Source organism: Hydra viridissima, unplaced genomic scaffold (genome assembly GCF_058129835.1).
Source record: "Hydra viridissima isolate aposymbiotic clone 2 unplaced genomic scaffold, HvirCarnegie_v1 scaffold_3, whole genome shotgun sequence".
In the NCBI taxonomy this organism is placed as follows: domain Eukaryota; kingdom Metazoa; phylum Cnidaria; class Hydrozoa; order Anthoathecata; family Hydridae; genus Hydra; species Hydra viridissima.
In genome coordinates, this window is record NW_028324302.1 from 504,912 (window position 1) to 647,780 (window position 142,869).

General features: G+C 30.6%; 3 protein-coding genes and 4 pseudogenes across 9 annotated transcripts; 3 read left to right on the plus strand and 4 right to left on the minus strand.

Annotated features, from left to right (window-relative positions):
• Positions 1 to 7,151: 7,151 nt before the first annotated feature.
• On the minus strand, positions 7,152 to 68,576 carry LOC149890495 (uncharacterized). 6 transcript variants are annotated; one of them, XR_016450617.1, is made up of 23 exons: positions 68,442 to 68,576; positions 65,649 to 65,682; positions 62,419 to 62,886; positions 47,184 to 47,493; positions 37,295 to 37,470; positions 35,561 to 35,686; positions 33,038 to 33,160; positions 31,268 to 31,390; positions 30,967 to 31,089; positions 30,617 to 30,739; positions 30,283 to 30,399; positions 22,898 to 23,014; positions 22,738 to 22,794; positions 22,533 to 22,655; positions 22,199 to 22,315; positions 21,834 to 21,956; positions 19,902 to 20,024; positions 15,658 to 15,810; positions 9,871 to 10,041; positions 9,276 to 9,446; positions 8,990 to 9,099; positions 7,631 to 7,695; positions 7,312 to 7,523 (listed from the first exon to the last, which is right to left on the minus strand). XR_016450617.1 is itself a non-coding variant. In XM_090081382.1 (22 exons), exons 1-22 carry the CDS (start codon positions 68,463 to 68,465, stop codon positions 7,493 to 7,495), a joined length of 3,051 nt encoding a protein of 1,016 aa, XP_089937508.1. In that variant the 5' UTR covers positions 68,466 to 68,576; the 3' UTR covers positions 7,152 to 7,492. The 6 variants fall into 6 exon arrangements, 5 of the variants coding, with proteins under 5 accessions (XP_089937508.1, XP_089937509.1, XP_089937512.1 ...); XM_090081382.1 differs by lacking the exon at positions 22,738 to 22,794 and having other exon boundaries at positions 7,152 to 7,523; XM_090081383.1 differs by lacking the exons at positions 22,533 to 22,655; positions 22,738 to 22,794 and having other exon boundaries at positions 7,152 to 7,523.
• LOC145181978 (uncharacterized) lies at positions 12,240 to 14,071 on the plus strand (annotated as a pseudogene).
• On the plus strand, positions 50,424 to 52,551 carry LOC149890496 (uncharacterized; annotated as a pseudogene). The gene is made up of 2 exons (XR_016450618.1): positions 50,424 to 52,053; positions 52,196 to 52,551. The product of XR_016450618.1 is annotated as an uncharacterized LOC149890496 (transcript).
• A 14,922-nt stretch (positions 68,577 to 83,498) lies between the features above and the next one.
• LOC149890497 (uncharacterized) lies at positions 83,499 to 85,425 on the plus strand. The gene is made up of 3 exons (XM_090080924.1): positions 83,499 to 84,454; positions 84,486 to 84,840; positions 85,069 to 85,425. Exons 1-3 carry the CDS (start codon positions 83,499 to 83,501, stop codon positions 85,423 to 85,425), a joined length of 1,668 nt encoding a protein of 555 aa, XP_089937050.1.
• Positions 85,426 to 95,320: 9,895 nt separating this feature from the next.
• LOC149890498 (uncharacterized) lies at positions 95,321 to 96,568 on the minus strand. The gene has a single exon (XM_090081055.1). It carries the CDS (start codon positions 96,566 to 96,568, stop codon positions 95,321 to 95,323), a length of 1,248 nt encoding a protein of 415 aa, XP_089937181.1.
• A 27,988-nt stretch (positions 96,569 to 124,556) lies between these two features.
• Positions 124,557 to 135,939, minus strand: LOC149890499 (uncharacterized; annotated as a pseudogene).
• LOC149890500 (uncharacterized) lies at positions 126,244 to 127,593 on the minus strand (annotated as a pseudogene).
• Positions 135,940 to 142,869: the final 6,930 nt, after the last annotated feature.

Sequence of the window (142,869 nt, forward strand, 5' to 3'; positions counted from 1 at the left end):
ATGAAGATAAAACATTAAATTGAGAAAACAACTTTTTCAAACAAGTTTTCAGTTATATGTTTAATTTCTAACCAGTCATATGTCTGCAAACATATTAAAGGTCGAAAAAAATTAGTTATTTCAAGTTTAAAATCTGTTTTTTCCATTTTATATGAAAGTTTTTATTAATATGAGTATGAAGAACACACAAATTGACATACGACTAGTTAGACTTTTAAAGTTAAACCTCTTAAGGTTTATTTAAAAGTCTAGGCTTAAAATTTAAACATTACTGTGATATGTGCCACCCCTATTTTATAATGCCATAAAACTATTTAACTAAAATTCCGGTCTTTAAATTACCATAGATTAATGTAAACATGTAAAATAGCGGGCAGAATATAAATTAATATATTCTGCCCGCTATTTTACATGTTTACATTAATCTATGGTAATTTAACTTAACATATCATTTTGTTTATAAACAAATATTGCAGACCGGAAAAAAACTATGTTTGTTATCACCGAGAACAAACAAGACAAAAAAGTTTGAGTACATGCATTAACGGCGTTGAGATAAAGAAAATTAACAAATCATGAAAAAACACTCTTGCGGCACCGTATAATGGAGTTTCGAAAAATTTCTTTTAGTGAAGACACATGGTCAGTAAAGACACGTGGTTAGTAAAGAAACTTGCCTTTTTTATTAGTAAAAAACATGGCTCTCTAAAACTTTCTCCCCGCGACGAAAATTTATAGAAAACCTATAAATATTTGACAGCAGAACAATAAGCAAATGAATAGTGATATTAAGTTCCTGGATTCGGTCTGTATAACTGGATATTTAGCCTTTATTATCAAGAAAACAATAATCTCAGCTTAGTGCGAAAGACATGATTCAAAGTGTGATTTTCCAATCGAATTGAAACATATAGCAAATGAAAAAAATTTTATTCGGAAAAGAAAATTTTATTCAGTCGAGTACTTAAATTTACACAACACCAAGTCAATAATCAACCGAACTAACATTAAAAATTTCTTCGCATCATTCGCTTTTTCGTTTTCATACTGAACATTTTTGTAACGAAGACTTAAAAGCAAACTTAACTACTGGTAGCGCTAGCACAACAGAAGGTAATAATTTTTAATGAAAAGTTAGATGCTTTTAGTAAAGTTGATGAAAAATGTGTTCAGTTCCTGTCTAATTTCATTCAAAACAAGAAAGAGATGAAATCAGAACAGAGAGAGATTGTTGAAGAATGGGTAAGATCATTCATAGAGCATTCACAGTTCTGTGTAAACATAAAAGTTGCTATCAAACAACACTATGAAACTCCTATAAACTATATGATTGCTATGAATCCGAATTTACATTTCGATTTAATTTTTGACAATGTAATTACTGCATGGCGAAAAGATAAAAATGGAGTTAATGAAACCCTATTCTTAGTTCATTCAATTTGTAAATTTGCTAATAATTTTGGAAGTGATAAACTAACCCTTGATAACAAAGCATACACCAAGTACATACTATCTGAATTGAGCAATTCTTTTACTATAATCCAATCCGGTTTATCTTCTATACTAAAGTCTAAATTCTCGAAAGAAATTCTTATAGATAATGTTCCTTGTTTTTATGCCCCATCTTGGCCTGCTGCAGCCTCCACTTGAATTAGCAAAAAACGCCAATGCCCAGACTGGAATGGCGTCTTTCGTTTTCTGCAACAGAAACTGTGATAGATCTTCATCGGACTGAGAAGCAAACCTATATCTGTTTCCTTTTCAAATCTTTGTTTTATTGATATATAAAAATTCACTCAAATGAGCAAAAATCTTTAAACTCTTCCATTTGTAAAACAACCATGATGTGGATAATGCAAGAACAGTTAGAGTTATGGTGGGAAACATCTTCGCCAGAAGCCTACGTTTTAGTTTTAGTTAGGTTTCTACATGAAGCTGTCAAACGAAAGTATCTGGAACATTACTTTATTGAGGGATGGAACTTGTTGGACCCTTATTGTTTTTCTACTCTAAATCTTGTGGATGATATTCTGTCTAATTTTGAAAAAGATATTTGTACAACTCTGAAAAGGTTGTTAAGGGACATTAGTTGCAGAATAGGAATTTTTCAAGCTAACCTAAGTGTTAAGTTCTCAAATCCATTAGATTTATCTGTTGCATTTGTTTATAAGCAACTTGATTCTATAAAATTGAAAAATGTTGCTGAATGTTTAATGCATGATTTTTTTTATTTAACTTTCTTTAAAACTTCCTCGTTTTATGAAGAAATTTCGTTAGCCAAAGTTCAAGTCGTATCACTCACAGAAGGAATTTATATCAAAATAAGCAAAAAATATTTACATATAGTCCTATAGTAAGTTTAGTATAGTTTTAATGCGTTTAAATTTCTTGAGATCAGCTGCATCTGTTGAGGTGGAAATAAATGTGTGTGCTTAGCACAGATATCATGATATCAGAAATCTGTGATATCTTTATTTTAATTTAGCTGCTGCAAGATTAATTGTTATTCCACTTGGATGGAACTTGTTGGACCCTTATTGTTTTTCTACGCTAAATCTTGTGGATGATATTCTGTCTAATTTTGAAAAGGTTGTTAACGGACATTAGTAGCAGAATAGAAGTTATTCAAGCCAACCCAAGTGTAAAGTTTTCAAATCCTTTAGATTTTTCTGCCGCATTTGTTTTTAAGCAGCTTGTTTCTATAAAATTGAAAAATGCTAGAAATACGTTTAAAAATATTTCCAAATAAGATAAAATAATAAAATATTACTAAAAATCCGGACTAACTTTAACTGAATTTGCCACAAGCTAAATCTTTTTTTTCATGTTTATATCCATTTTGAATCTTAATTAATTCTCTATAATTTAATTTATTTGTTTTTAGATAATTAATAATAATTCAGAAAATAATGATGGCCACGCAAGAAGAGGTAAGACAACGGATTTACGAGTTCTATTTGAATAATAAATTGCAAGGTAAAAAGTTCACAGTAGCTCACTTCAATGCTGAAAAAATTCCAAGAAGCACCATCTATGATATAATCAAACGTGTTGAGAATGATTCAGGGTACAAAAGAGTGCAAGGAAGTGGTTGTGTGGCCAAAATCATGACCCCTAAGGGTATCAAGCGCCTGAAAACCATATTTGATCACAGTGACCGAGTTTCGATGAGGTAAGCTGGTCGAAAATATGGATACAGTCATTCACATATCATTTAAACTCTTACCAAGTACACTGACATCAAAAGTTATAAAAAATAGGGTATACCTCATTGACAAGAGAACAAGAATGAGCGAATCAAAACCGGTATTGATCGTCTTTATCGTGATTTTCAAGGAAAATCGGTCATCCTTGACGACGAGTCTTACTTTACGCTGTCACACTCAACAATTCATGGAAACAGCACCTACTACTCTAGCAACAGAGACAAGACTCCACCAAGTGTTAAATATCGCAAAAAGCGCAAGTTCGAACCCAAGGTGCTTGTTTGGCTGGCCGCTTCTGACAAAGGTCTTTCAAAGCCATTTTTTGTCCTCAGCGGCCTTGCAGTCAATAAAGCCATCTATGAAATTAATTGTATAAAGAGAAGATTAGTCCCGTTCATCAACACACATCATGCCGATGGTAATTATATATTTTGGCCGGACCTGGCGTCATCGCATTATGCCAAAACCGTGACCAACTGCTATGAGACTCATAACATTAATTTTATCAAAAAAGTTGACAATCTGCCAGCCGTACCAGAGTGTCGTCAAATAGAAAACTTTTGCGCTTTTTTGAAAGGCAAAGTGTATGAGAGTAACTGGCAAGCAAAAGACGTGAAGCAACTACAAACCAAAATAAAGCTTTGCCTGAAAAAAATTGACCTTAACCTTATATTTTCACTTTTTGGGTCAAGTCGTGTTAGAGTTGGCCGAATCCGAAGAAAAAGACTGGTTGAAGACAAACTTAATTAAAATAAATAAATAAATAAAAACTCTTTTTAATGATAGTTTTATTTAATCTCTACCATAAAAAATATGGGAGTATTTGCCCATGAAAAATATTTGAAGGATGTGAGCTTTTATAGCAACACACTGTTGCTGGTAAGAGACTAAAAATTGTTCCATGGTAAGGAAGTGACAAGTAAGTGCCTTCCTCATACTTACTCATACTTTAGATGACATTTTAGGTGATTAAATTCTAATCGAGTAATTTGCAATTATAGTTGTTACTAATTAAGTTATAAGTAGGGCTAGCAAAACCGGTAAACCGGTTTACCGGTTTTGCTAGCCTTACTTATAACTTAATTAGTAAATTGGTTAAAAATTATGTTTAAATTTACCGGTAATTTTCAAATAATTTACCGGTAATTCGGTAAAATTTTATGGAAATTCTGAATAAATTATTAGTAGTATTTTTTTCTAACTAAAAAAAAAAAATTCTACAAAAAAGCTAACTTTTTTACGTATTATAAAAAAACAGTTGAAATCGCAAAAAATTAGGAACTTTATAATGGAAAAGAATTTTGTTTTCTTACAATATTACAATATGCATTTCTTAAAAAAAAATACAGCCTACTTGATTGATATTTCTTAAATTTTCGTTTTTTAATAGAGAAAGAAAAATATTTACATACAATTAGGATTTGTTTATGTAGTTTATGTATAATTACATTCAATTTATTTTGTGCTCGCGTCCCATCTGGTTACAGTTACAGGTGGCATTTTAATTAATTTAAATAGTGCGTTAGTAATTTTTTTTTAAATTTTTTGGTTTTTTGCACTGGATGATAAAATTATTAAGTATCATAAAAAAAAAAAAATGAAAATAAACACAAACCATAACTTTGAAAATAAAGCGAATATTTTTATTGTGTTGAGTAAGTATTTCACAAAAAGTCTTTAAAATTATATTATAGAATATATTTGTATTGCGTTCCAAAATTTACATATTGAATTTTTTTAAAAAAATAGCCTTATCTATGATGTCTACTGCTCCGGACAAAATCAATTGTGGAATCATTTTCTACGTACGAAAGCTGGCGATTCAGCTATATGCAATGTATGCAAAAAATATATAAAATGCTCTGGCGGCAGCACAAGTGGTTCGCACAATCACCTTATCAGAAAACATAAAATCAATCTGCTAAAAAGAGTTTAACAAAAAGTCTGCTAAAAAGAGTTTAACATGATGATGCAGAAGCTAGCTGTTCTAATATCAATACCACAACTTCCGTTACGAATGATACAAATTCTAGATAAAAAATTTCTGATTATTTCAGCATTATTAAAACGATTGATAATTCATTTCCTGCTGTTTTAGCACGACTGACAGCACGAGATTGTTTATCATTTAAAAAAATTTGAACATCATACGATCTTAAGCAATTATTTAAATCCAAAGGATATGATTGCCCAAAGTCTCCAAAAACAATTAAGAAAATGGTGTTGCAGTACGGTGACAAAATCCGAAAACAAATCGTTACAGAATTATCAGAAAGATTAGCCCGTGGTGAATTATTCAGCTTGACTTTCGATGAATGGACATCTCTCAAAAATCGAAGGTTTATGAATGTGAATGTCCACTCGTATGATAATTTATTTTGGAATCTCGGATTGGTTAGGATTAAAGGATCGATGCCTGCTGAAAAATGTATAACTTATCTTCAAAATACACTTAAAGAATTTAGTATTGCGATGGAAAATATAATTTCAATTACTACGGATAGGGCCGCCGTAATGAAAAAGGTAGGCAGGTTACTGAACGTAAATCATCAACTTTGAACCATGTCCACGTACAGCTTTAAATAATGAAAATAATTATGGCGTGTTTAATACAACAAGTAAATTGTTTATAGAAAAAAATATTGTAGAAATCATTCAACAATTTTTAAAAAACGATTCCGAAACAACTGAAGCTGAAGTTGTGCAAGTGTATGAAACTGAATCAACTAGTGAATCTACGGTTTTATCAGCAGTGGCGACATCAAGTCAAGCAATGTCAATGAAGGAAAAACTTGATTTAGTAATTAAAAAAAAAAAGATAACTATTGCTCACGAAGAGATTAGTGATCCGAAGACAACATCCGGTCTTTTAAATGTAGTCAGGAAAGAAATGACGTATTTCAAGGAACAAAATATTAAAGGAAAATATTTAAACAAACTCCAAAAGTAAATTTCAGCAGTTCGCCCAACCAGTGTAGAGTCGGAATGAGCTTTTTCTGCAGCAGGTTTAATTGGCACAAGGTATAGAACAAGTTTAAACGACGAAACATGAAATGTAATGTGTTTTTTAAGAGCTTACTTCAATAAACAATTTTTGCTCCTTGAAAAGAATTGACTATATTAATTATTTTTAATTTAAAAATGAAGTTTTCTTTATGTTTACGCTAAAGTACAAAAATGTTAATGTATAATAAATGAATTAATTATATTTTATTATATAAAAAAATCTTTTTGATTGTTTAATTTATTTATTTTTAACTAGGATGGACCTGTAAACTGATGCTGTTTTACTAATATATTCATTTGTTATGCTTTTTGTTGTTTTCAGTGTTTAGATTATTACTATTTAAGCCTTTAGAAAAAAAACCGGTAAATTACCGGTAAACCGGTAATAATTTTTTTTTTTTACCGAATTACCGGTTTTCTAAAATATCGGTAAATTTACCAGCACTAGTTATTAGCATTGGGCAAATTTTTATATTTGTATGTTAAAATTATATAAGTTATTACCTTCTCTCCTTTTCAGTAATATAAATCATAATAATGGAAAAATCATAATGTTAGTTATTAGATCAATATTCGAAACAAATTATTAATTCCACATACAAAGTTTTGGCCATTATCATATACACAGAGTATGACGATAACCAATAGTGATGTTCGGTACATACGTCATCTATTATTAGATGAACCATGCACTGAGCTTTGCTGTCGCATGAAAGGAATCAACAAATTTAATTTTATTTAGGTTGCTCATAGTTTCCATGTGAAATGAACAGCAAATTAAACAAAGCTGCCGAAAGTGTTATTCATGTTGAGAAACGGTTTATAATTAGCAACTGTAAGACGCAAGATTTAGAGAAAACAGCTGTCAATTTTTAACTTGTGAGATAATTTCAGAGCGACTTGAAAAATTAGAACTTACACAACACAACTTAAAAAAACTTTTTCATTGTAGGCAGAATTTTTTTTCTACTTTAAAATACATATAAAATAAGAGCCGCTTGAAAATACGAACTGTTTTTAAAATTTTTTCCACCTTTGGCCGAAAAAACATTTTTCTTAAGGTATCAGCTTATCAATGATAAAAATAATTAAAAAATTATAAGCCAACTGCGTACACATAAATGGTAAATCTATCGTCTAATTTTTACAAAAATGCTTGATCATCTCACTCAAAAAGTGGATCTCCATATTGAAAATTGGTGTTACATTTGATTGCCTTCAGGGCACGAAGAGTTTATCTAACTGCCAGTCTTCGCCAATGTACCTTTTCTAAACGGAATCTAACTGCCAGTCTTAGCTAATGCACCTTTTCTAAACATAATCACAAGATATACAACTTTTAGTTCATAAAGTTAATACCAATTTAGCAGTTAAAAAAAAGGGTTGCAAAACAGATTACAGTAAAAGAACAGTTATACCTTATTGAATGCACGGAAAGCTGCAACGGTGTATTTTTACCGTGTTTCTTATAAAGCTTCTCTATCTAAAAATTTAAAATGTGAGCATTTTTTTCTATAAAAAGCCTTCAAAATGTTGCTACTAAATAAAACTTCTAACCAAACGTTTACTTCAGTTTTGATTGCAAGGAAAGTTAAAAGTAAATAAAAGTAAATAAAACTTTAATCAAAAACAAAGTCGAGTAAACCTCTATTGTTAATCGATGAAAATCATAATTTATAACTGAAACAGAATTAAAAGCATGGGTGCGTTATTGAGCTATCCAAAAAAATCAACAAATAGTTCTGCATTAGGCTGTATGTACTGCGACTTTTAGTGCAGCAACGTACACCTTTAGAAGAGAAAAATTATCCAAGAAAAGTATATGAGTTATAACAGCAGCTCTCTTTATCTCACAATGATGAAGGCTTTATAGTATAACGCTCAAAATCTGAAGCTTCAGACAGGATGTCTTTGTAGCCCATTTAAAGCTGCTTGGTTGGCAAAAAATGAATGTAATAGGTTTGAGAAACAGCAGGCTACAAAGCATTAGTAAAGCTTCAGAGTTTTTAGGATCACAAAGATACTATATTTCAACACAAAAGTTTTGAAGAATAGAAAAACCATATTCAAATGTATTTTGCATGAGGTACACAAGCTGAGCTTATATTTATAGAAAGTTAAGATAAACAACCAGCTAGATAATGTTACCATAGCTCTCTCTAATGTCATTTATTTATCTGAGGTCAATTTAATGTATGAAGTCACATCAAAACGTATAAATAATTTCAAACCGTTTAATGTTAATGACCATTCAGATTGTACGCTTGAATACCCTCAAATTCCATTATTAGTGACTTGAAAAACGAAAGATCAAAAAGGTGAAGCACAATCTCTTAAATTTTTTACTACATGCTTTAGTATTATTTTGTCTTGAAGCTCATACTGCACTAATTTCAATACATAGACTATTTGTAAAGAGACTTGCTTATGCAAAGCACGTTAAAAATGTAATTTACTATTTATAAGTTCCGTAAAAATATTTAGAAAGTTTATTTGTTATATCTCCAGTATTCTTCACCTTTCTCATGAAAATTTTAGTTAAACAAGGGAATTTACAATCACAGTCAAATTTAAGTTCAAAGACATGAAAAAATTTACAAGCAAACTCTGTAATACAACAAAACAAAAAAGTAGACAAATTCAATTAGTTTTTAACTTTTTAAGTCTTTTAACTCATTAAGTCTCACTTAACAAATTTAAATCTAATTATGGCTTCTAGAAGTCACCTTCTAAGTTTTCAGAGAAACTCATAGCAAGATATAAACAGAATGTCTTACCTCGCCACTAATTTTGTCTCTTAATAAACTTGAAGGTTCTTTACTTATGTCTGAATATTGTTCGATGTATTCTTCATCGGTAAAGGACACAAACATGTTGAGGGCAACTCCTAAATCAAAACAATTGATGAACAAAGTGGGGGAAACTTCATTTCTTATGATTGAACCCCTCACAAATGAAATAAATGCATTCCTAAAAACTATTCAAAGTTTTGTATGAAAAATATGTTTTAAAAACTAACAAAGAATATTTAAATAAATCTATCTGTAAATATAAATAAATTACTTTTGCATTCTCTAAACAAACATTTTCTGGTTTCCTTCCTGATACCTTTAGAGATGAACCCATTAAATTGTGATGGTAAATTATTGCAAGATTGAAACCTCGATTGATTGCCATCCCCACAGGGTTGACTGCATAAAGACCATTGAGACCAATCTGACCAAACGGCAGTAACTAAAACCAAGATGCTTAACTTTTTAGAAGCTATTACTAGAATTGATATGCAATAACACTCTTACTGACAGAAGAAAAATTTAAAACTAATATTAATAATTGTAAATATTGATAAATCAAACTTGATAAGAAAATACAGTACCATCCAAAAAGTGAAGAAACAATGAGAAATTAACTTTTAAACTTTTTTAGCTCATAAAAAGAGAAACATTTGACAAATGGCAATAACTTTGTGCAAAACCTTAAGTAATCATATTCATAAACAAATATAGTTCTATTCATGAAATATAAAACATAGAAGATATTTGAACTTGATTTAGAGGCAAATAAGTATTTAAAGAAACATTTGTTTACTATGTTAAGTTAATTGAATATTTTAACAGAAAATAATCTGAAGAATTAATGAATGAGTGACAAACCCTACCAGGACATATGGGATTCGTTTCACATTCTTGCTGAAAATCTTCATTTACTCCAAAACAATTCAAGCCATGGTGATTTGGATTGCTGCAATTTCGATATCTATATTTTACACCATTGCCACAGGTTTGAGAACATGATGTAAATTCTCCCCAGTTATTCCACTCACTATCAACTTTTAGTACAGAAAATTAAAATAAAAATATACCAAATTTCATTTCTTTACCATAAAACATGTTTTGAAAGTTAAAAAAGAATTTATAAGGCAAATAAAACAAGGATGTCAGCTAAAACCCAATATCAAAAACTCTGAACAACATAAAAATTTTTCTGTTAATATATAATGTCTAGTCACAGAAAATCCTGTCACTGAATACATAAAAAAACAATTAAAGTTTTTGGTAAAAAGGGTTTCTTATAGAATATGAATATTCTTTAAGAGTATGAATTCTAATCAATATTTGTGAAATTGTGGGTCCTGAAAGTTTTTTTGGGTTATTGACAATTTTTTTTGCACTTTCAAATCAATTATTTTAACCATTTTTAATATTTCTCTATTGTCTTTTAGAGTTATCTTTGGCTTTAGTCCTCCACCAGTATGAATTTCAAATGTGTCAAATAAATTGTATTTCTTTACAATGACTCCTACTGCTGTAAGAAGAATATTTGTACATTTCTGTAAGATTTTTCTTGCCCACCCACTCTCTATATCCCATAATCCACTTTTCTTTGAACAACTATTGAGAACGCTGTTATTTATTTTATTCAACACTCTTGGTGGTTCACTTTAAATAAGAAAAAGCATAATTTCCTTAGAATAGTGTATATAAATGTTAGAAAAGTGTGTATAAGTGTAATAGTGTGTATAAGTGATTATATTGTGACATGATTGTATTTAACTATGAGAAAGATCTTTACAGTCGGGTACAGAGTAGCAAATGCTCTCAAAGTTTTAGCTGCTCAATTGAAATTTAATGAAACCTGAATAATATGCTTCAAATAACTTTTTTTTTGTACTTGATATAAGTCTGGCATTTAACAAAAGGAATGCAACAGATTATCTTGGCACCAGACTACCGCAATCCCTGTTAACTTAAACATTGTTTATATATGCTTTTTTTTTTCTATATCCTTAGTAAAAGTTATTTTCTCAAACACAATCAAGTTTAAAAACTCTACTACAAGGGATGATGTCATGAACATAATTTTGTATTTACATGCTGAACTTTTATTAAATAATGCTAAACTTATTCACTTTAGATAGAAAGTGAGCTATTTTAACTTTGACATGAAAAAGGTAGTCTGAATAATTGATGGAGTTGGGATGTTGTGTTACATTTTCAAAATGTAACACATTCCAACTCCATCAGATTACCTTACTTTTACTCTTGAATTGGGTAAATAGTAAACGAAAAAATTTTTGAAACTTTTTCTAAAATTTCACTTTTCCTAAAATTTTATTGAAAAACAATTGAGAAAAACACTGAGATTTGGTTAATGGTACCACAAAAATCTTATCTCCCAGAAAATGAACTTTTACCAACATCAAATGTTTAAAAGATTTTTCCACAATTAATATGATTATATGAAAACAACACTGTGCACTCCTGAAACCGCCAGGGTAAATTTTGGTTTACTCTAAATTTTTTTGTTTATTTACTATTAATGGGTTAAACAAAGTATTTTAAAATAGTTTTTAAAATCTAAACTAACTTTTAAACATAGAAATTTTAGATTTAATTAATTGAAATGTCTAAAATAAATTGCGTCATTTTATGATTGCATCATCTATTCTATTTGGTACAAAATGTTGCAATACCGATGAAAATTATTATTACAGTTAAAAGCGATCATATAACACTTATATTTTTTGTCAAAAAATGGCCGACGAAAAATGTCTAATTTGTGCATGTTGCTTTATTTCCTTTGGAAAAGGATCACATAAACTTATTAAAGTAACTCCCGCATTACAACTTCACATTCAAAATTTGATTTGGAGAGAATATGATGTAGAAAAAGAGTGTTGTCCGAAAAACATTTGTAATTCTTGCAAAACAAATTTATATGCATTGAACAGGGGTGAAACATCAAAATTTAATGATTGGATTGAGAAAATATCTCAAATAAACAGACAAAAACTCAGAAGATCATCTGATATTAGTGAAATATCTGAACAGATCACAACAAATAATCAAGATATCGTTGATAAAATTGTTAAAAAGATATGTCCTTCTTGCTTTTCTACAATAGGTATGATTTCCTTAAGTAAATTAAAAATATTGTATAACTTATATATTTTAGCTAATAAACTATTTCTTCAATTATTAAAAAAAATAATTTAAATTTAGCATAGAGTCTATGCTAGTCAATACATAGTCTATGATAGACTTATTAAACATTAGTGTATTATTTTTATATGTTTTACAAATATAATAATATCAGAGTTTTTCCTACTTTAAATTTCTATTTAGGCAAAGGAATTTCTCACCTTTGCTGTAAAAGTGAAGCTGTAAAAAACCTAGTTATGTTGGCTGAAGGTCTTGGAAATGTATCCAGTGAGCAAGTTGCTTCTGGGATTCTCAAAATAAAAATGAAGAGACAATAATAAATCTGGAGACAAGTTTCCTTTAAAAACCTTTGGAAACAATCTTCTTGTTGTTGTTGGCAAACCTGATAATAAATGCAGCAGAGCATCCGTTAAAAAGTTATCTCTAGAAACTATAATGGAAATCTCTAATACTTTAAACCTGAGTAAAAGAAAGACTAACCTACTTTGTAAACATATGCAACAAAATTTAGGGAAGAAAATGTTAGAACCAAATATAGCAACTCAGATAGAGGAGCTGCATAATGTATTTTCAGATTTTTATGATGTCAAAACTGAATCATTCATTTCAGGGGATGAAGAGATAAGTTGGAGTTTGGTATTTGTAAAAGATACTTCTGATTTAATTCTTCATATGATTAATGAAAGAAGTTTGAATCCTTATAGCACTATTGCTAGGATTTCCATTGATGGTGGACAGGGTTTTCTTAAATGCGTTATAAATGTTTTTGACCCACTATGTAAACATACAACTTCAGAAAGTCTTGATGATTGTGGTGTAAAAAGATCATTGGTTTTGGCTTTAGTTGAAGATGTTTCAGAGCATAATGGTAATCTTAGCAAACTATTGAAACCACTAGCTCTGAGTGATGTAAAATATTCAATAGCAGTTGATCTAAAATGTGGTAGCTCTTTATTTGGTTTAAGCAGTCACAGCGGCAAGTATGCATGTCTCTGGTGTGAAGGGGAAAGTACTCTTGAGAGCAGAAAAAAAAGAACTTTAGGTTCAATTGATATCAACTACAATAAGTTCATTGAAGATGGATGCAAAAAGAATCACATGATGGAATTTAAAAACTGTATTTCTCCTAGGGTTGTGTATCTTGATGAACCTCTAGAAACTTTAGTAGAACATCTCATTCCTCCACCAGAGTTACACATTCTAATTGGCATTACTTCTATGTTTGTAAAAATATTAATTACATTGTGGCCTGATTTTGATTCGTGGCTTAAGTCGAATTATATAATCTATAGAGGTTACCACGGAACTGGTTTGGATGGTAATAATTCACAGAGACTTTTAGATAAATTAGATAATTTAGAAGTTAACCTTCTAAGTGCAGCCTCTATATTACCAAATATGATATTTCTCCAACCTGTAATTAGCTGTCTTAGAAAGTTTTCAATTATTAAAGCAAAAGGTTTTAGCATGTTTATTGGAGAATCTATTGCTGAATCAGTTTTAGATTTTAAAAAAGCTTTTGAAAATCTGCAGCTTCATCTTCTGGAAAAGTTTAACTACCAATTAAATATTAGCTGGAAAGTTCATATTTTAGTATGTCATCTTGTTCCTTTTCTTCAGCATAGTCAGTTTGGGCTTGGTGTATATGCTGAGCAGGCAGGAGAAAGTGCTCACCACTATCACTATCAAGTATGGAAGCGATACAAGGGTCGTTTGGAACACAATGATTATGCAAAACAGCTTAAGAAAAGTGTGATTGAGTTTGGTATAAACAGTTTCAAGTAGTCCTTTTCTCTCATTTTTTAAAATTTTTAATTATTGTGAACTTTGAAATGATTGAATTATTTTATAAGGAATTTTAATATTTCATGTTAAACTGCTACATTTATTGCCTTGATGTTATATTGTTAATCTAGAATTTATCTTAATTTTATCATAAAAGATCTCATTTTTTCATTTTAAAGTTGTATTTTTTGTAACAAAAATTGTTTTAGAAGTGTAATACTCCTATAAATTTTGGAAAAAAATCACCGCCCTCCTCATATTACCCCCTCCCCCACCATATGTTATTTTAGGTAAAAACTATTTTTGCAAAAAAAAATGTTTAAAAGTTATTTTAGATTTTAAAAATTATTTTAATATACTTACCTAAACCCAATATTAATGATTAAACAAAAAAAGTTAGAGTAAACCAAAATTTACCCTGGTGGTCTCAGGAGAGCACAGTGACAACTTAAGAAATCTTAAAACAACTGCTGAAGAATGACTTAAATTTTGGAACAAAGTTTTGACCCGTATTCCAAAAGTCTTTATGGAGGATTAAAATTTGCTAAACAAGTGATGATCAAGATCTTGATGATGGTTTGTTGTCAAGCTCAGGAACATATAGAAAACAATCTTATTATCACTAAAGCTGCACAGACATCATTTTTGTACAGCTGACAACCCACAGACATCATTTTTGTACAGCTGACAACCCACAGACATCATTTTTGTACAGCTGACAACCCACCATTAACTATCCACTGAGATGGAGAACTTATTAGAATTATGTAAATGCAGCAGTCTCTAAAGCAAACATTGACAAAATAGTTTCTGGTTCAACATTTGCTTTAGAGACTCCAAATTTATCAAGTAAGATCCTTTAGCAACTTTGTGTTATTTGATACTATTTGATAGCAAAGGTATTTTCCATACTTGATTACTATGCAAAAAGGGACAAAAGTAAATTTGGATTCAAATCAGAAAAAACTCTTTAAACCACTCAGCAGTTTATTATAAGAAACTTGACCAAACTCATTACTCTAAAGAAATATTAAAAATGAAGCTTTATTGTCAGAACTCATGTAAAAATAAATTTAAAAATGTTTTACAGTTTTTAACAGCATAAATATTTAGTTTTGTAATAGTTTGGAATTCTGAACTTGGAATCTTTCAGCTCAAAAATATAAAAGTTAACAAGTTTTTTCCAAAACCTTATCAAAGTTTATAGTAAATGAGGAATTGTTAAGCTAATACTTTTGTAGGCGTGAGATGAAGGTGCTCTGAATAGAAGATACTATAACAAACACTGCTCCTTAAATTTATATAAATTAGTAGTTTACAAGTATTTGTAAAAAATAAGCTCATTTCAAAACAATTTTGATGCTAAAAATAACTTTGAAGAAATTACTTTTTTCATTCAAATATTTTTTATGAAGATTTCAATTTCATGCTCAGAATAAGATTACCACCTCAGGTCATACAGAAAATTGCTGCTCTTTTACTCTGCTATGATCATTACTATTTTCCCTGACATCATGAGCAATCAAAAATTTTACAAACCTTAACCACTGGGAACCCTGTTGCTAGTCTTTACAAAGTTATAGTTAAATAATATGAAACAGTAGATAGTGAATAGAACTGCATTTTTTAATAAGAAAAATTAAAATTTCTTTTGTAGTAACAAAAAAAAAATAAAAAAAGAAATAAAAGCAATGCTTTATTTATAATTACAGACATACCTGGGCATTTAACATTTTCACAATATTCAAGCCGATAATCATTTTCATCATGGTGATTGTGCAGATTATCATCAACAGATAATCTTACTCTGACTCCCTTTCCACAAGTTGCAGTGCAATCACTCCAGGAGCTCCATACTGTATTTGACTTGTCTAAAAATTTTAATGAGAGTTTTGAATGAAAAACTTACAGAAGGATCTAAAAAAACTTCATTTATTTACAGGAATTAAAACACAAACTAAAGCCTGATCAACAAGCCAATCATTTTCCTTTTTGAAACTGTTCAAGAAAGCAACAGTGCTAAGCTTATTACTGTCTGATAATTTAACCAGCAATTTATTTTGTTTGATAACTTAACCTGTAAAAAATTATGTCTTGAAATTCATGGGTAGCACTAACTTTTACTACTTTGTAACTTGCAGAAAAAAAGTATTCTTTAGAACAGACCAAATCCAGGGAAAAAGATTGGTAAATAAAACTCTGAAAAATTTTTTTATGATTTGGTAGAGGTTTCTATAAAAACAAGTACAAACAAAAATGTAAGTGTTAAAGTTAACAGTTACTAAAAATCTTAGATATTTATTAACTAGTAGTTTATATTTGCATTTGATTGTAAAAGTAAAATTGATTTTATAAAAAAAACTTTTTCAAAAAGTAATAAAATTAAAATAAGTCTTGGTGCATATTTTAAACATTTTTTAAATCAATCTTCTTAAAAACCATGAACAGTTAAACTTTGAAACAATAGTAGAATTAAATTTAAAAACTAATAGAATTTGAAGACTTAATGAACTTTTGTTAGGGCCTAATTTTGTTAAAAATTTAAAAATCCCTGAAAATTTTTTTCTAATCAAAATTTTTAAATGTATAAGTTATAAAATGTACATGAAGTTTGATTGATCAGAACCAATCAACATTTTATACCAAAAATTCAGCTGTTAACAAAAATAGTGGATTACTTTAGTAATTTTAAAAAACTTCATATTAAAAAAACAAATGAAAATACAATTCCATAACTAATGTGTTCTTACCTAAGCTTTATATTAAAAGATATTGTAACTTACTTAACTCTCAATTTTTTTAAAAAAATTTAATTTTGATAACTATATAACCAACAAACAAAAGCCCTAAAACTGCAAAGTACGCTGTAGTTTTTTTTTTAGCAAATAAATATTAATAAAATAAAATTAAAAAAAAAAAAAAAAAAAAAAAAGTTTAAACTAAATATATAATTATAAATTACATGGATTAAATATATTTTATTTAAGCTAAATAAAATATATTTAATCCAAGCAATTTTACAAGGAAATGTAAGGAAATGTAATTTACCATATTATGATTTGATGTTTTAACATAATACCACCTTTTCAGGAAACATTGAAAAACTCAAATAACTAACTCAAATTTTAACATTGAATATACATACACAAATTGAGGGAATATTGTAAAGGCCGTTGCTACTTGAAGCGCAATGCGCTCTATGCAGCCATATGCTACTAGGAGCGCAATACTTTGTACGCATGCGCTAAATCTTATTGCTGTTTTGAACAATTTTGATGTGATTTGCTTTTATTTTGCGATAATTTTTTTGTTCAAAATAATGTCGCTAGAAGTTCATGATACTTTCTTATCCTGGGATGAATTTTTTTGAGCAGTTGAAATACACTGTAATGAAACATTCCAACCTATGCTTAAACATGGTTGCAAGCTAACGGTAACAGCTAATACTAAGACAAAGCTCGACCAAAGACCTTATCCTGAAATGTTTAAATACGTGTACTATAATTTAATTTGCACACATGGCGGATTCAATTCAAGCAAAGGCATTTTATTATAATATTTAAGATTAATACTGAAAAACCATTATGGTATGCCAGCATTGATCTAAAATATTTATGTACAAGACTTTGGCATTTCAAACAGATTTTGCAATCTACGTAAATGTAAGCAAATATCTTTCATTAGTTTACTTAAAAAAATTTTTATCTTGTTCATATCAAAAAAATAGGATGTAAATTCTCTTATTTTTTACAAATATATATGTGTGTGTGTCAATTTTATTTTAAGGCTATCAATTTGATCTAAATAAAACATTATCTTTAATCGAAATATAATAAATATTATGGATTTTAAAGTCAAGCATGTACAATTAAAAAATACTGTAAAGTGGCCAAATATGGTTGGTAAAAAAAGAGTTAATTGCAAATTCTATTTTAGTGCTTACTGTTGTTGGTTTTGAATGTAGGATTATTTGTAATGAAATAATTTTAAAGTTTGATTTTCTATTTATTATGATTAAAGAATTGATTATATATAACTGTTATTATGTGATAAGAGTAAATATTCATGCACATACATATCAATAAAGTTTTTTTAAAAGGATTTTTTCCTACTTAGATATTGTTAGTCTTTGCAGATGTGCCCAAGTTTCTAGGATATGGTGTTAAAATCATTAGTTACAAAATTGTGTGTGATGCAAAGTAAATATGAAGATTCAGTAAATGAGGTTTAGCTCATCAAATCAAATCCTCATTATGTTTATGTGAGATTTCCTAGTGGTCATGAGACTACAGTGTCTACTAAACAGCTGGCTTCCATTGGAACAACTCCTATAATACAAGCATCAAACAACAATTTAGAAGTAACAACCATCGATAACTATCCCCCAACCCCTAATGGTAGCAATGAAACTCTTTTAATCTCCGAAAAAGAACTAGAAAACAAAACGAATCCTATAGAACAAATTAAAATTCTTCTCGTAGATCTTTAAAAATTTCTAAACCACCAGAAAAACATAACTTGTAAATACACCTGAACACTTTTAAGAGGAGGGTAAATGTTACGTTAATGTGATAATTTATGTATACATATACATCTTGTATTATACTATATATATATATATATATATATATATATATATATATATATATATATATATATATATATATATATATATATATATATATATATATATATATATATATATATATATAATTTTGTTATTTTGTTGTAGACTAGTATAATTATAGTTCTTTTGAGCCAACATAATTAATTTGGTTATTCTTTACATAACCTTGATACTGTAATTCCAATAATAATAATTTCAAAACTAAATAACTATCATTATATATGATATGTTCAGATCAAGTGCCTTTTTAAAGAGGATATGTTTAAATGGAAAAAGTACAGAGTTTATGATGTCAAAGTTATGAGAACAATGTATTATTGCTATTATTATTACTAATAACTGTACTAAATTAAATATTTTCTAAAATTGTGTCATTGATAATCAAATTTGGTTGAAAGAAAAAAACTAGATAATGAGCCATGTGGTTCATTATCTTGTTTTTTCTTTGGAAAATCATATTGCTATTATTATTTCAAAAAATAGTGAATTTATGTTTATTTCAAAACGAAAGATAAATACTTTATATACTTTATAATATAAAAAAATATTATTAATACACAAGTTTTTCTCCTATATATAAAAACAAGAACACATAAAATTACATGTAGATATCTATGATGTCTGCATGTAATCTAGAGACAACTATAAACTAAAAAGATTACCTTAGTTTACTTATGCATATGAACTAGAGTGTTTTTCTCAAATGAATTCATGATTATTTTAGATAAATGCTGGCAAGCCATAGTGGATTGCTTAGAACTTATCTAAAACATTTAATTCAAATAAACACTGCATTGAACTGATGAAATTATTGACTCTACAAATAAATGTTATCGTTGTATTTTGATGGTGATAGAATGTTCTAATCTAAAACATTCACTTTATAAATTGCACGAAATGTTTCTTTAGTAAATAATTTTTGATTTCGATTTAACCGCCTATCCAACCAGCTTTATATGAAGTATAAATCACACTGTTTTAATAAAATAATTGCGCATGCGTCTACAATATTGCGCTCTGTGTAGCTTATGGCTATGTAGAGCGCATTGCGCTCTACGAAGACACTTCGTATTTTAAAATACACGAAGAGTCTGTAAACCTGTGGAGGGGCTTAACACAGTGAAACTTAGTTAAAGTGCACATTTAACTTCTAAAAAAAACAAAAACAAAAACAGTTTAGCAGTGCTGAGAATGAAAATAGACTTAAGATATGAGGGATCTTTTAATTCTAAATAAATTCTGTTTTACACCAGCACTATGGGTGCATGTTGCAACACTTTCACTTTAAAAAAACAAGGAACTTAATAAATATTTGTGCTAAAGTATTTTGCTTACCTTTGCATTCCAGATCAATCTCATTAAAAAAGTATCCATGTGGACATAAGCATTCAAATGTTCCATTCAAATTTATGCAAACAGAGTTTACATTTTTGCAACTCACCAAACATTCATCAACATCTTAGAAAACAAAGTAAAAGTAATATGCATTACAAACAAACAAAATAGATTTTCTCTGTCATTTTTGACTGTCACAATTCAAATGCTACAAATGATCAGATTGATCTAAGTGCTGACCAAATTGCCTGAAAGTCCCACCTCTAGGGGGTTAATATGTGCCAGTGCCAGCAATAAAACTTTTAAAATAAACTTTTAAAAATGTAATTATACAAACTTTGTTTTTTTTTTTTTTTTTTTTTTTTGAAAAAATAATAAAAAGAAAAGGTATAGGGAAAGTTATCATTTTTTAAAATTTATTTTAAAAATAGACTTAGTGGATTTTAAAGGAAGAAAATTTTAACGCCTTTGATATTTGAAATTATATTTTAATGAAGAAAGCAAAATTCCATTAAGAACTAAGATTCATTAGAGTTACTTTATTTATTTATACATTTAAACAAATACCAAAAGTGCTTTTCAATTTGCATTGGTTGAAAATGTCAAAAGAAAAAGGTTATGATAAAAATTGGTAAGTGTATGCATACTTAGCCAAAATATTTCAAGCAGAAATAATATCTGCCATTATTCAAGAATGGCATTTTGTGAAGAATGTTTTCCACAAGAACTATGTGAGATATGTTGAAAGCAACAAAAAGATTGATTGAAGGATAACTTTTGGCAGACTTCACTAGATGAAATAATAAAAAAAAAAGGATAGTATATACTGTGCAAAGAAAAATCTACTTAACACAATAAGGTTCTAACTTTTATCCATAAGACTTTTATGTCTTTTGGGAAAAAGCTTGTCACACAGCTGCAATAAATTTACACTTTAAGAACAACTAAAGAGTATGACTGCTCATAATGGTAATGAACATTAACTATCAGAAGCAATTGTGAGCACTATTAAAGAAATATTCCCTCATGGAATGATTCACCTTGCAAAATTAACAGGAGGATAGCCTCTTTCCATTACTCTAGGTAAGATTTGTTTAAAGAAAAAAGATAAAAAGTAGGTTCTTGATCAACAACATCTTAAATCAAGCGAATATTGAAGACAACCAAAACATAATAGCTTCATTAAACTTTCATACCAGAATATTAGAAATATACTCTAGCTTAAAGATACTATTTGCAGAATAAAACTTAGAACTCAATGACTTTTGAAAACAAATTTTGAACTTTCTTAAGATGTGATATGAATGGAATTAGCTTCAAACTTTACTTTAAGTTGAACTAGGATGAAATCTGATGCATCATCCTTGCTAACCCAAGACTTCACCAATAACCAATGAATTTTCTCAAGATAAATTTTTGGAAATAGGAAGAAGCTAGTGATTTACTCGAATTTTGATGAATTTCAAATAATAAATTTACATGGGATTGATGAACAGGTAGAATAAACATAAAACCAGTGAGTAAATTTGCTATTTGATTTTTATTAAGAATTTGAAGTTATTGTCACCAGAAAACATGGTAAGAAAAGAAAAAAAAAAAGATCAAATACTTGTAAGAGTCAGGCAGATTATTCTTGGACATTTACTTTAAAGTATGTGGCTTTAAATTTATTAAATAAATATAATTAAAAAAATATAGTTTAAATATATCCATCACTAATTGCATTTGATTAATTATCTAACAAACTTTTAAAGTTTAACTTAGTGTATACCATAACATCGCCTCTCCTACATTCGATAACTTTCAAATTAAATTTTTAAAATAAGATACAATATAAATAAGATAATAAGTTTTGCATGCATTGTTAAATTTAAATAAACAAAAGGAGCTCAACTTATACTTAAAAAAAGTGAATAAAAATTTTATTTTTACCTTGGCATTCTAAAACTGTGTAATTAAAAAAGTATCCATATGGACAATGACATTCAAATGTTCCATTCAAATTTGTGCAAGTAGAGTTTGCATATTTGCAGCTCATTGAACATTCATCAAAATCTAAAAAAATACAAATAAATTAATTGCAGAAAAATGGAAAAAAAAAACAAACAAAAAAAATCAGCAAAAAAAAACAATCAACTATGAAACTGGTAGAACTAATCCTAGATTTGGTTGTCCTTCCAAAACCAAATGAAATCTGAATTAAAGATTTGAATGCATTTAACTGAACTATAAATTTAGATAAACAAGAAAAGCTAAACTCAAAACAAACTGTAACAGCATGAAAAATATTTATTGACCTAGACATTCTCCAACTGTGTCATTAAATTGGTACCCCTGGGAACAACTGCATTTAAATGTTCCATTCAAATTTGTGCAATTTGAGTTTTTGCAGCTTACTGAACATTCATCAAAATCTAAAAGTATACAAGAAGTATACACAACAGACAATAAAAAGCATTAATTGCACTAGCTCCTCAAAGTCAACAAGAACTTTGCTATAAAGTGAAGATTTGAAAAAAAAAAAAAAAAAATCCTGAAAGTCGAGTGCTTTAAGCTTATCTTAAATTCAGAAAAATAGAAAAAGCTTAACTTGTCATAAAAGTAAAGTTCTATAGAAGGATATTTATTCACCTTGGCATTCCAAAACTGAGTAATTGAAAAAGTACCCTGGTGGACAATTACATTCAAATGTTCCATTCAAATTTGTGCAAGTAGAGTTTGCATATTTGCAGCTCATTGAACATTCATCAAAATCTAAAAAAATACAAATAAATTAATTGCAGAAAAATCGAAAAAAAAAAAACAAACAAAAAAAAAAAACAGCAAAAAAACAAACTATGAAACAGGTAGAACTAATCCTAGATTTGGTTGTTCTTCCAAAACCAAATGAAATCTGAATTAAAGATTTGAATGCATTTAACTGAACTATAAATTTAGATAAACAAGAAAAGCTAAACTCAAAACAAACTGTAACAGCATGAAAAATATTTATTGACCTAGACATTCTCCAACTGTGTCATTAAATTGGTACCCCTGGGAACAACTGCATTTAAATGTTCCATTCAAATTTGTGCAATTTGAGTTTTTGCAGCTTACTGAACATTCATCAAAATCTAAAAGTATACAAAAAGTATGCACAACAGGCAATGAAAAAAGCATTCACTGTATTAAGTCAACAAGAGCTTTGCTAAAAGTAGAAATTAGAAAGAAAAAATCTCTCTTAAATTCAGAAAAACAGAAAAAGCTTAAATTATTTTAATTAATGGATACCAAAAAAAATAATAAAAAAATTACAAAAACCTTAGGCCTTGTTTAATATACTCCATAAGTATTTTTTTTGGATTTGTTTTTATTTACTAAATGTTTTTAAAAAGTTGACCTCTAACTTCATTTTTGAACTGATTATATGTACTATACTAAAACATTTGAGTATACATATAAAGACAGCTACTTCAATTTTTGATTTATGAGTTAAATTTTCTAAGTGCAGCTTTTATGTTCATTTCATATAACTTTTGTATGAATAAGTAAAATGCACATTATACATTTTGAATAGTAAAGTTGGCTTTATTTGTTGGTCTTAGAAAGTTTCAATAAATAGTCAATATTGACTACTTATTACAACCATCTAAGAACATCTATTTCTTTTGTAGCCTTATATAACTGTTTTCAGAAGAATAATTTGAGCCACTTTCAAGCAACATTTATTTTTTAAGTTTGAATATTAAATGTAAAATAACTTCATAGTCCTTTATTTAAAGAAAGATTTTTTTAGATTTTTTCGTTCCATCCTCCTGCAATTGCCATATTGAAACGTTTTAATATGTAAAGAAAAAAAAAAAAGAAGAATTGTTACATAAAGCACAATCCATTACAAATTTGTCAGGCTGATATTTTCACTTTAATAGTATTTCAACTTCTTAATTCAAGAGTAAAAGTGTGAGAACTGCTAAAAAAAATTTTAAAACCTGTTGAGGATTTAACACAATAAAACTTAGTTACAGTGCACATCTCTAAATTAACTTCTAAAAAGAAAAACCATTTAGCAGTGCTGAGACTTAAAATAGTCTTAAGATATGAGGCCTTTTAAGTACAAATAAAGTCTGGTTTTACCAGAACTTTAACACCATAAGTGCATGTAGCCACACCTTTAATTTAGAAAAACAAGCAACTTGATAAAAATTTGTGCTGAACCTTATTGATTACCTTTGCATTCCAGATCAATCTCATTAAAAAAGTATCCATGGGATATAAGCATTCAAATATGTTATTCAAATACTTGTAAGAGTCAGGTAGATTATTCTTGGACATTTACTTTAAAGTATTAATGTCACCATCATCTTAGACAAACAAAACAGATTTTCATCATCATTTTCAACAGTCACAATTCAAATGCATTTTAATTATAAAGGATAAGAGAACAGATCACATTAATCCACACATAACACAAATTAAGCTTTAGACATTTAAGCTTTTTGGCTATTACAAGCTAAAAGTGCTACAAATGATCAGATTGCATTAAGTGCTGACCAAAAGAATGCCACCTCTATAAGGCAAATATACAAACTTTGTATATTAACCCCATAGAGGTGGCGTTCTCAAAACAAATAGGAGAAGTTATCAAGTTTCTGTTTAGTTTAAAAATAGATTTTTTAGATTTTTAGGTAAGAAAATATTTATAAATTTGATTTTTATCTCAAATAAGAAAGGTAAAATTTCTTAGAAACTAAGATTAATTAAAATTTTAGTGGTGCTTCATTCATTTACACATTTAAAACATATACCTAAATTACTTTTAAATTTGCATTGGTTTAAAATGCCAAAAGAAAAAACCATGATCAAAAATCAGTAAATATATGCATGCTATGACTAAAATTTTCAAGCAGAAAGATTATCCATCAAAAATAGATTTTTGTGAAGAATGTGTTCCACAAGAACTATGTGAAGCATAGATCATAGTTGAAAGATCTACAATAAAAAGAATGATTGAAGGAAAAGATCTAATTATATTGAATTTTAGCTAATATTTCTAGATGAAATAAATAGTTAAAAAAAAGGATAGCATAGGCTGTACAAAAAAAATCCACTTAAAAAATGGAAAAAATGAAAAGGCTCAAACTGTTATCTGTTAGACTATTTTCAGTCCCTTGGGAAGAGGTTTGTCACACAGCTGCAATAAATTTACTCTCAAAGAACAAGTAAAGAGTATAACTGCATAAGATGATAACCCAACACCACATATTGTATATTTTAAGAAACAAACAGAATTTGACTTAATTTCATAGTGTTTATTTAAATTAATACGCATATGTTTAGTTATTCCATCAAAAATACTAATAAACCCGCGGTTTAAAACACATCAATTGTTTTTTTGTTCCTAAGAAATGTCTTTATTATCAATTTCAAACAAGAAGAAATCCGCGGTTAGCTACTTTTGAAAAAGGTATTTTTTGAACTAAATATCTATACATATATAAAGGGTTAGAATATATATAAAGTTATTTTAAATATTTTTAATCTTTAGTAAGTGTAATAAAAAGAAATAAAACCATTTTTTCCATATATGGGTTCTGCTAGCTTTATTTTACTATGTGTTGCTTTAAAGCAACATTATGCATTTTAGGATATTTTTTTAACATATAAAGTAATTTTCTAAACCCTTTCTATTTAGTTGTTATTGGCCCACAAAATGATTTCTTTGACTTTTAGATGAATTTCAAAAGTTTTTATGGTTCAAAAAAACAACAACAGTGGGTTACACACAGATTGCGTATTCCACCAACTAATCTGTCTGAAGAAAGTGACCTTTCAAGTGACACTGATGAAGAAATATTTTCCTCAAGTACTATTGAGAGTGAAACTGACGAGGAAATTTTAAAAGAACCAAGTGATAGTGACACAAATGATGATGATTCTATTAACACAACATCCCCAGCATCTGCACCTTGCAATAATGAAGGTCATGATAAAGGTAACATTTTGTATACAACTAATAATGTTCTTAGACAGTTTATACACTAGTAAATAAATAAATATATACATATATATATACATATATATATATATATATACATATATATATATATATATATATATATATATATATATATATATATATATATATATATATATATATATATATATATATATATATATATATATATATGTTTTTTGCATTATTTATGATTCATAATTTACTTTAGTTATAATCTGTTATTTTTATCGCTAAAAGTATGATAGATGTATATTTTTTTATACTTTTAGTGAAGAAACGCCCCTTAGTATGGAAAAAGCAGGATCCAGACAAAGTTGAAAAAACAACATTAGACTTTGAGACAATGCAACGTGATGATGAAGATATGAAGAACTGGGAGCCAATTGAATTTTACAAAAAGTTCCTTAATAATTCTATTTTTGAACTTATTGTAGAAGAATCAAATAGGTATGCCATACAATGCAATCCTTCTTCCCCATTGAACTTGTCATGCAACGAACTTGAACAATTTATTGGTATTTTGTATGCAATGAGTCTGGTAAAAATGCCAAGTACTAGATTGTACTGGAGCAAAGAATTTTATTTTAAAAAAGTTGCAGGTACAATGCCAGTAAACAAGTTTGAAAAAATTAAAAGGTTTCTACACTGTAGTGACAATCTGACCCGTCCTAAAAACTGCACAGATCGGCTTTATAAGATCCGTCCCCTTGTCGATCATTTACAAAAACAATTTTCAAATCTAAAACCATCAGAATTATTATGTATTGATGAACAAATAGTTCCATTCAAAGGGAAATCTGGACTCAAACAATATAATCCTAAGAAACCTAAGAAATGGGGTTACAAATTGTATGTTTTATCTGGTATTGATGGGTTAATTTATAACTTTCAAGTTCATACAGGTGCCATTGATGTGTGCTTAAATCAACCTAATTTAAAAGCTTCTGGAAATATAGTGCTAACATTACTTCAGCATATTCCTAGGAACAATTGGTATAAATTATTCTGCGACAATTGGTACACAGGTGTTGATCTTTTCAAGACAATTCATGAGCAAGGAATTGGTTGTCTAGGTACAGTAAGAGCAAATCGTCTTTCAAAAATAAAAATGACATCAGATCAAGTCATGAGAAAGAATGGCAGAGGTTCTGTGGAGTTATGGACAACCATTTTATAGCCCTCAATTCAACACCTATGACGGTGTTGAATTGAGGGCTATAAAATGGTTTGATAATCGTGGTGTAACACTACTGTCAACATATGAAAGTGTCAACCCAGTATCTAATGTTTCTCGTTTTGATCGAAAAGCAAACAAAAGAGTAAATGTTGTTTGTCCATCCATTGTAACAACATATAACATGTTTATGGGTGGAGTAGACCTATTAGATGGATTTCATAGTCTTCACAGAATTAGTATACGGTCTAAAAAATGATACCACAAATTGCTTTTCCACTTTTTTGACATGGTTGTGGTTCAATCATGGATCTTATATCGTCGTCAAAATGAAGGCAACACATTGAAACTCAAAGAGTTCAAAATAAATATTGCTGATTGTTTAATTAGAAAAGGTAAGGCAACAACTAACAAAAGAGGAAGACCCAATTCTTTAAATATTGAAAAAGAATTTATGGAGAAAAAAAAACATGGTCCTACAGCCCCACTACCAAAAAAAGCTATTCATTTATATTGCCTGTATTCATGGATGAGGTAAAAAAGGGAAGGTGCAAGAATCCTGAATGTCAGCACATCACAAGAGTTTACTGTGAAAGATGCAAAGTGAACTTGTGCTTTACTGCAAAATCAAACTGCTTCAAATATTTTCACACTGATTGAAACTGGTGAATTTTTTTTTTAAAAAATGTTTAATATGTTTTGTTAAATTTTATTAATACAGAAAGAAACAAATTTATTTGTTTTGTATTTGATTTTTTATGGAAATCTGTACCAAATCCGTTTTTTCAAAATTTTTTTTGAAATATTTTGCAAAATAGGCAAGTATAGGTCTTTTTTATGTCATAGAAAATCAATAACTGTATGTTACTATTTTAGTAAAAAAAGAAACAGAAGTTGGAAGCTACTAAATTTACTTTGTTGTTGAGTATTTACAAGGTTTCTAGGCATAATTATAATCTTAAATCTCGTCTTTTTTAAAACTTGATTGCATATTGTTGCTTTAAAAAAAACAAAGCCTAAAAGACCCCCCATAAGAAAAAATTCATGAATATTCTAATTTTTTCGAATTATCGACTTTGTTTTTGATAATATTTAATAAAAATTTTTTTTTTAAACCATTAAGAAAAAATTGTATGTGGTGTCGGGATAATGAAGCTAAACTATCAGGATCAATTGTAAGTACTATTAAAGAAACCTCCTGTCATGGAATGGTTCATTTTCAAAAAAAAAAAAAAAAAAAAAGAAAGACAGCCTCTTTTTATTACTCTAGGTAAGATTTGTTTAAAGAAAAAAAGATAAAAAAGATTTAAAGAAAAAAGATGTTTAAACAAAAAAGATAAAAAGTATGATCCTGATTAAAAACATCTTAAACCTAGCCAATATTGAAGATAACCAAACATAACAGCTTCAATAAACTTTCTAACCAGAATATTAGTAATATAACATAATTTTAAGATTTAAGAACTTAGAACTCAATCAATTAAAAAAAAAAAAAATTATGAACTTTTATGAATTATAAAATGAATATAATTAACTCCAATCTTTATGCTAAAGTCCTGAATATTACAGGATTGAGTTGCAATAAGATAAAATCTGATGCACCATCCTTATTAACCCAAGACTTTGTCAACATATATAAAAACATAAGGTTATCAAATTTCAGCATAGGAAAATTGGTCAAATCTGTTGATCAATCTTTTGGATCATTAAACTACTAGCAGAGTTAAAGACATAAAATCAAGAAGTGACATTATCAATATGTGGTAAATTTCAAAAACTTAACAGTCATGGTGGAAAAGAGTTTTTCTAATGTAAATGCTATATAATTTTGCCTGTGACATGAAGATGGCAAAAACTATTATTAATTATAGCCTCACTACAGTTCACACTCATGCACATGCTATTATGTGGACACCAAGAGTCTTCAGAACTCAAAAACTTACAGATCTTAGGCTTTACAAAGGCATATATCAAAGGAACAAGAGATCAGGTAGTGCCTTGTCAAATGCAAAATATCTGGCTATATTATTCACAAGGCAACTGTCAAGATCTAAGAAAACTCTGAAAGTCATTCCACCAACCAATCTTTATCAGTTGTTTGGTTTTGTCGACCATTTATTCAAAATACTAAAATCTGACCAAATGCTGATAAGTGGCCTATTGCATTTCACATTCAAGGATTGATACTGAACTGGAAGTTAACTATGTTGACAAATGCAAGTGACTCTGAAAAACCTTGCCATCTTTTGTCATATTAAGGAATTCATAAGATTTCATATTAAGGATTTCATCTCTCTAAATAAAATTAAGAAGCATTTTGAAAGGAGGAAGAAGTTTGCAACTTGCTTTATTTTTGATGAATTTCAAGTAATAAGTTTACATGGGAGCAAATAATAGGCAAAAAACATGACCTAAATTTTGGAAAAACCACGGTTTGAATTTTTATTAAGAATTTAAAGTTATTGTTAACAAAAACAAAAAATTATTCAGAGATTTGCTTTACTTAGTTTTCACTTCAATTTTATGTTCAGAGACTGATGCATAATTTCATATTGGGAAGGCATAGATAAGTGTTTTGTTTTTTTTGATTTAATGGTAAGAAAGAAAAAAGCAAGAGGCTAGATACTTCAAGCAGTAGGTCTACAATTGTTAAAAATTGTTATAGCAACTTAGGACAATCTATTCCATTTTAAAAACAGTGGCTAATAAAACTGTAACATTGATTCTTCCCTTGTGAATAACCTTGTAAGACTCTTGTAAGGGTCAGGTAGATTAAACTTTAACAGTTACTTTAAAGTATTTGATTTTAAATGTGCATCGCTACTTGCATATAATGAATTATCTAACAAACTTTTAAAATCTAAGAAAATGTTTGAAACTTCACCTTTCCTACTTCTTTCACATTCAATAGAAAGAAGAAACAAAAGCAGACACTTGCAGACAAAAGAAGAGAACATCGAATTAAATTTTTAAAATAACATCACTTTAAAGTTTCACATGCTAAATTTTAACAAACATAAGGAGCTCAACTTTTTCTTAAACTTTATTAAGTACTAAAATTACTAAAAACTAAAAAAGTAAGTGAATAAATGTTTGTTTTTTTTTACCTCTGAATTAAAGATTTGAATGCATTTAACTGAACTATAAATTTAGATAAACAAGAAAAGCTAAACTCAAAACAAACTGTAACAGCATGAAAAATATTTATTGACCTAGACATTCTCCAACTGTGTCATTAAATTGGTACCCTTGGGAACAACTGCATTTAAATGTTCCATTCAAATTTGTGCAATTTGAGTTTTTGCAGCTTACTGAACATTCATCAAAATCTAAAAGTATACAAGAAGTATACACAACAGACAATAAAAAGCATTAATTGCACTAGCTCCTCAAAGTCAACAAGAACTTTGCTATAAAGTGAAGATTTGAAAAAAAAAAAAAAAAAATCCTGAAAGTTGAGTGCTTTAAGCTTATCTTAAATTCAGAAAAATAGAAAAAGCTTAACTTGTCATAAAAGTAAAGTTCTATAGAAGGATATTTATTCACCTTGGCATTCCAAAACTGAGTAATTGAAAAAGTACCCTGGTGGACAATTACATTCAAATGTTCCATTCAAATTTGTGCAAGTTGAGTTTTCATAAATGCAGTTTACTGAACATTCATCAAAATCTAAAATATTATAATGTATTATGCAATGCGGACAACTGGAGTTAGCATTGTATAAGACCTGCAAAGTCCAAAAAAGTTCTGCATTAATGCAGATTTTTTAAAACAAAATTTTATATAAAACAATATATCTTGAAAATTTATTACATTAAGCTTTTATATAAGTCAGAAAAACAGAAAAAGCAAAAGTCATCATAAAAGTAAAGTTCTACAGAAGGATATTTATTCACCTTGGCATTCCAAAATTGAGTAATTGAAAAAGTACCCCTGTGGACAATTGCATTCAAATGTTCCATTCAAATTTGTGCAAGTTGAGTTTTCAGAAATGCAGTTTACAGAACATTCATCAAAATCTAAAAGTATACAAAAAAGTATGCACTAGAGGCAATACAAATAAGTGTTCATTGCTTAAGTTCATGGAAATTGACAGAAATTTTGATATAAAACAGAACTTTGTAAACAAAAAGTCTCCTGAAAACTGATTGCAATAAAATAAACTTAATTAAGAAAAATAGAAGGATATTTACTTACCTTGGCATTCCAAAATCGTATGATTAAAAAAGTACCCCTGCAGACAAGTGCAATTAAATGTTCCATTCAAATTTATACAAGTGGAGTTTGGATATTTACAGCTTACCAAACATTCATCAATGTCTGAGAAAAATAAAGTACATACTTGAACAAGAAGTATATATTTTTTAAAAAAGGAGAAAGACATAGTTAATTTGAACATCAGAACTACATCTTTCAGATTCTTGATGATAGTTATGCTTAAACAAATGAAATCATTCTGCAGCAAAATCAATCTTAGAGTTTCAATATGCATGTTGTCTAATTTGAAAGTGTTGGTATTCCTACATATGAATTTAATAAACATAAAAATGTATTAGGAGAAAAACTGAAAATTTCTTTGAAGAAACAAATGCTGTAAATGAGAAATTAATAATGCTAAAAATAAAACAAATAGAAGTGTAGCACACAAATAAAATTATTCAAAAAAGTGCAAATTAACTTTGAGTGCTCAAAAATTCCTTGAAAGAAATGGTGTCATCAAAACCAGAACTACTCCCTATCACCCACAAGGCAATGGGCAATGTGAAAGGACAAACGGTACTATGTTAAAAGCAGTTAGTCTAGCCCTAAAAACATTAAATCTGGGAAAAGAAAAGTGGGAAGTAGTCTTACAAATGGCTCTATCTTCAGTAAGAGGACTACTTTGTACAGCCACCAATTAAACACCACATCAAAGGATGAACTTCCAATATTCATCCATTGTAGGTACCATACTACCTGATTTTCTAGCTGAGCTGGATTCTGTAATCCTTTACAGACGGCAAATCAGACAGAAGGGAGATCCACTTGTTGACAAAGTCCAGCTGAAAGAAACAGTATCTCCCTATTTTGCACGCGTCAGATTTCAAAGTGGTAAGATTGACACAGTATCGACCAGAGATCTTGCTCCACTTCAGGAGAAGGACTTATCAGCAGAATCTAGTAATTATGCAGAGACAGTCCAAAAACAATCTGGTGAATTATGTAAAGATGAAATATCTATTGATACTGATACCTACAATTAGGAAAATCAAGGACAACATGCATCAACCGAAACCAGTGATATAGTTTTAACCCCACATAATGATCTTGAGAACTCTTCAATGGATACCACAAATATCAATCCACCAGAAATAGGCACACCCAGCCAGTTTGTTTCTCAAAGCCCTGCTACCGTAGAAACACAGAACAGAACATTTTCAAGATTCAGATGTAATATTAAAAATCCAAAATACCTAAGCTATCACATCACTCATTAATTCAAAATTCTTATAATTATTAAAAAAAAAAAAAAAAAAAAAAAAAAGAAAAAAAAAGTGGAGAAGACTGTCATATATTAAAAGCTCTGATCTAAAGACATCATTTCCCTTCCTTTATGGTTTAACGCTTCAGCAAACCGTATTTATTAATTATGTTTATTCCTTGCGTTTTAACTTACTTTGTTGTCGTTATTGTAGTGACTTTATATATTTGATGAAAGCCTAATATTTAATATTGTATTTTGTTGCTGGCTCACAACATATTTCCTGCAACAAACAACTTGGAAACTGGTAGAAAAAAAGGAGTGGAACTGTCATTTTGGTCAGTTACTTGGCTTCCTGGTCCAAAGCATGAGTCCCAAAGATATAGTTATTTTCACAAATGAAATTTTTTAGAAAAAGCATGAGCGAACATAAATCAATTTTATGTAAAAACTTTAGTAAAAATTTTTCTCTGAAGCTTATAAAACCTTAATTTTGAATATCCTACCTTCACAGTCTAGTAAGGCTTCATTAAACAAGGAACCATTTGGACAAAAGCATTTATTTCTTCCACTTAGATTTTCACAAGTTGAGTTAGGATATTTGCAGTTCACTTTACAATCAATAATACCTACAAAAAAAGTGTATGAATATATTTAACTTGTCAAAAAATTATGTTGGGACCCTAGGATTTAATATTAGGGCCCCAGACAAATTTGTAAAAATTACCAGGATTTAAGATATCTACATATTTAACAGAATATCATAAATACTTAACAATACATACAAATGCTTAACTTAAAAGTAAGTACATAAAAGATTTTATGTACTTTTTAAAATTTATGCAAATATACCAAACTCTATCCATTTTTTTAAGTTTAAATTAATAAACAACAAAGCTACAATAGTATTTCATTTCTTCCCTATATTACTCCTACAGAATACAAAATATTCTCAGTAAAATATCCACAAATTGTAAAGGTTTCTAAATAAAGTGACAGAAAAAAAAGTTAACATTACAGAGCAGTTTGGTCTAAAAAATCCACCATCTAAATGCAAAACAATGCTAAGAGTTGAGCTCAAAGCTTGTGTTGTTGTGTCAGACCAGACAGTTTGTAGAAGGCGGAAAGAAGGGTTGATGTGTCATCAACCAACCAAGAAATCTAAACTAACTCCTTCCATGCAGAAAAAAAGACTGATGTGGACTCAAATTATCTTCATTTTCTGTTGAGAATTGAGAAAAGGTATTGTAATTGAATTGCGTGAAGAAACTATTTACGGCGGATTTGATTGACGTAGTTTATTTGATATGTTGTAAATATAGTTTAAGCGGTTTATTTTATGAGCATATTTAAGATTCTTTGTATAGTATAAATTAAAGGAAAACTTTTTGTAAAGGGAATTTTAAGGAGAAGAGAAAATGTAGAGCTGAAACGTTGTGTTCGCTGCGAGAAAACAACAAGCTAATTAGAACATCTTTGAAAAATACGATGGTATATCCGATGCCGCAATTTGGTCGCAGCGAACCAAAGTTGTTGCAGAGAAGCAACGCGTTGAGTTGACAGTGCTCTTTCCAGTTTTGTTGCGAAGTAATACTTAGTCTTCGATTGTTTGTGAGTAGCAGATAAGAAGGATGTGAAGAGAATCGAAGATGTCTATTTATCGAGTTTTTCCTTCGGATGCCTACGTGGCATGATTTGTGTACGAAGCAGAAGATGAGAGATGAGGAACAAATGGATGTCTCTTTTGCTGATCTAAAACGTTTCTCGTGTTTGGCAGAGTAGCCTGACGAGAGGGTGCGACTGGCGTTGTAGTTGGATTGCCAGAAGCGGTATTTGAGATTTGGATCCGCAAAAGAAACAATTGATGTGATGTTCCGCAAAGCAAGAGTTGCTTTGAATTAAATGTGATCCCGAAGGATCAAGGAGGAGTGTAATTGAATTGCGTGAAGAAACTATTTACGGCGGATTTGATTGACGTAGTTTATTTGATATGTTGTAAATATAGTTTAAGCGGTTTATTTTATGAGCATATTTAAGATTCTTTGTATAGTATAAATTGAAGGAAAACTTTTTGTAAAGGGAATTTTAAGGAGAAGAGAAAATGTAGAGCTGAAACGTTGTGTTCGCTGCGAGAAAACAACAGGTATTATTAAAAAAAATTTTTTTTTTGCTAATTTATTTTAAAATGTTTGTGTTACTTAAAAAAAGTATTGTTTTAAACTTGCTTTTTGGATGGGTAGGAAAAATTGGTTGGAAAAAAAGTGGTTAGAAAAACAGGGCTAGTATAAAAGATTCCTAGAAAACCAGTTAAACTTAAAGAAAAATAATGGTATAACATAAGGCATGTACTATCAGTTTTCTTTTTGAAGGAAAATTCATCTTTACGCAATGGTTATAAAAAAATCACCACTTTCTAAATTTTTAATAACAGTCATTATTAAAAATAAAGATGTGCACATCTCTTTCAAATTTGTTTAATGTCTTTTTTTCAGAAGTGGCACACTCCTAGGGGTTCTTTTAGTATTGAGTGTATCAAATGCTTTCTTACTATCACAGTACTAATAGGTAAAATCCCAAATCCTTAACTTTAAGCAAAATAAGAAAAAAAGTATAACTAATGATCAGTCTAAAGCCTGATAAGCAACCACGGTGAAAAGTAGTTAAAGTTATATTAAAGTTACTTGAGAGAAAGTAAATAAGAAAAAAATTATATATACTGCATTGGATATGCAATATATATTCTATTTATAATAAAACTTTTATTGAAATATTTAGAAACAACACATTAAATTCTTAAAAAATATTTCAGCCACTGGTATACTTGCACAGAACATTCAAAAAAGAAACACTTAAGTAATTAGGTTTTTTTTCACTAAACTAATTCTTAGAATTTTTAAAAACATTTTTCAAAATAATAGTATGATAAATATTGTATCAGCACTGAATTAGCTTCTACTGACTCATGAATATATGGTATATGTAATATGATGCTTATGAACTAAAGTATAACACTTAAAGAAAGATAATACCTACGCATGATGAACCTTGATTTTCATATGCATAGCCATTTTTACATGTACAAACTCTATAAGTACCATTCTCAGAAAAACATATTTCATTTTCCAAAATATTGAGACTATCATATGGATATTCATCTAAAGATCAAAAAGTCATTTATTAGAAAAAAGAAAATTTATGGAAAAAAGAGATTAAAAATTATGAATTTATAAAGTTTAGCTTCAGTAGCTTATGAGGCAGCTGTATCTTGGAATGTAACTGAGAATTTTAGGAGACTATGCTTTATCATTAGGAGTGTTAATTGTGGTCCTGATTGTGATGCCCAAATCCTTTTTGAACAAACACTTGACAAAGAATTGCTCTAGCTTGCTTTCATTCTATTTGCTATAGTTTGCATTCACCACAACACAGTTTGTTTTTAACACATTTGATATTTTATTATAGAGAATATCTTTATTATTTTTTTTATTGCTTCAAAGAATTCAAGCATAAAGTTTTTTTAAGAGATTTTAAAGCAACTGCCATTGATGAACAAGACAAGCATTTGGACATCATCATTAAATAAATCATAACCCATTTCGTTTCACAAGTTGCCTGAGAGATTTCTATATTTTCAGAGAACAATTGTAACAGCCTCATTAAAATTCAATCCCATTTATATTATTTCACTTAAAGTATCAGTGTGACTGGATTGAGCTAGGTGAAAGGCAAAATTTATAAATTCATTAAAGATTTGGATATTCAGAAAACAGTTTAAGCTCACTAAAAATAAATAATAAGTAGTAAACTATTGTAGTGTACTTTGCATAGAGTTCATTTAAAATGTTTTTTGAATGAAATCTATGCAAAATACACTAAAATATGCCTTGGCATTACTTGATAATAACTATATGATCCACTTGACACAGGGATTTTAATACTCACTAAAGTGTATTAATCTTAATTATGCAGTTACTTCATCAAAAATGTTAACAATTATGCACGGAAAAATGCTATGAGATTCTCTTCTATCACCTAAACTAAGACCTAAATCAATGTTCAGCAATGTTGTTCTTGGCTGTTGGGATTTCAATTGTAAATACTGTGGAAGGAGGAGTGACTTTAATTAATGAATACATCAAGCTGCATACAATTGACACAAAATAAAAACATCACCTGCTTTTTGCAAAAAGATGCACCTATGTTCATGTGCTATGAACTTATAAAACTTACATATAGAGTAACAGTTTTGTGTAGTTGATTCTACATTTTTAAATTTTTACTTGCTTCTTTAATTAATTATTCAGAATATTGTTCAACTCTTTGTTTAGTTTCAAAAAATGTTTTATTTTTATTTTAATAAATTATGAAGTATTCATAAATTACTAAGCTTCAATTTACATGTTTTGTAGTCTTTCTCATTAAAATTTTCAAAAATATTAGATAATTATAAAACATAAATACCAATTAATTAAGAAAGTGTCCAATCTAGAAATGACCAACTTTATTTGTTATGAGTTTTTTAGGGTTGCTTTTTAAATATATATTAGAAACTTGTGAACTGTAATACAATGCATCAAACACATACCATCTTGCATGTTATAAATAAATAATTGATTTGTTTAATCTTACTTGGTCATTTCATTGATTGATCGATCAAGCTTTAGAATAATTGTTAGCTAATATGTTTGATAACAAATTAACAACCCAAAATGATGATCAATAGTAAGGAAAGATAATTTAGATGAAAGACAAAATTAACTTACCAATTTTCATTTGACTAAACCATTCAGCTGAGATAGGTGTTAAATGATCTGAATATACTCCATTTTGCTTGAAAGCAACAGATAAAGAATCTTCCTGCTCATTTTCACACATGAGAGCCTCAATATAATATTTATTGTTTGCTTTTAAAACAATTTCTTTTGACCGTTGATCTGATCTAAATTACAATACCAAAAGTATTTCATATCAAAATTAGAATTATTACTTTTAAGGTGTTGCAAAAGTTTATGAAATGAGCTTTTGTAACACTTTTTTTTACTTTGCCTCCTCAAAATCACATATAACTGTAAGTTGGAGTAAACAAAATCATATGGAAATCTTTAAAAAAATAACATTTAAATTATTTACATGTTATTTTTTTGTCATTTACTAAATAAAATTAAAAGGTTTTCCTCTTAAACTTATTAGGATTATTTGTTATGATTTGATATTAATAGTCACTAATAGTAATCATTTACCGTAAATTCTTCTGACTGCATTATTGCAGCATGACAATTATTTATATAAATGCATAAATTTAACTAGTTTCAAAAAAGTTATTTAATAGTTAATAATCTAATAAACATTAATATATCAGTCTTTTAGAAACTTTGCTAGCAATTAGGGTTGGGAATCCCGGGATCCCGAAATCCCGGGATTCCGCGGTTTTTAACAATCCCGAAATCCCGGGATTAAGCATTTAATCCCGGGATTTTTTTTGAAATCGTTTTCAGTTGAACATTTTTAAATTAAATTATTTTTTTCGTTCGATTGCATTAAAATTCGAACTTAACAATTTCGAAATTCTTGCAGTTATGTTTTTGAATAATTGGATTAAAGTTGTTATAACAATTGAAATTGGATTGCAATTACATTCTTAAAAATTTTTGGTGCTTAGTCGCATTTATTCAAGTTTCTGACAATTTTTATCTCGAATAGACGTTATCTGTTTGTGACTATTTTAAAGTACAAGTTTTAATAAAAAATAAAATTGCTGGTTTTTTGAACAGTAAGTTTTCTAAAATTATAATGGCTTCGTGCATGGAATATGACAAAAAAAGTAATTCTGCTGTTTGGAAACATTTTTTAAGAGAAGAAAAAGGGCAAACAGCAATGTGTAAGTCTACTGACTGCAAAAAAATTTTAAAAATTGGAGGTGGTTTAACGAAAGGTCTCCATACGCACTTACTTTCCGTCCATAAAATTAACCTCACACCAACTACTATTTCAGTAAACACACGAGATGAACCACCAATAAAAAAAAAACAAAACGTTAACCAATTATTTTCCGATATTGGAGCGAGAAGATAAATCACTTCCTACTAAACTTGCACGATTAACAGCCAGGATTTCGTTCAACGTGATATGCCGTTCTAGTGATATACGTGCAGGTCTTATAGCTACAGGATTCAAAAGTTTACCCACAACAGTCAACACTATGAAGTACTATATCAAAAGCAGAATATAGAAAGAGAAATAGATCAGCAAGACAAAGACGAACAATCAGATATAGAAGACGATTTTTCAGAGAGTAACTCTTGCGAGGATGATGATTTTTCTGACAACGATAAACTGGTTGATCTTGATGCTAGTCATAATTGGCATCGAGGAAACCAATTTGATGTTACTGAGGTAAATTGTGGTCCAGTGATCAAAAAGGTACGAAAAGTAATAGTAATGTTCAGACGATCACCAAAAAAAAACGATGTCTTGCAGAAGTATGTTGCGGCTGAATTTGGGAAACAAATAGCTCTAATTAAAGACTGCAAGACAAGATGGAACAGTCTTTTGTCAATGCTTCAACGCGTCTATTTATTAAAAAATTGTATACAAAAGGCATTAATAGACATAAGCCTACCGGTAGGTGAATCTTTGGCTTTATCTAATATTGAGCTTAAAACTGTATCTGCTATCATTAATGCGCTACTTCCAGTAAAAGCAACAGTTGAGGCCCTTTGCCGTCGGGATGCTAATTTGTTTACAGCCGATGTTGCCATAACTTTTATGTTAAAAAAACTTAAAGATGCTTTAATGGATTAATCCCGGGATCCCGGGAATAGGTAAATGTAATCCCGAAATCCCGGGATTTTAAATATAGCACGGGATTACAAACCCTACTAGCTATAATACTTGCTGAGCACTCGAGAAACTTAAAAGAAAAAGAAAAGTTAAAAAAGAAAAAAAAAAAGATTTAATATTGAGATAAAATAAAAGTAGACTTAAGTCTCATAGATAAGTATTTAGCACTGCACAGTGGGCCAGAATTCACTTTTACTGGACAAAATTCGTAACTAATTTAATATTAGAGCTATATTCACTAAATTTAGCATGAGTACTAACACGATGTCTGCGCTTTTTATGAAGGTAGAATTTTTTTATTTCGTTGCTATAGATACCTTTATTTTGCTTAGCAACAACCTATTTTTTGAAGCCAAAATTGGCCTCCCAAGATGGCGGCGATCGGAGCTCAAAGCGTTGATCGATATACATTTTATAAGGCTTTTTACAGAAATATGAAAGAAAATAAATAGAGTCTTAAAAGAAAAACTTGACTATGAAATAAAGTTTTAAAAATTTTAAAGAAATAAAATGATTTCTAAAAAAATTAGACAATAAAAGTATTTATTTAGATACTAAGGTACAAAATATTCGATATACTTTTTAATTGAAATTTACAATTAGATAATATTTATGCATAATCTATGTACATTTAAGTTCTTAGTTACCCAATGCAGTGTGGTAGAAGGTTGATAACATAATTGTATAATAAGCGGCAATGGTGTCTACTTACAATTTTGAAAAATTTTATATTTTCAAGTTTTGTAGCAAGATACCAGATATGTACAATGTACATATCAGCATGTACATTGTACATGCTGCATGAACTATTAGCTGTGTGCTGTGTGTACACACAACACAGGGGTTCCTTCTAGGTTTATTTAATACATAAATGTAATTAATGGATATAATATTTAATAAGAATATTAAATACAAAATATTATTTTTTAACATATGTTATCTTACTTATATATTGTTCTTTGTAATATTCCAGCTCTAAATGATTGAGTCGATTGTTTTTGACTTGTTATTCAAAACGAGACTTATTAAAGGAATTTTTGATAACATATATTTTTTATGTTATCAAACATTATCAACATTATGTATCAAGAAATGTATGATACCTAAATTTATAATAAACCATCTGCATTAAATGTAGGAATGCATTAGTACTTTCTTTTCATTTCAAACAAACCAGTTTTTTAAAATTCAAAGACGGAGATCAGTTGATTACTCAAAAATATTTAATGAACAAACTTCTCTTATGTTTGACTCAACTATAACTGATAACCATTTATTTGCACTGATTAAACTTATTTCAGAGAACTATGCAAAAATACGTTTTTATCACCTGGGTAAAGAACAAACTGCCAAAATAACTGGAAAAAAGCTTAGGAAGAAATTAACAAAACTTATCATATTCAAAAACCAATCAAAAATATTTTTTTAATATATGATATGATATTATATAATTAATATATATATATATATATATATATATATATATATATATATATATATATATATATATATATATATATATATATATATATATATATATATATATATATATATATATATATATAATAACTCTAGAAGGAACCTCTGAGTTGTGTGCAATCACAGCGCTCAGCTAATAGTTCATGCAGCATTTATAATTTTGTTGTGCCTATCTGATAAACTAATACCTAAAAAATATTTTATCTTAAAAAAAAAAAAATCAGCTGCCTACCATACTGTTGTGTTATTAATCCAGTTATATTTTGAGATCAGTGTGCTATATTCACTAAATTTGGCGTGAGTCCCAATATGAGATCACACTTCTGACAAAAGTGATAATTTTTTAAATTTAGTTGCTATGGATACTTATATTGCTTAGCTACCGGATACTTTCCTTAGTTACAAAGTGGTAAATTGATATTTGAATATTTTATCGGATTTTTGACTCACCTATATTGAATAACAATTTAGTATTTAGGTAAATAATATTTTAGGAATAATAAAAGCAAAAAATAGTTCAAGAAAACATTGTTAATATTAAATTACATCAAAAAAACTAAAACAATAATATCGTTTGAAGATTTTTTAAGTAATTGTAAAACATCTGAAGGAAATGCTTTATGATTTGTTTGGTGTGATGTTGATTTATGCAGTGATGAAATAACAGGATCACTGGAAACTAGGAGTCTGTTGATTAGATCAGTATTTGTTGCTCTTCTGGATGTTTTCCGACTGAATTTTTCGCGATAAGATTTAAAGTCTTTATTTCTAGCCTCTTGAGCTTCCTCTGACATAAGTCCGATGGACCATCAAAACTTGCCTTACACGTTAGTGTTATTGTTTTTTTTGCTTTGTCGTTCAATATCAAGTGCCTTAGCACAGGTTCCTGAACTGCACAGATTCTTTGCAAAGTATAAACCATTAAATCTTTTAAAGGAACTGAAGCTGAATAGTCCACCACTGTTATGTTTGCTGAATAACATTTCAATTTTGCATCTCTGACATCATTGTAAGTGGGGTACATGTTATATTCTTTCTCCAAGGCTCCGCTTCTAATCAATTGATAGGAAACTTTTGTCAGACTTGCATCAATTATTAAAGCCAGTGCTTCGTCTGCTGAATATTTAACTGCTTTATCTATATTTGAAACATTTAAAACGTTCTTGGCAGCAGTAACAATAAATTCATCTCTAAATTTTTTATTGGCAGCAAATAATAATTCATGAATGAGATTCAATTAAACAAGATACCTGCCGTTTTTTAGTTTTATTAGAACTATTATCAAATGCAACTGGTTTTCGACCACGTCTACTTGCAGTTGGTTCATTGTCTTTTTTTTTTTCAAAATTTATGACAGTACAGTTAGCAGATTTCCACTTTTTTTTTATAAAAGTAAACAAATCGTTGAACAGCATGTTTAAAATCAATGTCTTTAAAATCAGCAAATTTTAGCTGAATAAATTTCAATATATCTTTAGTAATATTTTGCTTTGAAATACTAAGATTTGTTTTTTTTGGAGAAAATTATGTCTAAGTTTAAAAAAACCATATCTAAATAATTTTTGTAACAAGTAATTTTTATTTAAAAATTTAATGTTGTAATATATATGCCGCCTGGACTACTAATACTTGTTAGTAGTTAAGTTACTGCAAGTGTTAGTAATTAAAATTAAAAGTAATTAAATTACTGTTAGTGTTAGTAATTAAGTTACTAACAACTACCGAAAATATGTTGTTGCTATGCTATGCAAAGTAAGATATCCATAGTAACCAAAAAAAAATTAACCTCATAAGAATTGTGCTCATTTTTATACATAGCCCCAATATTGTGTACTTAGCGCAAGTAAAATACTGTTAGTAGGAAACTCCTTACTCTTCCAGGTTTTTTTGTAATCTGCCCTTCCTTTTGCTTCATATTCATGAATAACTTCTATGTATTGATGCAATGTTTTATCAGGTGTTTGGCAGCTTTTCACTGGTCCACTATATATATATATATATATATATATATATATATATATATATATATATATATATATATAATGGGTAATAGATAAAATTTTGGCTCATATTTATTGTGTTAAACTTGTTTTATCATGTTTATATATACAAATAAACTTTGGAAATATTTGAAAAACATTCTTGTATTTTAAAAATATAATGAAAGTTCTGGTATCGATAAACATTAAAAAAAAAAAAAGGCTAATCACATAATTCAGTGAAAAATGTTAAAGAAAGTGTTAAAGAAAAAATTAACCACTCTGTTTAGAGCATATTTTTAATCTAATTTAACCAGAATTGTAACCCAAGGAAACTTCAAGCTAATTTTAAAAAATTTAATCTTTAAAGTTGATCAGTAAAAAGTTGCCAAACAGCTGAAAAGATTGCATTAGTATATGTCCTTGATCCTAAAATATTCACAAATTTTTATTGTAATAAAAAACAGTAAAGAGACCAATTATGAATACAAAGCAAAAGTAAATAAACCTGTAAGAGAAAGGAGTGAGAAGAGAAGAAAAACTAAACAAATCTTGCTATTGGTTTGCCTAAGCAAACGAATAGCAATTAAACCCAATATACATACATGTTTTTTCTTTTACATTTTGATAATTTTTTACCTCAGAAGGTAAAAAATATCAAAATGTAAAAGAAAAAACATGTATGTATATGTTATGTATGTATTTATGTGTATATATATATATATATATATCAAAATGTAAAAGAAAAAATATATGTATGTATGTATATATATATATATATATATATATATATATATATATATATATATATATATATATATATATATATATATATATATATATATATATATATATATATATATATATTGTGTGTGTTTGTATGTTTATTTACAAGAAGAAAAATTGAGTGCTAAGATCTGATAAAAGTGTTAAATACTATAAAAACTCATCTGAACTTTAAAAAAAAAATTATTTAATTTCTACGCTCAGAAAATTAGATTATGTTTTTTTAAAAGTGTAAACAAATAAGCATATTCAAGAATGTTAATTTACTTCGAAAAGCGCAACTTAAAACTTTTTGATATAATCTTTGTCTTATTTGAATCATTTTATAATGCAACTGAGATATGCTTATTATGACTTTAGTTTTATAAAGAGTTTAAAATGTTGATTTATGTGGAAACATATATAAATAATCATAAACTAAATAAAAAAATTCGTTGCTAGGGACCGTAGCCATTATTAAAATTTGATTTTTTTAAAGTTACTACTGCGCTTGCGTATAATAACTTGTCACCACTGAACAGTGGCATAAAATTGACTGCAAAAAAAAAAAAAAAAATAATCGTACGCTGACAAATCCCGGGATTGAAAAACAGACACAACATCTATATAGTATTAAGTAGAATAAAAATAGTGCATTTAACTAAAAGTATATTTATTAAATGAATTTAATTTAACATTTCAATTAAATTTCACATGTTAATTAATGTTAAAAAGTTATGTTAGAAATAAGGAGATATTTTGTTTTTTGTGACTCGAAATGCGACTTCAGGAAGTATAACGCTTCCAAAATTTCATCACCCAAACGGTTACGAATTTTTGTATTGATTAGTCCAGCGGAAGAAAATGCCCGCTCAGCCTCGACACTTGTCGGTTTCACGGTAATTAGAAAGGAATTAATTCTTTCTAAATAATCGCAACGTGAACCCCCATTTTCAAATAGTATCATTTCTTTTTGAATTTTTGATGACAATGTTTCATGTCTAATTGGTTGTATTGGTGATTGTTCTTCTTTAATAACACGATTAAGTTCCTCTTCAATATTTAAAGTATTACTTTCAGACTCAGGTCCCATTTCAGGTTCCTCAATTAAATCCAGCATGTCAGACTCAACTGATGCTCTTACAAGAGCAGGATTGGAAGCATTTAATATTTCCAGCAATTCTACCGAAAGTTTTTGACATTTAAATGAAGAAGGCACTGTAATTATTTCTTCATCGACTTCAGCAGGGCTTCGACCGTTATGCAGGTATTGCAGAAGTCCACTCATATCGGTTCGGCGTTTATACATGCGAGTCATTAAAGCTCTACGCATTTCTTTGCTTGTATTATTGTCAGCATCTTTTAATTTTGTAAGCATGAAATTAATAGCAATGTCGGCTGAAAATAGATGAGAATCTTGACGACATATTGCTTCAACCGTTACTTTAATGGAAACTAAAGTTGTAGTAATCTCTGATAATATTGTCACTTCATCATGTGACAGAATTATAGAATTATCATGCACTGGGTAAATATCAATGAATGATTTTTGTATACAACTTTTTACTTTGTAAAATCGTTTAAGCATTAACAGAAGGCTGCTCCACCGTGTCTTGCAGCCCATTATTAAAGACAGCTGTTTTCCAAATTCAACCTTAATATACTTTTGTAAAATGTCGTTCATGGTAGGTGATCGTCAAAATTTTAGTATTAGTTTGCGTCTTTTTTAATGACTGGCCCATAATGAACTTCATTATGGGCCAGTCATTAAAAAGTATTGAATCTGTTACTCGCACAAAACCTAAACTCCAGAACTGAGAGTTTTGTCCATGAACGTTAATATTCATGAAGCGACGATTTCGAAGTGACGTCCATTAATCAAAAGACAAAGAAAATCTCTCTCCTACACCGAATTCCGTTTTCTTGTGCACTTCAATTTGATGAGCTAAACCTTTTCTTATTTTTTTTGTTTTACTCTACTGCATGATTACGAATTGTGTTTACTGACGTTGGTAGATGTCTGAACCCCATAGCAGTTACAGTGGCACGTAAGTCTGTTGAAGAACAAATCACATTAAATAAAAGCCCGTCAGATGCCGTTAAACTAGCAAGTTTAGCACGAAGGTTTTTATCTTCCCTTTCATAAATCGAAAAGTATTCTGTTTGTGGTTTAGATTTCTTTTTTGGTGGTTTATCTGGTGTGCATTCTCTGGTAATATTAGGTTGGGTTGGAATTTTAACCTTTGCACCGACAACATGAGTGTATAAAGTCCTTTTGTTGAACCATCACCAATTTTTAAATTTCTTGCAGTTTCGCAATTTACTCATCGCTGTTTGGCCTTTTTCATCCCGTAGAAAATATTTCCAAACAGCTGAGTTACTTTTAATTGTAAAATCCGCATACGACATGCTGATCTAATTTTTAATTTTAAGATTCTACCTTATAAGAAACACGCTTTTTTTCAGTAAGCTATTAAAAAATATTAACAATAGTAACTAAGATTATAAATTTTGTATTACATAACGAATTATTATAAAATAAATATAAACCAAAAATATATAATGATACAAAGTGTGGGTATCGCAAGCAAGCATATTATAACAATATTTTTCATTGCTTACAAATCTATTATTTAAATCAGATCGTGTTCAATTTTAAATAGTGTATATGCTAACCAATATGACTTAGTGCGAAAATTTTCACTTTAGTTTTTCTCTAAATCAATCCTTTTCGATATCGTATTTTATTGTTCAACTTAAAATACAACTTTTTACCATTTTATACCAAATAAAAATTATTTTATTGGTACGCTAAACTTTTGTTATTTTGATATATTTTTTCATTACGCTTTGTTTTTTTCGATCTTATAGGGAATTCCGGGATTGATGTTAGGCAATCGAATAAAGGCGAATATTAAGGATTTATCCTATAGTTTTGTACTTTCAACTTCAGTTTAGAGCACTTTTCATTGCTTTTGAGACCTATGTTTTTATACGATTCCTGATCAGCATAAAATTCTCTATCAGAATCTATCATAAAATTAGTGGAAGACGGGTAGGTAGGTGGGGGAGGGGGGGGGGAGGAAGTTGAGTGGCGCCATAACTTTTCCTTGACGATAATTGTTACCACGGTTAAATTAAGTGACAATTGTTGAAATAAATTTTTGTTTGGTAATGATAAGAATATCTTTTATATCACAGATAAATTGATTTAGCATTTTTTGAGAAAAAATTTAAAGAAAAAATTTTAAAGGAGAAGTTCGAAGTATAAATTTAAAAAAGAAGTTGCAATTTTTAAGAGCTTGTAGAATGCAGTTTGTAGAATGTAATATATAAGAATGTAAGATTATAGAATATCAATGTTTATTTATTTAGTATTCTATTTTATTTTTTCGCAATTATTAAAAAGAAAATTTCTCATCTTTTGAGGCAATCGAAAATTCATTTTTGGTTACTTTGTAAGAGGTAATGTACTACTCGGCCATGTCATGCGCAAAGTTGACATGAATTGAAAAGTTAACCTTTTGAAAAAGAAGGACTAAGTCGTAAATGTCTTAAACAAAGTAAACTAAATATTTTCTTATCTTACCTGTCCCAATTCATATATTCCGCCCAAAAAGTCTGATGAATGATATTAGTCTTGTTGCCCGGATCAATGCCTCCACTTAAATACAAATCACAAAAGTCATCACAAGAAATGTAAAAAGTATAGCTCCCATCGCATACTACTTGAAACCATCCTCTTACTCTCTGACAATATTTATCATCAAAATTTTTAGGTGCATTAAACTCATCAATAAAGTGGTAGCCATCCGGATACTGAGGATACTTGGGACTACTTTCCAATATAGAATACGTATTAATATTTAAGTAAATGTCTCTGACCAAAACACCAAGATCTATATTTAACAGGAAAATAGTCAGTCAGTTTTTTATCATAATCAGGTTCTTAATATGTAATAATATTTATTATGTGAAATGCATATGCAGTATATACTAATTAGTATATGTAGCGTTAGAAATTCTTTTTAATATAAAAAGAATTAATTTTGATAAAATATCACATTTGCAACTTATAAAAGCATAAATTTTTTGAAGCACTATTTTCATGCTGCCCTTCGAAAAATTTAGGGTCTTGAATTTGAAAGCAATATTTGTTTTTCTCGGTCAATTTTTGTATTTCTCCCATAGAACTTGCCTACTTAGTGTAAAATTCAAAATTTATCAGTCAGTTAATGGATATATATATATATATATATATATATATATATATATATATATATATCCATCAGTAAGAGTGCTCAATACAGCGTAGAATAAGTAGAGCGAGTATATTATTTTTGTTATTATATAAACTAAATAATTAGCTTGGTTTATATTACATTACATTTAAGTAATGTAGGGTGCGACTGGCAGAAAGGGGCCTGGAGGCAAGACATAGATAGGGCCCTTATTCTAGCAAAAATTAAGCACAAAATAAATTAAACCCTTAATAACTTAAGGGTTTAATTTTGGTTTTTTGGAGATAAGCGTAGAGGATATTTCTAACAATATTATTCAGTAAAATGTGACAAATAATTTAATTCTAGAAATAACTACAATATTTATTGTATTGTTTTTACAAAATTGAAGCATATAAGCATTATTTATTATTATTATTTATATGTCTTTTTGTGTGTTTTACTTTTTCATTTTTTTTAATAGTTGGGCCCAGAACCTTTGTGTCTGGGAGGGGCCAGGGGGATACCCTAGACCCCTCGATCCTGATGTTTATTATTATCTATTAATGACTTTGAACTGTAACTTGAACTCCTTTCAGAAAAATATATATATTGATATTTTTTCAGATAAATATTATTATATGTTATTACATATTACTGTTATTGTATTTTGTAGTATATAATCATGGATAAAAAAGTAGATAAAAAATACTTGATATTGTTACTTGGCACCATTCCTGGAGATGATGGCAAGAAAGTTAAAGGTTCTAAACTGCCAACATAGAGACAAGTATTGTTATGCCTTTTATCAAACCTGAAAGACTTGCACTGGGATCAAGCTTTATCTGCAACTATAGAAAACGTGCTCCTATCAGAAAGCCAATATCCCAACTCTAGAAGGCAGAAACAATATTGGTAGAGTAATCAAAGATTACTATGAAAAGGAAATCATTAGTTTGATGAAAATAGAAAAATTATAGAAGACGAGAGGATGAACCTAGAATAATAAAGTTTAAATCAGAATTGAATTTGACAATGAAATTTTATAAAAACACAGTTCTAAAAGACATGGCTGCTAAGAAAAAGGGGATAACTTAAGTTGAACAAGATGCCATTGATGTTGATGCCATTGGATAAATTAGTCACAGAAAAGACAAAAAAACATCATCATCAGGAGCGAGACGAAATAAACCCGTATAAACATACTTTTGAAATGATAAATCTTGAACCAGACACTAGCTCTTGTGAGGATGAGAACATTGAAGGAGTTACAACCATAGCACAAAGTAGGAAACACAGAAGATTAGTTAAATGTGGTGTTGCGTTAAAAAAGTTAGTCGTAAAAAAAAGTTAACAAATAATTCTGCGCATGTACTACGCATGCGCAGTATGGTTAAAAAGCGTTCGTTAGGGAATGAAATTAGACGTTAAAAAAGATGCATTGTTTAATTAGGGTACCGTAAGACTGGGTGGCTTTGGCCTACTACATAGGGTGACATTGGCCCGGGCTAAAGTCACCCCATGTATTAGAGTAAACCTTTTTTGTGATCATTTATAGATATTATGGTAGTTACTATGTTGGAATGAAAAATTTTGTAGTAGTAATGCAATAGAAAATCAGTATAACAGTTTGTATTAGTAAATAGCGAAATTTGTTTAAATATGCCACAAAATTACAAGCCAAATTGTGGAAAAAAAATATGTTACTTATACTTTAGAACAGTTAGACAATGCATTAAAAGATTTAAAGAATGGTTTAATTACTCAACGACAAGCAGCTTTGAAATACGAGGCGCTACTGCAGTTTCTCCCCCCCTCCCCCTTTTTTTATTTTTGATTATGATAGAGAATTTTATGCTGATTCAGAAAAATATAAAAACATGGACCTGAAAATCAACGGAAAGTGCTCTATTTCGAAGTCAAAGTTGAAAAAAATCCCACTAAAAACCCTAATATTCGCCATTTTTTTTCAAAACGCTTTCATTTTTAACGAAAGTTAATTACCGTTCATTGCGCAATAAAAAGACCTGGTTTCCATCAGCCTTCGCATTACTATTTTAAAGTGTTATAACGAAAGTGTAATAAACGAAATGAAATTAATGGAAGATTTCAAATAAAAGTTGAATGTAGAGTGTGGGAATGTAGACAAACTGATGAATAATTATTATTGTATTGTACGCTGGTTTTTTTTATTAAAAAAAAAACGGTTTAAAGATGACATTTTCTAAATTTTACATGTGATAAAACAACTATGAACTAAGTTTCAAAAGTTCTTCTTTTAGAAAACAAAACTGCTGAATTCTTTTTTAAAATTCATTACAAAAGTACATTACTTGCAATATAGTTTATTCTCTAATAAATCAAAAAACGGCTATTTTCATTGCCACGAAAATTGCGCGAGATAAACATACTTTAACGACTTTTTTTAATGTAAAAACCATGCTATAAATGTATTGCTTTTGTCAGCTAAAAAATCATTAACTTAATATTCTCAAAATGGCGAATATTTGGGTTTTTAGTGGGATTTTTTTCAACTTTGACTTCGAAATAGAGCACTTTCCGTTGATTTTCAGGTCCATGTTTTTATATTTTTCTGAATCAGCATAAAATTCTCTATCATAATCAAAAATAAAAAAAGGGGGGGGGGGGAGAAACTGCAGTAGCGCCGAAATACGATATACCAATGTCAACAATAAAAAATAAAATAAAACAGACATATTCTAAAAAGTATGGTGGCCAGCAAATATTTACATCAAAAGAAGAAGACATGTTTAAGTCATATGCAATAAAATCATCTGAGTTTGGTTTTCCTGTTGATAAATATGATTTAAGATGCATAGTAAAAGGGTATTTAGAGAAAAAAGGCGTTGTTATACCTCAGTTCAAAAATAATTTTCCAGGTGGCGATTGGATTCGATCTTTTTTAAAAAGAAATCCAGAACTCACAGTAAGATTTGCAAGCAACATAAAGCGAAAGAGAGCAGAAACAGGAACGACTGTGATTGATAACTACTTTATAAATCTATTAAATGAAATAAGTAATATATCACCTGATAATATATGGAATTATGATGAAACCAATCTCAGTGATGATCCAGGTAAAAAAAAAATATTAACAAAGCGTGGATGTAAGTATCCTGAACGCATAATTAATTCTACAAAGGCCTTGTTCTCTGTAATGTTTTGTGGCAATGCTTATGGTGAATTGCTACCACCTTATGTTGTTTACAAAACTGAGTTGTTATGGAATACATGGATGGAACATGGGCCACCAAAAGCACGTTATAACAGATCAAAAAGTGGTTGCTTTGACTCAACATGTTTTGAGGACTGGTTTTTCTCTTTACTTCTTCCAAGAATTAAGAAGGCTCAAGGAAGAAGTGTCATTATAGGTGATAACGTATCTTCACATTTAAGCATTGCAGTACTGGATGCATGTCAAAGCAATAACATAGGATTTGTGGCATTACCAGCAAACTCTACACATCTCATGCAGCCATTAGATGTTGCCTACTTTAGACCTATGAAGATTAACTGGCGCAAAATATTATGTGAATGGAAGGAGAAAGGAAAAGGAAGGAGAAAGGAAAAGGAAAGGGAATTGCTTCTCTTCCTAAAGATGAATTTCCTAGACTTTTAGACAGTTTAATTACCAACTTAAATGAACATGGGAATGATAACCTTAGAGCTGGTTTTCGCAAAACTTAAATTTTTCCATTAGACAAGTCTCAAGTGCTTTCACGACTACCATGTTGTAATGTAGGTTTAGACTCAACAACTGATTTAGTAAGCCAATCATTTTTAGATCATTTATGTAAGTCACTGGATGATCCCTCAGATGGTTCTAAAAAACCAAAGCGACGTAAAGTACATGCTGTCCCAGGTAAAAGCTTATGTTCAACAGATATATTGTCTTGTGTTATAAATGAAAATAATAGATTAAATTCAAATAATGTAGATACACTTATCAGTATTATAAATACAATTGAGACCAACAACATAGACTTTGCTGGCCCAAGTACAAATACTGGAACTACTGAGACTTCTAATCTAATTTTTGCGGATATAAGTTTAGTCATAGAAAGTCATACAGAATCTTTAGATCATTCAGCATTAGGCAAAAAGAACTTTCAAAATATTGATAAAACAAAAAATGTTTGTAAAAAGGAGAAATTGTTAAATCTTGTAGAGAATTGTTATGTAATTGTTAAATGCAATGGAGAGTTAAATCCTGGACAGGTTTGTTTATTTATTTTGAATTATTTATATTTAGCTAATAAATTAGTAAACTTTATAACTAATTATTTTGATAACTAATATTATTTAATGTAATAACTATTGAATAATTTTAAAGTAACTTTGGAAATTTTTTTTTCTGCAGTTGAAAAAATTAAGAAAAAATGGAGCAGAAATTACTATTATAAAAAAAAATGGACTTAACTGGAAATGGTCAATACCAGCAGTGCAACTTTTTTTTCCCAGTCTGAAATAGTCGATTTTATTGAGGAACCAAAGAATTTCGAAAAGAGGAATTTATTCAGTTCGAGAACTTTTTCACTAAATTTTTTAAAACATTTATTAAGTCATTTTTGTTTACTTTATACCTAAACTGTTTTGTTTACTTGGTACCTATACTTGTTTAGTTTGTACCTATATTTTATTTACTGTATACAAGAACTTTGTTACTACATCTTTTTTTGTCACTTGATTTTTGTAAATTTATTTTCTTTGCCTAAATGTTGTTGTTTTTATTGTTGTTTTGCTTCCTTTAGTCCCTTTTTACAGGGTTGGGCCAAAGTCACCCTAACACACAGGTCGACTTTGGCCCACCATTTAAACCACCTAAAAGATACTTCAGGTAAATAATTTTCAAATGGGAGACAGATAGTTCTAACTGTCCTTTCTATGTACTTCTAATAGTACTTAGTGTTTGAGGAAATAACTTTTGTGGCTTTCATGCAATAGACATTAAGGTGCAAAATGGGCCAAAGCCACCCAATCTTACGGTATGTAAAATATTAAAAATTAGTTATAGTATAAACTAATTTTTAATATTTTACACTAGAGTATAAACTTTATACTTTACATTAAAAATGGCTGTCCATGTTTACTCAGTTGATGAAATTATTTTATACTTAATGGTAAAAATGGCTGTCCATGTTTACTAAGTTGGTGAATTCATAAGCTTTACTACTGATATATGGACCAGTAGTTCAAATGAAAGCTTCATGAGCTTGACATGTCACTGTTTAGACAATACATTTAATCAGAAAACTGTTGTACTTAGAGTAGCTCCATTTCCTGAGAGGCATATAGCAGCAATTATTGCTAAATTGATTGAAGATATTATGGCTGAATTTAAAATATCACCTTCAAAAATTCATTTAATAGCTAGAGATAATGGTGTAAATATTGTTAAGGCTGTTTAAGATAACCCATATAATAGTATAGCTTGTTTTTTACACACACTGCAACTAGTAATTAATGAGTGTATTTTTGAACAAACAGTAGTCAAGAATGTCATTGCAAACTGCCATTCAATTGTTGAGCATTTCAGCCAGTCTCCCCAAGCCTGCCCTAAACTTAAAGCTCCTAAAGGAGCAAACAATGTTCCTAAGCACAAACTTATTCAAAATGCTCCAACAAGGTGGAATAGTACCTATCATATGTTAGAACGAGTTTATGAACAAAGGAAACCTCAAACCATATATGCGCTTGAAAATGGTAAGCTTCCTTCATTAAATGCAAACAAATGGGAGAGTTTTGTGTTTTGCTAAAATATTTCCACAAAACAACAGTTTGCTTGAGTGATAGAAAATTTTTCATTAATAAAGCTTCAATTGATGACAACTAATTCAATGGAGAATAGATTCAAACAATATACTGATAACTATAACATCATCTTGTCAACATTTCTTGATCCCAGATTCAAATTAAGAATGTTCAAAAATGAAAACACCTTTTCAGCTTCTAAAACACGTTTTGAGAACATAACCATTCAACTCATGAAAATATAAAAAACAACAAAGTTACTGAAAATGATCGGTCTGCAGCTTGTGACATCGAAAATATTGACTCAGAATATGAAAATAATGGTACAGTACTAAATGAATACAAAGATGTAGTAGAAATGGGTTTTGAAAATTACTTTGAAGAACTTGTAGGATTTAATTCTAAACAAATCGGTCAACTACAAACTTTAATTTCAAATGAAACTTTATTTAACGAAAAACAACTCTACTCAAATGAAGACCTTACTGACAAAGAAAGCAATCTTTTGTTGTGGTGGAAATCACAGAAAACCAAAATGCCACTATTAGCAAAGCTTGCTTTAAAGTATTTAAGCTGCCCACCGTCTTCTGTGGAGAGTGAAAGACTTTTTAGTATTGGTGGAAATACTGCAAAGAGAAATAGCTTAACAGGAGCTCATGGTAAAATGTTAATATATCTGAACTATAATATGAAAAATTAAAAATATTTGATTTTGTATATATTATAATTAATATAGTATAATTCTTTTAGGAGTATCTATGTTCTATTTTTTCATGAAATATAATTTATTTAGGAATTTAGAAGCTTTGATACTATGAGGAAGTCAAATTAAAAAAAAATGTCATGAAAAGAGTATAACTTTGTAGAATTAGAAAATTACTGGAAAAAAAATTTGGAAAAAATAATTAAAACTCTCTTTTTGAGCTATAGCTCAAAAATACAAAAAGAATGCTTCCAAATGCGTTAATCATAATTTCAAAGCATATTCTGTTGTGGATTTGAGGGTTATGCAAATAAAAGAGTATTGTCAGCCAGGGTAACTTCGGTCAGTTTTGGCAGTTTTTTTTAAACATCTTTGAATCTTATTAATTTTTTACAGTTTTCTCTTGTGGTAATAACATTATAGGTCTTGGCTATAGGCCTCTATATTTACTTTTTTAACTTTTTTATTAAAAATATTTTTAAACGCTAAAAAGTGACCAATTTTACCCCAGGTTTTTATCATGTTTGATCAATTATACCCCTGCTATGGGATAACATTGGTCACTTTTTGGAGTTTTTAAAAATCATCAGTCCTTAAACGCTTAGAGAAACATGAAAAAAACATTTAAATGGACAAAAATTTTTGCAACTAGCTCCCTGTTATTGTGCAAAAGTGATTACATTTAAAACACATATTAATAACCTTACTCTGAAATTAAACCGTTCCAACGGCATGTTAGCAAAAATTCGACACTACGTTAATTTTGAAACATTACTATCTATATATCACGCAATTTTTGAATCACATTTACAATATGCATGCCAAGTTTGGGGACAATCTAAAACCGTCTGTCTTTCTAAAATTGTTTCGCTTCAAAATAGAGCAATAAGAATAATTCATTTCTGTCCAAGAGACTTCCCTACTGACATCCTGTATCTTACATCCAAAGTTCTTCGTTTCTATGATTTAATCCAGTTTCAAAATTGTTCATTTGTCTGGGATCAACAACACGGTCACCTTCCTTCCATATTTCGTAACTACTTTTATAGTAGGACAACGTGTGGGTATAACCTAAGATCAGTCACTTTTAACAATTTAACCATCCCACAAAAACAGACATGGAATAAATTCCATTAACTAAACATGGAATAAATTCCATTACATATCAGTGTATACTTTCTTGGAACACCCTTCAGTACACCCTAAAAACAGATTTTATCCTTAAATCCAAGAATCTGTTCTTAAAGTCACTCCATCATTTTTACCTAAAAAGTTACGCTTAACTTTATTCTTTACCTCTATAACTTTTTTCTTTATGTTAATGTACATTTTATAATTTCTTATTTGTGTATATCTGTATATATGGATGTACATGTGAATATATTATAATAACTATTTGACCTATATCTTAACTCTTTTAAAAGTCTGTTTTATATGTGCTACTTATAAATTTTTGTAAAATCCTACTTTAACTATGTGACTAATTTATTTCTTTCTTATAAGTTTTTCTCGTCTTTTCTTTATATTATTTAGGTCATTGCGTTTTATTAGTAAATTACTATTTGCAATGGCCTGTGTTTTTTGTAACATCCTTAATACGAAATATATTGATTGATTGATTGATTAAAAGTCATTTTATAGTAGGTCATTATCATCATCTGAGGATGATTACACTTGTTCAACTCGTGCCCTTTTCTTGTTATCCTTGATGTTATTGTTATTCTTTGATGTGGTAGGAGTTGTGTTATTCACCAGATCTTGCGGTGTCATCGCTTTGGCAGGTGTGATCTTTTTTCTTCTGGTGCGCTTTGCTTTTCCCATCCTGTCCACAATCTTTGACTAATAGACATGCTATAGCTTTATTGAATACTTCCTTAACAGTATTACCGGTACCTCCTCCAAAATCTTTGTTAACCTGAGGCAAACGCTTCATGACCATTTCTTTATCGAAAGGAAATATTCCACTAGCCTTGAAGTCAGATTTCAAATTATTGCTTTTCAATTGGCGTTGCAGTAGAGCAAGAAGACCGGGGAACTAATTTTTTAGTAATAGTTCTTTGATGCGCGATTCCCTTTGCCAATTTTCCAGTACCCTGCGCCATTCTATCTTTAGCGGACGGAAAACAGCAACTTCCAGCGGTTGAAGCAAATGGGAAGCGTATATTCCGAACTGTCGACTAGCCTTTCTCACGCTCATTCTTCCGGTTAAACATTCTTTCATAGCATTAAACAACGTTTCTTGACTGTATGTAGTTGTATATGCTCTTGAACCAAGCTTTCACTTATATTTCCTCGGCATTTTCACCGGCTAAGAAACCAAATGGTTCAATAAATGTATCAGAAATAACAAAAAACGCCAAAATAAACTCAATGTAGTCTACGAAGTAACTGTACTATATTCACAAAAGCTGTTGATATACCAAAGTTGTTGATATAATAGGTTATATATATTTTTGGTATCTCTAACAAAGTTAAAACACGTTATCTTTGTTAAATTTTAGGAATTTAAAAAAAAATCTACAATTGACCAAAGCTATCCCGGCGACCAAAGATACCCCGGTGGACGGTACCATTTTGAATACTTTTTTAACAGGAAAACTTTTTTAACGCCTTACGGCGTTAAAAAAGTTGTATTTATTTTTCGCATGCGCAGATTTCACAGTTAATAAACTTTTTTAAGGACTAACTTTTTTAACGAAACAGTGGCATATATATCTTTATTCCTCATGATATATTGAAAAACCCTCATCTTGTTTCATGCAGTATCCGTAACAACATCTCATCAACCCAACTTAGTGCAATTGTGTATTCCCTTGTAGCAGCATGTGGGGGTGACCTTTATAAGCTATGTGCAAGGATAGCCCACCGGTATAGAACCGCCATTGTACCTGAAATAAGTTTGAAGATCAAAGAAAATTGGATGCCATTGCCAAATGTATGAATAAAGATCTTACATCTACACTGTAGTCGTATGCATTTTCAGGAAAGAGAACTGCTGCATGTGTGTCTTTACAGAAGGAATTAGATCGTGCCCTATTCTGGTTTCTTTGTCGAAGGCATGTGGGTGAATTACTTTTGAGTCATTGCTGGGAAGGTTTGAAAGTTGAGACATCAGCTAGTCCAAATATTTTGATCTTTCAAAGGTGAGTCTAACAGAATATACCATTAGTGTTACCTTCAATCAATGAAGAGACACATCTAATAGTAAAAAGCTATTTTTAAAAATTGGGATAAGTGAACTTACTCTTTATATTTTTAACTTACAAGCTAACATTTATTTACTATCTTTTCCACTTTTCTTGGTTTAAAAAATATTTCCCTCAACTATCATCAGATGAACAAGCGAAGTATCATTACCCTTATATGATGTTTATAAAAGAAGAACGCCAGCAAGAGATGGCTAATTTTAATATAATCTTTCACGCGAGGTGACTACAAAGAGGTGTTTCAGCTTTGTTTACTTATAATAACTAAGGGATCTGAACCAAAGAACTTCAAGATCGCTATCCTGGTGTCCTTCACAAAGCAAGGTGGATGAATAAACTCCTTTATACTCTAAAGATTGTGCTTCTGTCTGGAAAGATCAAAGAACATTTTCTAAAAGCTGAAATTGTTACTAGCAACCAAATAAGAAAATTGGATCAATTTGTTGTGTTCACACTTTCAGTATATGTGCAGTGGTGGTTTGTTTGTCCTGTACCAGCTAGTGCACCAGTTAATGACTTGGTTTTAGTGGAAAACCTGGTAAAATTTGCTGAGCATGACTCAACTCTAAATGAAAATGCTTGTATGACATTCAGTCGGCACACTTGTTACTTAGCTGAGGAGTTGATTTCATTGGCTCTGTTCTCATCTATGGTAGCAGTAGAAACTAAAAAGGAAATGAGGAAATCCATTCTTTTCTTTGAAAAGACTTCTGTCACAAAGAGAGTTGAACTTAACTTTGTGGGATATGGCAAGCCCTATCTTCCTCCGACAATAGAATATGGTACTTCTTTAGTTGACCTAATTGGGCTGGATTCATTCAGATTTTTTAGCATTTTGGTATGCCCTAAAAATTCCTCTATGCTCCAGCATGTGATTGGATTAATAGGGAAGACTATCAAAACATGAAACTGATTGTCCAAAAACTTCAGGAGGTAAATGAGGCAGCAGAGCGTGGTGTAAAGGTGTGCCATGACTTTCTAGGTGTAAATAGGGATGAGAAGCACTTTCAAGATGTTCTCGAAGTTGTAAAATCTGATAGACAACGGATTCCTAATCCGCGAAAGCGATTTTGTGCACAAAATGAGAAATCATGATTTCTAGTCCAGGAAAACAAGTAATTTCATCTAGAAAATTATACCTTATTACATCATGTAAAAAAACTTTTTCATATCATCTTGTACTTTGCATAGCTGTATTTAATATAAGGAAACCGTTTATTTTTCTAAGCTCCACCATGATATTAGAGTGTAGTAAAAATAGTGATTTTTAGGCTGAATTCTGTATTTTAAATTTGACGGTGCTCATTAATCTTAAAAAAAACATTATATATCTTATTTTTATGACTAAATACAATACCAAAATTATGAACAGCATCATACGACAAAGTTGGGGCAACTGTCACACACTAATATATACCTATATATATATATATATATATATATATATATATATATATATATATATATATATATATATATATATATATATATATATATATATATATATATATAGTAGAAGTCCTAACAGTGCTTTTGCGAATATAGCTGAGTTTAAATACCTTAGACTTAAACTTAATGATTAGGATGAATCATTTGTGCAGTTTGCCATGAAAAAATGCTCCAAAATTACACCAAGGAAATGTATAAAATTTCCGATATTTGGGAGTCGTAATCATTCAGATAAATATGTTAATTTTGTACTATCAATAACTATTTTCAGAGAAACTCGGATATTATCAATATCTATCGCAGAAACGAAATTCCAATAACTGATTTAAAAAAAAGTGCCTCCATTTTTATTATATTTAAGTCATTTGAACAGATGGAGACAATGATATATCAAAGCATCCTCATTTTCTCAATACATGATCATAAATCTTCCACGCATTCAAGATACTTGTTTTTATTTTTGGCTTTAGTTTTTTTTATAATCAATCAACTCCAAAATAAAAATGATGTAAAAAACCAGGTCAACCAGACTAACTTTACGGTAAGTTGAAATGTCAATTAAGTAATTCGAAATATTTATTGGTTCTCGATTTTATTACTTTAAATAAAGTATAAACAAAATGATAATTTTTCTCAAATTATTTTTAAAATTACTTATTTAATATGATGAAAATTCAAAACTTTTGATTGTTTCTAAAAGTTTGTTTATAAAACCGTTATATTGGACGGCAGCTACTTTACTCTTGTTGTTTAAAAAAAAAAATGTATATTACTCAGATGTCTTTTAGGGAACACTCGAGTTGGATGAATCTGTGGAGAGAGAAGTGTAAATATTCAACAAACTTCTTCATTTTTCGTCGAGAGGATGAGCGAAGCTCGTGGAAATTTTCTCTATTGGGCCTATACAGCCAAAGTACTGCTGCCAAAAATAATTTGGGGAGAGGGGAGGGGGGAATAGCTCTACGGCCGCTTTTTGAAAAAAAAATGATTAAATCTATTTTATTTTTCTGTGGTTTTTAGGTGTTGTTAAGGGAGCTCCAATTTGAGTTTTCTTTGCATTTAAAAAAAAGTTAACAACAAAAAAAAACAAAACAAAGTACACAGGTTTTATGATAAAGAAAAGCCTTTTTTATCATTCAAATTTGTAAGGCCTTAGCTTTCGTGAGGCCCATGACTAATAAAAAATTTCCAATCTCGCACTTGATTAAGTTTTTAAATTTCTCCAAAAAATGTGAAGTTGATTTTGTGTATTTTTTGCGCGAAGTTTATTTTAAAACACAAGTTTGAAAATAACTTTCAAAAAAATAGATTTTTTTCATTATATATTGTCTTCCACTGAATAAATCACTCAGCAATCAACACAGTTACAAACTTTTACTAAAAAATTGCTCGATGTTATTTATGCTTTTGAGCCGTTCCACTGCAAAAAACTTACAGAAAAAACAAAACAAAATAAAAGAAGATCTACGTCCTAACTCACCAAAATCGCTTAAGTTTGGCACAAACGTATAATAACATAATTTAGGAAAGACTGTAAACTTTTTTGCGAAAATTTTATTTTATTATTTGTTCAAGATTTGAAAAATGAGAGTGATATATGTTTCTCTTTATTATTACAGTTTAAGGAACTTGAGGTAATATAGCGATGGTGATTTTTGGTACCAAAGATCTAGAAAAAATCTGAGTGATAAAATTTGAAAATATATTTATATATTTTATATGTATATATTTTTTATAGATTACATGTGTATCTTCTTTAAGAGGTAAATTTGATTCGGCTTTCCGTTTAATTGAGGAGTTATTGGATAGTTGTTTGTTATAGTTGTTTGATATTGACAAAATATTTTATGATATTTCAAATTTCAGACACTAATTTATATACATATATTTTGCCAATCACTCAAATTAGAAAACAAAAATTTAGTTATTTTTTTTTTTTACTTTCGTTTATTATTTGCTACAAATGTAACGACATAAATGAAATTTTTGAAGAAAAACACAACTTTACTGACTTCATAAATGTTTTGCGTTTTGATTGTTAACGAAACGTACAAAAAAAGAAAAAAGATTTCAAAAAGTATGCAGAAAGTATCCCAGTCTCACCATATTTGAAATTAGTTTTAATTTTAAAACTTCTAATAATAATAAAATCTTGTCTGTGGAGTCGGTATTTCAATTTTGCAAATGGTGCGCGCATCTGAAATCCAGCATTGGGTGTCTTCTGGTGGCCATTTTAATGATTGCGGAAATTCATTTAGGAAAACAAATCTGATGAGCCCTTCTCTTTCTTCTATATTAATTTTTTCAATGGCTCCGATCAACCACTTTTGTTGGTAAGAAACATAATCACCTAGTACTAAATTTACAGTTGCAACCTGAATGTTACCAAAGTTGTAAATTTATGCAAATTCTTCATCGGCTCTTCATAGCTTTTAGTCTATTAAGACAAAATAGCAACATTTGTATTTAATTAGTCTAACTCATTTTTATGTTTCATTTTAGGCATTATAAAATAACAGTGAACATAAAATTAAAATTCTATCTTAAAAATGTTTCCATGAAAAAAATGTTTTATAAAAGATAAGTAAAATGTGAAATAAACAAGAATTTTTTTACCTTTTCATGGTCAAATAGTTCAAACTGATGGTAGCTATGTGTTCCGGTATGGTAGTTGCAGTATCCAATCATTATTTAAGAATGTTTCTTTCCAAAGTTATATCTTCTGATGAGATATAAATGAAATGTATACCTTCAACACTTTCATTTCAATATTTATACAATGCTTCTGAAGGAAAAATCTGCTCATATCTCTTCAAAAAGATTTAGAAGTTTTGTTTTAAAAACTTATTTTTCTTCAAAATTTTGTAGAAAAAATAGAAAACGAAAACATCAATAATTCCTTAGCTAAGCGAAGAGCACAAGCAATATTACTCTGTAAAGTAGATGCCGTCTATCAAAACAACCCGTATAGGAATACATAAAACTTGTAACGGGTGATGCAAAAGTTAACGAACAAATTTGGTTAATTTGATTTTTCTAGCTAATAAAACATTCATGTGTTTTGATGTTTATGTAAAAAAATATTATTAAATGTTTATTTGATTATTTAAAAAAACACTTAAATGAGGTTAATTGAAGCAAAATGAAAGTTTTTTCGACAACGTCTTGAAAAAATATCAGACATTTCTTTCAAAATTCCAGAAAAAAATTCACTTTCATTGTTGACGCTAAAAAGAGTCCGTTATTTATCCAGGGGTCGCAACGAAGTTATGCACAAAATTATGGGTTTTAAATTAAAAATTTTGCGCACCACTATAACCATTGGTTCGCCAAAAACCGACGCCTAATTTATAACTCCTCAAACAGAGTGCAATTAAAAGATGTTCAAAGAAGAAAAAAAAAAAAAAGCAACAATAATAATAACTAAATATTAAATTAGGAACGTAGAGATTGAGCTAAAAATTTAACACTAACCATTTCCTTTGCTGGTTATGTTTATGGTACCAATGGCTGATTTAATGACTGATGATAACTTGAAGGCATTTACTTTAACATCTTTTAACGTCCTTGAAGTATTATCAATTATGGAATGAACAATCTTCTCATTTGTGCTAATAGAGCAATTATAACGGGAATCATCAACGTATAAGTGAGATATCTTTATCAAATAGTCACCATTAAAATCAAATCCAATCACAAAGTTTAGACCATTATTTGTTGAAGAAATATTTGTTATTGAGTTCGATGAAATCAATAATTCAAACACTCTACTTCCGTCCTTGGAAATGAAATCGATAACCTTGCGCTGAAACACGGAAGGAAGCGCGATACTATCTAATTCATACTTCATTTTAAACGAAACAACATAGTTAGCATGCATGGTTTGCAACGTAATATCATTTGAGTTCAAAATAGCAAATTGTTCAGGTAAAATAACTGTATCTAAAAAGGAATAGTTAATTATATGAAACTTTGAAAACAAAAAACTTTATTCAAAGAAGATAAAAGTTTAAGAATTTTATTTTGAAATTAAATTAAAATTTTTTATGTCATTAGGGCTACAAACTACTTTTAATTATTCCCATTCTTAAAAATTTCTCAATTTTTTTTTTGAACTTTTCACGATTTTTTTGAAATTTCTTCTAAACTTTTAACTTCTTTAAAGCACCAGAGAAGCGTTTTTTGCATGAAATCGAAGCGCTACGCTGAGTCCAATTTTTAAAAAATTTTTGCAACAAAGTCAATTAAAAAATCGATTGTTCAATGACCAAGCGAGATTTTTACGTCATTATGCTTTATAATAATTAAAACTTAAGAAAGCATTTTACAAGTAACTTCGGAGGTAAAATATTTAATCTTTTTTTTTTACAAATCTTTTCTTTACAAATAATGACATTCGATAAATTAAACTTTTTATTGCAATCTTTTTCTTTAAAAGATCAGAATGCTTGAATTTCCCGATTGATTGGTATCATTGGGGCAATATGAACATTTGGCTATATGACTATCCGCAAAGTTTTTAACTTTGCATTCCATGAACTTTCAGAACCTTTATCTTTTTTGAATCGCTACGTAAAAGTTTATTTACTAAATACGGTAGGAAGTTACAAGCGGGAGCCTTTGATTTTGAGCACAATTTTTTCAACTTTTTATTTGATAGTAATTTTTGTGACCAAGGTTGACATGAATTACAATTCATTTTATACATCAAAGAAAACAAAAGCATTCAGTTTATTATTTTAAAAGCATCTTCAAAAAAATCTAAATTTTATAACTATGTCATAAATTATTAATGCTTTCAAATATTAATAATATGATTGTTTTAAATGGTTTAAAGGTACCTTTTCAGGTACCTGAGATCGACTCTAAAAAATGTGGTCGCATTGTATAACAAGTAAGAGGAACACAATGCGGGTTCTGCAACACCAGCAAGTAAGTTGCCTGACGTCTTTTCAACGAGCTTAGTATCTACTTTTTGTGGATCCAGGACAGTCGATTTGACAAGTGTTGCTGTTTGTTACTGTGGTTAAAAAAACTATGGGCCAAGATATCCAGGAAGACATCCAACATAAGTCGCGAGGATAAATTGAATTGAACATAATAGCGAGCTTTAGTAATCCTTACGAAATAATGTTGGCAGCCAATTTCGATTTTTTTGACAAAATATATTTTTTGTACAAAATATACCGTGGATTCAAAAATAATGCAAAAGTTGTCTCCATCGCACTTAAACAAAGTTTCTAGCAATTGTTAACTCATTAAGCGTTGTGCCTTTTGAGGAATATCTAATGCCACCGGATTTCATTAACAAAGCGGAAAATATAACGGAAGAGATTAATTTTCGTGTTTTAATAAACTTATCAATGTATTGGATGGAAATGACATGGTCTGGAAGGCCTTACACACATATTTAATTTATTCCAAAAAAAATCTTATTACATAAACAAAAGGTTTACAAAATCTTTTTTTAATAACACGTTTAAAATCTTAGGCTGGAAAATATTTGTTTGTATGTGCGAGTGTGAGCATGCGCATGTATGTGCAACTTGTATTTAATTTTTGAAAAACAGCCCTAAGACAAGTAAAAAAAGTCCTTAAAATATCATAATTGTAGTTGCAAAAATTCTTTTCTAATGCTATTGCAATTATTTAATAACCTAACATATTGTAATAACCTTAGTTCAACTCACAGAAAGTGTGGAAAGACCCTAAACTGAAAAATGGAATAAAAAAGGACATAAAAATTTTATCACACGAACACACGCGCGCGTACTAATACGTACAAACAAACGTATCTATATTCCCCTATGGGTTGTCAGGAACTTCCAGGGAGTTCCTGAGCTGCTTTCTGAATGCTTTGTTGGCCTATCTCTCTTTTAATTCCTGGATAGTCGACTTGGGAGCACGAATTTTTTTAATATTCCAAACGGTTGACCCTGATCCTTTTGATCACTTTTTGATCTAGTTTTAAATTTGACTGACCTCTTTCTGGGTTTCTCGACTTTCTACCCTATCTGAAATCTCACTCCACGCTTTGATGATAAGAATGAAAAAGTTTTACTAATGAATCAATCGGAACATTTTAATTTTTAAGCCACTCAATCTTAAAGTCAATCTTCAAATCAATTTTTAAACCTCTATTTGAGAATAACTCTTTTTTGTTTACAATCAACTTTTTTAAAACTATGTTTGATTATTTGATAGATAAATTTGTTTTAAAGCAACAAAAAAATTATTAAAATAAGGTGGCTCTTAAAATATTTCAAATCCTCTTGGGTCACATTTTTTGCAATATAAGATCCCTAATACATCTGTTTTGTTAAAATGCAGCTGTTAAGTTATAATGTAAAGAATATATAGCACTTAAAAAATAGCAGTGGCACAATTTTAAAAATTGATGTAAAGGGAACGTATCCAGGAATGCTCCATGATCTTTTTATCTTCATAAAAAACAACTTTTTGCTTATAGCTTTAATTGTATTCTTAAAGGCAATATGTCAAGTTCCTTTATTATATTTACTAAAAAAAAAATGGTACACATTATTCTAAAAAAAAAGAGTTATTTTAAAAAGTCACACATTAGTGGCGCAAATATGTCTGTGTCTCTATTGCTCCATGGGCGTAACATTTAAACAAGCTGCAAATATTTGAACTTTAAAAAATATTACTTAAAACAGGATAAAAAAACTCAGTTGAACACTTACATTGAAGAGTTCTGTTTATAAGCACCATTACAACCTGATAAGAAAACAAAAATCATTTCTAACTTGTTAGTTATATTATTACTATCTAATTGACTTCTAAAAAACATAAGAAACTTGATTTATATAACTAAATCTTTAACGCTCGGTGGTAAGAAATAGTGAAAAATGCGTCCAAACTCGAAAAAGCTGAGATTTTTTATAAGTTCGTAAACTGAGTTTGTTCGTTATGATTTAAAGTTTTAACAAATTTTGTTTCAAAACAAATTTGTAAATATTTTTTTTTTTCTCAAAGTTTTTTTTAGTTTTAACAGAAATAAATATTTTTTTCTTTCCTATGCAGGTATCCTTAGAAAATCTTTTCGATCATTTTTAGCATTTTTATGCATTTTGGCAGTAGTTTACACCTTAGGAAATGCCGAGATTTTCACACTATGCATAAGCCAAGTCAAACCACGCTTTAAATAGCAAACCAATATTTTGGTCTGTAAAATGAAAATGTTACATGTAGCAATTACACAATTGTAATAGAATTTGTTGGTATTGCATAGTAGAACACTCATGCAACCATAATTTTGAAAATAGTGACCGAATATCACAATAATCGGTTACGTTTTGGGGTATAAGTAGCAAAAAACTAACAAAATTTAAACTAAAACTGCCATTTCTCCGTAACCCGTGAACCAATCCGACTGAAGTTTTATCCAAAGTTTGGTGTGGCTATAGGCAACATTTACACCAAATTTTATCAAATTATATAAAGTGGTTCTCATTCTACAGGTGTTTTTATTGGCGCACTATGAAGTCAAAATTTCACTCAACTTAAAAATTCAAATGAAGTTAATTTCCGCGGACAAAATAAAATGATTTCAAAATTTGTATGACAGGGTACCTTGATGCATACGCCCCATATAAGTGGCGTTCTTAGGTCAAATCTGTTGGTATTATTCTGATCCATGCTAACCGTGATCAGCAATCAAACTATTAAAAAAACCAAAAAATTTACAATGAAAGTTGACTTAGAGGGTAAAGTTAAAGGATAGTTCAATATTAAAATTCATCATTAAACTTGATGTTTGGAATTCCGATAAGCACCGCAGGAAGAAAACATTGGCTTTGATTCGAATTGAAAGTCATCCGCATTTGAATCAAGCTTGACTCTTTCAGCTCAATTGAGTTTAACCAGGCATTGGAGTATTTTCTTCACTCAAGAGATATAAGAGATATTTGATTACTTTGTTAAAAATCAAATGATTTTTAACAAAGTAATCAAATTTAATTTTTAATAAAATCTTAAAAGATCAGAAGTTATAAGTTCTAAGTTATAGATAGCTTTGTGATAATATCGCCAAAAATTTAACAACTGCATTTATGAAATTATTGACAACTTTTTACATTTCAGCTGTTATTGTTGGATTACATTAATACAGTTTATTAATGACATAAAAAAATTTTTCAAGAATTTAGTTATAAAGTTAAGAATAAACTGCAAAGGCACAGTTACGAACCCAAAAAAAGCTTCGAAACTCGAAGAAACTGAAATTTTTTAATAGTTAGCAAACTGATATATATTTGCTCGTTATGATTTGAAAAGCCAAGAAAACCTATTTTTTAAAAAAATGACTAATAAATTTTATTAAACCGAGAACAATATGTAATGTTATACTTTCGGAAAAGTTATAAAAACCATGAAACTTTATACATTTTGTTTAGCGGCATTGAAAATTGGATGTTTTTAATTCAAGATCAATTGCCAATTAAAAAAAAGAAATATTATATAATCGGAAAAATTTCTAACCCCTGTTAAACAATGCGGGATTGTGTATTCTCGTAACAATCGATGAAAAACTGTTAAAGTTAGTAGGCCGGGTGAATGAAAACGAGCAATTGCTTTAGTAAGCAATTTACTCAGTAATTACTCAATTTTACGTGAATAAAAACTTAAGAAAAGTTGTTGAAGTTTTTTTTCACGTAAAGCTGACCAATTACTGAGTAAAAGCAATTGCTCATTTTTATTCACCCGGCCTATGAACTCCAAACTTTCCGCAACAGAATTACTTTTGTTCTACATTTTGTATCTCAAATATTTTTTTTTATAGTTTTCTATCCAGTAAAACCTCGTTCAGGACTAACAGGTGGAGCGTTATGAGCTAAGTAAAATTTTTAAAAAATATTGACATTTGTACCTAACTTATTTTGATACCGATTAGCAATATATGGTTAAAAATTTTGAAGTTATTGTATTTCAAACCTCAAAGTTATTGGAACTCGTTGCGAATCATCAGATTTACAGTACGCGTATTTGTTTTTACGTTAGTATTTTTTCAGAACCTTTGATATTTTACGATAACTTTAATTGCCGGCTAAACGAAATACAATTTTCTTTTCTTTTCATAAAATCGCTTCTTAGCTAGAGATCACGGATTAACTGGAAATAATGTCAAGAGCAAAAAGCTACCTTCTTACAAAAGAAAAACTAGGATAAGCGTGCTTGGCATTATCAGGGACTAACAGCAAGTACCGAAAAAATTTAAAGAGATAAACACGAGATTGTAAACACGAACAATGTTTACAGAAAGACAGTCAAAAAAGTGTGAAGCAAATCTGTCAACATGCAAGTTTTTAAAAGAACAAGTGGGATAACTTTGAACGGAAAGCAGTGAAATTAAATTAAAAGAGAAAATCGTTTATTTTCATTCATTTCATGCTAAAAACATTTTAAATGAGGCCATAAAATCAAAAAGAAAAAAAAGTTAAACCAAAAACCAAAAAATTTTAAACAAAAATGTTTCGTACCAGAATCGAGAAGTTTTCAAGCATTTTGTTTTTAAAAATACAGTAATTTTTATCGTTTAATACATTTGCAACTTCAGCAATAAGTTCGGATGATTATTTTTTCTTGTTTTAAGAAACATTTTTTGTAGAGGACCTGAAATATTTATTTGAAGTTAGTAACAGCTTAATACAAAGTTTAAATATTAAAGAAGTATTTTTCAAGTTTATATTCAATCCTTCTTAGTTGTGATCATTTTAGGAGGAACTTAGAAAAAAAAAGAGGATTTTTTTGGTAGAATAGTGTTCTAAAATTAGAACAGTTAAGTGTTGATTACAATGGGAGTTTCTTTAACTAACGTTTCTATTTACTGTGGTTATTTATTCCATTGTTTTCAATAACTGCAAATTATCGTTTTATGTATAAAAAATCAGGCCCGAAGCTTTTTGAAGAAACTCAGGCGTCCTAATAACGCGCAAATTCAAATAAAGCTCTACAACACATTCCAGTTTTCCATACATGTGTTGAAGAACCATCGTAGTACTCCTATGACTCATTGTGCCTCGCGATCACATTGTACACCGTTAGTCTTAGGTATTGGATTACTACGCTCATGTCACGTTATATTAATTTACTGTTAATAATTCTTTTTTATTTATTAACGAAATTTCTTATTTATTAACGAAACTTGAGAAGGAAACTTCTTGTGAATTGACGAAACTTGAGAAGGAAACTTCTCAAAGTTTCGTCAATTCACAAAGCAGATATCAATTATTATTGTATGAGCGCGTTAAATTTTACACACTCACAGATATCTGTTTAAGTTGATTATTTTATTTGAAATTGATACATTTGCCTCGCCCTATTTTACAATTTAGTTTATTAATGCCATCTTAAAAACAAAACTTAAACAAGATCAAATGCTTTTCTACTCTCTGAAGCTTGATTTTTAATACAAAACAAAGTATACTTTCAAAAGTTTCGTTTAGAAAGTGTAGAAAATGTAAGATTCAGGGATATTAAAAACCTGCTCCAATGAGTAGGAAATTTGAATTAAAATAAAGAAACATTCAGTAGGTTATGTTTTCTGACTTTTAGGAGCAACTTATATTTAAATGAATTTTTAAAAAGTTTCAAATTGCAGCTTAAATTTAACACTAAAATAGCTGTATGGCACATTTTGATAATTTGATTTTGCAATTATTCCTACTAGCAACCTTAGTTAATTTACATCTGCTGAGCTTTTATTTTGTCTTTATAGTCTTCCATGTGGTAAGGAGGATGTTAATTAGTGCGTATCCAAAATTATTAAGGTAATCCTGTTCTATAACATTCTTCTCATAATTTCGGAAATTTTTTGCACCATATTTTGGTTTAAAATTACCATAGAGTATTCTTTAGTTTCTCAGCGAACTGCTTCTGGGTAATTCCATGTAAAAGTGGGACAAAAATTTAAATTTTTCCACTCATCCACTTAGATTTTCATTTTAACGAATGGTACCTACCGATGAAACACAAAAAAATGCACAACTTGAGCTCCCATCTGCAAATAATTAAAAAGTTATGATGTTTTGATATTTAGCCTAAAATGCAATAACTTTTGTTCACTTCCGCCATGATGGATTTTATAGCATCATATTTTTTCGAATAAATCAAATTCTAGTGGAAGAAAACAGCTGAAAATCAGTACCTAACCATTTTTAAGGGGGTTCTGGAATCCAAATGTAAAGATAAAATATAAGTAACAGTTTTTGACATTCATTTTTTTGATTTTAAAATGGTAAAAACAAGTTTTCTGTTTTTTTTACCATGGGTTACATTTTCTCTAATTCCTGGAGTTGTCCAACTCTCATAGGCTTGAATACTTTTTCAAATAAAAGAAGAGATGTTAAACCATCTTAATATAAAAGACGGTTTTGTTTTTTCAAATAATTATAAAGAAATGCCATTTTGAAATTTAGACTTAAAATGCCATTTTTTGGGCCTTTGTTCTCTGTTATGGATACTTTAATACTACCCTTTCCTGGTTAATTCCATTTAAAGTGAAGATATGGGCTGAAATTTTGTATTTGACTATATACGAGGATAGAGAAATAAAAAATAAAATGAAAATAAAACCCAAATAAAAGTTGTAGAATGTTACAATTTTGATAGTTGTGACAAAAATAATTGTAAATATGTGTTCATTGTAAATATGTGTTGGTTTTTGTGACTTTTTTTAGGAATATTGTTTGCGATAAAAGGAGAAAATTTGTAAAAATAGGTTTTTGTTCAAAGAGATAATTGTTATCATCTCATCGATGAGTTGCGAGAAAACTACAGTTTTAGAAGCATCAAACAATCTCTCAGCTTTAGATTTTTTTAAAATTTTTTTCATAGACGTCACGGGTTCATTTTATTCTGCTGGCAGTCTTCGTGAAATCAACTTGGATAAAGTAAAGTTACTATGCAACAAAGGCAAATAAAAAATAAAATATAAAACTTCATTAAATCAAATTCTGTAATAAAAATCCTTCCTTTGAGAAGAGAAAGTTAAAACAAGTTGAAGTTACTAGGAAATATGCAAATGTTCTAAGTGTCACTGAATCTTGCTTCACAAGATAGAATTGAAGTTACAAATTAGATTCAAACGAAAAGTGACGATGAAGACTAGTTTGTTGACTGCATTAATTAAAAGTAAAAACTAAAAGTTTTTAACAAATGGCAGCAATTTAATTTTTGAAATCAACCCCAAAATCTTGGTCTAGTAGAAAAACAGCAAAAGAGTTTTCAGTTTTCAAAAGAGAATTTCAGAAGGTTGTTGCATCAGCAAAAAGACATTATAGCATACTCTGATGATTCACCAATGCAACAGTCGTCTAAGCATATAAGCTGCCCAGCTTTTTTTATAACAGTATCTAACACAAGATTATGATCCAGAAGAGCATAATAAAAGTGGTGAAAGTAATGAACACGAATAGCCTACAGTAGATTTCAAACAGTGGATAACAGGAGATAGAACTGACCTATTAACAATGAAGCTTCTATCAAGTGAATTCATAGAACTTCTGTGAGAAAAGCCTGATAATTCTCATTCATCTAACGCCAAGTTACATCTAAAGCATCTTAAATAGACAATTAGCCCAGATGAGGCAATTGATTTGGAAGATTTTGCAGAGAATTAAACTTTTGCAATACAAGAGTTACCATTAGAACAAAAAGTAATGCTCCTTTCAAGCAGTTGTCATCTATTACATGAAAGAGAAATTTGAGGCATCTTCTTTCTACGCAGATGATTTAAAACACAATGTTGGATTTATCAATGAAGCTATCCATTAAACAATTGATTATATAAAAAATAACTTATATTATCCATTAAACAATTGATTAGATCAAAAATAACTTATGAATTAATTAATTAATCTTTTAAGATGTATTGAAATACTTATCACAAAGTGATTCTGACAAAAAATTTATTTTCTCCACTTATCAACTTATCAATCAGGATATAAACAATAAAAATTTAAATTAAACAATAAACAACTACCAAAGAAAAGTGATCAAAACAAAAAGAAAAACTTAACAAAACTAACATCTAAAAGTAAGTTAAACAAATCACAAACCATAAATATATGAAAATAGTTATTATGTTTTATTTATCATATCATTTATCGGCTTACTCGTCAAGCCTTATCAGTAGATCAAAAATTGCTTGAGGGCAAAGAAAATTAATAACCTCATATCACTAATCTTAAAATATAACTGGATAGCATACCTTATTGCTTTTTTCAAAACAAGTTGAAGTCAAAATTGGCCTCCCAAAATGGCGATGTACATTTTATAAGGCTTTACAGAAATATGAAAGAAAATTATTAAGCAGAGCTTTGAAAGAAAAACTGGATTATGAATTAAATCTCTAAAATGTTAAAAAAAAATTAGACAAATAAATTATTAATTTAAACATCAAAGTTCAAAAGAATTGATATACTTTTTATGTGAAATTTACGATTAAATTAAAAATGTATAATTTATGTACCTTTTAGTTCTTAGTTAACCAATGCAGTGTGCTAGACGGTTGATAACATAGCTGCAAGGTAAGGGGCAGTAGTGCTTACTTACAATTTTGATAAATCTTATATTTTTAACTTTTGTAACAAGATTCCAGATATGTACATACTGCATGAACTATTAGCTGAGTGTTGTTACTACACTCAACTTAGGGGTTCCTTCTAGGATTATTTAATACAGGAATATAATTAATGGATATAATATTTGATAAGAAAATTAAACACAAAATACAATTTTTTTAAAATATTGTATATTGTTTTACTTATATTATTCTTTGTAATATTCCTCTCAATAATTGAGTCAATTATTTTTGACTTATTATTCAAAACAATTTTAAAGTTATTAAGGGAATTTTTTGATAATATACATTATGTATGTATATAAAATAATAATATATAATATATATGATATAATATAATATATATGATATGATATAGTATACATGGTATAATATAATATATATGATATGATACAATATATATAAATTTTTGAATATAGAAATATTTAATGAACAAACTTTTCATATGTTTGACTCAGCTATAACTGATAACTATTTATTTTCGTTAATTGCCGTAGATTTCCCTAATTCCGAACAAAATTAAAGTTGAATAACTCCGCTTGCTTTTTGAATTTCATATTAACTTTTTTAAATAAATAAACTGGAAGCCAATGTCACTCATAAATTGTACAAGTTTAAGCCTCTACGTTACTTCGCTTATTGCTTTAGGCCTACCAACACCAGCAGTTCCATTTATTCCTTTTAGTCTGCAAAATATAGTTGTTTTAGGAATGTTATAACATAAAGCGGCTTCTGAATATGATATCTTATTATTGATAGCCTCAATATAGAGTTAAATTTTTTCTTTCGTGATTTTCATTTTTTTTAAACTTTGACATTTTTTTTTATTAACAAACGTTAAGATAAACAAGACGTTTAGGAATTCAATAAAAAGGTTAAAAGCGTTTATTTGTTTCTAAGTTAATATCGTTAAAATACTATTGTTAAATATTGTTGTTAATTAATTGCACGTTAAAACGCTAACTTTTGCAAAAAAACAGTCCGTTCCAAAATCTGTTCGGAATTTAGGAAACGTTTTTAATTATGCAAAAAAAGTACTGTTTTTAAGATATCTTACGAAGTTTTGCTGATTTTTGACTTTTATTTTCAGATAAACAATCGCCATCAAATTCTACATTTAACAGTAAGCAATTTAAATTGTCCTTTTTTTTTTAAGTCGGTTTTATAATGTTTTTCAGGGTTTTAAAAAGTGTTTTGCTCGCAGTTAAAAAATTTAATGGTATCAATATATATTTTGAAAACGTATTTTTATATTCTCATTACCATAGTCTTCCAATTTATTAATCAGTTTTCCTTTATATTAATTCTTAATGTTATATTGTTTGCATCAATTTAAAAAGTATTTTTTAAACTTAAAAAAAAATTAATATTACAGGTATAAGTTTTATAGTACATTTTGTTGATACAAGTAAGACTTACTGAAGGATTTGTATTCTTGTTAACAAATTAAAAGCAAACTTGTAATTTTCTATTTTTAATTGTAATGTTAAACAGCCAAATGAATTACACTTTAATACTGTTTTATAATTTTTTAGATATTGGCAAATAAAATAAATGTTAAAATGAAAAAGCATACTCAAAGTCAGTTCACTATGTGGTTGATTGGTTCAACTTCAGATATAGTATTAGGAAGTAAACTTTCTTCAACAAAACAAACTTTATGAAGTACTTTTGGCGAAATAAAGATAATATACATAAAAGTGTTATTTATGTAGCAAAAGAAGTAATGATTTTTAGTCAAAAGCAAGAATTCCGACCAAAACGGAGCAGCGTGTAGCAACTAAAATTGAAAAGTGTTTAGACATATCAGAAGTTAAAAAAGAATAAATATCGCAAAAGTAAAACTCAGAAGCAAAAAGAAAGTGATTTTTTGAAGGAATTAGACTGTTTGATATTGCTAATCAGAATGCCTTGTAAATGATGACAATAGAGGAAGATAAACAGTTTTTACTAGCGCAGAGAGCTGGAAGACAAAGTTTTATGATATCAGTAGATTAAAAGTTGACAAGAAATGAAAAAAAAATTGCTTAGCGAAGATCCAAAGAAAAGGAAAGGAAAAAGAAGGAGGAAACAAGAAAAGAAACTTCAACAAAATCTATTCTAAATTTAAAAAGACCAGATGAAAGCAGTGAAACTAATTTTGAGGATAATGCAAGTGAAGAAGAAAAGTCTGAGTTTAAAGGCATTGAAATTAGTATTTAACAATACGAAAATGTAACACACCAAAGAAAGCAAAGATTGCTAAATTAAAGATACCTAAACTTACATCAGCATTAGTTAGAACCAAGATATCTAACAGAGAAGCTGTTTTTACTATTGCAGCTATAGCTGCAAGTTTGGGATCTGAGATAAATGATTTAACATTATCTGTTAGCACAGTTCATAGAGCTAGAAAAGAAAGAATAGAAAAAAATTAGGAGAAAAGGATAAACAAGAATTCAATGTTGACAAACCCCTAGTTATACACTGAGATGGTGAATTGCTGCCAGACACTAATGTTGTTCATAAAAAAATTGATCGATTGGCCATATTAGTGACAGATGAAAACATTGAAAAGTTACTTCGTAATCCTGTGTTGCCAGAGGTATCAAATACAATCCAAGTTATTGGAATGTATTTTGATACCTCTGGCAACACAGGAATTCATGGAGGAGCTTATACAATAACAAAAAAGTTATTGCAAAAAGAACTGTTATATTTGGCCTGTCTTCATCACATATATGAAATCATAGTATTTGATGTTTTCAAATGCTGCTTTGGGCAAATCAGTTGTCCAGATGTTTTGATTTTTAAAACATTTAAAGAACTTTGGAAGTTCATCAACAAAGAGAAATATCAATCCCTTAGTGATGATATTTTAAAAGATAATTTTTTGAAACATTTAAAAGATTAAACTATTATATTTGTAACAAGGTGTTTGCAAACAGGTAATAAATAACTAAGGGATGACTACATTGTTTTTAGAACTGACAGTATTAATTCTTGGTGAAATCGCTCATAGAGGAAAACGATTTAATACGCCTGGTGTCTTTCACCATGCTCGTTGGCTGTCAAAAGTCCTCTATGGTATCAAAATATACAAGTTTAAAAAACAATTTAAATTGACATCAAAAGAGAAAGAAGAGAAAGCATAGTCATTTAACTTGTTTGAATCTCTCTTGTATTTGTCTTCATGGTTTTCATTCACATTTCCTGATGATGTTGCAATAAAGGCTTATATTATAAAAGAAATTTGAGACATGCAAATCTTTTGATGAAAAAACTGTTAGACTGCAGCAGCTGCACTACAAAGACATTTGTGGTATTTAAGTGAAGAACTTATTGGACTGCCATATTTTTCAAATCATGTTTAATCAGAAACAAAACAAAAAATTATTTCCAAATTAAACGCTAAATCAAATTTAAAAAACCGAAAACAATATGGAAATGTTGCTGATCCATTTGAAGTCAATTGAAGATTTTGTAAAATCAAAGTCATTGGTTATTTTTAAATGATTTTACATCACTGCTTACCACTGATCCATATATCTGGAATGCTCTCGAAACACAAAAAAGGCCTCAATCAGAATAAAAGGATTACGAGTCACTAATGATTGTTCTGAACGTGTGTTTCATTGATAAGCCAAAATAACGAAATATTGACTAAAAATGAAGAACATAGACAATAGTTTTTGAATGTTATTCAGCAACACAGAGAAAAATTCAAATCAGCTAAAAAACCATTGCTTATTCAAATGAATACAAATTAAGGACTGTTCAAAGTTCACTGTTCAAAGATTGCAGAACTGATTCCAAGTACATTCTGCAATCCATTAACTTGTTATTAAATTATATTATTAACAGCTGTATTATCTATTATGTTAACTTTTAGTTACAACTCTTAATAAAACTTATGAAATAAAATGTTCCATGTCAATGATGTATTTAAAATTGAAATTAAAAATCAATTATAAGTACTTTAAAAGCTGAAAGCTTTTAAAATCTTGAGCAACCTCTAAATATTGCTCAAAATGATTAAAAGTTTGTGGACAATTTTATTATAGTGTTCGTCACCACTTCAAAGGTTTTAAAATTAATATTTCAAGCTTTTAGTTTTTTAAACCACCCTACTCTACATATTTTGCCAGAATGATGCTTTTCATTTGCATGTGCAACATTGAAAGTAATACCTAATAAATTAGGAGGAGTATAAGCATTATCATTTTGTATTTTTTTGATTTTAGTATTTTCGATAACATTCTTTAATTCTAGAAAGTTTTTTTCAGCAAATAAACTAATCCTGGAGATTTTTGAGTCGAGGTTTAGAATATAGCTCTAGGTTAAGAATATTAGATGTATAACTATGAAGGTTAACTGAATATTTTGATAACAATAATCTTAAAACAAAATCATTTTTACCAGAATCATGAAGTTTTCAAAAATTTTGATTTTCAAAGTACATTGTCTTATTTTCTTCTGAAGCAATTTATGAATTGTTGCTATCTTTTTTTTTACTTCGTCCAAATATTTACTAATAGTTAGCTTAACATAATAAAAATTGAAAGAAAAATATTTTTAGAATAAGTTTTAAATGCTTCATTCAATATACAAACTGACGGAGTAAAAGAAGAAAGAAAAGACATAAAAAAAAGATTCATTTAATGATTTAAAAGTTGATTGAAAAATTGAAATAAAAAAACTGATTTAGGAATAATTTAGCGCTATTTATAACTACAGGTTCATTATTTATCGTTGTAAAAGTGCATTTAAAAGTTTTCAAACAAGTATACTTGAATAAGATATGTTTGACCTATATTTACTGATATATTTGTTACATTTTGTATTCCTGAGTTCCGACATAGCTAACGCGGTCAGATTTTTGCACTGAATACAAGTATCTACCGATACAAATGGCATGGAGGCCAAGATTTGGCTCAAGCAATCACTGGCTTCTTGCTGTATTTGGTCTGGAACAAGGAAAAAGTGTAATAAACTCGAACTTTTAGCAGCTTCCTTTATCATAAAACAGTAAAATACAATAAAAAAAAAAATCTATTGAGATTTGTAGGTGGTTTTTAATTACTTTGTTACCGACTATCAGATTGACTGCCTTTAAATGTTTACTCAGCTGTTCATTAGTTGTAAGAGTACAGCTGCTAACCAAGTCAACCTTAAATGTAGCATGCACATCACCTCAGCTCTATTGCGGAGTTGAAATAAGCTTGAAATACATTGCAACGCTAGTAAACTCAGTACCTAAATGCACTATCACACTTAGTTATACAACCTCTTTAAGATTGGGGATACGCGGCTGAATTTTCAAAAGCTGTGAAATGTGGATTAGAAATGCAACTAAGTTCTATGGATCAGAAAATTCTCCTAATCCTTGGTATCCTATTAAATATTGGGCATTGCTTATGACTGAAGCTATAAAATGTGAATGTACAATGACTAACATAAATGCCAGCAAAAAATCCACTTCCTAAACTACATCTTATCTTTGTCTTGTTAAGAGATGATTTTTTATCAATCATCTGCTGTATAGTTTCTGCAGACTTTGTGCAGCAACTAAATTTTATTTCGAAATGCTGAGGATTACCTGTAATAATGCATTTTAAACTTGCTATATATTACAGAATTTTTCACTCACCATAGAAGCAAGTGTAAAACAAGTCCCGCTTGTATGTCGAAAATCTCCCTCACAGTTTTCTCTGAAGAACAATAAACTAATAAGCCGAACAACGTTGTAGTTGGTAATCAACTTTTAAAAACGAACGAATAAAGAAAACCTTATCCCTGAAATTATTTGGAAAAATAAAAAATAGCGAATTTTCTTTCACATTAAACATTAAAAACATCACAAATTTTATTTTAAGAGCATAAAAGGAAATGTTTAAAAAGTATTAATTTGTTACAGCAAACATTTTTCAACTTCCACTTGTACACTTCGATCAAAATGTTATGACGTTCTATATGATTTTAAAACTTTCATGCAGACGTATTGAATAAAAAGATGAGATTTTTTCGGTAATTAACTCCTTAAATTTCTAAAAGCTATTGTTGTTAATGCCTTGATTTTCACTTTAAGTTTGTTCAATCTAAAAAAATATTGACTCTGAAAATATTAAAAAAAAAATATTAAATATTCCACTGAACTCTTTGTATCCAGGGATCGCCAGAAACATTTCGAAAAAATAAACCAACTGCGTTTCCAGGAGTGTTATGTAAAACTCAAGTTAATAAAAATATTATTAGTGAACAAATAAAAATATTATTTAAATAAATTAATCAAATCTTGAAAAAAGTTGGATTTAAATTGAAACAACATTTTATTTTCTTTCCATTTCATTTCAGACTTAACTCATTCTACGCAAATGGAGGGAAATGAAAGTAGTAACTAACCCACCCATCCATTCTTTGTTTCCGAGGTTGTAAACTTGATCGTGATCTTCTTCTAGGTTCTTCAAAGAATTAAGGTCTATTTTATTCAAGATTTTGAAGAAATCATTATTTGCTAGTGCAAACCATTTTTTGTAATTATTATCAAACATTAGATAACTTTTTCGAGATCTGTGAACTGCGTAAAGGTTTCTAGTGGAAGTATGACCAATAACAGAACCAATTCGGACGTCCAAACCTAAAGTAATAAAACGCATAAAGTTGGTTTTAGGAAGAGCTAATTAAATTTGTAAAGATTTTCCGAAAATATCTTTCCAATTTAAGTTTAAACGAAAATTTGATGGTGGAAAGTGTTACTCTAATTACTAAAGTAATTGTTATTGCCATTTTGTTGCGCAAACGGCGACATCGCTAATGCTATTATATCGAAACTACGTGATCTTTTTAGAGCTTTGAATATTTTATATAACCTCTTGAGAATATTCTAATTGATTAATTTTAAACTTTTGAATAAAATTTCTGATTTTGCTGCAATTTACTTATTAGACTCGTGTCGTGACTCGTGTAAACAGGCTAAAATATAAGCAGATTTTTTTATGGAATTGTTTTTAAAATTTCTAAAAAAAATTCAAACGTCAGCGGTCGAAAGTTTCATGCAAACTTTTAACTGACGATTTAAGAGTGTTATCTCCTCCATCCCCACACCCCTCCACTGTCTGAGAATATTGCAAACTATGACTCATCAGTGAGTATGAAGAATTTCAATAATGTTGTAGATCTCTTCACCATTTCACAAGCATAATTCTTTCAACAATTGATTTTGGCTGGACAAAGAAACAGCTTCTTTCTCGCAGCTCTCCTATAGCACCCCAGCTTACAAAGATACCTGATAGCTGTTCTGAGACTGACACCAGCTTAAGTTTCTGTGTCTGAGGCCATGCAACGTATCGACGTTTCACTGAACAAGACGAAAGGTTTAGTTATAAGCTCTGAACAAAGTTCTGTTAGAAGTTCTGAACAACTTGGGTGTGTTAAAATGCATTACATCGTTTACTTGGTAATTTGTACGATTACTGTATGAACAGCAGATCATTGAATTGAGTTTTTATGATTTTTATTAAACAAAAATCTTCTTTATCTTTTTGATGACAAAGTTTACCTTCATGTAGACCAACAATAAAGCTTTGTTTAAATATATAATCTGTAACATGAAATTTTGCTAGATATATTTCAGCTTAATAAAGGTTTATTCACATCATACGCAAAATTTTTGTGTATGACGTGAATAAACCTTTATTAAACTGAAATACAAACCTTTGTTAATATTTTATAATATTGTCTATTAAAACTAGTCACGTTTGTGTATATATAGGTACAAATCATGACACTCTGGTCTAGCAGATAAGGTGAAGAACACGTGCAACTTAAGAGAAGGCTTATGCATACGCAGGGTATTAAGCTGTTAAAGATCACAGTCAAACATAAGACAGCGCATTCCAACGGAGTAGCATATTGTCAATATTAAAATTGATACCATAGATTCCTTTGAGGATATAGTTGGAGAAAATGATCAGCAATGTTTTTTGCCTAAGATTGCTTGTTAGAAATGATAGAAAATTTTGAAACTAAAATCGACTTCTCCTGAAACTAAGCTCGACAACTATTAATGAAATGGACTTTTTTTTGGCATTCAATCTAAAGTATGTGAACAGTGACTTGGACTTTAAACTCACTCTGACAAGTATATCTTTCATTATTGAAAAAAAAAAAAATGCTGCCTTGAATAATGAAAACTAAGAATGTTGGACTCTGAAGACTTCTGTCAAGATCAATTTCTTTTTTAAAAAAAAATTGTAAACAAAGGAATAAAGCCTCTCCGTCTTGAAATAAATTTTTTAACAAGAAATAACAAGACTTAGTCTTGTTATTTTTTCTAGAACCGAATAGTTTTTATCTTTATTTAAATATTCAAGATATTTTCAAAAAAGTCTTGAAACATTGAAAATAAAAATAAAGTTTTCTTGATATTTTTTGAACAAATCGAGTAAAGAATAAAGTCTTGAAATTAGTCTTGAAATGATTTTTTTTCCCAAATGCTGATGCTTAATGCTTAGTATGAATATAAAAATGTCAGACCATAAATTTTTGCTGTTTTAAATGTAAAAAGAGCTAAATTTTAATTAACTTCAGTTAACTTGATTTATTAAAAAAAAATTTAAACAGAAATTTGTAATATGCTCATTATTATTTTTATTGATGGAAAAACCAAACACTAAAGCTTAAAAGGAATTCAAAAATTTTAAAAATCCTCGTTTAATTGACTTTAAAGAAAAACAAGAATCTTTTCTTGAAAAATCTGTTGCTCTACTTAAGAGTGTAGATTTCTCGCAGAAAACACAATGTAGCAATTCTACATCTTCTTTACTTATTAAAAAACTGTCTTTAAAAAAGTTTCGTATTCAATTTACTCAGTTTACCTCAAAAACACTCATTTAAAAATTGCTCAAATAATATTTACAATATTTCAAGGAAACTTCGTCAAACAAATCCGCTTTAAGTAGTTTCCCCCACGCAATTCAATGACACTCCACCTTGATCCACAGAGATCACCACCAAAAGCAACAACCTTCAGAGTATGGAAGAGGTATTCATCGTTCTCAACTGCTCCTTCGCAGGAGTACTGTGCGTCCTCTCTTGCCGGCTTGGGTTCCATGTTTTCTCCACAACTTGCACAATTATTGCCAACCTCTATTTTCACATCTGTCACATTGTTTAATCAACTTTGCTGCGTTCCGCTTCTCGGTCTAATGTGCTTTACGTGGCGCGGCATTTCGTCCACTCGACTACTTGCTCCGATAGATTCCGAGTTATCGTACCTAAATGCCATTGTGTTACACACAGTGTCTTAAGTGGTTTAAGCCACACACTCTTGAGTCATAAATATTTATCAAACCAGTCCTAAAAAAGAAATTCAAACACTTAGAGGGATTGCATCTTCATAATGAAGATGACTACGATGACTGGAAATGATGGAGAAGCTATTGCAGAAGAAACCATATTTGGATGGACGGTTATGGGACCAGGACAAAGCACCTCGGACTGTTTATATTTTACAAAGTCAACCAACGACTGTTATAAAGAACTATATAGCTTGGATGTTGTTGGTCTAGAAGATCAAAGCGAAGGGAATCAAAATGAAGTATGTGAAAAATTTAAAGAACAGCTACAACAAGACTCGACTGGTTCTTATCACACTGGATTACCATGGAAAGTAGAACATTCAAAACTAGCATCTTATTCAGATGGGAGTATCTCAAGGTTGCATAGTGTACTTAGAAAACTGGAAAAGAAACCAAATGATCTCATAAAATATAACGCTATTATTCAAGAACCACTCAAGGATGGGATAATTGAGTATGCACCAAACAAACCAACTGGCAAGAGAATATTCTACACGCCTCATCGAGCAGTGATAAAAGAGGACTCCGAAACAACCAAGCTAAGGATTGTTTTTGACGCGTCAGCTAAAGAGTACGGATCACCCTCACTTAACGACTGTTTACATATTGGTCCTCCATTACAAGCTTTACTAGTCAATGTTATTTTAAAAAACAGATTGCAACCTGTTTGTCTTACTAAAGATATTAAACAAGCGTTTCCACAAATAAGAGTTGATACTAAAGATCGTGATGTTTTCCATTTCTATTGTATATCGGACTTAAAAAGTAAAGAAGTAATAACTTTAAGATTTACTCGAATCCCGTTTGGCTGTGCATATAGTCCCTTTATTCTTGGGGGAGTAATCAAGCAACGTTTATTGACGTATGAAAAACATTATCCGCATAAAAAGAATGAAATTAAGATAATCAACAGGGGCATATATGTTGATGAAATAATCATTGGGGGAGTTGACCTGGATTGTGTCGAAAAATTGAAACAAATAGCAATTCATCTGTTCGAAATGGGAGGGTTTCAGCTTCACAAATGGCACTCGAATTTTCCTGCATTGGAAACCTATCATTCAAAAGAGAACAATCATGAAGTTACCATCAATGAACAAAATAAACGTTATTCAAAAATTCTTGGTTTGTTGTGGGACAAAAATGATGACACTTTATTAGTGGATTGCAGACCAACTCGCCAAACAAACATCACAACCAAAAGAGGAATTATAGAAAGTTTGGCAAGAGTTTTTGATCCACTTGGTGTGATTTCCCCAATAACACTAACAGCAAAACTTATATACCGACAAATTTGTGATTTAAAGTTTGCTTGGGATAAAAAACTTTCACCTGAATTATCAAAGGAATGGATGCTTTGGAAATATACGTTACCAGACCTTTCACCAATACCAAGAAGTATAACTGTTTTGAATTATATAATAAAAAAGATTAAAATCCGTAGATTTTGTGATGCAAGCAAAGATGGCTGCTGCAGTGCATACGTAATAGTACATCAAGGAAACAAAGTAACTCAAGGATTGTTTACAGCCAAATCACGCATATCAAAACGAGGTTGTTTTATTCCCAGACTTGAATTGATTTCTGGATATTTTAAGGATCGTTTGTAAGAGCTAATGCTCTTACAAACGATCCTTAATGACAATCGTAAATGGAAGCAGTTTGTATCAAATCGTGTCAAAGAAATCAATAAACGAAGTTGGATTATCTGGCATCACTGTCCAACCAATCAGAACCCAGCTGATATTGGAAGTAGAGGAATTAAAAATGGAAAAATTCCACAAATATGGTTCAACGGTCCAACATGGCTTACCAAAAAGAATGATTGGCCAACCAATATCGTTCATACACAAATGGATGAAGTAATGAAAGAAGTTAATCCAACAAAAATGTATAACCTTGCCACAGCAGAGAGGTTTAACTACTCTGATGAACTTATGAACAAGTATCAACTACCAAAAGTTATAAGAATAATGGCATGGATCTTAAGAATCATTATCAATCTCAAAAGTAAAAGAAAATATCGAGGTGTGCTATCAGCTACTGAAAGGAACAACGCAATGCAGAAGCTGTTCAAAATTGCTCAATACGAATTTGAAAAATCCGAACAACTTAATGAAACTTCAGAAAGATTACGATTACATAGAAATCACGATGGGCTTTTAGTTTGCATGGGTCGTATACAAGGTGAGCACCCAATATTTTTACCTTGCAAGCATCCCTTTACAAACTTGGTTATTCAAAGAGCACATGCACAGACTCACCATGGGATGGTTGGTCTGACAATGTCCAAGTTTCGTGAGCATTATTGGACAGATACCTTACGTAGCCAAGTCAAAACAATTATATACGATTGCAATTGGTGTAAAAGATTAAGGTGCAAACCATTACTAGCTCCATTAACAGCTACATTTCCAAAGTATCGAACTAAAAGCAAATACCCCTTTGAAACTATTGGTTTGGATTTCGCTGGCCCAATCGAATATAAAGTAAGCAAAGAGTGTTACAAAAAATCATATATTGTACTTTATACTTGTGTAACTTCAAGAGCAATCCATTTGGATCTACTAAAATCTACTAATCTACTAAAATCTACTAAAAACAATGGAAAATGAAGAATTCCGTCGAAGTATAAAAGAAATGATTGCAAGTAGGGGCACACCTACACTCATAATAAACGACAATGCCAAAACATTTGTAAGTACTGCAAGGTGGATCCGACGATTGCAGAAAGACCCGCTGATAAACGATTACTTAGGTGAAATGAGCATAAAATGGAAGTTTAATTTAGCAAGAAGCCCATGGTGGGGAGGTTTCTTTGAAAGAATGGTGGGTTTGGTAAAAAGATCATTACACAAAACAACTGGAAGGATTCGTCTGACTTTCGAACGACTTAAAGAAGTTTTGATTGATATTGAAAATACGTTGAATAACCGACCATTAGGATATATCGAGAACGTATTCAACTTCCGATATTAACACCAAACATGATTTTACATGGGAAAGGTATTACAATCCCTTCCGAAAACGCAGAAGATGACGATGATGAAGATTTTAACTACAAATCGACTACACGAGCAATGCGGTATATCACGAAATGCAAGAACTTAGCGTGGAAAAGGTGGACAAACGAGTACTTAAGATCATTAGGAGAAAATTATCAGCGCAAATGGGTATAATCAAAAGGACATAGCAGTGGGAGAGATTTTCTTGCTTAAAGGAGAAGAAAAGAATAGAGGTGAGTGGAAAGTTGCTATGGTAACGAAACTTGTACGCGGAGAAGATAATATAATCCGCGGTGCTAAATTAAGAACGGGAAATAATCAGGTAGTGGAAAGACCGATTCAGATGCTTTATCCGATGGAAATTTGCCAAGATCCTACTGAGATCGAGGAATTCCTAAACGATTCTAAATCTTGCGAAAACATATCAGCAGAGCAAACAAAAACTCTGAAGCAAAGACCTTCACGAATGGCGAAATCAAAGGCTAATGAACTAATTAAAATAACAGCCCTTGATGAAAATTTTGATGAGAATTTGTAGATATTCTCTACAAATTGGGGGAGTGTGTCATAAACATTTATTAAACCTCGCGATGACGTCAAGTATTTTTACAGTAGTTAGTATATAATATGAAGTTGGTAATTATTATCTTATTTTTAGTTACGAATAATTGTCAACTATGTCAGATTTAGTATAAATAACGCTGTTTTCTTAATAAGAATATATATAAACAAGTTACAAAAAAGACGTTGAGTCGATCTTCCTTAGTCAGTTAAAAACAAAGAAATATTCACAACACTTGCCGACTCGTGGGTTTTCAGGTACGTTTATTGGCAACTCAGCTTTTCCGTCCATTCCCATGACCCTTTCGGCATAGTAGTGCAATTTACTCATCGGATTCGCTTCCTTTTTGTTAATTGAGACGTTGTACCAATAAATAGCCTCCGATATGGAAATATTTGATCGCTTTGGCACTCTCTTAACAGTTCGGTGGTTTCTCTCAATGATGCCATTCCCCGAAGGACAGAAAGTGGCTCAAAGCTTTAAACATACCCCCAGCTTTCAAGAAATTTTTTAGTCTCTTTACTTCTAAATGCAGTGTAATTGTCTGTCAATATTTCTTTGGATGGTCTTCTTTCGCAAATTATGGACTGCAAGTGTCAAATTAGCGCAATGCTTCACTGCATCGCTCCCGAATGTAGTAATCTTTATATAGCTAGATCGCTCCATTTGCTCGCTCTCCACGTTTTCCTGCTGCGTAGCGCATTTTGCCGCCACATATCCATTCTCTCCGCATTTGAAACACCGGACATTCTTTTTAGAGGCTGGGCAATTCTTTGCAATGTGACTGAACCCTCGAGAGTTATAGCATATTACAGACTCAGGTGACTTTGTTCTCACATTTTTCCGATGGGTGGTGGCGGCGGTTATATTCGACTCATATGTACTTCCTCGATTCAAAGCAGCCCTTACTTTCGGAAACATAACATCAATTGTTTCTTTCGCAGCCCTAAGTCTTGAAAACACTGCTTCCAGCAATCCAACAACAAACGCCTGCCGCACCGCTTCGTCTGACAACCTTGCCAGACACGCTAAGTATTTTAAATTTGCTGAAAAAATGTCAACTCGATCCTCATCGCTTATTTTCCGCTTCTTGAACAACTCATATGCTGCGTAAGCATCCAAAGAAAAGAATAACAACAATGATATTCTCAGCTTTATTCGCATCTTAATTGTCTTCTACTCCCAAGCCGTTGTAGACTGCGTGGGCATCACTTTGCAACAAGACAGGAAAGAGCACTGTCAAATCAACGTCTTGCATCTTTGCAATCACTTTGGTTCGCTCAACCAAATTGCGGCATCGGACATACCATCGTATTTTTCGACGATATTCGAAAACTTCAGAGATGACTCCATCACGCCCGGTTAGCTTGTAGCTTTTTGACAGAGAACACAACGTAACAATTTTAGATCTTCTTTAATCATTAAAAAACTGTCTTTACAAAAATTTTAATTTATACTCTACAGATTACCTCAAAAACGCTCATTAAAAAACCGCTCAAACTTTATTAACAATATTTCAAGGAAACTCAAACAAATCCGCTTTACGCAGTTTCCTCGACGCAATTCAATTACAGGGAGCTGTGGATAAACTTAATATTTTGCTGTATTATTTCACTGATAATTGAATGTTTGTGTAAGTTTTAATTGGTGAAATTAGTTTTTGGTTGCGTATGGACAGTTTTATGGATAAACTTAATATTTTGCTTTATTATTTCACTGATAATTGAATGTTTATGTAAGTTTTAATCGGTGAAATCAGTTTTTGGTTGCGTATGGACAGTTTTATGTTAATTTTAAACATATAACAGCGTTAGTGTTATTTCTGCAATAAGCATCTATATATTATGATTTTGTGAAAACAAAAAAATATAACTGTAAACAGGTTGTTTTGACTGCCATCATAGCTGACTGTACGATGCATTTAATCAATAATTAATAAATTCCATAAGTTTTCATAAGTGAAATGAGCAGTGTCTGGATTAAGACCGGGTACAGTGAATTCGGTAAAAATCAATGTCCTCAAAAGTTCATTTTCTAGTCTTCAACTAAAAAAGACTAGAAAATAAACATTTGAGGACATTGAGGATTTAACAGTTTCTTATTATTTTAAGTAAAAAATAGCGTTAATATAATTAATGCTATAAATACATTAAAACAATATTTTATTGTAAATAAAGTAAGTATTTGTAAATGGGTTAATTTGACCATGATAGCTGACTTTATCAAAACTTTGGAAGAAAAAGTTTAAAAACTATACATTTTAAGTTAGAAAATGTAGATATTTAGTGCTCGGTTCAGATTTTTTCTAAACATAAATTGTGTTTTCTAAAGCGCATAATTGATAAATTAAAAAAATCAATATCAACCTGACACTCAAAATGCAAAATCGTGAAAAAGTTGCCTAATTAAAAAATTGAAGTCACTAAAAATAATCTGAGCAACGGATTAATTTTACGAGATAAGTTTTATTAAGAAATTTTCCAAGAGCAATACGTTTTTAAATTTTTTTTTTTCATTAATTTTTTTGAAAACAACTGCCAAAAATGCTACCTGACGTATATCTTATAACGTCTCAGAAAGTCAATGTAAGAAAATATATTTAAACCAAGCAATAAACAAAATTGTAAAATTTTTCCTTAATTATTTTTTGGTTATAAATACCACTTTTATTAAATAAAAACAATTTACCTGTCCATAATCGGCCATCATTGTTCGAGTAAAAACACGCAGCTTTTTTACTGATAAAAAGATCAGGAGAAACATAAATTTCTTTACAAAAGTTCTTCAATTCGATGCGTTCAAAAAACATATGTGAGCAGCTGTGTAACTGAGCTCTTACTTTAGTATGCATTTACGAAAATCTAAATGGAGGTATTGTTTAATAACCATATAATATTCTACCTGCTAACGATATGTTGACTCATGGAAATATAAATATCAGAGCTATTTTGGTCCCAGTATATACTTCGGACGAAACTTTCTACAACAAAAGAAAAAAACAAAAGCAAAAAAACCGATTCTGACGCGTTGGTTAATATTTTCCGTAAACGAGTAATTTATTTAAAAAATCATTTAAAAAACGTTGCAAAAAATTATTAAATAAAAAATATTTTTTAAATAATCATTTTTATTTAAAAAGTGGGAGTAAAAGTCCACCCCAGTTTTTTGAAGAGGTGAGAGCAAATTTCATCATGCATTTTTTTCTTATCGATTGTTTTTAGAAACGAAAAGTCTTCAATTTTGCAAGGATGATTTTTTTTTAATCGTTGAAACAGCATATATTGCGCACTAAGAAAGCTTTTTCTGTTAATTTCTTTCGACATGTCTTTTCCGTAAAAATCGTCATAGAGAGAAGAGAACTTCATGTAGTCTTTAATGATTTGCTCCTCCAAATAATCAATATCGTCTATTCTCTTGCCAGTCAACACGAAATAGATAAAGTGACATTTTCATAATGATTGGAAAACCCTAGCTGCTTTAAGAAGATGAGAATATTCTTTTTAGTTAATTTGGAGTATTTGACGCTTTTTTCATCAGAGTCTGCTAGAAGGTTTAAGGCTCGAAATTTGCTTTCAAGTTGATCAAAGACTTCTTTCGGAACCGTGCATTTTTGCTTTCCATTGTACTGTTTGATGCATTCTTGGAAATGCGCCATTCTTGACGAACTCAACCTGTTGGAGTGGCAGTAGTGAATTTTAATGTCTAGAGTATCTTGCAAGCATGAACATTTTAAGGAAAACTTTTGGTGGCAATCATCCGTCTCAAACTGTTTAGGATCGTCATTGGGGCAGTATTTGCATTTAAAAAAGGTGATTGGCTTTTGCACTATTTTAATGTGAGTCCATTTTTTGGAATGGAAAAGTTTTATTGCTAATTGAAAGTATTGCATTTAAATGTCTTCTTTCTCGGCTTTAAATTTATCCATTTCATCAAAGGGAAGTTTTGTTCGAAGAAGGTCCTCATACCTTTGAATGAAAGGAATGATTTTTAGAAAAAAGAAAGATTTTTCAGTTGTCAGCTTTTTAAAGTTTTCAGTGTCTTTTGCAGCTTCAATATCAAACTGCTTTAATATTTTATTGTTGAGCAAAGTGATATTCATTTTTTAATGTCTTAAGTAATTCATAAATCATTCATCAATGCTGGAATTTCCTAAAATTTTAATGTCCTCATCAAAAAACTTAGCGCAATTGTCCAAATTTTCATTATCTTTATAATGTCCAATGGCCAAGGTGCTGATTCTATCTCCCAAATCTCCCTTTTATCATCCTCAGCGCTAAGAGCAATTTTGTTAATTTCCTCTGTGTAAATGTCGTGAAGATGAGAACGGATAATTTTCATTTTTGCATATTTTTTATTCCCGTGAATCAAACATTCTTTATAGTCTTGATGTTGTATCTTTTTGTCAACAACGCTTTTCTTCATCCCTTTGCACTTTTTGTCTTCTTTTTCTTCATGGATTTTGTAGGAATAAAGTTTCGATCGAAGCCCAACAAACACTTCAATTTGCCTACCTCCAGTCTCGTCCTTGAACCTGCCAATGACTTTTTTGTTTAAACCCACTTTAAACCCTGCGTTTTGAATGGCGGGATGGTCTTTTTTAAAGTCGCTCGTGTCAAACTTGCTCTCCACGTCTGCAGCAATGTCTTTGTAAAAATCTTCCGTTTTGATTTCGTAGATGAGGGAGTCGGTGTCAGTCATCAGTAATTTTACCTTATCACCGTATTTAGGTTTCATGTAACCGTAATGGTGCTCAAACATAAGAGTTTTGCTTATGTCCAGGATGCACATTCCTAAGTAAACGGGTTTGTTGTAAACCAGCCTTGTCTTTTTTATGTGAACCGCGATCAGGTTTTCGTCAAAAATGGTTCTGCTTTCGAAATTCGGTTTTTTCGATAATTTAAGAGCTTCTTCTTCTTGAGTCACCAATCTTACGTCTACATGGTTTTCAATATTCTCCATAGTTTTTCCAAAGACGGAATTATTCATCAGTTTGAAAAAGTCCTTTTCAAAGTCGTTTTTAGATTTGGTTCTTAAATCGGTGTTGAGGTCAATGTATTGTTTCATCCAATCGCCTCGATAAATTTTAGTTAAAATCGAACGCCTCGATAAATTTTAGTTATTTTAAGGCCCAATCGTTCATAAAGTGTTAAGTTGACATGATGGATGACATAATTCTTTTTATGGTTTAAATTGGGAACAAATTTGTCGACTTTGCCTATTTTCAATCTTTCCAGAGCCAAGGGATAATCGTTGTGTTCATCGTGAAGGTGATTGGGGTAGTCCAAATCGACTTCGAGAATGCAGGGCATGGATTTCCAATTTAAAAGCTCACCCTCAGTCATCCATTCGAAACCGTGAGTGGGAAGAGGTTTGCTCATAGCCCATGCATACAAATTGTTGGCGTCTAAATATTGGATGAATGTGGATGGTTTTGAAGGATCGTAGGAATCGCCCATGTATTTGTTGTTGGCAGTCCCAAGCCGGTTGGAGATCATGCTGATTCCGCCGCGTATTCCTTTTTGAATCATGAGAAGCATGTCAGGATCGCTCAACAACTCCAATTTTATCTTTGTCATTTTTAAACAAGCGTCCCAAGCTAAACCGGGGGAGGTGTAATACCAAGCAGGATCCAAACCATAATTTTTTAGGCACACGTCTCTAAAACTTTCCATAACATCGGCCAAAATCAAGACGTCGGACACGTTGTAAAGATCGTGATAGTCTCTAAAGGTGACACAACCAAATTCGTCCCAAACGTTCTGCGCATGTGCATAATCTTCAGTGTTAATTCCTTTGTCGTAAAGTTTAAAGAAAAACGCTTCCATAGGAGGTAATGACGTCTCTGAAAGTTTTTTAATCGAGTCTACCCAGTCATAAGGTTAGACGCCTTTTCCAAGAAACAAATTTCGTTTCGTTCTGCTGAACAGCGAATTTAGGTTCCTGCATTCAATATCGGCTTTTTTAATCCGCCGAGTTTCACAATCTTCACAATTTCGTTTGCAAGGACAGCCCTTTCCTTTTTGATCCGGACAGCTCCTCTTGCACGCATCCGGGCTTGAACTGCCGCATTCATAACATAAATCTTTAATGAGGTTGTCGGCCAACTCTTTTAATGAACTTGACATGAACCTGAAACTGTCAATAAATCTCATTTCTCTCATCACGTCACACGGTTTACCCTTTTCATTTTTCCACTCGCCCACTTTGACGTGTTTTGAAAAGCTAATGTATCTCTCTTCGTTATTGGGGATGCAGTTTAATTTCCCACCGCATTTTTTAATAAACAAATGGCTGTCGTAACCAGTCAAGTTATGAAAGACAACCGGGATGAATTTCGGGATTTGATAATCCAAATTGCATTTTTTATGAGCGGCTCCGCGGTACTTTCCAGTGAGATGGCAAATGTCCAAGACTTTGTCGCCGTCAAGATCCTTTTTGCAAATATGGCATTGGATCGCCTCTTTAAAATGTTTCTGATTTTCAAAAGTGATCGTGGGTTTTCTTTTAAACTTGTGTTTATTGAAAATGGCTTAGCAATCTTTTTTAAGCTCGTCCATGAATTTTTGAGCTACGTCATCCTCCTCGTTTTCTGCGGTATATGTTACCATTTTTTCTTTAAAACCCTCAGGACCTTTGATGTAGTAGCAAAAGGAGCTTGGGGTGTGTTTTTATTATTGTTTCGTGTACGACTCACTATCGGGATATTTGGTGTTGTTGTCGATGGGTTTGATGAAACTTTCAAAGTTGGCATACACGGCATAGGGAACCCTCATCGGCCGGTTAATGTTTTTAAACTGAAGAATGGTTCCTTTTTCAGGGACCTTCATTCGGATTGAACCATGATCTGAGCAGTAATCCCAATGTTTGAGAAGCGCCTCCTCGGAATGGAAACCCTGCAAGCAATTTCTACAATAATGTCTTTTGTGTCCATCCGAAGAAGTGCTGGAGGACAGCAATCGACTCAAACTTTTAGTGAGGCAATAATGATTGGTTGCGTCGTTTGAAATGAGCAGTAAATACACAGGAGTTCGGTTTAAGCATTTGGAAATTCGCAAAGGGCAAGGTTTTTTATTTTCATACCCAAAGACTTTGACGCTAAGGGTTGGACTATTTTTTTCAAACTTGCCAATTTGAGTGAGTTTGAAAGGAAATTTCATTCCATCCCAATTCAACGATTTTTTAATCAAGTCCTCATCCACTCTTTCGTTGTCTCTGTTTTTCAGATTTAACGCCCTGGCGAAGGACCATTTGAAACACTGCTCGTCAATGTTTTTCATGTTGACGATGCCCTTTTGCTTTTCAGCTCTTCAGGCAAATTGATGTAGGACGAGGCGGTGAGAGGAGTGTAATCAATCATGTTTACGTCGATTTTTAAAATTTTATGAACCCGCCAACTGGACCCCTCTTTGTTTTAATTCACCATGTTTTCAAGAATTCTTTCTTTCCACGTCTCGAAGCTCTCCCTCACATCAGTCGATTCGAGAATCACGTCATATTTGGACGGGAAGCACACAGTGCGAATTTTTTCCAATCCAGTGGCAATGTAAACTTGTATCATGTCGCAGGTTAAAACGAGGTTCGTTTTTGTGTTGGGCTCAATGACTTTAATCGCAGCTTCTTTAATCATATTTAGAAAGGAGGCAGGGTCTTGATAAGAGGCGGAAGGTTCGTAAGAAAACTCCTTGGTGACATAATTCAGAGCCGAATCCACCAACTTGAATTTTATTTTAGGCGGTCGAGGCGCAGGAACGGGTCGAGGTGCAGGCACGGGACGAATTGCAGGTCTTTGAACAGCATTTTTCACAGCCTCTACAATTCGTGTGGGAATCGACTGAGCCGATAGGAGGACATCCCTTGCATTGCTCACTTTTTTCTTCACAGCCTCTGGAACGTAAGAATCGATCGACGCAAGAACGCTGTTAAAGGTATTGACAACAGCATTTCTCGCAGCCGTCGTCATCATTGTAAATATTCCAGGCCTTGGCGCAGGAACCGTTCTGACAGGCGGATTTTGCAAATGAGCCGGTTTTGGAGCAATGGGAGGTTTTGCATCTTTAACAACAACCCGCACTTTGGCAGGTTTTATTGAAATTTTCATAGGAGGTCGAACAAACCTAACCACGGTGGGTTTTTCATCCGCCCTCGGAGCGGTCACCGGTCTCGCCACAGACATGGGTCGACGAGGTCCATAGGCAATGACAGGCCTCGTGTTTTTAATCGCTTCAATAAGATCGGCTTTTCTCATTTTTGAAATGCCTTTAATAGCACGGTCTTCAGCCATGCTTTTTAACTCTTTCACGGTCATTCTCTCCATTTTTTATAGTACAGAAAAAATTTCTTAACTCAAAATCAATTTTTTAATTCTCATAAGAAAGAATTAAAAAAGATCTTTATTAAACAACTTGCTTAACATTTTTTATTTGCACACTCTCTTCTTCTTTCTCTTATTTCCTCTGTCAACTCTCTTCTTCTTTCTTTTAAACTTCTTCTTTCCTCTGCCAACTCTCTTCTTTCCTCAGCCAACTCTCTTCTTTGATTTGCCAACTCTCTTTTTTCTTCCCGTGTTAACTTTCTTCTTTTTCCCTCTTCCAACTCTCTTCTTCTTTTTGCTAAATTTCTTCTTTCCTCTGCCAACTTTTCTCTTTCCTCTGCCAACTCTCTTCTTAATTCCTCTTCCAACTCTCTTCTTTCCCTTTCATGATCTCCAAGAATTGATATCAATGTTGACAAACTTCTTCCCTCTTCCAACTCTCTTATTAATTCCTCTGCAAAAAGTGTTATATACCTTTTAACAATTTTTATAAAAAATGGCAAATTTCTTATCCTTATCGACTCTCTTCTTCTTTCTCTACTTTCCTCTTCCAACTCTTTTCTTCTTTTTACCAAATTTTTTCTTTCCTCTTCCAACTCTTTTTTTATTTTTTTCAATTCGTTCAAATCTCCCATCTTTTTTAAAAATCGGCGGAATTTTCTTAACTCAAATTCAATTTTTTAAATTCGGAAAATTTAAAAAATGTTTAAGCCGCAGGAGCGCAAATTCTCTCGTTATTGTCTTCAGTGTCGTCAGTGTCGTCAGTGTCGTCAGTGTCATCGAAGACATCGAAGACATCGATGTTATGAATGTCTCTTTCAAACTCCATCATGTCTCTTACAAACTCCATCATGTCTCTTACAAACTCCATCATGTCTCTTTCAAACTCCATCATGTCTCTTTCCAACTCCATCAGGTCTTCCATTATTCGGTTTTCTCTCATTGCTATCATTCGTTCTTTTAATACCCTTTTTCTTTCTTCTAAAGCCATCATTCGTTCCTCAATTATCCTTTTTCTTTCCATAACTATTATTATTCTCTCCAACTTTTTTTAAAAATGGACGGAATTTTCTTAACTCAAATTCAATTTTTTCCATCCAAAGTTTTTTCCCACTCTTTCAAATTTTTTTCCTTCCATCCGATGAGTCAAAGTTTTTTTCTTTCCATCCAACGAGTCAAATCTTTTTTCTTTCCATCCAACGAGTCAAATTTTTTTTCTTTCCATCCAACGAGTCAAATTTTTCTCTTTCCATCCAACGAGTCAAAGTTTTTTTCTTTTCATCCGACAAACCATATTTTTTTCTTTCCATCCGACGAGCCTCTTTCCATTTAAAAAACGGGAATTTCTTCAACTTGGCTTTTTAGATCGTCCCACCGGTCTTTCTTCCATTACGTCCTTCAACAGCCCGCTTTTGTCAATCAAATTATTTTCCAACGCCAGCATCAACAAAGCCATTTTGTTTTTTGAAGTTTGAGTCATGCCGTTCTCTCTCAGCAGCTTTTTTAACTCTTTTTTCGTGTACCTCATTTTTTAAGAAGCGTAAAAATTTTTTTGAAAAATCAATAAACAACGTTCATTTTTTTCCCGTCGGATTTAATCCTGAGCATCTTGTCAGAGATCACCACGGCAAAGGCTTGAGTGCGAACAGGAACGTTTGCATTAAAGGTGGCGTTGATTTGAAAGTCCAACACGGTTGATTTTAATCGTTCTGCTTGCTTGCTCACATCAAAGACAAAAAGAGGACAAATATATCGGTAATTTAAACCGGTCATGTTAGGCTGAGCCAAAATGTCATCAATGCCATAAAGTCTGTTGTCAAACTTGCACGCGTCTCGATAAACCCGTGAAAGTTTGTTGTTTTTAAAGTCCAAGTCGTAATCCACAGCAGGATATCTTTCGCTGTTTAAGGTCACACACATGTTTTTAATGTCGCAATTATCGAAAACGGATGGATTTCGATCTTGACTTTCGTTTCTGTTGGTTTGGAACCCAATCACGACATACCTCGGTCTTTCGCTAGCAGATCTCGCGCTCAGTCTCCAACTGAATGTGTTGGCCGCGGAAATGGAAATAGTGTCACACTGTCTAGACTTGAACGAGAGTGGAAAGTCTACTTTAGACTCGATAGTTTTATACAGATTGTTGCTTTCAAAAAAAGAGGGAGTCACATTAGGCATAAACAAAGACAATTTAGTCAAATCGACTTTTCCTGCAGCTGTAGCATTGGCTTTAAAAATCGCATCCGTGTCGCTCTTTCTCACCAGGGTAACGATGTGCTTAAACCCATAAAGAACTTTGTCGTAATCGTCGCAAAAACCAAAAATGTGCTTCAGAGGAACGCAAAACGAAAAGGTTCCTTTATCAACAGGCTGCTTGATGATGTAAGCGTCTCTGTTGATAAATCCAGTGTTATAAGCAAGATCAGCATCCACAGTCGTGTCTCGCTGCCACAGCTGGTTCATGCCTTCAGATATTTGAAACTCGACTGGATATTTAAGATAGCCAAACATGGCGGTGGATTGACCAGGGCTATAGATGGTTTCTACCTCTTGATTCGACAAAGTGTAAGAAATTTGGCTAAACAGATGCATGAGGCCGTTGTTTGCAAAAGTAACCGCATCTGCGTCTGCATAAGACGTCACATCTGCTTGAGTCAGTCTTCCTTCCATCAAGAGATAAGCCTCAGAGGGAAGTGTGAACAAATCTTGCTGTTCAATATTAATTCTTATCTCTCCAGTGTTGTTTAAATTGGTGCTTACGGGCTCATACTCGTGAAACTCGAATCTCTCGATTCCTTCATCAATCATGACTTCTTCTGTAAAATTTAAAATCTCGGAGTTTGCCATTTTTTATACAAAAGAAAAAAATTTTTTTGAGAACGCTTAGACGATCTTCATGCCCGCTTAAAATTAAACAGTTTTAAGTCCCCTACCCATATTAACCAGGTCTTAATTTCGAACAGCGTTTTTACAACTCAAAGATCCGCCCATCATGGAATACTCGTCCACAAATCCTGGGTTAGAGGCTGGGACGTAAGCCGGGGCGGATTTAACCAGCTCTGAAATAATCTCTTTGCTTTTTTGAGTTATTTTTGGCGTTCCCGTTTTAACGTACACCTTTTCAAGAGCCTTTTTTCCCCTGTCAACAGCCACATCCTTAGCAGTAGTAATCGCGGAAGAAGCCAGCTCTTTTCCAGCAGACTTGGCAGCCATGATTGCTTCTCGTCCCAATTCGCTTTTCGCCATTTTAATAGCCAAAGTCGACGCCGCTCTCGATGCGCTCGACGCAGCCGCCCGTCTCATGAAATTTTTAAACGTATCAAATATTCCGCTTCCACCAATCACGAGTTTTCTAACAAATCTTTTTCTGTAAACAATAATTTTTTATAAGCATGAAAAAAATTATTTCGCAGTGCATCTCTGAATGGCCTTGTACTGAACTTTACTAATCACCTTTTGCCGCAACAGCTCGTTGCATATGCTCACAGCCTCGTTTCTTGAAGCCGTGTTTCCAGCCTGTCCAGCAGCGATACTCAATTGATGCTTTTCCACCAACGCATTCGGATCGCTCGGAAGCAAAATCACTCCGCGACCATTTTTTCCTTTAAGATCGTTTTCAATAGGGATGATGAATTGATTGTATTTTTCAACCTCTGAAGCTCTTGGCTAGTTCATTCTTGCATCCGGCTTTATGGCTTCGCTATCTCTTAATATTTTCGAGTAATTAGCCAAATATTCATCCGTTACGTCGAAATTCTTTGAAATGTTTGGATTGGTCATCAACTCCCAAAGACCTCTTGTTCCTTCATACTTTTCACCTCCAACAATCATATCGTTGCCTTCAAACATCACTCCCATTTTTCCAATCGTATATCGACCCTCGTTTTTACTCAATTCAAACTTGTTCTTAAAACTTGTTTTAAATTTTGCTCTTGTGTCTAAATCCAACAAACCCCTCAAAGACATATCGCTCTCAGGAATATACGACTCTTCCATTCTTGTTGAGTCTAAAAAAGGTTTAACCTCAGATTTAACCTTAGGTGACTTGATGCTATCTTGCTCAGGCTTAATCTCAGTCTTGATTTTATGAATCATCTATTTATTACTCTCGATGATCGGTTTAAACAGTTTGCTCACATCCGTCTGAAGTTGAGAATCCATCATGTTTTCACTCACACCGTCTTGTTAAACTTTATTTTTTCTCGCCAACACCTCTTTTACAATTTCATCCCGTTTATTCGGGTCTTGTATTTTATAAAAGGTCATTTTTTATAATACGCAGAAAAAAAATTTATTTCTTAAAGAAGTTGTTAAACGTTCGAATCGCGTTTTCTCGCCCTTTTTGGATCAAAGACTCTTTCGTCAACTCGTCTATTCCCTTTTTAGCTTTGGATCGGATCTCCTCCACCAAATCTTTAAACTTTTGAAGCTCTTCCAAAATCAACTGAAACTCAGAATCGCTTATTTTTCCATCCATCAACGCTTTGGAAATGTGATCGCTGATCGTGTTCAATTTCGACTCTGCCAACACTTTTATCTTTTCATGTTTTTCCGCTTTTAACGTCAACTTTTTATTCACTTGGCCTCCAACCAGAGATAAAAAACCCACTCCAATGGCCACGCCTTTGCCAACACGCAATCGCCGTTGGACTGGCCACGATCGTACTCAAAAGGCTAATTCCAACCGTTCCAAGCGCTATGCATAAAACTTGGATTGAATTGTCCACGTTGGATATGATCCTAAAAGCGCAATGGTACTTTTCACTCAAATGAATTCTCTTTTTTTTCTCTTATTGTCCATCTCTTTCTGAATCTCGCTTATTTTCTGAAGCCAGTAAACATGAACTCCTTCATCCGCTGGAGCTGAAGGAAGAGTTGGATAAATTTCTCTGTAGCTTTTAATATCCATTTTTATTAAGAGAAAAAAAATTTTTTTAAAGAAAATTTACTAAACACAAACTTTCGCCATTTTTAATCAACACGTCCTTGACGCTCCTGTTGTATATTTCCATAGAAATCTGATCCACCGGCTCGGAGATGATCATGCTGTGATTAAAACAGTTCAACTTGACATTCAAAGCATGCCTCAAATTCACCAACGCTATTTCCTTCTCAATTTCAAATAGCAACATGATCTGCTGTTTAGAAGACTTTTCCAATTTAATGTCTTTTTGAGCAAATATCTCATATTTCTCACCCCCTTTTAACGGAGGGTGCTTTAAATACGAGTTGAAAACAATAACGCATTTTTTTCACTCTTTCTTTTTATCATAAGGAACTCTTCGAACACACTGCATCTTTTATTATTTTAAAAAAAATTATTTGCATCATTTTTGAAAAGGTTCAAGCATAATAACACGCTTGTCCGAGTAAAAGGTAAAAGCTCCGCAAAGCACTCTCAAACCCATACATTTATAATTGGGTTGTTTTTAGCCATAAAAAAAATAATAAATCTTGTTTATTTCATTTTTAGAGATGGAAAATGAAATTAAGGCACCAAATCATTTTCTAGGTCAGCCTGAGAAAAGTGTGTTGCTTGACCGATCTTTGAGAGTTTGGCATTATAATAACATTTTATAAGAAAGCCAGCTCTAACAAAAGTTTAAGCAAGATCCCAACTGTATCAATCTAACAACCCGAAATCAAAGATTAACATTAAAACACAAATAAATAGATTCCGATGACCAAGAATGAAGAAAGTGAGAAAAAAAAGAAAGAATAAGAATACTTTTATAAAATTTTAATATTGAGAATTCTTTATTGATGAAAATGTTAAGTAAAGATTTTTATTATCGAAGAAATATTGCGCGTTAAGTTTGTATTCCGCAAAAATTGTCAGAGTGCTACCAATTCACCGAACAAGGAGGCGTTCTCACATCCTTACACACCCATTCTTCGTAACCTACAACCCACGAATACTCTATCCCATAACCCCAAATAACAAAAAGTAATGAAGGAAGTAAACATGGCAAAATACGTGAATGAAAAGCCTCACAAAATACAAAACCAGTTTTTTCTCAAATGAAAATTATTGTATATTTTTATATGGTTTATGACGTTTCAGTTCCTCCGCCATGAGTTACGGTTATATTAACAACTACCTTTTATATGTTGGTAGATATCATTTACAGCAACAGCTTAGTTGACATATAACCTCAAAATGGTACATGTAAATTGGAGTTTACAACTGAGTTTAGAAGTAAAGTATACTTTACTTCTATACTCCGTAGTAAACTCCAATTTATAACAAGAATACACAAAATGCATATAACAACATAAATTTTTGTGTATTCTTGTTTGAGATTAATAAAGGCAAAAACTCATGTTACAAATTGGTTTTCGCATCTCATTTCTAACTCATTTGCTTTGAGTTCCATATTTTGAACTAGGAAAACTCCAATAAAACAGTCACTACTTGACCATTTCAGTTTGTTATTAGTAATATTTAAAGGAAGGAGATTTTTTTTAGAAGTATTTTTTAGTAATTTTTTTTATGCTGTTATAACAGACAATTTCAAACAAGTTATACCGTAGACTTCCCTAATTCCTAACAGTCCCTAATTCCGAACAGCTTTAGTTCACTTATTGTTACACCTTTTATTTTTGTGAGATTTTTAAAAAGAAAACTGATTAATAAATTGGAAGACTAGGGTAATGAGAATATGAAAAAATATTTTCAAAATATATATTGCTATCATTAAATTTTTTAATTTCGAGCAAAACAATTTTTAAAACCCTGAAAAACCAACATTATAAAACCGACTTGAAAAAAAAAAGGCAATTTAAATTGCGTACTGTTCGATGTAGAATTTGATGGTGATTATTTATCTGAAAAAAAAAGTCAAAAGTTAACAATACTTCGTAAGTTATCTCAAAAACAGTACTTTTCTGCATAATTAAAATGTTTCCTAAATTCCGAACAGATTTTGGAATGCTCTTTTTTTTTGCAAAAGTTAGCGTTTTTACGCGCAAGTAATTAACCGCAATATTTAACTATAGTATTTTAACGACATTAACTTAGAAACTAATAAACGAATATAACCTTTTTATTGAATTTCTAAACCTCTAGTTTATCTTAACGTTTGTTAATAAAAAAAAGTCAAAGTTTAAAAAAAATGAAGATCTCGAAAGAAAAATTAAACTCTGTATTGAGGCTATCAATAATAAGAAGATGTCATATTCAGAATAATATATTTCAGTGAGCAAAATTACAAAGAACAATGTTTCAATCTTTGAATTACTGCCATTTCAAAATACAACTGCGTAAAGGATAAAACTGCATTGCTATATGATAAAAGATCACTACAAGCATCCTATTTGATAAATGGGGAAGCATTCGGTAAGGCTGCAACCGACCTGATACTAATAACTAAGATTTCTTCTGGTTAACTGACAGAAACAGGCAGTGACTGTGAAGGTTTTTTTTAAACTGATTACAAAAAAGTAATGGAAGTCAGGATCTAACAAATAGATAATGCATACTCTGCACCAACACAACGTTATACCCTTTTATTAAAATAAAAGTAATTTTAAGTCTTAAAAATCTTTTTACCTTACTCTAAGCTAGAGGTCTACGCTAGCATAAATTATTTACTTTTTTAAATGGAATACCATTTTTTGGGATTTAATATATACGTTCGGAATTAGGAACAGGTGTTCCTAATTCCGAACGAAAACTTTACTTTTTAAATTTAAAAATTAACAATATTTTTATCATAAATATACTAGTTGCTTAATATGGTTCGACTCAGTTTAGGTTCCAGATTATTTATTCAAAAAAAATTAATATTAAATTCAAAAAGCAAGCGGAGTTATTCAACTTTAAGTACGATTTTGTTCGGAATTAGGGAAATCTACGGTATGACTACTTTTTTCTAATGAACATTTTGTTGAATTTAAGAATGTTAGATTAAGGAGAGTCACTGCTTATTGATTTTACTTGCAGTTTTTTTTGAACAATTTTTTACGAATACATTGTAGACTAAAGTTCTTATCTTTTGAGGATATCCGAGGTTAAATCCACTTTTTGGCTGCTTTGAAAAAACAAAGTGCTGCTTGGTTAAGTTATGAGTCATCGATGGAACAATTATTCGTCAGAGCTACATTTGTTGAATATGGCGGTTGAGGTAGGACATACCATTAAAGCGCCTCCAAAGTATTTTTGACAATACTTTCATGTGGCAAAGAGTTGATATGCTGAATAATCATGTTGTCATGTCTTTTAGCATTTCAGGGGTTTTGAGTTTCAACTCTTCGTTCAAATGCATCAATTGCTGTTCGCAATGTTCTCCAATTTCGTTAGGCTAGAATAGCTCATAAAAGATCACTTCAAGCTTTAATCATAAGATATACAGCATTAGCTTCTTGTCGTAAGTATTCTATTTTGTCTTTGAAAATAATGGATGTCAGAGCTTAGCCTAACATTTTCTGCCGTTTGGATTATTATAAACTATCAGCTTTTTTCCGCTTTTGTAATTTGATGCAAAATAACTTTTCTATTTTTGCAAATATTGTTTTCACAAGAAAAAATTGAGAATGACGTTTCGTGATATCAATCAATGTCCTTCAACTGCGCGCTTCTTCAAATGAAAAAAAGTAGTGCTCACCGCAAATTTTGCTTTGTTGACACAATAATGGACATGAACTGAAGAGGTAATCTTTTGAAAAAGTAGGGTTACACGGTCATAAATGTTTTAAAACAAACTAAAATTTTTCACTTCATATATCTTACCTGTCCCAATGCAAGTACTCCACCCAGGTTTTCTGATGAATAATGCTAGTTTTGTTACCAGGATCAATGCCTCCACTTAAATACAAATCACAAAAGTTATCACAAGAAATGTAGAAAGTGTAGCTCCCATCACATATAAATTGAAACCATCCTCTTACTCTCTGACAATAATAGTTATCAAAATTTTGAGGAGCATTAAACTCATTTATAAAGTGGTAGCCGTCTGGATATTGAGGATACTTGGGGCTTCTTTCCAAAAAAGAATATGTATCCGATGAATAGTCAATATTTAAGTAAATGTCTCGAACCAAAGCACCAAGATCTAAATTTAAAAAAGAAAAACAGTCAGTGAGGTTTAAATCATATTTATATTCTTAATACTGTGAGAAGGGAAAATGAGAAAATTATAAAAATTATCTTTAATTTTTTACACGACTTAAACATATAATACTCGAATGAACAAATGAGCGAGTTACCCAAAACACCAGGTGGACACACACGTTCAATTGCATAAAAAATAAATAAGTCCCATCATTAATGGTTAAAACTGTTTTCAAAACGACTAGAAATACAATGATATGGGTTTAATTAATAAAGTTCTCGAAAGTTCTATAGCCATTCCGAGACAAAGACTAATAAAAAGAAAACTAGTCACACTTTTTAAAGAACCATGACTCAGAAGTTAAAACAAATGTACCATTAGAAAAAGAAACCTATTGTCTCTAAATTCAAAATAACTTCTGCCGACAGATAGAAAATAAACGGTTGAGAAAATCTTACACCCTTTTTTAGGGAAAATTTTGATGAAGTATTTTATTTTAAAGAGAGTTTTTAAAGATGTATTAAGAAGGATTTTAAAAAGATTTTGAGTAATTCTCCTTATGAGGGAGTTCGATGAAAAAAGAATTTTAAAGAGATTTTAAAAAGGATTTTATGAGAGAAAAATTTTGAGACATTTTGAAGAGGATTTCATGAGAAATTTGAAGATTTAAAGATTCAAAGAGTTTTGAAGATTTAAAGAGAATTTTATGAGAAGAATTTATGGAAACTTTAAAGAGAACCTTATGAAAAGAGTTGGTAAGAAAATATATTTAAGTAACTTTAAATACCCGTTATTATCTGTATTAATCTATCGTTATTTGTTTAAGCTAATGTTAAGAGAATATATATTGATGAGATATAGTTGAGAATATTTATTAAGAAAAATAAGTAAAAGAAAGAAAAGCAGAAGTAAGTTATACTATTTTTGCGTTCATTTTGATTAAGTCAATATTGTTATTATGATTATTACTATTATTATTGTTATTATTATTACAATTATCATTATTATTTTTATAATAATTTTTATTATCATCATCATTATTATTATTGTTATTATTATTATTATTGTTATTATTATTATTATTATTATTATTATTATTATTATTATTGTTATTGTTATTCTTCTTCTTCTTCTTCTTCTTCTTCTTCTTCTTCTTCTTCTTCTTCTTCTTCTTATTATTATTATTATTATTATTATTATTATTATTATTATTATTATTATTTTTATTGTTATCATTGTTATTATTATTATTATTATTATTATTATTATTATTATCATTATTATTATTATTATTATTATTACTATATTATTATTACTATATTACTATCTTCTTCTTCTTCTTCTTATTTATTATTATTACTATTATTACTATCTTCTTCTTCTTCTTCTTCTTCTTCTTATTATTATTATTATTATTATTACTATTATTATTATTATTATTATTATTATTTTTATTATTATTATTATTATTATTATTATTTTTATTGTTATCATTGTTATTATTATTATTATTATTATTATTATTATTATTATTATTATTCTTATTGTTATTATTATTATTATTATTATTATTATTATTATTATTATTATTATTATTATTATTATTATTATTATTGTTATTGTTATTATTATTCTTCTTCTTCTTCTTCTTCTTATTATTATTATTATTATTATTATTATTTTTATTGTTATCATTGTTATTATTATTATTATTATTATTATTATTATTATTATTATTATTATTATTATTATTATCATTATTATTATTATTATTATTACTATATTATGAGTAAATAATTGTTATTGAAAAGTCTGATGCTCATACCGCGCTCCTACCAAATCTGCACTACACACTGACAGCCCTACTTTGTATTCTATATTTGCGCTACTGTCACACTCACAACACTGTTGTCACACTACCTCTGTCTAGCTATCTGCTTCATCTAAATTATTAAACGTAAACTTTTTTTACAAAAAGGCTTACGGCAAATGCTTTGGACTTTTAAACTGAATAATCAGGATAAAAATTAGCCTCCTCATATCATATCTGCAATTCATGTTACAAATTGAAGTTTACAAAGGAATTTAGAAGTAAAGTATACTTTATTTCTAAAAAAACATAGGAGGAGTACCACAATCATGCAAAGAAATGTTAATTTAGCACTATGAATAACTATTTCATTCAAAACTTGGATATTATCAATGTACTTCACAGAGAAGAAGTTCCAGTAACCGATTTAAAAAATTTGCTATTATTTCTATTATCTTCAAAATAATTCAAACAGGGGGAGGGCGATTTCTGTAAGACATTAATATATTGCAGCATCATGATTTTCTCAATATATAAACAAAATCCTCCGATCATTAAAATATTAACTTAGTGTTTTTATAACCTGTTAAATCAAAAACTAATATGGCATAAAAACCATGTCTCATTAAAATGGCAATTAAGTAATGCAAATTCATTCAAGTATATATGAAATGATAACTTTGATCAAACTATTTCTGAAAACACGTTTTTAAATTAACTACGCACCCAACATAAGACGACTTTAAGACGTATGTAACTTGTCTTTAACTCGTCTAGACGTCTAAAACTAATTAAAGACGTGTGTAAGACGGCTTTTCAACACCTCATTAAGACATCTTCCAACAACCAGTTTAAGATGTCCTTAAGACATCTTAACAAGACGTCTGTCGGAACATTAAGTTTATGACGTCCACAAGCCTTCTTAACAAGACGTCTGTCGGAACAACCAGTTTAAGATGTCCTTAAGACATCTTAACAAGACGTCTTTTGGAATAAGCAGATTAAGATGTCTTTAATCGTGGACGTGCAAAATTTTTGTTTTTTTGCAAACTATGCTAGTTGCGCATTCTTAAAAATCTATTGTTATAAACAATAATATTTTAAGAAATAACGCGGATGATGAAAAGAAATTGAGATCATTTACTTGAATACATTTATAACTTGAGAGGTAATAGTTAATACAAAATATCAAAAAGTTTTGTAGCTACCTAGAGCACAATGGCTCCATGTTTAGTGAACTACTCCATCTACCATATCGCTGCAGTCTTCTGGTTTATGAATATTAATGAATTTTCTATTTGGGCTAGCTCCATTAGACTTTATAGCCCTTAGTTTAAATCCAATGGATTCTATATCGTATATATATATATATATATATATATATATATATATATATATATATATATATATATATATATATATATATATATATATATATATATATATATATATATATATATATATATATATATATATATATATATATATATATATATATATATATATATATATATATATGTTTAACAAAAGGAATATATACAGTTAAGGATAAATAACTTATACATAAAATGAATATAAATACAAGAAAGAAAAAATGATTTTTCACAGTTTTAAAGAATTTAGCAAAACCAGTTTATGGCAAACCGCAAGAATAACTTAGTATTTAACATTAACATAATATGATTTACCAGCTATATATAAACTAAATTTTATTTCACAAAAACTAATGGGTTATTATGTGCTTTTTATAATAAATGAAATAATATATGAAATATGAAAAATGAAAACATGAAATATCAGGCTCATTTTGCAAGATAATTATAAATTTGAATAATTTTTTAAAAGATTTTGCATTATCAAATAAGTTAAAAAATACCCATTAAGAAAATGCACCTACCAATAAACAAGTCATATGTGGAATATATATTGGGGAGCTTATAGAGTAGTCGACGCAAAAAATGGCGGCATATGGGAATAAATCTTAAAAATTACATAAATTTAAGGCTGGTGAACGAAGGACCAAGGAGTTGAATGAAACCAGATCTTGACAAAAAATTATATTTAAGCTTTTTTATGTTTCGCTATACTTTTTTTAGTCATTTTAAAATTATTTTTACAGGTCTATTTTATCATTGACAAGTCTTTGTTTACACGAAAAAACATGTCCAAATTTACAAATGTTTATCTTGAAAAAATGATAAAATCTGTTCGTGCCGAAAACTAATTTCCTTTACCTTGGAGTAATTTGTTTAATAATTTGTCAACACGTGAAGTAGTTACTTTATCCTGAACAGTCTTATTAAACCAATACTATGAAAGTTTAAACTAATACTAAAAGTTTAAACTATAATAATAAGTTGCACGTCCATCTCTTATACGTCCATGCTTTAATTTCTTCCTTAATTGAGTCTTTAATTACGTCTTTAATTCCAATTGCGGAAGAATTACAAGAATTGAATGGTTTATAAAGTTATGCGGACAATTTTATCTGACAATAAAATCAGTTGTACACATTGTTAAAGTTAGAGCTTTTTTCTGTGATACCCCAGGAAGATCATTTTTAAAATGGACTGTTGCGCTCATACTGGATATTATTCTTGTGAAAGAGGCATTATCAAAGGTTCTTGGGAAGGAAGGGTAGTGTTTAATGAAGAACAAAAATTTTGCAAGCGGACAGATTACGATTTTAGCTGCCAGTCGTATAAGCAACATCAGAAATATGTCTCCTCTTATAGCTGCTGGTTTTAATTGTGTTTTTCCGGATTTCTGCCTTGACAATATGCAAAAGACCAACTAATAATTCAAAAAAATTTTGAATTATTTCGTTAAGGTCCTATTGTCGCGCTCACTAGCGCGGACAATGCTTCTTGTTTATTGTGATATATAAAACGTTGTTAGCGGATAAGTCCGCTTTCGTCTTTTATTTTACCTTCCTTGTAAAAATATATAAAAAATATTGTTCTGTTGAAAACTTCTCGTGTTATTTATTATTGTACAAGAAGACAAAAAAAGGATTTAGCTGAAAGTATAACTAAAATAATGGAGCCCACGGAAAACTGAAGATAACGCCTGTATAATCTCTGATGCAAGAAATATAAACAGATTTAAAGACTAAAGAAAGTTAAGTTTACTATTTTATATTTATATATTTTGTCGTAATTAAAGTTAAATTACTTGGCAGTTATTGGGTGGACATTAATCCAGTTTTTCATTGAATCGAGCACTTAGATTATTGCATGAGCATTCATTGAGATTATTTACTTAAGTCAGTTATAACATTCTTAACACTTGTCACGAGGTCAAATATTCATTACCCAATCAGGAGGGATATACGATAGTTACTGTTTTGCAAATAGATATATTTGTATGTTTTACTCTCATAAAAATGTCTAACATTCAGGCTAAACGAAGAATTAGAACTGTTAACATAAAACTTTTAAATAAACTATTTGAAAAATCTTTGGATATTATAGAAAATACTGATGACAATCAATATCAAAATTTAAGTGATTTAAAAGACCAGTGAATAAGCTTTACCCACTAGAAGCATCTAACTTACCAATCAAAGAAATAAAAATTAAATTCTGTGACGAAAATAACATTGAGCAATTAGTGATGAATTAGTTGGGGGCGGGAATGTCGCGCTCACTAGCGCGGACAATGCTTCTTGTTTATTGTGATATATAAAACGTTGTTAGCGGATAAGTCCGCTTTCGTCTTTCATTTTTACCTTCCTTGTAAAAGTATATAAAAAATATTGTTCTGTTGAAAACGCCTCGTGTTATTTATTATTGTACAAGAAGACAAAAAAGGATTTAGTTGAAAGTATAACTAAAATACCTATGGCTAGGTTATTACAAGCACATATTTTACAGATTTCTGAGAAACTTATCGAATTTAGAAATTAGATTGTTCACTAATGATTAATTTCAACATGGATCTACAGAGAGGCGGAAAGAGAAGTTTTAAAGAAACCCACCTTTACAAATGTGTAATTGGTAAGTGTCTTCGAATGCTGCTTTCCAAAAAAACAATGATTTTCTTGACCTATTATTTTTTTTATTGATTTTCTCTTTTTAGCGACTGTTCGAGCGACATATCCAAAAGAATTGGAGAAGACTGTCCATAAATTTATTCAGAACATGTTAAAAACGCTACAGCACTACGAAAATCTTATTAAAAATATAATCATGTACTCTTTTTTGTGGATGCTGTAAAATATTTCTATAGTAAATCATGTCTTTTTTTTTCATTTATTGCATTTTGATAGTTCATATTTTTCATACCTTCATATATTCAGTCACCACCTTCCAGTCTCTTTCTAACACAATATAAAAATATATATTTATATTGTATTGGAAGGAGACTGGAAGGTTATATATATATATATATATATATATATATATATATATATATATATATATATATATATATATATATATATATATATATATATATATATATATATATATATATATAGGGTAAGTATATATAAGGGTATATATATATATATATATATATACACACGTCTTTTTAAGCCATCATTAATACGTGTTAAATAAGAAAACTTGAATACGTTTCAAATAAGACGACTTACTGTGTTTCATTTGAGGCCAGTTTAAGCCATCTTTAAGACGTCTGAAATAAGTCATCTTTAGGACGTTTTAGTGAAGACCACTTGAAGTGTTTCATTTGAGACCAGTTTAAGACAACTTTAAGATGTCTTAGATAAGGCAACTTTAAGACGTTTTAAATAAGACGACTTACTGTGTTTCATTTGAGACCAGTTTAAGCCGTCATTAAGATGTGTTAAATAAGACAACTTTAAGACGTTTTAGTTAAGACGGCTTACAGTGTTTCATTTGAGACCAGTTTAAGACAACTTTAAGATGTCTTAAATAAGGCAACTTTAAGATGTCTTAGATAAGACGACTTACTGTGTTCCATTTGAGACCAGTTTAAGATATCTTTAAGACCAATTTCAAGACATCTTCAATTTGTCTTTAAGACGACTTGTTGTTGGGTGGGTAAATCTAAAGCGTAAATTAAGGTTTTTAAGTTAATATTAGCTCATTTTCACAAAATTTAAATGCGTTTAGCTTCCCATTACTTTCAATAGCTTTGAGTTAATCTTTATTTAAAGGTTATTTTTAAAAGTTTATTTAAATAATTGTAATATTTGACGGTAACTAAATTAATAGGAATTGAAGTAAGATGAATTTTGAAAATGATATTTTGTAACACTAGGAGTTTGATAGCTTCAGGTTTGTCGAGAGGATGAGTGAGGTCTTCGGCAAAAAAAACTTGCGGAGAGGAGAAAAAGATTTTTTTTATCATTCAAATTTGGGATAGTTCTGCAATTGTGAAGCCTACAATGTGCTTAATGACAATTAGAAATTTTAAATTTAGACAAAGTAAGTTTGATTTTGTGAATTTATGATACCAAGTTCTTAAAACACAAGTTTAAAAATAGTTTAAAAAAAGTAGATTTCTTTCTTTACATACCTGACATTCATATTGCCTTATATACAGCAATAAACACAGCGAAAACTTTTTTTAAAAAAATAATGTTTATAGGCATAATATAGGAAAGACTATAAACATTTTTCCGAAATTCTTATTTGTTTAAAATTTATAGTAAGTTAAAGTTTGCTCATTTTTTACTTTAAAATTAGAGTAAAAAATGTTTCATTTTGCTACCACCCTTTTAAGACACTTGTAGGAATGTTGCGATGCTTAGCTTTGGTATAAAGAAAGTTTAAAATCAGCAAAATATCATACTTATATAACTATGTCTCTCAAGATAAGACAACATTTTTGCATTAAACTTTATTAAGGGAAAGGGAAGTTGATAGCCATAGTTCGATAAAAAATCTGAGTGACTGTAAAAACATTTGATAACGACTTTTTAAAAATAAGATGTGCATTTAATAGGGGAAGTAATTTTGCTTCAATCTTATGTTTTATTGAGGAATTATTGATGTTTGATATAGAGAATATTTTATGATCTTTTAAAGTCAGACTCTTAAACAATTTTGATTTGATAAAGTTTGGCAACTCTTCTCGTAAACATTTTGAGCCAGATGTTTTACAAAATTTTTAAGGTTTATGCTAGAGGCACATTTGCTGTGTTGGATCCCTTATCAACATAATCATGGTATTTGTCTATCCAATTTAACAAATCTTTTGAAAAATGAGATCTTGCTAAACCTGATAATAAAAGGAGTTAAAGTCGTCATGATTCATGCGAAAAAATGGAATAGGTCGTTTTTCTAAACATTAATTAATATAGGTTGATGTGTTAACTGCTACAGCCTTGAAAGTACAAAAAAGCTCTGCACTTGTACACTTAACGATGTGTTATAAAACATGGTGCAATATTTTGTAAATTTTTCGTTCTGTTACTCATTATTTTGATGATATAATAACTCTCTTTTGTATCACGCAATATTTTGTAAACTTTTTTACTTTATTACTTGTTTTATTGCATTGATAAAATAGTGAATAAATAACTATTATCAATTAAGTAATAAAATTACTTGTTTTCATAATAGTGCTCAACAAAATTATCTTGTAAAGTGATACAGTTAATATATTTGCATGTTTACTTAGAATATTTATTAATTTAATATTTATTAATTGGCATACTTACGTAGAATTTTTTATACATAATTGAACAACATTTAACAGAAAAAGAATGCAAGTTAAGTTATGTTAAAAATAATAACAATTTGTTAAATCTTAACTCTTAACTTTGTTTTAAACTATGTTATAAATACTTTGAAACTAATAGCATCTTATTCCATTAATCTGTACTTAACAAATATAACCTAAGTTTTACTATAAACAGTTTGCTTTTGTTCAAGTGCTTTATATTTATCAGGGACAGATTGCTTGTATTTAAGAGTTTAAATTGAGATTCTTAATTGTACTTTTGTGTAGATACAGAAATTATTTGTTGCCATGGAAATAATTATGGAATAAGTTATATAAAATCTAATACCAAAGTTTGACATTATCAAAAACATCATAGTTAAGATTAAGCAAACTCGTTTGATAAAATGACATTTCATGATAACTAACGAAATCGCAGAGCCTTTAACAACATCTAAAAAATACAGTCGACAACTCTAGCTATAACTGACTGATCAATAAAAGAGATTCTAGAACATTGCATGTGATAAACTAATTAGCTTAAACTGCTCATAGATTAGTATTAGAAATAGGTATTTTAGCCATGCCTAATCATAACTTTAGATGAATATAGATGATGAATATAGCCTCATGATGCTTTATATAAAAGACTATATTAGTATAAAGAAATTATTCACCTGCAGAAATGTTTGCTTTTAAGCAAATTGAAGGAATCGTTTTTTACCTTCAACAACTAAGAACCCTAAACTAAAAATGGGTTTTCAAGATTTTGCACATGGCGACTAAAATTTATTAGACTTTAAAACTGCTTTTACTTCCTTTCGGTGTGACATACAAAAAATTTTTCTCTTGAATTGTTTGGAACTTAAACAATATACATTGTATGATGCAAAAATGTGCGAGATTCCCAGGAGCTTTGAATGCATTGGTTGAAAAACCTCATGATTTAATTGGAGAACTTGAAAATGACGATGAGGTATGGTTTGATCAGTGGACAAAAATATATAAGTCAAACTTAACACATAACAAACAGCTCGTGTGTGAATACATAGAACTAGTTATGTTTGATGCAGTTTTTGGACAAACTTAATTTGATCTTTCTAGCCAATTAAACATGTGTTTTAATGTTTATGTAAAAAACTCTGTAAAATGTATATTTTATTATTTAGAAAACATTTATTTAAAAAGAGGTTAAATGCAGCAAAACGAGAATCTTTTCGAAAACGCTTTCAAACGTTTGTTGCCACAAAATACTAATATAAAAAAATGCAAAATCGTAAATCACTTCGAGAAAGATGAACAATATAAAGCTTAAAAAGACTTGAACTGGTCAGTCTTTTAAGACTGGCAAAAAATTTTAATGAAACTTTTTCAAAACATTTTTACCTTCAAAATTTCTGAAGAAAAATTATAAAAACGAAAATCAAAACATCAATAACTCCTCAACCAATTGAAGGGCCGAAGCAAAATTATTTTTTAAAGAATATACGCATCTTTAAAAATATCGATATGGAAATCTTTTTTCATCATTGAGATTTTCTCTACAGCTATGGTATCAAGACCAATATTATTCTTACACTTATAAGCACACTAGCACGGCTCAGTGTTACGTTACACACAAAATGTATAAGAGAAGAAGCGTAGTGGCTTAAACATACTAAGAACACAACTCTCTCTGTCCCCCCCCCCCCCCCCATTAACTTATTTTCTACAAAAAGGGAATGTCACTTTCTTCAATAAATTTAAAGTTTATGTTTGCAGCACCACATTCAATCGGGTAAAGGTTTTTAACCGACCTATTTATATTCTTATACTCGCTGTTCTGCGACTTTGGGGCATTGTCAACTAAGACAAGATCTCCGTGCTTGACTTTTACATATCCCTTACCTTTGGAGACTTTGTGGTGCTCACGTAAATCCTTTAAATATTCTTCTTTCCAACGTGTTTATGTTGTTCAACTATTTCGACTTTTTCACAATTCCTTGAACCTTCTGCTATCGGTTCCAGATTTAACTTCCAACCTTACACTAAATGGTTAGGAGTGAGCACTTCGTCACCAACCTCTTTATAAACGAATGTAATTGGTTGGTTATTGATGACGCATTCGACTTCCTGAATGACTGTTGTCAATTCTTCATAGGTTAGTTTAGAATTGGTGAGTGCTTTCTTTAAACACCTTTTGTTGATAGTAAAAGTCTTTAGAATATTCCGTCCCACCAGGGGGCGGCCGCTACCTGGTGGGGCGGAATATTCGAAACGCCGTTTGATTGACTTAGATGCAACAAAAGCTTGAGTTTCCTCCGCTGTGAACTGTGCGCCATTGTCTGACAAAATCTCTGATTGAACGCCACGTTTTTCAAAAAACCATCGCAGACCACGAATAGTTGCTGTTGCTGAACAATCGGGAACTAAATCTAACACAAGTGCACGGGAACTGCAGCATGTAAACAAAAATATCCAGGCTTTATGTAAGGGGCTAGACCGATATACTGATTTTACATGTAAAGGTCCAACATAATCTACCCTAGTTTACTTAAAAGCATGTTCGTTATTCAAACTACTCACAGGCAACGGTGGAGAAGTAGGATAAAAGTATGGCTTCCCTTCAAATTTTCCACAAAGAAAACATTTTCGGATTACGCTATGAATTAAACAACTATTCTTGGGAACCCAGAACTTATTTCTTTGCTCATTCAGTGTTTCTTTCACACCATTGTGTTTCACGAGGACATGACATTGCAAAATAATTAGCTTTGAAAGATAACAGCTCAGAGGTAGAAATATTGGTAAAAATCTGGGCCCTTAAACCAAAAACAATTATCTTTAAAAATATTTAAAGATGATCCACAAAAAAAAATATCTGCGGGGTTCCAATGTGTTTCTACGCACTTCCATGACTTAATGCCATAAAGTTCTCAAACTTTAAGAAGTCTATTTTGAACAAAAGGTTTATATATCTTATCTGAATTGTTAATCCAATGAAGTCAAGTTTTACGAAGTAAAAAAAGCATGCTATCCTGATCCTGATTCGTTCACAGTCACAGAAAGTTTAGCTGAAGTAGACTTACAAAGTCTGTTAAACCATACTGCCGAAAGATTGGTGTTGTATTTAGAAGAAGTTATCAAGACTCTAACGGAAAGTAGGCGTAAACATATGAAATTATCTACGAAATGGGGTTGTGATGGCTCCCAGCAGACACAGTTTAATCAAAAGTTTGAGGATGACTCTAATTCTGATGCCAGTATATTTCAATGCTCAATGGTTCCATTACAGCTAACTTGTGGAGTAAATAAAAAGGTTATCTGGCAAAACCCTACACCATCGTCTCCAAGGTTTTGCAGGCCAATTCGAATTAGATTCATAAAAGAAACTGCTGATGTAATAGCTGAAAAAATTACTTACATGGAAAACAAAATTGCAGGTTTTAAACCAACTCAACTTCAAGACATAGCAGTAGAACATGTGATGATGTTAACTATGATTGACGGAAAGGTCTGTAACGCAGCAACCACCACTAAATCGACCATGCGATCTTATATTTGTGGAGCAACATCAAGACAATTTAATGATTTGGACAGAACATGTGTTTACAATCAAAGCAGCTACAAATTTGGAATATCCATTCTGCATGCTAGAATACGGTGTTTTGAAAGTCTCCTTCACCTATCATATAAATTGCCTGTAAAAAAATGGCAGAAAAGGCTGAATGAAGATGAGAAGAGACTCTTCTCTGATAGGAAAAAGAAAATCCAAGATGATTTCAAGAGCAAAATGGGCATTCTTGTCGACATACCTAAGGTTGGATTTGAGAATACCAATAACGGAAACACAAGCAGGAGATTCTTCAACGACTTGGAAACATCTGCAGATATCACTGGAGTAGACTTCATTTTAATTTCCAGAATGAAAATTATCTTAGTAATTTCCAGTGGCCACCAGATTGATGTAGAAAAGTTCAGACAGTATACTTTGGATACTACAAAGCTTTATGTTAAACTATACCCCTGGTGTCACATAACTCCAACTCTGCATAAAGTTTTAGTACATGGTCCTGATATAGTAGAGAATGCGCTTTTGCCAATTGGACAATTGTCGGAAGAGGCTGCCGAAGCCAGAAACAAACATTTCCGGGAGTACAGACTTAGCTATGCTAAAATATTTTCTAGAAAAGTTTGTAACCAAGATATCATCAATAGGTTATTGTTAACATCCGACCCTCTGTTGCCCAGCATTGGGAAAAAGAAACACAAACTTACAAAGCCTTTTTCAAAAGAAGACGTGGAATTGCTTCTTCCTGGAGAAGTCCAAAATTCCGACACTGAAAACAACGAAAATGAAGAATATTCTGACAATGACGAAGTGGAATCTAATTAAATATCAAAATATAGTATGTTATTTACCATAATAATGTTTGAAAAATAATATATCTTTTATTTCCTCAAATCCTATTGAATAGAATAAAATGTAATCCCTAAAGTACCCATCTTTCCCCTATATTGAACGCCACTGGCTTGGATTTGTACAAAAAACATTTTATTTACAATTTCTTGTCATATGGTAAAGTTTTCAGCTGTTAAAAAGAGAGAAATAATTTTGGCCAGCTAAAATCGTCAAATACTCCTACGTGCGCTCTTTCAATAAACTAATAGCAATCTTATAGTTGTCATGAGTAAGGGCAAGTCCAGTGATTGTTGAAAGAGCCTTTCCCTATAATAGGTTACGTAGATATGTTAACTTCTGTATTGAACTAAAGTCCTCATTGCTGTCTACAGGACATTGAAAATTTTCATAATTGGCAGTTTTCAGGCTTGCCATCAAAGGAGTGTAAATTTAAAGGTGGAAGTATTACCATGGAATTACTTTTATAAGAATTACTGATGACATCATCTGGTTCAGTGTTAAGCTGTTTATTTATAAATTTATCAATTTCAGCAAGTTTTGTACGATAAAAATGACAAAATCTGCAGCTAAATTTTCTTCTTCTTGTAATTCAGTTTCAATTAAATATGTGATTTCTTCATTTAAATGTTGTACTTTGGTAACTTTTTCAATAACAGTGTCACGTAAACTAGTCAGAATATCAATGGTGCTATCATCTGAATTGAACTCCTCAATAGCTTCAAAAACCTTATCAATAAGACGCTTCACAGAAAAAATATTGGTAGTACGAACTCTGGGTTTGCCTAATAAACTGGTTGACATTCTTATAAACAAAGTTGACAATTAAAAACAATAAATCGACACACAATCTGTTCAGAATCAAGATAAATGTCACGCTATTGTTGCGGTCAAATATTAGATATAATATATCAAACCACTTTCTAAAAATGATGCCAATTGCAAAGGTCGGATATCTTAAAAAAATTTTAATTCTTTTAACGCAAAGAACTTGCTAAGAAAACAAACTTATTACTTAAATACACCTTGTTAATCCAGGGACTTCAGTATATTAATACAGTTATTTGTGAATTAATCCAAAACCCAAATAAAGAAATCGCTTAACTAATCCTTTTAAATCTCTACATCAAACGACTTGTTGAATTTTGAGCTTACAACCAAATATCTGTCGATCTCTCTCCAAGGGCTCCAAATATTGTATTGTTATTATCAATACAATAATAATGTTCGTGTGGTGAAGGCAGAGATAATAAAAGGGGGACTCAACAACAATAATAATAATACTTTTCTTCCCTAAGACCAACATTATTCTTACACACACAAGCACACTAGCACGGTTTCGTGTTACGCAACACACAAAAAACATAAGAGAAGAAGCATAGTGGCTTAAACTACTCAGAACACAGCATTGAACCAAGTGAACCTATACTAACACACATGTAAAAAAAATTTGAGCACGTCCAGGCTAAAAAAAAAGGAAAATTTTAGCTGCACAAGAAGTTGTGGCCAGGTTACAAGAAGAAGAGAAAAAAAAGGATGACGAAAAGACTGTGTCAACAAGAAAAAAAGAAACTAGGTATAACGAATACAACTTTGACATTTTAAGTACATGAAAAGAGATAAATGTGATACATGTGTCAGGTATAAAATATATATACATGTTACCCCACCAGTGCAGAAGTATGGATATATAAAAGCTGTTGTTAAAAAAGGATTAGTAAGTTACTTATTGAAAATATATTTATGATCTACTCATTGTGAAGTTATTGTATACCCCCTGAATGCAAAGAAAAATAAGAAATGTTTTTATGGAGGTTATTAACTAAGAAAAAAGTTCATAGAAAAAAAACAAACGAAAACTAAAATTCTATCCATATTGCCCAACCTCACCTTAATGTTCACAATTTGGTTTGGTTTAGTGCATTTCTTTAATCAACATATTTAGACGTTTAGTTTTTGTTAATATTCTGTATTCGGTATGTAGATTAATAAGTTGTTAACAACTTGCATAAAGTTCAAATCTTATATACTTTTAATTATTACAATAGTATGGCCTATTATTCAATTTCCTTTAAATTTATTCTTTAACCCAGACTATTGTTGCGAAAACCATGGGCCCAGATTTGTGAATAATTTTTTTGATCATATATTTCAAAAAGTTTATTTTATAATAAAAAAAAAATCAGGCTTTTATTCCAAAGTGTCAAAAAGAACTTCTTTTTCACTATTCACAATATAAAAAAAAAGCGTTTGTTGTTTTTTCAGAGATCGCAGCAAAGTTTTACACAAAACGAGTAAAAAATAAAATATTTCAGCACTACTATCTATCATTTTTTCGTCAAAAAATCAAAGGATTATTTGCAACTCTCTCAATAGAGTGTATTTATTTAAATACCACCAATAATAATAACCACAAATTAAATTAAGAGCGTAGAGCTAAAACTTAACACTAACCTTTTCCTTTGCTCGAAGTATTTATGCTTCTTATAGTACCAGTGGCTGAGTTGTTCCAAGGGTTAGAAGCATATACATTAGCATCCTCAAACATTCTTGAAGCATTCTCAATTATGGACTCAACTGTTTTCCCATTTATGCTAATAGAGCTATTATAATGGAGATTCCCAACGTGTAAGTGAGATATTACTATTGATTGTTCTCGCCAAAGATCAAATCCTATCCAAAAATTTAGAATATCATTTGTTGAACTGATATATTTTTCTGGGTTTGATGTAATCCATAATGCAAATGTCCTATTTCCGTCTTTGGAAATGAAATCAATAATGTTGCACATAGGCACAGTATACGTTAAAATATTGATCGCTAATTTAAACGAAACAACATAGTCTGCATGAATGGTCTGCAAGGTTGTGATATTATTTGACTTCTTTATGTCAATATTTCCAGGTAAAATAACTATATCTGAAAAAGAATAGCCAATTATATGGTTCTTTGAGCCCTGATATTGTCTTAAGGAAGATAAAATTTTAAGAGCTTATTTTTGAACTTAAATAAAAATTTATATTATGTCATTAGGCTGCAAACTACTTTTATTTATTCATGTTTTGAAAAATCTCTCTCTTAAATGCAGAATTTTTGACATATTTTTAAAATGTTCATTTAATATATTTTTAAAAGCGGCACAGCGGCGTTTTTGCATGAAATTGAAGTGCTTCCCTGAGCTCAATGGACGCTTTCTCTAATAAAAATTCTTAATCTTCTTTCGGAAAAGTGTTTGATTACACCAAGAACGTAAAATATTTCTTCATTTTATTGCCCTTATTTTTATAAAAATTTCAAAAAAATCTCGTGAAGAAATCAATTGGCATTTGGTTAATAACCAATGGACATTAGTATGTAACTATGTTTTATTATAATTAAAACTTCTTTGAAAATGTAACTAACAAATAAAGGTTAAATATTTACTAAATTTTTTTCTCCCAAATCCGTCATTAGCAGTTTATAAATGAAAAAGTAATTTTTAATTTGCAATCCTTCACTTGAAAGATCATGGTGATTAAATTTCCTGAATATTCGGTATCTCTAGGGCAATATCTCAGGGGCAATATGAACATCTGGGTAAAATGACCATACGTGAGGTTTTCTTTATTTGAATCCAAAAAATTTCTACAATCTTTGTGTTTTTTGAATTACATTTTCGAATCGCATAGTAGTTATATAATATGGTATATAGCAGAATAATATGGTATAATTAATATTATGCATTTCAAAAAACAAAAACATTCAATTTATTATTTCAAAAGCATCTTCAAAAAAACTAAATCCTATAACCATGTCATAAATCAAAAATGGTTTTCGTTAACAATAATACGTTGGTTTAAATACTTTACATTAATAATAATTTACATTGTGCGGCTTAAATTTATAACAATATACAGGATGCGGCCACGTATTAAATTTCCTACCGTTCTATACCACATGAAGAAGTAGTGATTTAAGCCCTATTCTCTTCTATGCATATAATAGTTATTTCAGAAATTAACACATTCATCAGTGGCACATATATATTTGTTCCCTGAGCGCGTTTTTTAAACAAACTGCAAATATTTAAATATTAAAAATATAAACTAAAAATAGGATAAAAAAAAATAAAGTTGAACACTTATATCGAAGAGTTCTATTTATAAGCACCATTGCAACCTGATAAAAAAAACAAGTCATTCTTATAATGTTAGTTATATTATTGCCATCTTATTCCAAGTTATTTAAAGAAAATAAATTTGACGTGTAATTAACTCTTTGGCGCTCTCAGCCGGTAAGTTTGCTGAGAGGTTTATTCTTATTTTTATAATTCGATTCTTGCATAAAAGTATCTAATAATTCTTAACGCTACTGATAAACTGTAAGACGTAAAATTGAAAATGAAATATGATTAACATTGTGAATAATTTAATGACTGTAATTGTCAAATAATATTATCATACAGGTATTTATGGCTGCAAAATTATAAGCTATAATCTCTTGTTGAAATTTTGTTTAAAATCAAATGTTTAGTTAAAATCTAAATCGTTACTCATTTCTTTTGGGAGAAGGAAATGCTGCAATATATTTCTTTATTTTTATCATCCGAAGGTAAAGTCTAAAAAACTATAACTATATCAATTGTAACCATTTTGAGAAAAATATCAGGGACATAAAAGCTATTAAACCGTATACATTTGAAGCAATTAAATCAATACAAAATGGTTGCCTTAAAAATACAGTTTGATGAAAGCGATTGTTTACGATAATCATTCATGTCAAAGTTATAAAAACTTAAGCTTATTATTTCAATCTTTTGACACTTTAAGTTGTCCTCAAATGAATTTTTCGCTTTTTCATGGTTGCATAAATATGTATATAAATAAGTTTTACAGCTGTACTTTCTTCGAAAGGGAAAATCAACAACCACGCGCATTTAACTCTTGGTTGATGATTTTCACGTTTGAGACTGCTCATTTACAAGTTACTTGACTTACGGAAAATCAGTCGCTATTTTCGCTACAGATTAAAATTGAAAGAAAAATTCACTTGGCTCCATCAACTATTTGTTAAAAACATTTTAAATGAACTCATAAAATATTAAATGAAAAACTAAAAATTTTTAAGCAAAAGCGTTCATACCAGAATCGAGATGTTTTCAAGCATTTTGTTTTTAAAAACACATTAACTTTTATCTTTTAATTTTCAACCTTTGCAGCAAGTAAAGTTGATTATCTTTTTCTTCGTTTAAGAAACGTTTTTTACACAAATTCTGAAATATTTATTTGAAGTTAGTAACAGCTTAATGCAAAATTAAAATATTAAAGAAGTATTTTTCAAGTTCATATTCAATATTTTTTTAAATATTACAATTATAAAAGAAAACGAAGAAAAAAAAAAAAAAAAAGGATCTATGGTAGAATATTTTTGGTAGATCATTTTTGATAAGAAAGAGATGTTCTTTATTTGTATTTTTTTGTGTGTGTATTTATTCATTAGATTGTTTTTAATAACTGTAGATAATGATTTTATGTTTAAAAAAATTAGTTCCTAAGCGTATTAATACCTGAGGGTCCTGATAAAACGCTGCTTCACCTGAGTTTTTCTCGCATGTGAAGCAACTCCCACAATAATGCGAATCAACATTCTAGCCAAAAATAACTTAAGATAAAAAAAAAAATCAAAGATTATGAAAAAAAAAATCTAACTTAAAACCCAGAGCAAATATATCGTTGCATATTTTTGCAAGAAACGCATGAAAAAATTGTTGCCCTCCTTGGCCCAGTAATTGTTTCAAATAAGCTTCATCTTGTTTAGTCTAAACAAGATGAAGTCATGGCTTTTCTATGAAAAAGGGATGACCCATAATGTTCCAATTACAAATTGAAGAGCTATGAATTTTTGCATGACCTTCCCAAGGAAAATTTTTGTGAAGAAATTTATAAAATATTTTGTTGTAAAAATATACTCACGTCAATCAAATCTATACAGCTATGTCATCGTTCAATCATGTTGTTACTGAGTCTGATGCGTTCGTTTTCGGGAGACTTAGCGATATATTCACTGAATGTTACAGTTCCAGTTAAGATTTTATACTTTAGAATGGTCTTGAGAAGATGAAGAGTACTCTCGGTCTCTTTGAAAAAGGATTTGGAGTAGTCAGCCTTAGTGTTTTTAAATTGAATATTTTAGTTTTTGGGGTTTTGCTTCAACAGTTGATAAACCGCCACAATCTAAAAGAGCTATTCGTTTGAATTGGTTGATGCACTTCACTTTTCAAATCATTAATATTTGTTACATATATATACATATTATAGATTTTCAAATATTTTTTATGTAGTAATTTTTGATATTACGTCTATTTTACTTGCAGTACATCGTCTACTCTCATCTGCCGATAGACCTCAGCGTTTTTAAAGTTACGGATTTTCAACCATTCACCCCTGCAAAGCAAATGCGTTTTGATTCAAATCACGGTTACCCTTTTAAACTTAAGAATTGTAGAAAAAACATAGTAACTCATAAATGTGATGTAAAAGTAACTTACAAACAAAATTTCAAAAAGATGTTAAATAATAAAAAAGGAAAATGACATCAGAAAAAAAATTTTATGACCAGAAAATTAAATGATCCGAATAAAGAGCGCTCTATTTTTGACTAATAATTAAATTTTTCTTTTTAGGATGAATTTTCATTACTTTAAATCATTTAAATTAAAACATTTAAATCATCAAAGTTCATTACTTTGAATCATCCTCTTCATACCAATTTGTTTGTTTACTAAATGCGGGCATTTAATTACTTAGTGAAATGTTTTATTACATCAAAGAAAATTCAAGTTTTTTTGATAAAACTTTGTTTGACGGATCGAAGATGCACTTCTCACGATCCCTCTACTAACTCGAAGTTTGAAGTTTTATTTTTCTACTGTTACTTGATTCAGTTGACTTTTTCCATTCAAAGTACCATACAATTTTGTAATCAACATTTTTACCTTTTATTATGACCGTTTTCTGTTTTGATTTTATCCAATATCTCTTCATTTATCCGTTCATTCTTGCTGTATTGGTAATGATTAAAAATTTGGGTATATATTTATATACGGAGTTCAATAAAGAGCAACTCCATTGCAGAGTGCGGGAAATTGAACTTCAGGTTAGAGAAATTATTAGTATTTCTTCGTTAATACTAAATTTCAATTCATTTTTGTAGAATAGAAAGAACATTAAAGCGCTGATTTTGAAAAAAAAAAAAAAAAAACAATAATTGAATTTGATTTAAATATATGATCTTTATTATCAAACTCAGGTTCGTCTGGAAATGATAAAAAAGGGACATTTAGTATACGCTAATTATCCATAGAGGTTTTCCCGTGGCTTTTTTAAATATATAAAATTGAAATACGCATACCTGTTTGGAATTTATCTAAACAATATAGTGTGCAAAGTTCTAACAAACAATTTTTATTTAATTTTTTTCATTTAAATTTAAATAAGAAAATTTCAATATTTTATTTTCATTTCATAAATTTTAACATTAAACTTTTTTCTTTTCAATTTATGCAATTTTGACCAAAATTTTCAAACACAAAATAAGAATTGAAGCGACATTTTATTTAGGAACTTATTGATAAATCACATTTTAGTGACCATTCTTCAATCTTTCTGTCATAAAGACCCCACAAATACTCTATAGAGTTTAAATTTTGACTCTTTGTCGGGGATTCAAGCACTTCGATTTTTTTTATCAATAAACCATTTCGTAATTTCTTTAGCAGCGTACTTGAGATCATTGTCCTTTTAAAATATATATTTATTGAAAAAATTCCGGTGTTTTTTTCAGTCTCACGATGGTCCCAAGCTAAAATATATTCATTGGCTACAGGCAAGTGTGTGTTTCCCTTTGCAATTTTTCTTTAAAATGAGAAAATGTTAGTTATTCATTTAATTTCGTATAATTTTCCTCTCATCAATTAATTTATAATGTGAAAATTAATGAAACTTAATAAAGCTTAATTATTTTTAATCCGCTTCAATTTTTATTTTATAACAATTTTGTGCTATAATTTTAAACAGTTTTAAAACGATTCAAAAATTAAAACCGACCACATCACTTAAGGTTTTTGTATGGTCAAAGTTCTTAAATCGTTTATTTTAACCAAAAAATATTAACTTTTTTAGATAATATTAAAATACTGATTAACACATTTTAAAAAAATAATTAAAAATTTACGTTTGAACCCATGTTGGGTCGCGAAACCTAAAAAAGTCAAAAGGCGCTGCGATAAGTATTGAGACAATAATAGATGCTTTAAAAGTCAAACTTTTATTATTCACTTATAGTATATCAAAGAACTCATCAAAGCAAAATTATAAAGTTAGCTTTATACACCAAGGAGATACAGCATATACAACATATAGGTCAAAATTTGCCCCAAAACAGTTTTTGTTTTGGGGCAAATTTTGACCTATATGTTGTATATGTTGTATAACTCTGCAAAACCTATATGTTGTATATGTTGTATAACTCTGCAAAAAAATAATGTTAAAAAAATAACCAGCTTTAACTTTAATGAATTCATCATATAAGTTATTACAATTCTAGAAAATTTTAAAGCATCATAACAAATATTTCCCAAGTTATTTACAGCAGCTTTTTAAAAAATGCCATTCTGAAAAATTAGCAATTAAAGACAATTAACATTGAAAAATACAAGTTAAAATATCAAATAAGCTCTCATTTTATTTCTAAAGATTTTTAATCACTACTCAATGCATTACCAGTGGCGAACTAAGTTTTTCATGAGTTTTAATTTTTTAAGTACCATACAGAAGTTAATATCCCAGTTAAGAAAAATAAAAAAGTTTTCAATTAATAAAAAGTATTTTTAAAAAGCAAAAATTATGAATTTCGACGTTGCTTTAGTACATAAGTAGATTTTTTTGCTATACTTTTAATTTTTTGACTATCTCTTTGATAGCAAAATGTAATACAGTTTTGACCAGGGTTAATACCAAGCTCTAAATAAACATTTAACATACCAGCTAATCTTTAGTGAAATTAATAACAGCAGATGCTGCACCTATCTCCAAAGCAGTTTGCCGAGCATAAACATCTTTTCGACACCGTTTCCAAATTATTGTATTTAATGCTTCATTCTTGTTTTGAGTTTTTCCTTGAAGGTATCATACTAACAAGTCTTTATCAGATAAACCAATAAATATTGGTTTTATTTTGTCACTAATAAAAGTAGGGAGTCCTGGTTTTTCTTTATAAACATTTGTTTTATTAATTTTGTCTGCTTGGTATTAGCACAAAGTATTAATTGTTCGAGGACATACTGCATGTCTTACATCAGAAAATGATGCCTCAGAGCAATGAAATAATAAAGCTCCAATAGCTTTTTTTAGTTCATAAACAGACTTCCAACAGCATTGAGGAATTGCATTTCCAAAATAATTTTGTTACTTGTTAATTTTTTGTCTGTAAGACGACCAACACCCCTTAATCATTTACCATTACTTAATAAGTTTATTAGTTACTTTTAACTTTTTAAGTCTTGCTCCAAATCTTTTTTGAATATGACATACACATTCAAGTTTGGTTATATCTTTTCCATCATATGGATTATATTTTTGAATGTCTAAAAATGCTATAATGTCACCGTCTCCAATATAATTTATAAATCTTAATTTTCTTTCTGAAATACGCATTAAAACACGCGACAAGTCCTGCTACTTCCATAGATCAAACAGATCCAAATGATTAAGGTTCACAGTCATTTTAATTTTTTTGCATAAACTTTACATACTCATCCGAGTTATACTTATCCTCCAAGAGTTCACAAGCTTTTTAGTTCGAACACGATAGTAAAGGCATTTTCCTGTATCGACTGCAATAGCAGTTACTATACCATTTAAAGAGTTATGTCCTTGTTTCTGCCATGTACCATCACAAGAAACACTAATATCTGAAAATTTCAGTATCATCTCCTACTGTAAACTCAAGAGCTGCATTGATCATCGATTGTGTTGCAATATATTTATATGACAGCAATATTTTATATTGAACATTATTAAATCTGGCTTTTTGAAGTGGAGGTGATAAGTTTACAAAACCACTTCGTTTTTCTAATGCACTATATCCTTTTCCTATTTCACGTATTTCAATTACTAAACGAAAATATTGTATATAAAAATTTTTCAGAAGTTTTACTTAAAACTCTTTTATTGGTATAGAACTTCGTATTCCATAAACACTTAGCGCAACTCAATAGCAACAAAGAACAAAAACCTTTTTTTGTTTTATGATCTATATTCATTAGGCCGGATCATAACTTAAAAAAATTTTGAAAATTTCTTCGGGAATTTCCAGTAATTGGCTCTCAAATACGCTGAATGCAATGCTGCAAACCGTTTTTCGCTACTACTTTGCTATACTTTGTATTTTTACCTTTGAAGTTTTCAAATAAATTAACTTAAAAACGCTCATTTGTTACATAATTTATTGATTGAATTTATAATAAAATTCAAATTATTTGAACAGTCAAAACAATATATCATTAGCAAACGTTGATTAGAAACTATACTTAAATGTTCTTAAATTCAGATTTTGTGTCAAAGTGAGGCATCAACTTGCGGCGCTCCAGTTGAAAGCGAATATAGCCATCACGATTTTCATGACCATAAACTTTGGATGCTGATTCAGTCACAATTTTAATCACACGTTCAACACTTTGATTGTGACATGGAAATGGCTCAATGTCAATAACTATGTCTTCAACTGACGAAAGCCATGCCAATATTTGTACAGTTAGAATATGTTTTGTCAGAACAGGTTCGAAGCGGGGCTGTGTTTGCCAGTCAATCAGTTCTTCATAACTAGTCGCTTGAAATCGTATCTCAGGGAGTTGAAATTTTCGATTTGGTATGTCATCTTCACGAGCACGAAGAATTCTCTTCAACGCAAGCTTACGGATCACTTGACGGTTGTCTTTGAGCATAGCCAGAATAATGCTCTCGATATGAGCCGGGTAGCTATTGCGCTTCAAAACTTGCTGAACAATTATTCGATAACGCACAGGAAGAAATCGTGATGTTTCTATCATTTTATAATAGTGTGGAGCAGCATTCCAGCAGTTTGAATTTTTTTTAATGTCAATCCAAACAACCGCATATGAATTCACAATAAATTTAGCCAAAAGTATTAGTTCATTTGATGGATCTTCAGTAGATATATAGAGGCGTAGAACACGGTTTGCTAGTGTCAACCACCTTGCATGGTTTAGTCGCCCAGGTGTTCTAGAATTAAATCTATCTGGTACAACACCTGTCTTCACCGCATTAACAATTTCGAAAAAGTACAGTTGATCACTGCTTAACAACTGCTTATTGCATATAATAGGTTCACCAACAAATATGGCAAAGCTGACTATGGGTTTCTAAACAGGCATTGAAATAGACTTGCCAATTGGTCCATTAAATGAATGGGGTCCAGTTGTTGCACCATCTAAGGAGTGAAAAAGATGTCGCAAAGGAAGCTCGTTCAGATGTAAAAGAAAAATGGACCAGTGCAGTGGTCGACCAAGTTCAATTTCCATTCTGCGTATAACTCCATTGTTTAAACCAGTATTAACGTTAGTTGAATCAGAACCAATACAAACAAGGTTCGTACAGTCAACAGTATCAATTATTGAATCTGCAATGGATTTGGCTGATCCACTTGTTGGCGTTCAATGATCAACATACTTTGAATTTGGCTCTGATAAAATGGAAATATGTTCCTCAGAAATCACAGTCTGCCTATCCCCCTCAAGTTTTAAAGTCTGATCTTTCCTTCCATCAAAATACAATCCAGTAATTCTACAACCAGCATTTTTACAGGATGTTCTCAGTATTTTTTGTTCTCTGCGAATTTTATTCCGATCCACTGGCCCCATATGTTCTATACCTAAATCAACCAGAGTTGCTGATACAATCGCGGCAACTGCTCTATCTGATATGCCAAAACCATCTGCTTGTAGAGCAATATTTTTTAAACAACGGTTTTTCAGACGAGTAGATGTGACTTTGGTATCGACATCTGATACGGAAGGGGAATAAGTTTCGGTGTCAGAATTGTTGTCTGTTTCATTATCTGATTCATTATCAGATGCTTCAACGACTCTGGCACACTTAACTGCAGTCTCTTCCTTTGATAATGAAACAGATTTTCATTTTAAACGCCTCTCAGCACGTGCGGATTATTTCTTGTCGATTCCAGCTATTCTGCCAACACGTATAGTGCGTTGATCAGTTAGGAAGTCATGCTCAATTGCTGGCACCTTCAGAACCATTGGACAGCAACAAGACGAAAGTTCTTTGCATTTACACGAACAAATGTCAAACGATGTGTCAAGATCTTTTTCTATTTCATCTTGTTTGACTGTTGCAGACTTTGATCGAATCACTTTCTGAACATTGCTAATGTACTTCTCCAGCTGTAATTCTATCCCTCGAAGACTTATAGTAGGAACTGATGCTTTAATCCATATCTGAGAAAGTTTCTCTGCTAGTCTCTTACAAACAGACCGTAGTGATTCAGTTTCATAATTCTTCTCAGACAAGTATGCTTTGCCTACTTGCTTGTGGGTTGGCAAGCAAAAATTGGGTAATTCACGACCTTCTCCAAAAAGTATATGACGATTCTTTGAAGCTTTAGATCTTGAAATCATTATTGTTTTACAATTTTATAACATATCAGAATTTCAGTTAATTTCTAAAAATACAAGATGAGACGGATAAATTCTGCAATCAGTTGATAAAAGCAGAAATTAATAAACAATCATATAAAAATAGAATAATATAATAATAATATAATAATATAAAGTTATAATAGCGTTGGAGTTAATCATATCATTCGGGTTAATTTAGTTAGGTAGGTATAGATTTGGTTTAATTTCATAACCTTGGGATTATATCTAGTATTAGGGTTAAATGCATGTTTCAGTTAATGCATGTACTAAAGTAAATATACTTAGCATATAAAACCTTAAAACTTAAAAATGCAAAGTATAATCAATTCTTTAGAAATATTTTTTTTGTAAATATTAAACAACACTATATCACGCCACTTTTCACAAATTCTAAAAAAAATTAATTTTTATGATCCGGCCTAATATTCATGTTGATAGACTTGCTCTCAAAGTCAGGGCATGTTCCAACTAAGGTAAGAATTTGTACAATAATATCAAAACATGTTTTCAATTAAAACATGGCTTGACTCATTTTTATTTTTTTGAGGTTGTGGAATAGCTTCATATTGATAACAACATTGCTGGTTGATGTCATAAAGTAAGGTAAAATGCTTAAAGCATTTCTCTCAAATAATGGCATTTCTTTGCTCACAAAATTATCTTTATTTTGGGAAAAAACTGGCAACCTTGATTTTCTTGCTTTTTCTTTTTTTAAACACTTTGGAGGCACCAATTTTTTTTTATTGCAAGGTACATCAGAGGAGAGTAAAAAGTTATTTAGTCAGTTGTTACACAAAAACACAGCAAGCTGATGATTGTTTTGTTTTGAATGTATAACTGAAATTTAGTATCTAAAAAGTTTGGATAATCAACTTTTGTATTTACATGAAAGAATAGGATAGTGGTGTAAAATAAATTTTTGGTCAAATAATGAAAATAGTTAGCTTATTTAGTTTTCAGAAATTAAATAGAAGATTAACTAATACATTTTTGTACCTTTTTCGCTTGAATTTTTTAGTCACAAGAAAATGATGCTCCCAGATAACACTCTAGCGTCGGAATACATTTAAGTTATATATGACATTTATAAAATATATTCTATAGTAAGGTAAACCATAAAGGTGTATTTAACATAGACTCAATCAAATAGGAAAACAATTAAAATATTATTAAGTATTACAAGAAATAATTATAACAATATAATACTTTTAATGTACGTTGTTTGTTGTATAAAGTATTGTATGTTGATAGGATTATTATTTACTTATACTTTTGTCATTTACATTTTTGTTTTTAAACTGAAAACATGACAAAAAAAAGTTTATAATATAAACTTTAAGCAAAGATATATAAAATTTAAATAAAAAAGCTATATTATATTAAGCTATCACTATCTTTAAAAAGAATTCTGTGATATTTATTCCTTCGTTAAAAAAACTAAATACATCATTAAACAACTAAATACTTAATTAAAATGTTAGTAAAAATACATTCAAACAATATATCTGAAAATAGCAGAAGTTTATATATATATATATATATATATAAACTTCTGCTATTTTTAGATATTTCGTATTATGCATTTCTTGCTTCATTTGTTGTAGGTTTTGCACGCACTGCATTCTTAGAAAAATGAGCAAAAATAACACCTCATACATAAAAAGTGGGAACTTTATCGAAGCTTTGTAAATTTTGCGAAAAAAAATCTTTATGCACTCATATAACAATTTACAATTACACCTCTCAAACTTCCAATTCCATTATAAAATATAAAATCTTTTTCTACACTATTTTTTGAAGTTATTTTATAAATATATTAGTATAAAACTAAGTTTTGAAGAAAGTTTTGTACAGAATGTTAAAACGCACTTGTCTTTTAGTAAGTTACGGTAAGTTTGGAAAGGTGCAAAGGAAAATCTGATTCAGGGACTTCGTTTTTTGTTTTTTTTTTCTTAGCCAACTATTAATTAAGAAAAAAACATAACATTGAAAGAATAAAACAAATTCTTTTCTGAAATCTAATATCGAACAAAAGTAATCAAAAAAGTTGATGAGAAGAAAGTGCAATAAAGTTTAAACGCACTTACTAATTTTTTGTTATGGCAATATGTTAATATGGCATTTGACCCCCGTTGTTTTTAATACATGCTTGTAATTGGCTCGGCATTGATTCAATAAGATTTTGATCATCTTGATTGGTGTTTCAAGCTACAATTTTGTTAGTTCTTTTTTAAGCATTTTGTAACTAGTTATTTGGTTTTTTTTTAGTTTATAATCCATCCAGGTCCATAAATTTTCGATCGGGTTTAAGTCAGGTGATTATGCTGGCCTAGTCATGAGCCGAATATGACTTTAAACGAAATAATTGGTAATTGAATCTGCTTTATGACATGGAGCATAGTCTTGTTAAATTCACCAGTTTTAGTGAGCCTTGAATAAATCGCAACTAGGAATAAGCGAGTTTTCCAAAATGTGACGATACCCATACTGGTTCAGTCTTTCTTCGTATGTTTTATGATAGCCAACTGAGCCTGATAATCATCCCGATATTTCGACAATGCCACCACCTTTTTGAATACAACTGTTTATGTGTTGCTTCAAATATTTTACCGTATTTTTGCGACGAACAAATCTCTTGTTTTTTCTGTTAATAATTTTAAAATTCGACTCATAGCTAAAGATAATCATTTTCTATTGTTCTACTGAATAATTTAAATGCTCTTTGCACCATTTTTTTCGTTTTATACGATCGGTTAAAAACAACATAGGCTTTCTTACAGCATGAAACGAATTAAATTCTTTTTTGCGTAATAACTTACTTATTGTCGTACGAATAACTGTTTTCTCTACAAGCAAACTATTGATTTCTGCACTCAAAGCTGGTACTCCTGCTTTTGGGTTGCGTCTGCTAAACGTGTAAAGCAAGTTTTCTTTTAAACCACTCTCCAGGATCAAAATCAGAATCACTCAAGGAGTCCTCACTAGTATCTTTTTTAATCTTAACATAAGTTGTACCCTCTAATTCTTTATACCGTTGTTTCACTTGCTGCTTTCTCTTTCTGCTACTCTCCATTCCCTAAAAAGGTAACAAAAAATTCACTACTTGTTAACTTAATTTTATTATACGACAGATTGAAATAGTGAGTGAACATTGTTTTTTTTTGTTTAGCTTTTTTATTTTAAACCGTCTTAAGTGGCATGTAAATTGAAGTAAGTTGGTTTGAAAACCTAACAATCTTTTGTTTTTTTGGTTTAAAAGAAATACATACTATTTTTCTGTATTTCTTATCTTCTGATCCAAGCATAAGTCTTTTTTCCTCTTTTTTGAACATTCATTGTCCAGGTTTGAAAGATTTTTCATTAGATTTTGATTGTTTAGTATATAAAATCCAGCTTTACTCCATGGCGCTTTTACCATGGCCAAAATACAATCACATTTATTTTTTATTGCACTTCTTGCAAAGTTTTTCTGAGCAGGAGAAGCAAGAATAGTTGCTTTTTTTGATATTCTTGGGGAAAATGATTGGTTTTAAGCTAAGCGCTATATTATTTCCATCCCTATTGGAAGCTGACAACCTTATTTACAAAAAATAAGAGATAAAAAGTTTAGCTAAGTTTTTTAGCTTAAGGGATTCATTTTAAAACTAATTATTACCTTTAGTGGCTGGCTTTGCTTCTTCGATAAAAAGTAGTTTTTTTTAGACCTTAGTGTTCTTTTACTTCCTAATTTCTGACCACACTCTTCTTCTTTATACATATTTAGATTATTCTATTTATTGCTACTGACCCAAAAAATCAAACTTAAAATAATTATTATAAAAAAATCTACAACTACAACAAATGGAACCGTTGAATCCTTCTTTAAGGTACAAAATCTGGGTCTTGTCAAATCTCCACCGTATAGAAGTTACTAAATTTTATTGTAGATCTACATTATTAACTAAAAAAGTAAAAAGTATAAATTTTAGATATATAGTTATAATCCTTTGACTGTAACAATAAGGTAAGTATATTATCAAATATTGTAATTTTTTCAAATCTAAATACAAAAAAAAAAGAATTTTTTAAAATAACTACAACACAATGTATTTTTGCTAAAGAAGCCTACTCAAAGATAAGACGACTTTTTGAAATTCTGAGATAGCTTTTTCAGAAGCCGGAGTTGAAAAAACCGGCTTCAACTTTCAAAAGACTTTTTTATGCTATTGAGTATTAGTGTATTCGGAGAAACTATGGAAAGCTTAAAGAAGCGCATAAGAGTCGATCTTGTGCGCACATGTGAGGAGGATCATATGCTAAGGATTGTTGCTAACCCTAACTCTAACCCTTCCCCCCCCCTATATCTATCACACACAATATCCGAATGCGACATGGTGGCCATCAGTAGTACAAAAGCGAAGTTTAAGCTGAATAGAAGGATATACAGTGCTGTAAATAAGTTTTAGCCCACTTATTAAAACTCATGTTATTTTAACAGATTTTGAATTATAGCTTCCGATTATTTTTTTATATAAAATAATAACTAACTTCAAACAATACTAAACACTATTTTAACAAACAAAAGCAGTATTTATCAAAATTTTACATAAATTTTTGTATTTAGATTTCTAACGTGTTTATTTTTATTGTATGCTGATCTGAACCCAATTCGTATCAGCTTGTTTGTTTTTAGTTTGCTCTTGCATTTTTGTTTATTTATTGCTGTGAAGGCTTCATATTAGATGATAGTACAGTTTACAAAGATATTTCATAGCTTCTGTGTGTTTAATATCATTTTTTGTTTTTCTAAGAGCGAAACTTCTAATTTACTTTTTTTTTTTTTTTTTTATTTAAGTAATAAAATGGGTAAAATTCCACTACTGGAACGTAAGAAATTTATCGTGCTTCATGAAGAAGGTTATTCTCGATGACAATTTGTTCAAAAACCAAAATATTCAAGGACAGCCGTTAGAGAAATTATAAAAAAATTTAAAAACACGGAATCTCTTGAGGATAAAAGTCGAAGTGGAAGACCTCCAAAGCTTACAAAACATGACATAAAGTATTTAAAAAATGTGTCTCTGCGAATTTGGAAAAAAACCTCCAGTGAACTAGCTCAAGTCATTCAGGCTGCAACTGGGACAAATGTTTCCTCATCTTGCATTCGACAACATTTGCTAAAAGCTGGGTAAGAGGGTGTGTTGCAGTTCGAAAGCCTTTACTACGTCGTGGCAATAAAGAAAAAAGACTTAAATATGCAAAACAGCATAATAATAGGACGCAAGGAGTTTTAAACCGTGTACTATATATACACAGATGAATCAAAGTTTGAATTGTTCGGTAGCAGAAGACGACAGTATGTAAGAAGAAGGGTAGGAGAAGCTTATCGCCCTGAGTGTCTACATCCAACAATCAAGCATGGGGGAGATTCTGTTTTAGTTTGGGGATGTATTTTATCATCTGGAGTAGGTGATTTAATCAGAATTGATGGCAAACTGACAGGAGAACAGTATAAAGAAATTTTAAGACATCATACAATACATCTGGAATGATGGGTAATAATTTCATTCTACAGCAAGACAATGATCCCAAACATTGTTCCCAAGACGCCTAAAAATATTTACAGGACATATGTGAGGAGAGAGTTCTCGAAGTAATGAACTGGCCTCCTCAAAGTCCAGATTTGAACATTATTGAACATGTTTGTGATTATTTGGATAAAAAAAAGGCTGAATATAATTCCAAAAATGTCGAAGAACGTTTTCGAATATTTAAAAGTTGGACAATATTCCACAAAATTTCATTACAAATTTATATGAATCGTTTGCCAGGAGATTCGCTTCTGTGATCAACGCAAAAGGCGGACATACGAAGTATAAATTGTTCTTTCTTTTTGTATCATATTTTATTAAATTATTTCTAGATGTTTTTGTTTATAATATATGTGTCTATTAACCTGATTTTTTTTTACTTCATAAGTCCTTTATATTTTTACGATAAAAGCAAAAATAATTTTAAACTTATGGTGGGCTAAAACTTATTCACAGTACTGCACATTGGACAGGTTGTCTTGGACTTATCAAAGCACCTAATATACAACTTGGTATGAGTCAAAGGCACAGCTTTTGAATACGGACAGTTTACTGCATAAGGCTAAGGTAGAGGACTTCTACAAAGATATCTGGAATAGCTCTAATCTCCATGGGTTTAGCAAGTACCCAGCAGATCATCCTTATTTTGATTTGCAAAACAAGCTTTTTGGAGGCTGGTTTACGGATGAATGTAAAGGAAGCCTCATCTCTGAATTGGTCTTACTAGGACCAAAGATGAACTCGTTTCTCGAAGCCAAAAATAATATTAAAAAGGCGAAAGGGGTTAGCAATACCGTGGTTAAAATTGAGCTACGCAATGATTCTTACAAACAGCGCCTGAAAGACATTAAAGCAATTTGACACACGCTAGTCTCAATCCTGAGTATTGGGAACCAGATTAGTGTCTAAGAGTAAATAAAAACCTCTCTTAACCCACTCGACACCAAAATATGAATTGCGCTGGATGGTGTCAAGACCCTGGCCAACGGTCACTATGCACGCGTTTAATGATCATATTTAGTGGTAAATCCCATCCGGAATGATAAATAGATCTTCAAAGACCAAACGTTCGGCGGGTCCATCATTGATACTATAAATGGCAAGCTGTTCCTTCTGTCTCATGACCGAATAAATAGTGTGCGTAGTCATAGAATAGATAGGGGTGGTAAGGCGACGGTGTCCGCCTTCCAGCTTCTGGTGCTCTCACTCGTTATTTGTATGCAAACAATGCATGAGACCACCAGAAGTATTATCTTCTCAAGTTTCCTCAAGATCGAGATCTCTCCGAGCTGGTCGTGACGGTGTCTGAGAAACCTTCACAGTCTTGATGGGGTATTTAAGCTTCACACCTAACAATCTGGTTGGCTCATTATTGAGGGCAACTAACACTGATTGCAGTGACCTCACTTACTCAATCGACCTTTCTGAAGAGCCGTGCGCCACCAATAAGATCTCTTTAGCGTACTGCGCACTGAATAGTCTCTCAGTAAAAGTGCGATTGAAACGCTCGGCTATCCCAAGCTCGCGATGGTTTCCGACAGCGGCTATCCTAACCTGTATAAAGTGCTTCTTATAGATCTGGGTAGTAGCCCCTAGAAGTCAAGGCCGGGATGTGCTTGAATCAGGGCTATGGTATTCTGAAGATTGTTTCTTATCCATCGAGATACATGATGAGCCATATGAGACTACAGCAAGAAATAGACGCCGGGACTGCGAGACTCCATATAGTGAGCTGCGCAGAGCTCGCATAACCAGACTACACTACCACAGTCTCTGGCAACCTCCCAGAGAGATAGATAATGGTGCTCTCTCAATTACTGTTCGAGCTAACTTGGTCATCCATGCAGCTATCTGCCTCACTATCTTCATTATTGCAATTGCAGCTGTCACTATTGCTATCACTATTGCAACCATCACTACTATTTCCTTTGTTGTTGCGGGATGTTAAAGCTCTTTTGTCGATTTCTTTTTTGATATGCATTACTGCTCCATGTTATGCTTACGGACCGGATCAAACCTCTTGATAGCATCAAGAATTTTTTAGCTAAGACCCAGCTCTGCTAGATGTCTGCGAAACTGATTAAGCGATTTGGTGCAGGTTTGCACGTTCTTATAGTGAGCAACGATTGCCTCACTAACAGCTTTGGCTTTGTTAGTATCGCATTCTACATCAACATCAAGATCTAACCCAGTTCTTCTCTGTAGATGAGTAATTGTTTTTAACGGGATCAATGTAAAATTATGATCTTCTGGCCTCACAACTTACCCTCTGGGTAAGGAATGGCACGTATATGTTTTTAGCTAGTAATACGCTAGTTAGACGTTTTTTATGTTTAACTCCGCTTCGATTCCTGTAATCCTGTGACTCAGAAGTTAAACTCTTCATTCTCAGAGACCAGGTCATACACATAGGTTAAATTCTCAATTCCCATAGGTCAGGTCTATCAGTTTTTCTTGCGGGGTTTTTTAAGCTTTTCATTGAAAGACATTTCATGCACACTTTAAGTTCCTACTATACACTATGGAAATATATTTCTTTAACTAAATTTAATTTTGAGGTCCTTGGCAAGTCTCACAGACGTTCAAAAGATTGCTGATAGTCTTCTGAACTATGGGATACTCATGATAATTATCCACATAGTGCCTGCATCTGAGGTGGTCCTTAGCTATGCTATAAAAATTATCCGGTTTAATCTTGTTGGCTTTCCTTACTATAGAGTAGAAAATATTTCTTAGATAGAAAGACTTTCGATCAGTATCGAGCGAAGAAGGTAGTATCTCATGAAACGCAGAACCAATGATTCTAAGACCAAGGGCTAGACGCTCGCACGGGCTCGTCATCATATTAGAAGTCTATGGAGTCTCCGTATAAACTCTAGGAAAACTTTAGAGAATAAAAAATAATTCAGAACCACAACTTAAACATTTAGGAGACCGAGTTTCAGCGCCAAGACAATCACAATACAGCATACAATTAATCCCATGCGTTGTAGTAGACAACATTAATCACACGGATAGGACAGGTCAACATAGCTCTCGTATCAGTAGGATAGCCCGGAAATCATGTAGACCTTCCTATCGCAATCCAGGCCTACAGAAATGTTATGGGTACTATGATGCAAACCTAATATCCACAGTTTATGAGCCTGTGTTCAGCTTTATCATGCCAAAGAAAATCACTTTGATCAGTGAATATGCATTGGTCTCATCATCCCAAGGAATTTGCGGACTAGAAGCTTGGGTGAAATACCATGGGTGCCAGCGCTGATGTAAAACAAATATCCACACTCCCTGAGCCTGAGTTCACCTGTGTCATGCCAGATGAAATCACCCTGATCCGTGACAACTAATTGGTCTCGTCATTCCTAGGATTTTCGAAGTAGCAGCTTCCAGTATACTCCAGATGCTGCGAGACTAGCAGCGATGACAACTGTCAGGATACCAGTCTTATCAGAGATAGCAATCCGTTAGCCTTTTGGCGGTGTTTTTCCTCCTTTTAGATAATAATCTGTAATCAACAGAGAATTTTCTATTTTATTTAACTGCTGGATAATCATCTAGAATCTCTGGGCAGACCTACCCTTAGCCGATATTGTTGTCAATGTCGACTCTAAGATCACTGATAGTGCGGATTGTGTTATGGAGCAGGCTCATGTCTTTGGGCAACGCCGGTTAGAGCCTTAAATCTGACATTCTGTGTTAGTCTTATATGGTGGATGTTATTTTTTCCAATTAGATCAGTGTTGTCTGAGATTATATCATCTAAATTATGAGAAACAATCTGGTACACACCGTCTACATTCCTAGTAGTCTTTTGAATAGTGCCACTTGCACTTTAGCCTGGCCGATACTGATTTCACATTCCTCTCGGATAAGATTATCCAAAATTATAATTGTATCTCCAGGGACTATGATGTTTCCAGTAACATGTGACAACGTTAATTCGATGGGTTCAACATTCCAGGGTAGGTCTAGCACAGTTATCGATGCTCTCGCTCTCGATAACAGTCCCCTTTTTCATGTCGGGATTCAAGCGATAAGCCAAGGCGGAAAATGGGGCCTGACTCTTGCATAGAACAGATAAGTTTTAAAACTTATGAGGCTGATAATACGAGTTGTGTTAAAAAAAAACCGGAATTTTTAAATTTCGCGGGTTTGGAGAGTTCGATTGTCAGTTTTTTTTTGTGTGTGTGTTGGTACACATGACCCTAAAGTATGATAAAATTCTCAGCTATGTTCATTGTTTACTTTGTCTGTGTTAGTCACTAAGGTTCGACGCGTTTTTAAAAGCTCGGCAATTTTTGCTTGTTTAAAAAATGGAAGAATTGAAGAGTCAAAGAATTGGTATTAAATTTTGCTAAAAAATGAAAAAAAGTGTTACAAAGTCTGTGAAATATTACGCCAAGCCTATGGTGAGTCTGCTATGAAAAAACAAGTTTTTACAAGTGGTATAAGCATTTCCGAAATGGCTGCGAACACGTTGAAGATGACGAAAGAAACCAAAGCATAATCGTTGCAATCGAAGCACCCTGAATCACCAAAACCAAAAAAAGCACGTCAAGTTTGATCAAATGTTAAGGTTTTGCATACTGTTTCCTTTGACTATAATGGCGTAGTTCATCATGAGTTCTTACCACAAAGTCGCACGGTTAATAAGTAGTATTACTATGAAGTTATGCAACGTTTACGTGAAGTAATCCGAAAAAAACGCCCCGATATATGGCAAAACAATTCATGGCTTTGCACCACGACAATGCACCTGTTCACTAGGGTGTATCAAAAAACAACTTTTTTTGAATTTGAAATTCTAATAGAGCGGAAAAGTTGCTTAATGCTATAAAAAGTAATTGTGCCAAATTTTTGTGTATATTTTTTATGTTTTCAGTTCGCGCTAGGGTTTTATTTTTCTTACAAAAACAAGTTTTCTGACCGTTTTTACAAAATGAAAATAACAAATTCTATGCATATACTAGAGTTGTAACAGAGTTTAAACATTGCACAATGATCAGGTTTAGAAATGGTTACAATTTTTAAGAAAATATTTTAATGCCTTCAGTTTCCGCTAGAGGGCTGAGTTTTTAAGAAAATACACAATTTTTACTTAAAACAAAGCAATTTTAATTATGTTGTTGATGCTTTCACTTGTCGTCAATGTTTACGTCATTTATTTCCATCACCATCAGCATTATTTACCGCAAATTATGTCTATAATCAAAACATTTATTTAGTAAATATTCAAATAAAGAGCAAAAAGCACAGGTTATAATTTATTTGTTCTGATTTACAACTGTTTATTATTAACATAGATTAAAACCAAATAAATTTTAATGGCAAAAATGTCTTCTGGTGCAGCAACAACAAGAAAAGAGTCTTCTTGTCCTATCTTCGGTTCACCAGCAGACTTACGTGAGAATGTCTTGCCAACATACAAACATGTCATGATAAGTTATCTTTTCTCAATGCAGATAATGAGAGTGGAAAGTGGTGGAAAACAATCTTCTTTGAAAGAAATATCGGAAAATTTGGCGCACAAAATAGAAAATTTGTGGTGAAAAGCATCGATACCTACTGTGTCTCATAAACGCATTGTAAAAATCTTTCTTGATTACAATCAAAAGTATAGAAATGTTATGAAGTTCGTTAACAAAACAAAACAAACAGACAAGTTGAAGTCCAAAATAGCAACATTTCAAAAGCATGCAGAAAATATATGAAAATATTCAAATGTTAGAAGGTTTGTATTTTGATGGAAAAAAAGATACAACATTAGTAATTGATACAAACAAAAATATACGAAAAAATATACGAAAAATTATAAAAGAAGAACATGTAGTTTTAGAACAGGAACCAGATTCAAAGTATCTAGGGAACGTAGAGACTGTATCAGGGCATGGATACAGCATTAAGACAAGTATAAAAACATTTTTAACTCAAAATTGATACATCTAAGTTAGTTGCCATGGGTTGTGACAGGACAGCTGTCAATACCGGATTTCTTAATGGTGTTGTTGCTTTGTTCGAACTAGAACTAAAAAGACCTGCCCACCAGTTTATTTGTCAAATATATGCTAATTAACTGCCTCTACGGCATCTAATTCAAAATCTAGATGGACCTACATCAGGACCTAACGGATGGTCTGGACCAATCGGAAGGGAAATTAAATTGTGTAATACCTGTGTAATGCCAATAGTTAACTACATTCCTGTCAGTGTCAAATTGCCAAAAATAGACAAAAAATCTCTCAGTTCTGACCAAAAATAATTTCTTGATATTTGCAAAGCAATATCTACAGGTTATTGTCCAAACGCTTTGGATAACCTAAGTCATGGAAAATTTAACCATGCCAGGTGGGTGACCAATGCAAACAGAATATTGAGGTATAAAGTTAGATGTAGCGAAACTTCACACACGCTGAGAGAAATAGCTGAGTTTGTTATTAAAGTTTACTGTCAAATGTGGTTCAATATAAGATGTAATCCCTCGTGCACAGAAGGTGCTAGACATTTATGGCAAACCATCAATTTATCCAGGTATGCCAGTAGTGAAATAAAAAGTATTATCGATCCAGTTATAAAAACGAATGATTTTTTTGAGCATCCAGAAAACATGCTTCTTGCTATGATATCGGATACTCGCCCAAATGTGAGGAAATTGGCATTACAACTGATAATGAAAGCAAGAACGATGAAAACAAACAAACTCCGAAAGTTCTCTATACCAGAAATCAATTTTGAAGCAAAAGACTATGTAGATCTAATTGATTAGAAAAAGTGTGAACTAAATGAACCTCCGATTACCACTCACATTTCAGATGAAAATCTAATTGAAATGTTAACAAATGTTTATCTTCCAGATGTGCAGCATTTTCCATGCTATACTCAAGGAGTAGAGAGATGCATCAAACTTGTAGCCGAAGCTTCAGATCAAGTTTGCGGTTTGGCTAAAAAAGACGGCTTCATTCGTGTAAGACTTGCATCTCAAAAAATAATGCCTTTATTCAACACAAAATGACAGTTTGAGACAGATCCAAATGGATCAGGTAGTTGAACTTTATTACAGCTAAACTTTAAACATTTTTCAAAAATTTTTTCCACATAACTTTAATTGTATATTATGGACTGCAGAGCTTGTTTGCCACAAACTCATTAAACAGTTTTTTTTCTTAAAAATTTAACCCTCTAGCGGGAACTGCTAGAATTTGCTATTTTCATTTTATAAAAACGGTCAGAAAGCTTGTTTTTGTAAGAAAAATAAAACCCTAGCGCGAACTGAAGACATAAAAAATATACACAAAAATTTGGCAAAATTACTTTTTATAGCATTATGCAACTTTTCCGCTCTATTACAATTTCAAATTCAAAAAAAATTTTTTATTAACACCCTACTGTTCACTCGTTGCTTGTTCGTAATTTTTTGGCCAAAAATAACACCGTAGTCATGCCCCAACCTCCATATTCACCGGATATGGCTCCGTGTAACTTTTTCTTATTCCCAAAAATGAAGAAAACCTTAAAAGGCCGTCGTTTCACAAGCATTGATGACATTAAAAGCGGATTGCTGAATGAACTATAGGCTATCCCAAGGATCGAGTTTGAGAAGTGTCTCAAGGATTGGCAGAAGCGCTGGCACAAGTACATTGTATCAAATGGGAACAACTTTGAAGGAGACAACAATTATGTAGACTAATAAATAAATATTTTTTCGAGAAAACGAAAATTCTGGGTATTTTTTTAACATACCTCGAACTCCAGGTGCCCTCACAAAATCTATATTTGCATTCGAGACCTGCAAACCTTAGGGCTACGCTCGAGGATAGACGAAAACATTTTTGCTGATTCAGTGTGCGACAAACCAAATACTGACACCCAACAAAGCAGCCACCAAACGGCCCATGATTAAGGCGTGGAGTTCGATGAATTACCTTTGGGTATCTCCATATCTGGCTTTTGAACACCGGCATCACTCTCCTTACCTCCTGTGTCGGGCTTCATTGGATTTTTATCTCTTGTGAAAGGTGTTATTGGATCAATAAATCTTTTCTTCACGCCATTGATACCCGTCGTCAGACCGAAAGCAGACGGTGGTGCTTAGAGGAGCTCATTGTTGTACTGTCGCTTTGGGTCGGTCTTTAATCTAAGATTGCTCGGGAAAACATATACACCTGGGGCCAGGACGAAAGTGAGCGTGTTGGCGTTTGATAACATGTTCTGATATCGCGTGATGTCCGCACCAGATTCTTCGAAACGTTCTATGTAGACTTCTAGGGATATATGAACTCTGCCTAAGTATCTGTTGCGCTGTTTGTAGAGCTTACGATGGTTCCATGAGTCGCTCACTGAGCTGACAGAATACATATTGTATAACATCTTATACTTTCTGAGATATCTCTGAAAAAAGCTTTAGAATGACCATTTGTTAGTTCGGGGATATGTCAGGCAACCATTTTAATATTGAAATGGTCGTTAGTTTTTCTATTCTGGACGAAACGCCTTTTATCGAAGCCCCATGCCCATGTTTGTGGATCTAGCCCGGCTCGGAATAATGTTCTTATATTTTGACTTAATTTCTTATTCCTGTATTCAATCATCTAATTGATGAGGTTGCGTATCTGTGCAAATTGGTTTTCCAGGTCTCCCTGTAATTCATTTATCCGAGCTTCTGCATCAGTGAGTTCTTTTTGAGCTCCTTCAAAATATCTCCGTTCCGGTTGGAGATACTCAAACCTCCAATGTCTTCCTCACTAATCTTCACGTTTTTCAAGTTAATTCTTTTTATTTTGGCTTTGGTGGAGATTTTATTATCAATCTCATTATTAATAAGTAGCCTGACAGTTTTCAGCTTGTTTGAGCCTTTATCGAAGATATTTGTCTTGAAGCCCTCATTCTTAGAAGACTTTGCGATATTTTGAAG

Excerpts from the sequence above, each read along its gene's own strand:
- LOC149890497 (XM_090080924.1), top strand. The coding sequence starts at position 83,499 with ATGCTCTTACAAACGATCCTTAATGACAATCGTAAATGGAAGCAGTTT. Across the intron at positions 84,455-84,485 it reads ATCCATTTGGATCTACTAAA|AATGGAAAATGAAGAATTCC; the intron begins ATCTACTAATCT and ends TCTACTAAAAAC. Across the intron at positions 84,841-85,068 it reads CATTAGGATATATCGAGAAC|GACATAGCAGTGGGAGAGAT; the intron begins GTATTCAACTTC and ends TATAATCAAAAG.
- LOC149890498 (XM_090081055.1), bottom strand. The coding sequence starts at position 96,568 with ATGATTGATGAAGGAATCGAGAGATTCGAGTTTCACGAGTATGAGCCC.
- LOC149890495 (XM_090081382.1), bottom strand. The coding sequence starts at position 68,465 with ATGCTTGAAAACTTCTCGATTCTG. Across the intron at positions 35,687-37,294 it reads GTTTAGTCAAATGAAAATTG|ATGAATATCCATATGATAGT; the intron begins GTAAGTTAATTT and ends TTTGATCTTTAG. Across the intron at positions 7,696-8,989 it reads GAGACAAAATTAGTGGCGAG|ATAGAGAAGCTTTATAAGAA; the intron begins GTAAGACATTCT and ends TTAAATTTTTAG.